The 121,896-nt window shown below is 37.9% G+C and overlaps 1 protein-coding gene across 1 annotated transcript; it reads left to right on the top strand.

Moving 5' to 3' along the window:
- The first annotated feature begins 15,150 nt into the window (after window positions 1-15,150).
- Window positions 15,151-109,000, top strand: LOC150083037 (uncharacterized). The gene is made up of 6 exons (XM_090378366.1): window positions 15,151-15,653; window positions 63,399-63,538; window positions 64,043-64,103; window positions 67,909-68,032; window positions 84,763-84,967; window positions 108,893-109,000. The coding sequence occupies exons 1-6, from the start codon at window positions 15,236-15,238 to the stop codon at window positions 108,998-109,000; spliced, it is 1,056 nt and encodes a 351-aa protein (XP_090234492.1). The 5' UTR covers window positions 15,151-15,235.
- Window positions 109,001-121,896: the final 12,896 nt, after the last annotated feature.

Here is a 121,896-nt window from a genome sequence, read left to right as displayed (position 1 = left end):
TTCCCACCAGCAGATCTGCATCAACTGATATGTACCCAAAACAACCTCGAAGCCTTCCAGACCTTTGCAGCTGAGGTATTTGCCTGGAGGAGGACACTGATCGTCAGTCACCGACGTGGAAATGCCGATCATTAACAATTCCACTGCCAACTGAAAGTCACCCCTTCTACTGACTATTTTTTTTTTTTTTTTTTTTTTTCCTAACCTCCGTTCTGCATTGTTTCTGGGTCCTTCCCTGGAACTAGGAGCAGCTTTGGCTCACCTTTTCTTCTTTCCCACTATGTGCAGGATAGATAACCACTCTCCCATTTTTTTTTTTTTTTTTTTTTTTCATTCTCTCTCTGCTGGCACCCGATTTACATCTTTCTCTTCACTGTAGCCAGGGTGTGGGATTAAAATTATTTATTTATTCCTTAATTATTTTTATTTTTTATTTATTTTTATTTTATTATTATTTTTATTTATTCTTTTTTATTTTTCCTCAAACCTGCGTTCTGCACTGTTTCCGGGTCCTGCCCTGGAACTAGGAGCAGCCTTGGCTCACCTTTTCTTCTTTCTCCCTCTGTGCAGGATAGATAACCACTCGCACATTTTTTTTTTTTTTTTTTCCCTCTTACTCTCTCTCTCTCTGCTGGCACCCCTACTTACATCTTCCTCTTCACTGTGGGATTAAAATTAATTATTCTGTAATTATTATTATTTATTTATTTATTTTTAATTTTTTTTATTTATTTTATTATTATTTTATTATTTATTTTTTTTCATTTACTTAGCTTCATATTTTTTTTTTTTTTTTTTACTCGTGTTCTGTTCTGACAACTGGGATGTGAACTATCATTGGTGCCAGACAGCTCTCCCTTTTTTTTTTTTTTTTTTTTTTCTTCACAGGGAATTTATTTTATTTATTTTTTTATTTTTTATTTTTTATTATTATTATTTATTTATTTTATTATTATTATTATTTTTTTTTATTTTTATTTATTTATTTATTTTTATTTATTTATTTTTTTTTTTATTATTATTTTTTTTTTTTATTTATTTTTTTTTTTTATTTTTATTTATTTATTATTATTATTTTTTTTTTTTTTTTTTTTTTTTTGCACCACGGGAAATACATTTTGTTTCTGTTTTTAGTTTATTTAATTTTTATTTTAATTATTTATTTTTTTTCCCCCTCTCTGGAGTGGGCCCCCAGAGAAATCTGGCCCACCTTTTGGCAACATCAGGTGGTTCAGAGTCTCGTATCGAGACAGTACGTGCTCCATTGGGACTGGCCCACCTTTCCGTGGTGTGGACGAGTACCCAGAATCATCTATCCAGGTGATTGATGCTTCTGGGTAGCCAAGAGGTCAGAACAGAACAACAGAACACACACACAATACACACAAACCGACGTCACACATATCTGGCCCATTTGTAGTGATACTGTTCTTCACAGAGATACGAGGCGGAGTTGAACTCGCGTTCTAGGAGCCGCCCTTTACAAAAACACATGTCCACATGTCCACATGCACACAGTTCTCTGTTTTTAGAAAGTCATCTCAAGTGAAGGAAAGCAGAGAGAACAAAAAATATCTGAAGATTTCTAAGTTCTGATATTGAAATCTAATCCTAAATTAAGTATTCCATCTCATGTTTACAGTCCAATTCTCTCCGGTGGTGGAAATTGGAACTAATTTTTTTTCTTCTAGAAATCGCTTCCCCATACCCTAAACAACATACCCACCGTTTTTCATCGCGCTATTCCCTCAGGGGTCTGTTCTGGGGCCTCTCGTGTGGAAGATGATTTTCGATTAATTCCTGGCTATGGATCTTGGTGACATCAGCGCCCAGGCTTTTACTGATGACTTAATTTTGATCATCGCTGAGGCAGCAGGGCCCAACTCTAAACCAAGACAAACCAGGCATTGAGTATCTTACAAGACTGGGCACAAACATACATCTTAAAAATCTCACCAACCAAAACGTCTTCCAATTTACTTAAGGGTACCCTCAACCTGCAGAGACCACCGCAGATAGAAGTTAATAGTACAACTGTCAAACTGGTAAACCAGCTAAAATATCTTGGCGTCATCTTGAATCCTAATCCATCATTTCAAAACCACTTGAAGCACATAAGAACAAACATTAAGAATTACTCTGCACTGGTTGCCAGAATCACAAGACGGGATTGGGGACTCAACAAGTGCACCCTGTCACTCTATTATGAGACTACATTTCTAACTGCAATAACTTACGCTGCTCCTGTTTGGTTCCGTAAAGCTGCAACCGCAGTAAACCAAAGAATATTGGACACAATCCAACGGTTGATACTACTCACCATCACCGGTGCCTGCCGTACAACCAGTACACACGCACTTCAGGTCCTTGTTTGTTGCCCTCCCTATGGACCTTGAGATAATCCACTGCGGTGTGGCCTATTACATTGCCAAGGGATTGCCCTGCACCTTTTTGAATTTCACCATTGACCCAATAGTGAATGAGAAGGCAGAGAAAACTAGACTCCAAAGGCATCTACAGCAGGCATGGCAGATTCGATGAATTTCATCAACAAAATGCGAAATCACAAAAACGTTTTTGCTTAGTATTGACATGGTGTATCCAAAGCCCCCCCCCAACTTGGTTCCATTCCAGACTATTCACAACTTACCTACTGACCGGCCACGGATCCTTCAACGCAAAATTATCCAACTTTCGCATCCCCGAGGACACATGACACATGCGGAATGCAGAATCCAGGCACCACATTATATTTGAGGACACATGCTACACATGCGGAATGCAGAGACCAGGCACCAGATTATGTTTGACTGTATCCATTATGAGGACATTCCCTGCGAGTTAATGACAACAATCACTTACCGTGGAATCTGAAATCAAATTTCCTCAACTCACCAGAAGATTACAAGGCTTTTACTAAGTTTTACTAAGTATCTGCACTTAGTAAAATTTCCTAATACCTAATTCTCCTGGTGGGTCCCTCTAGTGACTCAATGGCTAAATGGTTAGAAGAACAACATAACACGACACTACACAACGCTAACACACATTACACTTTTTAAACCTCTGGCCTTCACAGAGTTCTGTGATACCCAAACACAATGCGGAGATGGGAGAAACACTTGGGGTCCTTAGACCTTGAACACTTTAAACTTTACTTAACCGTTTTGACACTAGGATCTCCTGAAAAGGAAAACTTATTTTATAACCCCCCCTCAGTATATATACCGGGTAACCACGAATAAAAAGTGGATACACACGAATAAAAAGTAATAATAATAATAATAATAATAATAATAATATTATCATTATTATTATTATTATTAGCCATATGGTACAAGGAAGCCTGAACTTATGCTGCACCAGCCAAAAAAAAAAAAAAAAAAAAAATCCGAGTTACCCCTGAGAAAGAAAGAGAGAGAGAGAGAGAGACAGAGAGAGAGAGAGAGAGAGAGAGAGAGAGAGAGAGAGAGAGAGAGAGAGAGAGAAGTACAAAGGAATCACCAAGAAAGAGAAGAATGATGATATCCAGCTCAGGACCCTGGGTTTACCAAGCCCATACTCACCAGATGTGAGCCCCATATATATATATATATACTTGTGACTACTACTTTGGTACTACTTGTGAGCATCAGGTTTGTAGTAACCCCCAACCAACGCGCTAGTTATATAAAAATCTAGCCCTGGTATGGATAGGCTATCAATAACAGTATTTATTAGTTGGTATGAAAAGACTAGTACCCACCAAGTTGAATTCTCTGAAGGCCTCTCATTTAGAATTCACCGTTGATAACATCATCAGTTAATCCCACTGTATAGAATTTAAAAACGCTCTGAGACCCCTGCAGTCACCTTTACGAAAGCGAAACCCTTCCCCTTACCCCTGATGGTAGTTACATCTTTAAGTAAATTCCACATCAGTACGCTGTGATCACTACCACTCTGTCAGTGGTAGTGACCACAGTTCCTTTCTCGGCAGATTCTTAATGCATGGATAATCACTGCTAATAATCAGATCAAGAATTTTGCTCTCTCTCTGGTTCCCTCTTAGACATGTTGCTGAAGAAAACTGTCATGCAATAAATCCAAAAAATCTGGCTAGTGTGCGATTGACCAACTCACAAGTTCTAGTCAGTATCTGGGACGTTAAAATCCCACATTATAGCACAATCTCATTTACTGGCCCACTCTAATTCTCTGCACAATTGCTCATTATACTCATCAGATTCATTATGCCTATTATCTACACCTACTGTCATTTTCCCTCTCCCTGCTTATGTCACACCACACTGACTCAACATTTCATTTTCTTCCAACGTCAATAGATTGCATTTCCTTAGATTTAATGTGCTTCTCAACACAGCTTAACTCCTCTTCCCTTCCCATCCTGTATATCCTTTCTCAACACATTGTACTCCTCAAATTCCAATTCTGCACTGCTTTTATCTGTGTGGCACCACGTCTCTGATATCCCAAAGATATCCGCTTTTGATGTCTTGACCAGCACTTCAACTCATCAAATTTATTAACTATACTTCTAGCATTGGTGGACATGCAAGTATACATACACCTATTCTTACTTTTGATTACTCTAACACAACTCATGTATTGTTCCATGATGACTCGCAGCAGCCTTGAAATCTCGAGCACCTTGTTTTGCAGGCTGCTGCTCATTCCACTAGGAGCAGTGCACGAAGTGTCTTTCAAGGTAATCAACTGTGAACAGAATTTTGATATTTCCATCCGTATTAACTGTAACCGGATTAGCAAGGCTTTACTGTATACACGCACCTGTTCCTACTCTTAGTTACTCTTACATAACCATTGTATTTACTTGTTTTCTTATGACTCCCAGCATTCCTGGAAATCCCCTACAAACTGCTTTGCAGGCTTCTGCTCATTTCAATAGAAGCTGTGTAAGAATCACTTTCGCCTCTGCCTGAAGCCATTGTTAATCTTTTACACTGTGTATCTGTCCAAGCCAGTAATTTTACGACCCACTTAACACTGCCTGGTCAGCATCAGCAAATATTCTTGCACCCTTTCTATTAAATGTTCCCCCATCCCTGTAGAAGCAGTCTCTCCTGTTAACAATCACAGACCACTCTGTGATTGTTAACAGGTGATTGAAAGTGTCTGCAATTCTGACCAAACAATAGGAGGGACTACTGCTTGGTCAGAATTGCAGACACTTTCAAATTTAATACTAACTCGCGACTTTTTTTTTTTTTTTTAAACATTGACCTCTACTTGTTAAGTAATTCTGCATATCTCCTACTCTTAATGTCATCAGTGTACAACTATATTAGTGTTTAGTGTAATGTTTTTTTGACAAGCGGCACCGGTGCTTTCGCACAACTCCGCATTTGAATCTCTTGTGAAGTAAGACATTACAGTACTGTCAAGGCCAGATATCATATGTTAGTGTATGTTCATGTTTGCTTAGTGTGGGTTATGTTGTTCATCTGGCCGCTTAGCCTAGGGTCTGTGGAACACCACAGACTGCTAGTTACCGTCACTGGCACTGGGAGCCGGACCAGGTATGTGGAAAGAGAACTCTGGCTGGTCGACCCTGGGGTTAGCCTGAACTTTCCAGGGAGGGCCGAAAAAAAAAATAAATATAAAAAATAAAAAATAATAATAAAATAAAATAAAATAAAATAAAAATAAATAAAAATAAAAATAAATAAATAAAAATAATAATAATAAATAATATATAAAAAAATTAATAATAAAAAAAATAATAATAAATAAATAAAAAAAAAAAATAAAAAAATATATATATAAATTTTTTTTTTGAAATAGGAGAAGGGGTGAGAGATTGAGGAGAAGAAAGAAGGTAAGCAGAAGAAAGAGGGTGAGGTAGGGTGGGCTCCACAGGGGGGGAGCCCACCCTACCTCAGGAAGAAGAGAAAAGGTTGTGAGGTCAAGTGACCCACAAAGTCAGATTGCCTAATAGCATGATCCTGCATTTGATAAGTCAAATGCCAGTCCCACTCCCAGAGGAGTATTTATATGAGTTCCTGCAAAAGTATGAAAATCAGATATTGTCATACACCTTGAAGAGAAGAGGTGCCAGCAAGTGAGTGGGTTCCACAATGGGCAAGGGGCCCAGTGTCAAGCAATTTAATCTTCTTCATCCAAGGGTGACTTGTAGGCAAAGAGCAGTGTCCCACACTGGGACTTGGATAATCTTCTCTTAGGGGATGAGAGGAGGCACATGGATTCATGAAGCTCAAGGATTGCTTGGAGTTCTTGTGTCTATTGTAGAAAAGTCCTTTTTGGGTTCGTGGGTTTGTCAGATAGCTTCGTTTGTGAACGTCGAGAGATTCCTGTTAGGTCATGACAAAGATCAATATCCTGTTTGTGTTTTCTTTGATTCCATTCAGGATATGTTCTGTGAATTGAGTTTTGGGGTCATTATAAGATGGGGGTGCGTTGAACAGTTTGCTGTAGGTGAATTTGACGCATTTCAAATACAGTCTGGGCAAAAGTGGTGAAGGCTTTGTAGTTGGTTTCGTCAATTATGTAGAGGTGTTCCTGCCCACTGGGTATATTTCCAGTTTTGGTAATTAGGAGACTTCTGGGTAAATCATAAAGAGGGCAATTATACATGAGGTGAATCCAGTCTTCATTGTCACCGCATGTGCAGAGAGGAGAATCGGTGAGACCCAGGGCATGCAGCTTGGCCCGAAAAGATCCATGACCAGTGAGGAAGAACGAGACGTGAAGGCCTGGTGAGTACCACGGAGGAGGTTTTGGTGTAGTTATCATAACTTGTGGAAGAAATCTTTTAGTTGTTTCACTTTTGGTTGTTTGCTCCCAAGATCTTTGCCAATGCCGGAAGAGCTTAGCGTAAATCTGTTTCATTTCGTTTTTTGTATCGTTAGCTAGATCGAGTGTTATATCCAGAATGGTGGTGGGAATTCCTCGCTTTATGCGGTATGCAAGGCCGCGACGAATAACCTCCAGGTCCAGAGGAAGAGTGCCTGCTAAGACCTGAGGGGCAAGATTACTGACTGTGCGGCATGCTCTAGTCACAGTGAGTAGGATATTGCGTTGAATTGTATGTAGCTTTGCTTTATTACGTGCAATGATGGCACGAGGGAACCATATGGCTGCACCATAACACACAGCTGGTAAGAAGATGGTTTTATAAAGTAGCATGAGAGTCCTCCTCTTCAAACCCCAGTCTGCTCTGCTAATTCTTAAGATCATGGCAGTATAACGACGTATTTTATTGGAGAGGTAATTAAGATGAGGTAAGAATGTTAATCGGGAGTCGAAGGTTACTCCTAGATATTTTATTTCTGTTTTGAGTTGCAATGTCTGCCCAGAGATTTTAATTTGGGGTGGTCTTCTTATGTCCAAGGATCCTTTTAGGAGGATAGTCTTCGTTTTTTTCCCCAGAGATGACTAATTTGTGGTTGTTTGTCCAATTTTGGAGGATCGTTAAGGTAGGGGAGGCAATTTGCTCAAGCTGAGTTCTAAAATCAGCTTTGATAAGGAGGATGAGGTCATCTGCATAGGCCATGCAGTCCACAGGACCCAAATCCATAAGAAGAAATTCATCTAGTATCAAGTTCCAGAAGTAGGGCCCAAGAACCAAGCCCTGTGGATACCCTCTAACAACTGGTCGGGAGGTTGTCTGAAAATTTGTTTGAACAGTTACTGAGCGGTTGAAGAGGTAGTTGACATAAGCATAGGGAAATCAAAATTGAGAGTAGGAGTGTGCTATAGGCCTAATGACTCTGATGAGTATAATAATATATTGTACAGCGAAATAGAGTGGGCGAGTAAATCAGAGAGTCTTATAATGGGGGACTTTAATTTCCCAGATATTGACTGGAATTTGTGGGTTGGTCACTCGCACACTAGCAAGGCTTTTGTGGATTTATTGGATGATTGTTTTCTACATCAGCATGTTCGTGAGGCAACAAGAGGGAGCAATACTCTTGATCTGATTATCAGTAGTGATTCTTCATGCATTAAGAACCTGCAGATAAATGAACCACTAGGTGGCAGTGATCACAGTGTGTTGAAGTGGGATTTACTCAAGGAGGTAACTACCATCAGAGGTAAAGGGAAGGGTTTTTGTTTTCGTAAAGGCGACTATGATGGTCTGAGACAGTATTTAAATTCTATACAGTGGGACCAACTGATGATGTTACCAACAGCAAACTCAAAATGGGAAGCATTCACGGAACTAATCTTGGAGGCTACCAGGCTTTACATACCAACTAAGAAATATTGTTCAAGGTTTAGGCCTAAATGGTTGTCAGATGAACTAATGAGACATGTGGCAGAGAAGAAAAATGAATGGGATACATACAAATTAATGGGTGACATGGAAGCCTATGATAGATATAAGTTGGTCTGTAACCAAGTCACAAAGGAGATTAGGCAGGCAAAGGCAGACTATGAAAAATCCTTGGCAAAGGATGCAAAGAAAAACAGAAAAGAGTTCTTTACATACTTGAACTCGAAAAGGAAAGGGATGAATCAGATTGGTCCACTGGATATTGATGGTTCAACAGTTGAGGATCCTGCTCAGGTGGCTAACAATCTAAACGAGTATTTTGCATCTACATTCACGCATGAGGAGTTATTCAGGAAGGAGAATGATGTAGGTAAAGTAAACATTGGCAGTGAGCTGGATGATTTTGTAATAACTGAGAGGAAAGTGGAGGAGAGATTGCTGAGGATAAACATAAAAAAGGCACCTGGGGTGGATGGGATCTATCCAGTTATATTAAAGGAGGCAGCAAAGGAAGTATGCAAACCCCTAGCCATAATTATGAGAGCTTCTTTGGACTCAGGGGAGGTACCCATAGACAGGAGATGTGCAAATGTAACCCCAATTCACAAAGGAGGATCAAAGGCTGACACAAGTAATTATAGACCTGTTAGTTTAACTTCTGTTCCAGGTAAATTAATGGAGGCACTGGTTAAAGAAGCACTGCAGGATCATCTAGACAAGAATTCAGTTATAGCTCAGACGCAGCATGGTTTTGTTAAGGGCAGGTCTTGCCTGACCAATTTGATTGGATACTATGATGTAGTCACAAAAGAACTGGATGCAGAGAATAACTTTGATATTATATATTTGGATCTTAGAAAGGCTTTTGATACTGTTGCACATGGAAGACTGCTGCACAAATTGGAGCAGTGTGGCATTGGAGGCAAATTGCTGCTATGGATAAGGGGATGGTTGAGTGGCAGAAGACAGAGAGTGGTAATCAATGGACACTGCTCAACGTGGACTAATGTTATTAGTGGAGTTCCTCAAGGTCCAGTGTTGGGTCCGTTGTTGTTTTCGGTGTTTATGAATGATATTGATGATGGGATATCAAGTTTAATGTCCAAGTTTCCAGATGATACAAAGGTTGGCAGGGTCGTGAAGGACAATACTGACGCTATGCTGCTGCAACAGGATCTGGAAAGGTTGAACAGATGGGCTGAGAGGTGGCAAATGAGGTTTAACATCGACAAATGTAAAGTGCTGCATATGGGAAACAGTAACCCCAGAGCAACGTATCAACTCTGCGGTACTACACTGACAGTGGTGGAGAATGAAAAGGACCTGGGGGTAATTGTGCAGGCAGATATGAAGTTCTCTGAGCAGTGCAGACGAGCTGCAAGAGTAGCTCATGGTGTCTTGTCAATGATATACAGGAATTTTTCTAGCAGGGATAAGGAGGTGATTATTCCCTTGTATAAGGCAATGGTAAGGCCACATCTTGAGTACTGTATACAGGTCTGGAGGCCTCATTTCAAGAAGGATGTAGAGCTGCTGGAACGGGTACAGAGAAGGGCAACAAGATTAGTAAATGGAACAAAGGGTTGCTCTTACGAAGAAAGGCTTAAGTTTTGCAAATTACAGAGTCTGGAGACTAGGCACCGGCGAGGTGATCTGATAGAGGTGTATAAGGCTTTGAATGGTTTGAGCATGCTCAATGCCAATGGGATTCTTCATCTTTCTCAGAATAATCACCTCAGAGGGCATAAATTCAAATTGAGGAAGGACGGATGTCGGATACATGTGCGGAAATTTGCCTTTGGCCAGCGGGTGGTTGGTTGGTGGAACCGACTTCCATCACTTGTTGTTGAAGTTGATAGCCTAAACAAATTTAAAACTCAACTGGACAGGTATTTCGAACGAACGGAGGGGTGAAATGGGAGTGGTTTTTTTTTTTTTTTTTTTTGGCTGATGCTGAATAAGCTTGCTTTCTTGCATCATATGCCTCTGCTAATGCTAATGCTAATGCTAGTTCTGGAGGCAGCAGTAGAGGTTGAGTGGAATATTGATTTGACGTAATCTCCTGACAATGCTGGGCCACCAGATGGAATCGAAGGCACCAGCAAAGTCAGTGGAGATAGCCAGTAGAATTTTTCTGTGGTTGAGTGTGCTGTGTTGAGGAGATTGTTCATAGCATCTTTTGGTGCCCTTAAAATATGATATCTGGCCTATAACGTCATCAGCGTTTGCCCCGGTCCTATTCCACCTATTCTCTTTGCCTGCTATATTTCCCATCTCCCTGATAATAGAGTTATCGATATTAACTAGCTCCTTTGGGACCAGCGCATTCTGAAGTTTGCCGCATTGTTGCCGGATGATCAAGCGCAAGCTCTGGCATTGATGTGGGCAGAAAAAAAAAAAAAAAAAAAAAAAAAAAATCAAATTATTATTTTAGGGTTGCCAATAATTGAATACATTAATCCATATTTGTGTCTGCAAAATGCGTGTGTTCTATGGTCGATTTGCCTGTATATTGAACGAAAAACACCTGTTTCTGGGGAAAAAATCTTGCTATCTACACCTGAGACCGACTAACTCAGCCAACGAGTGAAAAAAACCCATTAAAGTTCCTCGTCATCAACGGGATTCGTGTGGGCAGCTGGAACTTGATAGGTCCTCCAATGTAAGTCGTTAGAGGGTGCTTACCCTGTCCTTCAAGCTCTCATAGAGGCCCATGACAACGTTGAGTTGGAGCCTAATTTCTTCACATGTTTATGTATGCATATATCGAGCCCACATACAAAGGCATCCAACTTGGCAACATCATTTCCAGTAACAGAACCCTGCAAACATATCACAGGTTGCACATTTCTTTAGGGTGTAATGCGTTGGAAAATCGCCCCCTTTGATTATCCCATTAGCCACAGCATTCTCGCTACTTTGTGGACATTGCTTCGCTGCTCTAGTCTGGCGGGTGATTTCCGTTTAAATACGATATAATTAATTAACAATGAAAATTAATAAAAAAACAAAAATCAAATTATTCTGTTAGGGTTGCCCGTAATTAAATACATTAACCGGTATTTGTGTCTGTAAATTGCGTATGTTCTATGGTTGATTTGCCTGTTTTGCTGGACGAAAAAACCCCAGTTACTGGGGAGAAAAACCTTGCTATCTACGCCTGAGACCAACTAACTCAGCCACGGAGTGAAAAAAGCCCATTAAAGTTCCTCGCATCATCGACGGGATTCGAACCCAGGCCTTTTCCACCCGGTGTGGGGAGGACGGTGACGATACCACTGTGCTACACGCGCAGACATGAAAATTAATAAGGTTAACAAATACAATTTATTTAATGTTCTATTCTATACTTAACTATACAATACTATACTAAGCTAATGCACTAATACGTATTCCGCTGTACAGCTTACGTTATACCTTAGCTTTGAAATTCGAGATATACGATATCAAGTTACGTTATACTGTGATGATTACAAGGCTGGATTAGTTATATGCTTAGCTAAATACAAAAGGTATATGCCAAAAGAGTGATTAAAACCTTCAAAAATACTTGCTTTTTACAATTCAAACGTTACTACTCTTCTGAATTACTGGTTACCCTACAATATTGATGAATTTCAGGTGTCAGCCAAAATATCAAAGACAGATATTGTTGGGTTATTAGAGACATGGTGTTACACAGATATAAGGAATGCAGAAATGGAATTTGAGGAGTACAATGTGTACAGGAATGATGGACAGGAGAGGAAGGGAGGAGCGTTTATGCTATTAGTTAAGAAATACATAAGATCCAAGGAAGTACAGCCGGTCGACATGGCTGGACAGTGCAGTGTCGAGCCAGTTTGGTTTTACATAAGCATTGGGAAATCAAAAATGAGAGTAGGAGTGTGTTTTAGGCCTAATGACACTGATGCGACCTAAGGGCGACCCAAGTAAGTACAGACCTGATAGTTTGACTTCTGTTCCAGGGAAATTAATGGAGGCACTGGTCAAAGAAACATTTCAGAATCATCCAGGCAAGACTTCAAGTATAGCTCGGACACAGCATGGTTTTGTTAACGGGAAGTCTTCTGGATTCTGTCTGACCAATTTGATTGGATACTATGATGTGGTCAGAAAGGAACTGGATGCAGGGAATAACTTTGATATTATATATTTGGATCTTAGAAAGGCTTTTGATACTGTTGCGCATGGCAGACTGCTGCACAAATTGGAGAAGTGTGGCATTGGAGGCAAATTGCTGCTATGGATAAAGGGATGGTTAAGCGGGAGACAGTGGAGAATGGAAATCAATGGACACTGCTTTTCGAGGACGAATGTTATTAGTGGAGTCCTTCAAGGTTCAGTGTTGAGTCCATTGTTGTTTTCTCTATTTATTAATGATATTGATGATGGTATATCAGGCTTAATGTCCAAGTTTGCAGATGATACGAGGGTTGGTAGGGTTGTTAATGCCACTAATGACAGTACGCTGCTTCAACGGGATCTAGAAAATTTGAGGAGATGGACTGAATGGTGGCAACTGATGTTTAACGTTAACAAATGTAAATTATTGCTTATGGGAAGCAGTAACCCCCAGAATAACGTATCAATTCTGTTGTACTACACTGACAGTGGTAGACAATGAAAAGGACCTGGGGGTAATTTTTCAGGCAGATATGAAGTTTTCTGAGCAGTGCAGACGGGCTGCAGAGTAGCTCATGGAGTCTTGTCAATGATATACAGGAATTTTTCTAGCAGAGATAAGGAGGTGATTATTCCCTTGTATAAGGTAATGGTCAGGCCACACCTTGAGTACTGTATACAGGTCTGGAGGCCTCATTTAAGAAGGATTTAGAGCTGCTGATGCGATTGCAGAGAAGGGCAACAAGATTAGTGAATGGAACAAAGTGTTTCTCTTACGAAGAAAGGCTCAAGTTTTTCGAAATTACAGTGTCTGGAGACTAGGCATCTGCGAGGTGGTCTGATTGAGGTGAATAAAGCCTTTAATGGTTTGAGCATGCTTAATGCTGATGGGATTCTTCCTCATGCTCAGAATAATTACCTGAGAGGGCATAAATTCAATATGTGGAAAGGCAGTTGTAGGACAGATGTGCGGAATTTTGCCTTTATCGAGCGTGTGGCTGATTACTGGAACAAACTTCCAATTGTCGTTGTAGCAGTTGATAGCTTAAATAGAGTCACGGCAGAACTAGATATGAATTTGGAGCAAGTGGTTGGGTGAAATTAGAAGATTTTTTTTTTTTTTTCTGGCTGGTTCTATATAAGTTTGCTTTTTTGCATCATGTGCCTTTACTGATGCTAATGCTAATGCTAATATTCCTGCCTAAAAGACCGTTACGATAGCGGTATCAGTAGCGAGTTGAATCTTATAAAATCACTAGCGAAATTAAAAAAAAACTAACTAAGGCCCCTAAGCCTATTTAAGGTATTTGTAAAACACAATTGTTGTTTTAATAACAACAATTGTGTTTTACACTTGTTGTTTTAATACGCTAACTAACTAATCAGAAATACGATAAAATTTTATTAATGAAAACTTATCAGTTTGCTGCAACTACAGAAGTTTTTCTATTTGCTGAGACTACCCACGTGAGGGATCAAAAATTCAAGTGTAGGAAGGATGGTTTCAGATCTCTTACTCTTAATGTCATTAGTGCTGACGTGTACAACAATATCGTCCTTTGTGCCCTTTAAAAGAATATATATATGCTCTACAACGTCATCAACTTTTCCACCTGGCAGACATACCCTGGTGTTATTACACCTATCCTTTTTGCACAATATATTTCCCCTCTCCCTGACAATAGAGTTACCGACAATAACCAGCTCCTGTGGGACCAGCGCATTCTGCCCTGAAGGTTGCTATTGTGTTGCCGGATGATCAAGTGCAAGCTCTGGCATTGATGTGGGCTGTTGAGAGCTTGCTGTGTCGTTCAATGTATCCTTAGCTAAGTGCGGATGCTTGTCCTCAGCTAGCTGGTGTTCGTTTGTTGGAAGAGGCTGCTGTTGTTGTGGAAGTTAATGGGTTGAATAAAGTCATAAAGAACGAGACTAATTTTCTGGAGTGTACGAATTTCTGAACTCCTCTCCCTTTTTTGGCTGATGCTTTCTTGCCGTTGTTGTTGTAATAGTGTTTAAGGAGCATCATAAACTAAGGGCATCTTGCTCTGTGTATATTGTCTGTAAATTGCTCGTGTTCTGAGGCCGATTTTCTGAGGTTTTCTGTATTAAGAATTCCGATTTTTGGAGAGAAAGAGACATGCTGCCCTTGCGTAATACCGACTAACTTAGCCACTTTGTGAAGAAGGCCCATGAAAATTCCTCCAGTCATCGGACAGGACTCAAACTCAGTGTTTTCCACCCGGTGTGGGGACTGCGATCCTACCAACTGTGCTTCTCACGAGGGCTGCTTTCTTGCACAATTTGCCATTACTACTAATACTAAAATAACTAACTAATATGTTAATCAATTTATTGGTTAACAATAATGGGGTGTATATATTTTGTGAAGTTTCTTACATCCAAAAAACGTACAACTAGCGCGTAATATGCACTATGTTCAACTCTTATGAATTCACACGCTTATTAATAACTTCGTCAAAAGCATGTTCAAAGTTCTTCACAAAAGCTAATAAACGGAATTAATATAAGCAAAAATTTCTGATATTTAAATTTTATGCAAATTAATTGTTTATAATTTATCGCAATTTGAGAAACAATTAAATAAAGCGAAATATGGAAATTATGAGAAATCCTTGTCTAATGTATTTTAAAATATCGTACGTTATCACTGTCAAAATTATTTTAATATAGTTTTGTCATTGATATTATTTTAGTTTCTGGTACCATTTTATAATTAACGAGGAACCCAGGCTGTTATCAACATGGCGATCATTTGGAACGCAGTGGAAGTGTGCGTTTGTTAGTGATATGGTTTAATTGTATGAAAATGCAATTGTTTTGAATGAGGTAATGAATCAAAGACCTTCTAACAGCAAAATTAAAGAGCCAAGGAAAGAAAAATTCATTAGGTCCCGGAGAGACGAGGAGGAGAAACTGATCAGAGACGATCAAGTTCCCAAACGTAGTTCATCTGAACGCTCATTACCATCTCTGCCACTTTCTACCCACTTTAGAGTGAAGGAGCCTTTGGAAAAATTTCGTTCTAGCAGCCGAGATGGTCATAGCAGTCTTATCTTTCGACGCCAGGAAAGAGGAAAAATTGTATCTTGTCGCTCTAAAGGAACAACCCCAGAAAATTCTCCTGGCAGAATATCACAGGCCGATACCTTGAAAAACGAAGTCTCGACGCGAATTAACGGTGGGAACGGTAATAATATTTCTTTCCAAGGTTCACGGGATTCGAGAGAATTTACACCAAAACGATCAGGTAAGAAATGCACAATGTGATGACAGTTATATAGCATATACACATCTGTTTGTTGCTTGCCCAACGTACACATGAACAAGAAATAGTTCAGAATGTAATTAAAGTTTATATTGTATTACAACATCACTGTTTATTCCCTCTTATCATTACCTTATTTGGCCCAACTTTAGAATAGGGTCTCCCCTCCAGACTACTATCTCAGTCTTTATTCCCCCCTTTCCGCTGTTTTAAATTACAAAAACGAGTTCTCGATTTAAAAACAGTGGCCGGGGGGGGGGGAATAAACATCTTATCTAGCACACGATTGACATGCCTAACCCATAGCCGGTTAGGCATGTCAATCACTGCCTTCTTACTCTTTTCACCACCATTTTAGAAGTAAGACCCTGTTCTAAAGTTTTACCGCTAGTCTAGTGGCCTCAATGTTAAGGGCATATAGCGAGGAGTGTTTTTAATTTACTTACAAACACTCGTTCAGTTGTTGAACCATTTTTTTTTTAGTGCTGTCTGCATTGTTCATACGCACTGGCCAAAAAATATGGACCTTTGAATTAACACAGTCACGGACAGAACAAATGCAAATAGATGCAAAGAGAACTGTGATGTGGGGGCGATGACTTGTTCTTCGTTGAGTATAAAGACTACACAGGTTGTTTGACTGCATTAATCTGTAGCTTGAATGGGGGAAAATTCATAATCTTTCAAACTTTGAAAAAGGTCTTATCATAAGTGCATGTTTAGCAGGAGCCATGATTCAAGAAACGAAAGACAAAACTAGTTTCTGAAAAGCATCCAACTCAAAGGTTTTTAATGAATGACTGAAAGTAAGTAGTTCTTCCTCATCTCAATGGCATCAATGTGAACAAAAAACAATACCTCTGGGGTGAAGCCGTTGAACTCTAAAAGTACTGTATGCAAAATTATGACATCCAGTGTGTGTGTGTGCAGCAAATAACATCTGATTTCAACCAGTCCCAGCACTGCTCTATTTCAACCATTACCGTGCACAGGAAATTGAAGAAATTGGGTATTGGTAGTCCCCTGCCTATTCAGAAGCCACTTGTTTCAGAGAAAAACAGAAAAATCTGCTTGCAGTGCTGTCGAGAATGTTGTGATAACAGTGGGACAATGGAAGAAAGTTATGTAGTCAAATGAATTGCACTACACTTCATTTTGCACTGATGGTACTCATAGAGAGTGGTGAGAACCACATGAAATGATGGATCCAGCTTGCCTTGTTAAGACAACCCAAGCATCTGGACATCGTATCATGGTATGGAGAATGTTTCTCTGGCACTGGCAGGGTCTGTTGAAATTGGTGGAAAGTCAAATGTCATCCAGGGAGTACGTGAATTTTATATCAGATCTACTGCACTTTGCAATGCGCTTTTATCCTGAAGGTGATGGCTGCTTTGTAGATGACAGCAGGTGCCTCCGTAGCCAGGTGGGAAGGAGAAGAAGCAGCAGTGCGTATCACACACTTCTTGATTATACCGGAGTTCGAGCCTGTCACCACCAAATATGGAGGATGTGGAAAGGTCAGGGAATGACCACCGCATATCCCGGAGCAATATGGCCTTAGTTGCTAATGCTCCTAAAAAAAAAACCAAATAACAAATAACAAGTAGATGACAGTGCAGCCATGCATCATGCCAGATCATGCAAGAATGGTTCGGAGAACATGACATGGATTTTCACCATCTTCCCTGGCCCACATATTCACCTGATCTTGATCCTGTTGATTATGTGTGGGATATTCCTCTTGCTCAGGTTATGCACCTGAGGGGGGGCATAAATTCAAATTCAATGAAGACAGTTGTAGAATAGATGTGCAGAAATTTACCAGTGGGTGGTTGATTGCAGGAACAAAATTCCATCTGTCAGTGTGGAAGTCAATAATGTAAATAAATTCAAGAAAGAACTGGAAAACCTTTGGATGAATGGATGGGTAGAATGGGATTTTTTTTTTTTTTTCTGGCTGATGATGTATAAGCTCGCTTTCTTGCATCGTATGCCTCTACTAATGCTAATATGCTGGAGAGAGCTATTCTGTAACGAAGTCCTTTTCCTTCAACTTTGTTGCAGCTATGTGATATTTTGCTGGAAGAATATTTACAGTTAGACCAAAATGCACTAACATACCTTATAAAATCCATGCTGCACTGCACACTTGCTATTATTCAAAACAAAGGTGGCCTGATTCGATTCTGAATAAAGGTTCATAATTTTTTGTCTAGTGTGTGTATTTGCTTACATCAGGGTGCAGTGTTCTGGGATAGTGTGTTTTTTTTTTTTTCTTGCTGATGCTGTTCTTCTTTCCTTGCATAATTTTGCCAGTACTAATATTCGTCCAATAGTTATTTCAGTTATTTTTAGCCATGGGACTTTTTGTAAATCTAAATCTTCTGTCGAAGCCTTTTGCAAACGTGAATCTTCTACGGAACTCTAATATCTTTAAAAAACTGTAATTAACAATAAACGTAAATAAATTCAAGAAAGAACTGGACAACTTTTGGAGTGAATGGATGGGTAGAATGGGATTTTTTTTTTTTTTCTAATATCTTATATATCCACAAATATTCTATTAACTTTTTAATTTCTGTACAAGTATTGCTGTTTTCAGCAATACTTGTACAGAAATTAAAAAGTTAATAGAATATTTGTGGAAACTACTGGGATCAGGATAGCAATTTGAAAACCACTGCTCTCTGCAGACTGTTTTGATCTTGGATATTTCTTAATTCTTATTAAAATATTGTTAATACCTAACTCAGAACTCTCATTCCTGATATTTTTTCTCGTTATTTGGTCCTTTTTCATTTGAAACCAAAAAGAGAAAAAGAAAAAACTCATCTTTCTCTCATTAAAAAACATTTGAACTCCAATAAGCTCATGTAGCTTCAATAAGGTACTGGAGAACCCAGGTTTAAAAACCATGGCATATGGCATAGATAATAAGGTGAAATTTGAGGCAAAATAGGTGCAGTTGCTTATAAAATGTATTCTTTAATTTTTCATTCCTTTCCTGATTGAATTCCCTGAAAGTGTGTTTTCCCACTAGTGGTTGGCTTTGTGCAGTGAGTTTCTTCAAGAAATATTAAATTCCTAGAAATGAAGATTTTGTATGTAAATGCTTTGGTTTAATATTTCTCCCCTTGCTCCAGTAAACACAGATTAATTTGGAAATAAGTGTCACACAGTAATTACATCCTCCCCATAAACTCATGGTAAAAGAGCTACTGGATCAACTTGTCAGCATATGCAAAAATTTAATTTCAAACAGTTCCCCTCTTATCCGACCTACTGTGATGTTGGTTCCCCCCTCTTTCCCTCGGATTGTTGGATAGTGTAATATGAGAATTGCAGGCTATGACATAGCAGAAGTTACCCCTGCCACAAATAAAAATGATAAAAAATAAATATTATCTTTGTCATGAAAATAAATTTATCTGTCAAATTCAGTGGTGAAAGCTAATCACAAATATGAATATATTATTTCCATTGATAATTGTTTTCATAATTTTCTTACTATATGCCAGCAGTAACATGTGTGCTCATTACTCCCACTACACAGAGAGAGAGAGACTTGAAATATGAAACCACCAAGAACTTGAAACTTGGCTACCTCCCCAATTTGGCCAAACGTAAATGGATTTAGTTGCTGCTAATACAAAGAGTTTGGAACTTCATTCAGAGATATTGGAGATTTCATTTGAATTATCCAAAATTTTTTATTCTTTATAACCAGTTTCTTCATGACAACTTCAGGGTAGCTAATTAGATTTGTGAGTCAAGATTTAACTCTCTCTTTAACAAGCCTGTGAAGCAATTGCCTTTTAACTCCACTCCTATCAAAATAATTTGGCCTTACTATGTTAACTAATTATTTCATTATTTTCCCTGGCACAATATAGGTCTATAGTTAACCACTTCACCCTTTGAACCTTTGTGAGTAAGGGATACGTTTGCATATCTCTAATCTACAGGTACTTCCTCTGAATCTAATTCCATCAACCTCAGGTGCATTGCTTACTTTTAGCCAAGTTTGCAGATGATATAAAGGTTGGCAGGGTGGTTAATGACATTAAGTATGCTACAGTAACAAGATCTAGAAAAATTAGGCAGATAGGCAGTTGAATGTTGACAAATGCAAGGTACTGCATCTAGTTAGCAGTAATTCCAGATTAACTTAACAACTGTGTGGTATTTATACTCAGTTATATAGTTAGTGGAAGTTGAAAAAAAAAAAAAGAAAAATAAAAAGGGGTAATTATGCAGTCAGATATAAAGTTTTCCAGCCAATGCAGACAGAATGCCAGACGGCTTGTGTTTTGTTAATGATATACAGGAACTTTGCTAGCAGGGATAAGGAGATGATTATATTATAGAAATCAGTGGTTATGCCACATCTTGAATATTGTATACAGATCTGGAAGCCTCATTTTAGGAAAGAGGTAGATCTGCTAGAATGGGCACAGAGAAGGGCAGTAAAATTGGTGAAGGAAATGTAAGGGTGGACTTGCCAAGGAAGACTTCAGTTCCTGAAAATTGCAGTTTTTGGAGACTAGGCACCTGTGAGATGATCTGATTGAGGTGTTTTAAAGCTTTGAATGGATTGAGTAATCTCAATGCAGATGGCATTGTTGATCTTGCTCCTACTGCACACATGGGCAGGTGGGAATTAATTCAAATTGAGGAAGGATAGTTGCAGGATAGATGTGTGGAGGTTTGTCTTCAGCTAGCTTGTGGTTGATTGTTGGAATAAACTTCCATCTGTTGTTATGGAAGTGGATAGTTTTAATAAATTCAAAGAACTACACAAATTATTGGAGGGATGGATGGGTGATGTGGGAAGTTTTTTTTTTTTTTTTTGGCTGATGCTTTATAACTTTGCTTTCCAGCATCATATGCTGCTACTAATACTAATTACTTTACAACCTTGTTTACTAACATGATAAAATCATTTAACTTAGTCAGTATTAAATATTTTCTAACACCTGTTAGATAAATTAGTATTTGATAGATTTCTGAAGTCTCTTACTTGGTGTGTGATTGTGTGAATGTAGATTCATGGACTTCTCATATCTGCTTTACGTAAACTGAGGACTTCTTATATCTGTTTTAGCTTGCCAAAACCCCTAAATTTTTTTTTTTTTTTTTTATGTAAACCCCAAACACTGGAGGTATTAGAACCTATAGTACTTAGTACTGTGCTTGGGTTGGAGATTGAGAAGACGAAAGAAGATGTTTGTTGACATTGGACTTGAACTTCTGTAGACTGTAATTTTCAGGAAATGCGTATGAAGGAAGGTTGTTCCAGAAAATGGCAGTTGAATGAATAAACAAGGAAGATGAAAAGTTGGTTCTCTGAGTTTGAAGTTGGACAGTAAATGGATGTTGGCTGGTGGCGGCACGTGTTCGGACTGTTTTGAAAGAGAGAGCGGGAATTATAGAAGCCAATTCAGAAGAACAGTACCCACGGAAGTATCTGTAGAAGAGGCATGCAGCACGGCTATGAGACAGCGCGTGGAGAGACTCTGTTAGAGATGAATCATTAATTAACCTAACTGCCCTCTTCTGAATGGAATCAAGAAGCCTGAGAGAGGTTTTGGGGGTACCACCCTAGATGTGGGAACTATTTCATGGCAGGGCGGATTTGCGATTTATACAGAGTGAGCAGCTGTTTGGAAGAAAAGTAACGCCTAGAGCGAAAGAGAAAACCAAGTTTTTTAGATGCAGAGGAAGCAATATTTGTAATGTGCTTGTGCCAAGAGAGATTAGAAGTCAGGGTAATCCCCAAGAGAGATTAGAAGTCAGGGTAATCCCCAAAAGAGATATATCATTTTGCCTAGAAATCGGAGTGTCACTAAAGATAAGCATAGCAGCAGAAGAATCCTTTTTGCAAGATATAAGACAAGACTGAGTTTTAGAAGGGTTGAAATCAACTAAGTTGCCTTTGCCCCACGGGAGAATTACCTGAAGATTGGCATTTAAGGAATTGGTAGCAGATTTTCGAGAAGTTGAAGCTGATTGAGCAGGACAAGGTTTCTCAAAATGGAAAGTGGAATGCAATGTGCTATCATCGGCAAAACTATGGATAGGATTTCCAGTCAATGGAAGAAGGTCATTAATATACAAGAGGAAAAGAGTGGGGGAAAGAACTGAACCTTGGGGGACACCGGCATTAGTGAAAAAGTTAGAAGACAGAGAGCCATCTACCATCACCCTCAGTGAGCGATCAGAGAGAAAACTAGATAACCAATCACTAAAATCAGTTGGTTAACCATAAGATGGAAGCTTGTTTAGAAGACCTTTATGCCAAACACGATCAAAAGCCTTTGAGATGTCAAGAGCAACTACTTGTGTTTCACCGAACCTTTCCATTGAATTAGTCCATAAATGGGTAACATAAGCCAGAATATCACCAGTCGATCAACACTGACAGAATCCATACTGGCAATCGTTGATCAGACGGAAGGTTTCTAGGTAGTTTAAGAGTTGGCGGTTAATTGATTTCTCCATTATTTTAGAAAAAGTAGAAGTAATTGCAATGGGACGATAATTGGATGGGAGGGATTTGTCACCCTTTTTAGGAACTGGCTGGATATGAGCAAATTTCCAGGCAGAAGGAAAAACACCTTTGGAATAAGAAAGTGAAGAAAGGCGGCAAAGAATAGGAGTAAGTTCAGGAGCACAGGTTTTGAGAACAAGTGGAGAAATACCATCAGGACCTGGAGCTTTCTTAGCATCAAGATTCGTCAAAATCCTTCTGACATCCTTTTGACGGAAGACCACAGGAAGCATTGAATGGAGCATGTTGGGAATAGTGGGAGGTGTTTTACCAAGATCATTAATACATGAGTTGTAAGAAAAATGGGATGCTAGCAGGTCAGCTTTATCCTTGGCTGAAGTGACAACAGAACCATCTGGTTTGGACAGAGTTGGGAGCAGAGATGGGCAAAAGTGGTGGCCAATAGCTTTGGCAAGAGACTAGAATTCTCGGCTACCATTAGGGCAAGAAGCAAGTTTTCTACTCTTAGCCTGTTCAAACTCTAGTTTGGACTGATTAATAACTGCTTTACAATTGTTGTGAGCTTTGGTGTAGGCAGAAAATGAAACTGAAGAATTTGAAACAAGCCAATTACAATATGCAACATTCTTCTCTTGAACAGCCTTAGCACATTTATTGGAAAACCAAAGTTTAGATAAAGGACAAGATTTTAAAGTGGAGTGTGGGATAAAGGATTCCATTCCTGCAAGAATAATTTCACTGACACGATCTGAGCAAACGTTGACATCAGAAGTTTTGAAACAGTAATCCGACCATGGAAAAGAAGAAAAGAAGTCTTGCAGGTCATCCCATTTTGCATTCTTGTAATGCCAAACAACACGAGGTTGGGAATAGCCATGAGATAAAGGTTCCATTGGAGAAGAGACAATCACCAAGTTGTGATCTGAAGTGCCTAAAGGACCTCTCACTTCGACCTTGTACTTAGAAGGGTTGTTTGTGAGGAAAAGATGAAGCATATTGGCTGTATGATTAGGATTGTCCAGTATTCTTGTAGGTAAATGAACAATCTGTGCAAGGTCATTAGTAATTGCAAAAGCCTCAGCATCTCGACCAGCTTGGTTGGTGTGACTAGAAAACGGAAGCCAGTTGGAGCTGTGAGCATTAAAATAACCAAGGAAAGTTACCTCACTGTTAGGAAAGTTGGACTGGAGAAAGTCAAGTTGCAAAGAGAGGAAGTCAAAGAGCTCCAAGTGATTAGTGGAGTTGGGAGAACGGTAGAGACAACAGATGAATTTGACACAATGAGATAGAGAGATTTTAAGCCAGAGAAGATCAAAGAGAGGAGATACCAAATTGCCAAGTCTCTGACAGGGAATATCAGAATGGACATATGCACAAGTACCACCTTTGAGGCGAAAGGAATCATACAGTGAATAATTTGGGCATCTGAGATGAGTGGTAGTTGAATCAACTGATAACTGAGATTCTGTCAGAAAAAGTACATGGGGTTTGGCAGACTGCAAGTGGAAATGGACATCGTTGAGATTAGAATTGAGACCACGTATATTTGTGAAATGAATTAGGAAGTGCTTGGGAGGTTTAGATCTTTTCGCAGATAAGTTTAATCTATTAGTTTGACAATTCATGGTGTATTCAATAGTAAGAAAAAGTGGGTGGGATATGCTGTATGAAGTAATGAAATTTTTGGATATGGCATATACAGGGTAAGAATATACCCAGATCCTTGACATAACATGGCCTCAACAATGCTTCCCGCATACACACTACTCGGACTCCCTCCAGTCACTATCTGGCAGAGTAGAGGTAGCAAGATTATACACTAGCTGATCCGGAAGCCTCCTAGAGACTTATCAGTAGGTTCGGTCCGGTGTACTAACTTGCAGCCGGCCTGCGAACACCATTTTAGATCTGTACCCTCGAAATGTAAGGAATATTGGATCTCGCCACAACATTCATCATAACCTCAAAAGTCATCAATCATTCTGCATGATGGAAGAGATAGGGAAGGGTTGACCGGAACATAGCTCTAGAAACTAAACATGGGTTCTATCACTTCAAGCCTCCGATAAGCAAATTGGTGATATTGCACCGGTTGATGAGAGTCATCTACCACCTAGTACTGCCTGGTAACATAGAGGGGTGGCGTTCCTCCGTGGTCACCCACCATGTACTTGTGCATGGAGGTTATACCCAGGATTACTAACAGTCCCACCATCGTGAAGGTGCAAGCAGAGAATTTGGCTGTCATAGACCGTCTGACTTTGCCGAAATTGGGTCCACTTGACTTGAGTGTCACCCGAATAATTTGGGTGACACTCACTAAATAATTTGGTTATACAATAGTTTGTATTTTGGCTGTATCCTTTGACAAGTTATCTATTAAATATTGATGTAGATACAACATAGATAGCTCTTGAATGAAAACTACATACGCAGCGTAGAGGCATCGTTTTAATTGTATCTGATATTGTGATCATCCTTCACGAGTTAACATGTATTGCACTACCTCGGATAAGTAACACTTCTCTAATAGAGAAGACTATTGTTACTTATTCTCGGCGGGCATCGCCATCCAGACGGCACCGTTTCAAGCTAGTTGGCCTTTCATCAGTGAGTGGGCAGGTACCCAGGTATTGCAATCAAGAAGTTGTAAAGTTAAACCCCCACAATATGAGAGCTGCGGAAAGGTGCATGTGATAATACTATAATAAATATAAATGTAACAAGGCATAATACTATAAGAACTTAAAATTATCTATTAAATATTGGTGTTGATACACCATAGATAGCTCTTGAACGAAAGCTACATGTGTAGTGTAAAGGCATTTTAATTTTATCTCATATTGTGATCATCCTTCATAATGAGTTACCATGTATTGCACTACCTCGAATAAGTAACTCTTCTCTGTAGTTTTTTGTTCAAGAGCTATCTATGGTGTATCTACACCAATATTTAATAGATAATTTTAAGCTGTTATAATATTATGCCTTGTTGCATTTATATTTATTATAGTATTTGACAATTTATAATCATCCCATGCCCTTTTTTTCTCTGCTGAAAAGCTAACACTGTTCATTTGAAATTCATTTTGGTCGAAATCGTGAACAGAATCTTTTAATTTAATCAGTATAAAAATTCTTAATGGCTTCAAAGATTATTATATTTTTACTCCTTTAACTAGTGGTCAACTATGAGATGACAATGAGTATTCACTACGTGTTAACTATAGACAATGATATATTAGTTTCCAAGTAGAAGAAAAGAAGTATTTTTAATTACTGAACACAAGTATGGACAGTTTATTAAAATTTGAAAATCTCAATCAAAGGTTCTACGCTGCATTTCCTCTAAATGAAGTATTCAGAAGAGAGTATTTATTTCACAACAGAAATCTTCACTTAGTTTGAGGTTAAACACACACACACACACACACACACACAGGTCTAGAACCATGCATTTCTGTTATTTTTGTTACTGTATGGACGATTGATGTTACATGAAAATAAATATAATGAAATATTTCATAACTTACAAGTTATCCCATTCAAAATTGCCTTGGGCTTGCACATACTGTTCCACACCTTTCTTCAAAGCACAAAAATGTTTATGGAAGTCATCTTCTGTAAGAGTCCTTTGAACACTCGGATTTGTTTTTTTTTTTTTTCCTTCAGTTTAGGTAAGAGGACAAAAGTCACGGGACTAGTAAGTAGGGTGCATGTTCACATACAGGAATTTAATTTTTGGCCAGAAACTGGATAACAGAGTGCATTGTTTGCTGGAGTGTTGTCTTAATGGAGCATCCAACCATTCTTCCACAATTCAGGTCTTTTCCTTCAAATTTTTTCACGCAACCTTGTCAGAACTTCAGCATAGTATGTTTGATTGACAGTCTGATATGGTAGACATATTCAGCCATAATAATTCCTTTAATATGTAAGAAAACAAGAAGCATGATTTCCATATTTGATTTTTACATTTTTGATTTTTTTTTTTTTTTTTTTTGTCTGGGGTGTATTGTTTTGTCTTTTTTTTTTGCATTTGACTGTATTTTAGTTTCTGGTTATACTGGAACAGCCAACTTTCATTGCAAGTAATTATAGTACAGAAAGTCTGTACCTTCACCTGTTTTTTCCAAAACATTTACACAAACTTGGCAATCTCATTTCTTGATATTCATTCATTCAAAAATTTTTTGGAACCGTCTTGGTGCACACTTTTCTCATGACTAAATTTTCAGTTAAAATTTGTGTAACTGTTTCTTTGTCTATATTGAGTTTTGGTGCAACCATTCTAATGCTTAAATGATGATCGCTTCTAACGTCCTTGCTTGGTCCACATTTTTTTCATGAATACCTAATGACTTGGTTTTCATAGTCTTCCACACTCTCGCTTCTGTCTGAAATTCTTTATTGCCTTTCACACATACAATATCTAGACATGGTATCTTATCTTCGCCATAAACTTGAAGTAACAACACATAACTTTCTGTTGGTGTTTTCTTTAATTTCATTAAAAATTTTGAGGTTGATTCATTCAATTCTTTTGTGTGTCATTTTTCTGGCAAACTGGAAAAACACAAAGTAATGAAAAACTTTCTTACTGTAAAGTGAATGAGCGTATTGGAAAGTGGCGTGGAAGACAGCTAGGAAAAGTTCAAGGTCATCTGCTGTTCCTTTGTTTTACAGGTGGCGCTTGGTGTGTAGGGGCTATATATGCAGTGTCGTTATTTAATAGCTATTCCTCATAACACATTTAGCATTTCAAAAAAGGAGAAATTAAACTGTTGTATTTAACAGATTTCATGTTAAAATTTCAAAACAAACCATTTAAAAAAACTCTCTCTCTTTCCCAAAAAAAACACAAAATTAGCAATTCCTTATAGCAAGTAGTTGCCGTTTAGCATTAGTAGAGGCATATAATGCAAGAAAGCAAGCTTATATAGCATCACCCAAAAAAAAAAAAAAAAACAATTCCCATTTCACCCATCCATTCACTCCAAATGTTTGTCTAGTTCTGCCTTGAACTTATTTAAGTTGCTGACCTCCACCACAACAGATGGAAGTTTGTTCCAACTATTTGCTATGACTTTGTGAAGCTTCTTAAAGGTAAGAGAGCTCCTGCAGGATGTTGATCATTTAATCCCAGGAGCTCATATCTGGTAAGTATAGGCTTGCAAACCCAGGGTCCTGAGCTGGATATCATCATTTTTCTCTTTCTTGGTGATTCCTTTCTACTTCTCTCTCTCTCTCTCTCTCTCTCTCTCTCTCTCTCTCTCTCTCTCTCTCTCTCTCTCTCTCTCTCTCTCTCTCTCTCTCACAGGGTAACTCATGAATTTTTTTGGCTGGTGCAGCAAAAGACTCAGGCTTCTTTGCACCATATGGCTCATAATAATAATAATAATAGGCACCTGCTGGCTAAAGGCCAATTTTTGCACATCTATTCTACAATTGACTTTCTTCAATTTGAATTTATGCCCCCTAAGGTGCATAATCTGAGCAAGAGGAAGAATCTCACTAGAATTGAGCTTGCTAAATCCATTCAGGGTCCTATACACCTTAATTAGATCACCTCGCAGGTGCCTAGTCTCCAGAAGCTGCAATTTACAGAACTTAAGCCTTTCTTGGTACAAGCCAACCGTTTGTTCCACCCATCAATCTCGTTGCCCTTCTCTGTACTTGTTCCAGCAATTCTACATCTTTCCTAAAATTAGGCCTCCAGACCTGTATACAGTACTCATGGTGTGGCCTGACCATTGCTTTATACAGGGGACAATCATCCCCTTATCTCTGCTAGCAAAATTCCTGTATATCATTGACAAGACACCATGAGCTATTCTTGCAGCCTTTTTGCACTGCTCAGAAAACTTCATATCTGACGGCACAATTTGCCCCAGGTCCTTTTCATTCTCCACTACCCTGAGTGTAGTACTGCGCAGTTGATACGTTACTCTAGGGTTACTGCTACTCATATGCAATACTTTATATTTGTCAATGTTAAACTTCAGTTGCCACCTCTCAGCCCATCTGCTCAGCTTTTCCAGATCCTATCCTGTTGCAGTAGCATACTATCATTACTGTCATTAACAACCCTGCCAACCTTTGTATCATCTGCAAACTTTGACACTAAGCCTGATATACCTCATCAGTTCATTGATAAATATCAAAAACAACAATGGGCCCAACACCGAACTCTTGGGGACTCCACTAATAACATTAGTTCAGGAAGAGCAGCATCCATTGATTACCACTCTCTGTCTTCTCCAACTCAACTATCCTTTTATCCATAGCAGCAATTTGCTTTAATGCCATAATGCTCCAATTTGTACAGTAGTCTTTCGTGTGCCATAGTATCAAAATCTTTCCTAATATCCAAGTATATGATTTTAGGAAAGATTTCCTAAAATCTAGGTACATTAGTTAAAAGAAAATTTTTGCAAAAAAACAGCACATGACATCCTTTCATCACTAGAAGTTGCACTTAGGTTAGCAAAAACTGCTAAGGGCTAAATGAGGCAAAAATATACATGAATTGACAAGTGATTTATGGAGATCATGTGACTTCACCTTGGTATTATTATAGGCTGGACAGTTTGGTTTTGCTTTAGTTTTCTTAAAACACGATACATTCTAGGGCACCAGAAATAAATGACATGGTAAAATCAGTAAAACTTTGCAATTAGCTGATAAATGAATGTTTGATGAACTGATGAAACTCATGGCAGAGAAGAAGAGTGCATGGGGTATATATAAATTAGTGGGTGACACAGAATCCACAGTAGATATATACTAGTCTGTAATCAAGTCACAAAGGAGGTTAAGCAAGCGAAGGCAGATTACGAGAAATCTGTGGCACAGGATGTGAAGAAAAACAGCAAAGACTTCTTTACTTATCTAAACTCTAGGAAGAAGGGGATGAATCAAATTGGTGCACTTGATATCGATGGTTTTACTGTTGATGATCCTGCTCAGGTAGCTGACAAACTGAATGAGTACTTTGCATCTACATTCACACATGAGGAATTCTTTAGCATTAGCATTAGTAGAGGCATTTGATGCAAGAAAGCAAGCTTATGCAGCATCAGCCAAAAAAAAAATAAAAAAAAAAAAAAAAAAATAAATAAATAAAAAATAACCACTTCCACTTCACCCCTCTGTTCGTTCGAAATACCTGTTCAGCTGAGCCTTAAACTTATTTAGGCTATCAACTTCCACGACAAGGGATGGAAGTCTATTCCAGCAACCAACCACCCACTGGCTAAAGGCAAATTTCCTCACGTCTATCCTACATCTGTCTTTCCTCAATTTGAATTTATGCCCTCTCAGGTGATTATTCTGAGCAAGAGGAAGAATCCCATCAGCATTGAGCATGCTCAAACCATTCAAGGCTTTATACACCTCTATCAGATCACCTCGCTGGTGCCTAGTCTCCAGACACTGTAATTTGTAAAACTTAAGCCTTTCTTCGTAAGAGCAACCCTTTGTTCCATTCACTAATTTTGTTGCCCTTCTCTGTACTCGTTCCAGCAGCTCTACATCCTTCTTGAAATGAGGCCTCCAAACCTGTATACAGTACTCTAGGTGTGGCCTGACCATTGCCTTATACAAGGGAATAATCACCTCCTTATCCCTGCTAGAAAAATTCCTATATATCATTGACAATACACCATGAGCTACTCTTGCGGCCCGTCTGCACTGCTCAGAGAACTTCATATCTGCTGCACAACCACCCCCAGGTCCCTTTCATTCTCTACCACTGTCAGTGTAGTACCACAGAGTTGATACGTTGCTCTGGTGTTGCTGTTTCCCATGTGTAGTACTTTACATTTGTCAATGTTAAACTTCATTTGCCACCTCTCAGCCCATCTGCTCAACCTTTTCAGATTCTGTTGCAGCAGCATAGTGTCAGTAGTGTCCTTGACAACCCTGCCTACCTTTGTATTGTCTGCAAACTTGGACATTAAGCTTGATATACTATCATCAATATCATTTATGAATACAGAAAACAGTAATGGACCCAACACTGAGCCCTGAGGGACTCCACTAATAACATTAGTCCACGATGAGCATTGTCCATTGATTACCATTCTCTGTCTTCTTCCTCTCAGCCACCCCTTTATCCACAGCAGCAATTTGCCTCCAATGTCACACTGCTCCAATTTGTGCAGCAGTCTTCCATGTGCAACAGTATCAAAAGCCTTTCTAAGATCCAAGTATATAATATCAAAGTTATTATCTGCATCCAGTTCCTTTGTGACTGCATCATAGTATCCAATCAAATTGGTCATCTAAGACTTCCCCTTAACAAAACCATGCTGTGTCCGAGCTGTAACTGAAGTCTTTTCTAAATGATCCTGCAGTGCTTCTTTAACTAGTGTCTCCATTAATTTTCCTGGAACAGAAGTTAAACTCACGGGTCTATAATTACTTGTGTCAGCCTTTGATACTCCTTTGTGAATTGGGGTCACATTTGCACATCTCCAGTTCGTGGGTACCTCCCCTGAGTCCAAGGAAGCTCTCATAATTATGGCTAAGGGTTTGCTTACTTCCTCTGCTGCTTCCTTTAATATAACTGGATAGATCCCATCCACCCCGGGTGCTTTTCTTGTGTTTTTATCTTCAACAATTTCTCCTCCACTTTACTCTCAGTTATTACAAGATTCTCTAGCTTACTGCCAGAGTTGAATACACCTCTGGCATTCCCCTCGCTGAATAACTCCTCATGTGTGAATGTCGATGCAAAATATTCATTCAGTTTGTTAGCTACCCGAGCAGGATCATCAACAGTTGACCCATCGATATCAAGTGGACCAATCTGATTCATCCCCTTCCTTCTAGAGTTTACATAAGTAAAGAACTCTTTGCTGTTTTTCTTTGCATCCCTTGCCAAATTTCTCGTAATCTGTCTTCGCCTGCCTAACCTCCTTTGTAACTTGGTTGCATATCAACTTGTATCTATCATAGGCTTCTGTCTCACGTGTTAATTTGTATGTATCCCATGCATTTTTCTTTTCTGCCACATGTCTCATTAGTTCATCTGACATCCACTTAGGCCTAAACCTTGAACAGTATTTCTTAGTTGGTATGTAAAGCCTAGTAGCTTCCAAGATAAGTTCTTTGAATGCTTCCCATTTTGCATTTGCTGTTGGTAACATCATCAGTTGGTCCCACTGTATAGAATTTAAATACTCTCTCAGTCCATCGTAGTCGCCTTTACGAAAGCAATAACCCTCCCCTTTACCCCTAATGGTAGTTACCTCTTTGAGTAAATCCCACTTCAGCACACTGTGATCACTGCCACCTAGTGGTTCATTTATCTGTAGATTCTTAATGCATGAAGAATCGCTGTTGATAATCAAATCAAGAGTATTCCTCCCTCTAGTTGCCTCCCGAACATGCTGATGTAGAAAACAATCATCCAATAAATCCACAAAAGACTTGCTGGTGTGTGAGTGACCAGCCCCCAAATTCCAGTCAATATCTGGGAAATTAAAATCTCCCATTATAAGACTCTCTGATTTACTGGCCCATTCTATTTCCCTGTACAGTTTCTTATTACAGGTGACCCCAGCTTAACGCTGATAATGCGTTCCGGAAAAACAGAGCGCTAAGTGAATCCGCGCTAAGCGAGCGCCACATTCCCATAAGGTAACATATGTATTTGTGAGTTGCGGTCGGTGCGATAAGATATTTCCTAATCAATAATAAACGGTAGTGAAAGGATGCACAAATTTCGGTCAAAATATTTAATATTCAAATATTTGTACATATAAAATATTCTGCATTACATACATATATAATTATATGGTAACTACTTACGTATCAAAATTAAACTTAAAATTCCAATTAAAATCATGAATTTAATTGATCTAAATTGATTTAATTTAATTGATGAATTTAATTATGAAAAATGTGTCGATTCTGGGTTGAACTTTGGCCCTCTTCCAAATAAACTAAAAGGGGTATTAATTTTAAATCCCCCGCAGTTTAATTACCACCCAACAATAAAGTCAACCGATCCTTTGCCGCATTGAAACCTGGCATGTTTTTTTCTTCTTACAATATGAAACTTCTTTTAGGCATTCGTTTCCACAAAAGTCCTGCTTCATCTATGTTAAAAACTTGTTGAGAAGTATAACACACAACATTCCTCTTCAATAATTTTAACAAGTTCTTTTTTGAAAGTTTCGGCTCCTCGATCTGCACTTGCGGCTTCTCCCTGGATTTTAAATCTATTCAACCAGCCCTTACTAGTTTTAAATGGTTCCAATTTTTTTTTTTAGTTGAGTTTTCTTCAGATCATCATATAGGCTAATCTCTCTCTCTTTTTTTTTGAATTCTGCATTGGATATTATCTTCAATAAAATTGGTTAGTCTTTCCATTTCAATCCTAATAGCCGGCCTAGCCCTAGTTGCTTGCTGTGGAACAGCTATCTTTCCCGCTGCTAAAATTAATTCTTTATTTTTTTTTATAATTGTTCTTACAGGTAAACTTGCAAGTCCTAAATTTTGGCACACATCCGCTTGTCTTTGACAGGAATCGATTCGCTTCAAAACGTGTAATTTGATTTTCAAATTCAGTCTTTTTCCTTACATTTAGTCTTCGTACTGCGCTCAGACGTTGCTTTTTCATTCTTATCGGCCCTTATTAACTCTTCGAAAATGTAACTGCGTTGGTTGCATTAATTATGATACAATGTTCAAGTAAACTGTCCGTTATGCACGATGTCTAATACGGTACTGAGTGATCACTAGACTTCGGATAAATGCATATAACTCAAATATTACAAGCAATATACTTGATCATTTTTTAAAATGTTGATCTCCGAACTACGTAACAAGTCACTGTACTGCAATTAAATTAGCGTGCGAGAGAATTTCACTGAGCGTGGGAATATTTCTCAGGTCGGCGTGGGAAACGTTTTAACCGTATTTTTATATACCTTTTCAAGCTATCGACTCTATCAAATGAAACAATTTCATTAAATAGCCAAAATTGCAATCTGTAAAAGAGCGTTATAGTCAGATACGGGTTATAATATAAGAACAGCGTTATAGTGAATCAGCGTAAAGCGAACCGCGTTATAACGGGGGCCTGCTGTATACTCATCAGAGTCATTAGGCCTATAGCACACTCCTACTCTCAATTTTGATCTCCCAATGCTTATGTCACACCAAACAGACTCGACACTGCACTGTCCAGCGATGTCCACTGTCTTCACTTCCTTGGATTATATGTATTTCTTAACTAATAGCATAATCCCTCCTCCATTCCTATCCAGTCTATCCTTTCTGTAGATGTTGTACTCCCCAAATTCCAGTTCTGCATTCCTTATATCTGTGTGACACCACGTCTCTGAAATCCCCACAATATCTGCCTTTGATGTTTTGAGCAATACCTCAAATTCATCAAATTTATTTACTAAACTCCTAGCATTGGTGTACACGTAAGTATGCATGTACCTGTTCTTTTTCTTAGCTACCCTAACACAACCTATGTGTTTATTTGTACCCTAATGATTCCCAGCAGTCTCTGAAATATCCTGCATCTTATTTTCCAAGCTGCTGCTCATTCCAATAGAAGCAGTGCAAGAATCACTTTCACCTCTGCCAGTGGCTACTGTTAATCTATTAGTCCTTGTATCCCCCAATCTAGCAGTTTTCCGACCCACATAACACTGCCTCGATAGCATCAGCAAACATTCTTGCACCCTTTCTATTTAAGTGTATCCCATCCCTGTAGAAGCAGTCTCTCCTGTTTACAAGTACAGACCAGGCTGAAAAAAATTCTACCCCTTGAGCCTTGCACAATCCTTCTGGGGCCGAATTGATCGACAGGGCTCTCATCATGTACTCCCTCCTATCGTGTCTGGGCAGAATTGCAGACACTTTCAAATTCAACCCTAATTCACGGCTTGTTTTCAACAGTGACCTGTACTTGTTAAGTAATTCCGCCGGTCTCCTACTCTTAATATCATTATTAGTGCCAACGTGTACAACTATATCACTTTTTGTGCCCTTAAAAGATGATATCCGCTGTACAACGTCATCAATCTTTGCCCCTGGCAGACATACCCTGGTCCTGTTCCACCTTTCCTTTTTACAAAGTATGTTTCCCGTTTCCCTGATAATAGAGTCAGCAACAACTACTAGTTGCTTTGGGACCAGCGCATTCTGCCTTGGGGGCTGCTGCTTTGTTGCGCGATGACCAAGTGAAAGCTCTGGCATTGGTGTGGGCAGCTGAAAGCTTGATGGGCCCCTCACTTTTAATCCTTCGAGGGCATCCACCCTGTCCTTCAAGCTCTCATATAGGCCCATAACAATGCTGAGTTGTCGCCTGATTTCCTTACACTCCTTGCATCGCGCACACACAAAGACATCCCCCATGGCCGTACCTGACTGCTCCACAAACATCAAGCAAGTAGTGCATTTTAATAGGCTGTGATTCAGAGGGCAACTGTCCCCCTCAGTTCTCCCCTGAGCCACAGCACTCCCATTAGCGTGAGCATTTTGCTTTGCTGCTCTGGTCAGAGTCATGATTTCGATTTAATTTCAATAAAATTTCAATTTCAGTACAAAATTAAAACCCTAAACTTATATCTCAACACAGTTATAATGCTAGAGAAGGGGATGCCAAACGTTTATCAAATTGTAACAGGAAGCTAAAAGATTTTCTAATAACTGTGAGGAAAGTGGAAGAGGAATTATTGAAGTTAAACATAAGAAAGGCACTGAGGCTGGATGGGATCTATCCAGTTATATTAAGGGAGGGGTAGCGATAGAAGAAAGCAAAGCCTTAGCCATAATTATGATCTTTGGATTCAGGAGAGGTCCCATGGACTGGAGATGTGCGAATGTATTTCCCAAATCACAAAGGGGAGGAAAGAGTGATACGAGTAATTACAGACCTGTTAGTGTAACTAATGTTGCAGGGAAAATATTGGAGTTACTGGTAAAAGAAGTAATGCAGGATCATTTAGACCAGTGCTACTCAAAGTCTGTGGACTGGCACTGGTCCGCGAACTGTTTGTTACCATTTGTGTGGTGAAGGACCAATTCCACGAGGAATTCGGAATTTGTTGTGGACGTTACTGGTCCGCGATGATTGTATTTTCCCAAAATACCGGTCTGCGGCGGATTGGAAATAAAAGGAACTGGTCCTTCACCACAGATAGTTTGAGAAGCACTGATCTAGACAGGGCTGCAATTAAACGCCGCCCCTCTATGTTACCAGGCAGTACTAGGTGGTAGATGACTCTCATCAACCGGTGAAATACCACCACTTTGCTTATTGGAGGCTTGAAGTGGTGGAACCCATGTTTAGTCTCTAGAGCTAAGTTCCGGCCAACCCTTCCCTATCTCTTCCATCATGCAGTATGATTGATGATTTTTGAGGTTATGATGAATGTCGTGGCGAGATCCAATATTCCTTACATTTCGAGGTTACAGCTCTAAAACGGTGTTCGCAGGCTGGCCGCTAGTTAGTACACCGGACTGAACCTACTGGTAACTCTCTAGGAAGCTTCCGGATCAGCTAGTGTATAATCTTGCTACCTCTATTCTGCCAGATAGTGACTGGAGGGAGTCCGAGTAGTGTGTATGCGGGAAGCATTGTTGAGGCCATGTTATGTCAAGGATCTGGGTATATTCTTACCCTGTATATGCCATATCCAAAAATTTCATTACTTCATACAGCATATCCCACCCACTTTTTCTTACTATTGAATACACCATGAATTGTCAAACTAATAGATTAAACTTATCTGCGAAAAGATCTAAACCTCCCAAGCACTTCCTAATTCATTTCACAAATATACGTGGTCTCAATTCTAATCTCAACGATGTCCATTTCCACTTGCAGTCTGCCAAACCCCATGTACTTTTTCTGACAGAATCTCAGTTATCAGTTGATTCAACTACCACTCATCTCAGATGCCCAAATTATTCACTGTATGATTCCTTTCGCCTCAAAGGTGGTACTTGTGCATATGTCCATTCTGATATTCCCTGTCAGAGACTTGGCAATTTGGTATCTCCTCTCTTTGATCTTCTCTGGCTTAAAATCTCTCTATCTCATTGTGTCAAATTCATCTGTTGTCTCTACCGTTCTCCCAACTCCACTAATCACTTGGAGCTCTTTGACTTCCTCTCTTTGCAACTTGACTTTCTCCAGTCCAACTTTCCTAACAGTGAGGTAACTTTCCTTGGTTATTTTAATGCTCACAGCTCCAACTGGCTTCCGTTTTCTAGTCACACCAACCAAGCTGGTCGAGATGCTGAGGCTTTTGCAATTACTAATGACCTTGCACAGATTGTTCATTTACCTACAAGAATACTGGACAATCCTAATCATACAGCCAATATGCTTCATCTTTTCCTCACAAACAACCCTTCTAAGTACAAGGTCGAAGTGAGAGGTCCTTTAGGCACTTCAGATCACAACTTGGTGATTGTCTCTTCTCCAATGGAACCTTTATCTCATGGCTATTCCCAACCTCGTATTGTTTGGCATTACAAGAATGCAAAATGGGATGACCTGCGTGACTTCTTTTCTAATTTTTCCTTGGTCTGATTACTGTTTCAAAACTTCTGATGTCAACATTTGCTCAGATCGTGTCAGTGAAATTATTCTTGCAGGAATGGAATCCTTTATCCCACACTCCACTTTAAAATCTCGTCCTTTATCTAAACCTTGGTTTTTCAATAAATGTGTTAAGGCTGTCCAAGAGAAGAACGTTGCATATCGTAATTGGCTTGTTTCTAATTCTTCAGTTTCATTTTCTGCCTACACCAAAGCTCGCAACAATTGTAAAGCAGTTATTAATCAGTCCAAACTAGAGTTTGAACTGGCTAAGAGTAGAAAACTTGCTTCATGCCCTAATGGTAGCCGAGCATTCTGGTCTCTTGCCAAAGCTATTGGCCGCAACTTTTGCCCATCTCTGCTCCCACCTCTGTCCAAACCAGATGGTTCTGTTGTCACTTCAGCCAAGGATAAAGCTGACCTGCTAGCATCCCATTTTTCTTCCAGCTCATGTATTAATGATCTTGGTAAAACACCTCCCACCATTCCTAACACGCTCCATTCAATGCCTCCTGTGGTCTTCCGTCAAAAGGATATCAGAAGGATTTTGATGAATCTTGATGCTAAGAAAGCTCCAGGTCCTGATGGTATTTCTCCACTTGTTCTCAAAACCTGTGCTCCTGAACTTACTCCTATTCTTTGCCGCCTTTTTTCACTTTCTTATTCCAAAGGTGTTTTTCCTTCTGCCTGGAAATTTGCTCATATCCAGCCAGTTCCTAAAAAGGGTGACAAATCCCTCCCATCCAATTATCGTCCCATTGCAATTACTTCTACTCTTTCTAAAGTAATGGAGAAATCAATTAACCGCCAACTCTTAAACTACCTAGAAACCTTCCGTCTGATCAACGATCGCCAGTATGGATTCCGTCAGTGTCGATCCACTGGTGATATTCTGGCTTATGTTACCCATTTATGGACTAATTCAATGGAAAGGTTCGGTGAAACACAAGTAGTTGCTCTTGACATTTCAAAGGCTTTTGATCGTGTTTGGCATAAAGGTCTTCTGTTTCTGCTGCATGCCTCTTCTACAGATACTTCCATGGGCACTGTTCTTCTGAATTGGCTTCTATAATTCCCGCTCTCTCTTTCAAAACAGTCCGAACACGTGCCGCCACCAGCCAACATCCCTTTACAGTCCAACTTCAAACCCACAGAACCAACTTTTCATCTTCCTCATTTATTCATTCAACTGCCGTTTTCTGGAACAACCTTCCTTCATATGTATTTCCTGAAAATTACAATCTACAGAAGTTCAAGTCCAATATCAACAAATATCTTCTTTCGTCTTCTCAACCTCCAACCCAAGCACGGTACTAAGTACTATAGGTTATAATACCTCTCGTGTTTGGGGTTCTCATAAAAAAAAAAAAAAAAAAAAAGTTAAGAATATATCCTAACTATATGTATTGTAAATTAAGTAACCGCAAAACTTCAAAAACAAAATAACAGAAGATATAATAATTAAAAAAAAAAAAAAAACAGAAAAAAAAGAAGTCAGGATGGCACTGGATGGGAAAGAAAAAAAATAGTTGCAGTTTTTTTTGTTTTTTTTCTATGTTAAAAGGTGAGTTATATCCACCTTTTTTCCTCTTAAAATTGTTAAGAGAAAAAGAATTGTCTAAAAATGTCATTAGTTCTTATTAGTCTCAGTCATAACATTTATTTTTCTAAACACTGCAATTTGGCATTTACCTGTTTTTTTAACCTCACCAGGTCCTGCTGAAGAGTAAGCATAAAAAAACCTCTCAGCCCATTGTAATCATTGGAAACAAAAAATATCCTCCTTTTACCCTTGACTGTAGTTATTTCTTTGAATAAATATCAGAAAAATCATTGAATAAAAATCCTATATCAGTATGCTCTGATCACTGCCACTTAAAGGTTCCTTAACCTGAAGATTCTTAATGTTGAATGAATCACTTCTAATAACCTGATCAAGAACATTGCTTTCCCTTGATTCCTCTCTAACTTCTAGTGTAGAAATCAGTCATCCAGCACATCAAGAAATGTTTGCTACTGTATGAGTTGCTAAACCCAAGAGCACCATTTTATATCTGGAAAGTTAAAATTCCCCGTGATAAGAAGACATTCTGATTTGTTGGCCCACTCTGTTGGTGTATATCAGTGGTTTTCAAAATTTTTTTAATAACGGCACTCCTAAGTAATTTATTTTATTTCGCGGCACTCCTACTCAATTTTCGGCCTGTTAGATCCCATTCGCTCTCTGTATATATATATATATATATATATATATATAATAAAAAGTATATATGTTATATGATATTTTTTACAATAATATAATTATAAAAATTACATTTCATATTACAAATTATATACAGTGAAACTTCTCCTAACGGACACCTCTCTTTAACGGACATCTCTCTACAAAGGACATTTTCAAATTCCCCAACTCACCTCCATTGGTTTTAATGTGTTTTCAGCTTCTGTCTAGCAGACATTCTCTGTAACGGACGCGGACAGGCAATCTGCACTGTTTCGTTTAGATTAGCACTTAATTTGATCTCCCCATAACGGACTGCGGGAGAGCTCACGGCCCTTTTTCTAGGAACTTTTCTTCCATGTATTGCCACAATTGTGTGTTTATTTTCTATTTCTGATTCTCTAAATTTTATCAAGGTTTACGTCGCGGTTCTAAACCCTTTTTCAAGAATTTTAAGGCACGTGTAAAATTTCTGATGAATTCGGTGTGTGCAGGGATGGGGGGGATTTGGTCGGCCTTTCGTCTTTCGAGTTTCAGTTTTCAGTTTTGTACAGTGTCGGGTGAAGTGCACACAATGTCTTCTCTAAACATTTAACTTTAAAAGATAAAGTCGAACTTATTAATGCGTATGATCGGCAAAAAAATAGTGTTCACAATCTCGCTGCAAAATTCAAAATCAAGAAGACGCAGGTAAGTGATATCCTAAAGAAAAAAAATGAACTGCTCAAACAATTTTGGCAACACGTAAATGATCAGGTTCAAAAATCATTCCCGAAAACTGTTGGACTTCAAATTGACAATGTTACGTATGAGTGGTTTTGTTCCGCACTTGCTAAAAAAATTCCCATTAATGGGCCTATTATTAGGGAAAAGGCTTTGGAGTTTGCGAAATCTATGGGAGTAAATGAGTTCAAAGCTTCTGTGGGATGGGCTAGACAAGTCCAAAACTCGGCTTAAAATTTCTTGGAAAACTGTAAGTGGTGAAGGTGGATCTGTTGATACTGGGGTTGTAACAGGGTGGACCGTCAAATTGGAAGATTTATGTCGTGATTTTGAAGCTAAGGATATTTACAACTGTGACGAAACAGGATTGTTTTTTAAAGCTCTTCCTGAAAAAACAATGAGTCTAAAAAACGAAAAGTGCCAGGGTGGAAAAATTTCTAAGGAACGCTTGACTATACTATTGTGTACAAATATGCTGGGCGACTTTGAACAACCTCTTGTTATAGGAAAACCACAAAATTCTCGTTGTTTCAAGGGCATAAAGTTGAATCTTTTGAATGTTGACTGGAAGTCTAATAAAAAAGCATGGATGACAAGAGATATCACGAGGGAATGGATAAGTCACTTTAACCAGAACATGATTCGTCAAAACAGAAAAATTATTCTTTTCATGGATAATGCTGCATCTCACCCACACATTGAATTGTCCAACATTCAAATTGTTTTTCTGCCACCAAACACATCTGCAGAGTGTCAGTCCTTGGATCAAGGGATAATAAAAAATTTTAAACTTCACTACAGAAAACGTGTTTTAAGACATCTCATTGCAAACATGAACGATGTAACGTGTGAGTGACCTTGCAAAGAAAATCAGCATCCTAGATGCGATTCAGTGGATTTCCTCTTCAGTAAACGCAATTAGAAAACAAACTGTCGTGAACTGTTTTGTAAAGTCTGGCTTCTCAAACGCAAAAATTGAAGTTGTGAACAGCAATGTGGAGCACCAAGAAGAACAAGAACTTCAACATCTATTGATTATGTACAATCCTTCAGCTACAAGTGACCCTGGCTACAAAGATATAGACTCGAACCTCACTACAGAAGATGGTGCTCTAGATATCAACGACATTATCATCAATATTTTTCAAGAAGTTCCTCACGAGGATGAAGAAATGGAAGGAGGTCATTCTGTCGAAGAACATATTAATGACGAACCACCGATGAAAATAGAAGAAGCGCTCATATAAATCAATCGTTTAAAAATGTTTTTCGTCGCTGAAGAAGATACTGAAGGACTTTCGATGGTTTCTTCATTCCAAACAAATGTTGAAAACAAAATTATCAGCTGGAAGAAGGTGCAGAAGAAAATAAGTGATTACTGTATGTATTTTTCTTAAGATAAAGTCATAATGTGCATAGCACAATTGTATGTATATTATTTACAAAAATATTGTGCAAAATCTGTATATAATTTAATTTAATTTTACATTAAACGTTTAATGATTTTTCTTTATCTCATGTGTATGTAATTGTATATTATTTACAAAAATATTGTTCAAAATCTGTATATATTTTAATTTAATTTTACATTAAACGTTTAACGATTTTTCTTTCTTTCTTTTTTTTTTTTTCTCCCTCAGACTTCTTGTTAGCGGACACTTCTCTCTAACGGACAAATTTTCGTTCCCCATGGCTGTCCGTTAAAGAGAAGTTTCACTGTATATTAATTATACAGTATATAATTTTATTCTTTATATAGAGGTACTAAGTAAGCATCAATTATAGGTCACCATAAAATTAAAAATATACTGTACACCTTTTTATAATGAAATAAACATATAAATTAAAAAATAATGATAAGTTTAAGTAACTTAAACCCAAATTATGTGGCACCCCTGGAATGTTGTTGCGGCACCCAGGTTGAAAACCACTGGTCTATATAGTTGTTCATTATACTCATCACAGTCATTAGGCCTATAAGAGACTCCAACTCTCTTTTGTTTCCCACTGTTTATTCTCACTGTTTCCCAGACTGATTTGATAATTACATGTGCAATCTGTCTGCTGGTTGAACCATAGAGTCTGTATGCTTCTTAAACAAAAGCTGCCCGCCCCCTGCCTCGATTTGTGTGTCTGTTCTGTACACATATTCACCATATTCTGCAATTCTCAGTATCATATTAATACTATGTTTCTGTTATTCCTATAATGTCAGCATTTGATGACTCAATCATTACATCAAACTGATCAAATTTATTTACTGTACTCCTCGCATCAGTATATAAGCAATTAAATATGCACCTATTTGTGGTTTTAGTAGCTCTTACACCAGGGGTTGGCAACCTTTTTTGAGTAAAATTTTTGATCTAATTAAAAACAAAGAGAATTTTAGCTCAAGTACTTTAGCTGAAGCTGGGAGGAGGAGGGTGGAGTTTTTTAAGAAATTAGCATTAGCATTAGTACAGGCATATAATGCAAAAAAGCAAGCTTATATGCAGCATCAGCCAAAAAAAAAAAAAAAAACCGCTCCCATTTCACCCCTCTGTTCGTTCCAAATACCTGTTCAGCTCAGCCTTAAATTTATTTAGGCTATCAACTTCCACAACAGAGGATGGAAGTCTGTTCCACCAACCAACTATCTGCTGGATAAAGGCACACTTCCGCACATCTGTCTTTCCTCAATTTGAATTTATGCCCTCTCAGGTGATTATTCTGAGCAGGAAGAAGAATCCCATCAGCATTGAGCATGCTCAAACCATTCAAGGCCTTATACACCTCAATCAGATCACCTCACAGGTGCCTAGTCTCCAGACACTGTAATTTGCAAAATTTAAGCCTTTCTTCGTAAGAGCAACCCTTTGTTCCATTCACTAATCTTGTTGCCCCTCTCTGTACTTGTTCCAACAGCTCTACATCCTTTTTAAAATGAGGCCTCCAGACCTGTATACAGTACTCAAGGTGTGGCCTCACCATTGCCTTATACAAGGGAATAATCATCTCCTTATCCCTGCTAGAAAAATTCCTGTATATCATTGACAAGACACTATGAGCTACTCTTGCAGACCGTCTGCACTGCTCAGAAAACTTCATATCTGCCTGCACAATTACTCCCAGGTCCTTTTCGCTCTCTACCACTGTCAGTGTAGTACCACAGGGTTGATACATCGCTCTGGGGTTACTGCTTCCCATATCTTTACATTTGTCAATGTTAAACTTCATTTGCCACCTCTCAGGCCATCTGTTCAACTTTTCTAGATCCTGTTGCAGCAGCGTACTGTCATTAGCGTCCTTAACAACCCTGCCAACCTTTTTATCATCTGCAAACTTGAACATTAAGCTTGATATACCATCATCAGTATCATTTATAACTACAGAAAACAACAATGCACCCAACACTGAACCCTGAGGGACTCCCCTAATAACATTAGTCCACGTTGAGCAGTGTCCATTGATTACCACTCTCTGTCTTCACCCACTCAACCATACCTTTATCCATAGCAACAATTTGCCTTCAATGCCACACTGCTCCAATTTGTTCAGCAGTCTTCCATGTGCAACAATATCAAAAGCCTCTCTACGATCCAAATGTATGATATCAAAGTTATTCCCTGCATCCAGTTCCTTTCATGGCCACATCATGGTATCCAATCAAATTGGTCAAATCCAAACAAAACCATGCTGTTTCTGAGCTATAACTCTGAAGTCTTATCTATGTCATCCTGCGGTGCTTCTTTAACCAGTGCCTCGGTTAATTTTCCTGGAACAGAAAAACCAGATCTATAATTACTTGTGTCGCCCTTTGATCCTCCTTTGTGAATTGGGGTCACATTTGCACATCTCCAGTCCATGGGTACCTCCCGTGAGTCCAAAGAACCTCTCATAATTATGGCTAAGGGTTTGCTTACTTATTTTGCTGCCTCCTTTAATATAACTGGATAGATCGTGTCCTTTTTTATGTTTATCTTCAACAATTTCTCATCCACTTTCCTCTCAGTTATTACAAAATCATCTAGCTCACTGCCAGAGTTTAACTCACCTCTGGTTCCCCTTCCTGATGTGAATGTAGATGTAAAATACTCATTTAGTTTGTTAGCCACCTGAGCAGGATCATCAACAGTTGAACTATCAATATCCAGTGACCAATCTGATTCATCCCTTTCCTTCTAGAGGTTACATAGGTAAAGAACTCTTTGTTGTTTTTCTTTGCATCCTTTGCCAAGGATTCCTCATAATCTGCCTTTGCCTGCCTAATTTCCTTTGTGATAAGCAGACCAGCTTATAACTATCATAGGCTTTCAAGTCACCCATTAATTTATGTGTATCCCATGCATTTTTCTTCTCTGCCATATGTCTCATTAGTTCATCTGACATCCATTTAGGCCTAAACCTTGAACAATATTTCTTAGTTGGTATGTAAAGCCTAGTAGCTTCCAAGATAAATTCTTTGAATGCTTCCCATTTTCAATTTGCTGTTAGTAACATTATCAGTTGGTCCCACTGTATAGTATTTAAATACTGTCTCAGACCACCGTAGTTGCCTTCCCTTTACCCCTAATGGTAGTTGCCTCTTTGAGTAAATCCCACTTCAGCACACTGTGATCACTGTTACTTAGTGGTTCCTTTATCTGCAGATTCTTAATGTATGAAGAATCACTACTAATAATCAGATCAAGAGTATTACTCCTCTAGTTGCCTCCTGAAACTGCTGATGTAGAAAACAATCATCCAATATATCCACAAAAGCCTTGCTAGTGTGTGAGTAACCAACTCACAAATTCCAGTCAATATCTGGGATATTAAAATCCCCCATTATAAGACTCTGTGATCCCCACGCTATTTCCCTGCATAGTTTATTATGCTCATCAGAGTCATTAGGCCTATAACACACTCCTACTCTCAATTTTTATCTCCCAATGCATATGTCACACGAAACTGACTCGACACTGCACTGTCCACCGATGTCGACTGGCATCACTTCCTTGGATTTTATGTGTTTCTTAACTAATAGCATAACCTCTCCTCCCTTCCTATCCTATCTATTCTTCCTGTACACATTGTACTCCCCAAATTCCAGTTCTGCATTCCTTATATCCCACGTGTGGACACCACGTCTCTGATATCCCAATAATATCTGCCTTTGATGTTTTGGGCAATAACTGAAATTCATCAAATTTATTTACCAAACTCCTTGTATTGGTGTATACGCAAGTATACATTCACCTGTTCCTATGCTTAGCTATCCTAACACAACCCATGTGTTTACTTGTATACCGCAATGACTCCCAGCAGTCTCTGAGGCTCACATCTGGTGAGTATGGGCTTGGCACACCCAGGAGCTGGATATCATCATTCTTCTCATTCTTGGTGATTCCCTTCTACTTTTGACTCTCTCTCTCTCTCTCTCTCTCTCTCTCTCTCTCTCTCTCTCTCTCTCTCTCTCTCTCTCTCTCTCTCTCCCCCCCCTCCCTCATCTCTCTCTTGTCTCTCCCCCCCACTCTCTCTCTCTCAGGGTTACTCGGGAACTTTTTTTTTCCTGGTGCAGGATAAGCCTCAGGCTTCCTTGCATCATATGGATAATAATAATAATAATAAAAAATACCCTGCATCTTGTTTTCCAGGCTGCTGCTCATTCCAATAGAAGCAGTGCAAGAATCACTTTCACCTCAGCCAGTATCTACTGTTAATCCATTAGTCCTTGTATCCCCCAAGCTAGCAGTTTTTTGACCCACCTAACACTCTCTCGATAGCATCAGCAAATATTCTTGCACCCTTTCTATTTAAGTGTATCCCATCCCTATAGAAGCAGTCTCTCCTGTTATCAAGTACAGACCAGGCTGAAAAAAATTCTACCCCCTTGAGCCTTGCATAATCTTTCCAAGGCCGAATTGATCGACACGGCTCCTCATCATATACTCCCTCCTATCATGTCTGGGCAGAATTGCAGACACTTTCAAATTCAACCCTAATTCACGGATTTCTTTCAACAGTGACCTGTACTTGTTAAGTAATTCTGCCAGTCTCCTACTCTGAATATCATTAGTGCCAACGTGTACAACAATATCACATTTTGAAAATGGAATATGGAATAGAGTGGGAAGGTGTTTTATTAAAAAAATATGTATGTTTTTTGAAATATTATTAATACTGAAAAAATGTAACAAACATCCAGTTAGGTACAAATAAATGTGACTTGCTGGTGAACTTCTTGAGCGAGTCTGAATATCAGGAGAGTATGCCTTAATTTTCATCTTTAAACATGCTGACAGCTTGCATTGTTCAGACGGTTTCTTGATTTATTTTTAATATAGTTCATGTTCAAAAATTTGTCTGCATAAATACGTCAATCCAAAAACTGAGGAAGTCCAAATGCATATATTTTCAAATGTATATACGTGTCCAGTAAGCTACTCCACGCATCGAACACAATCTGGTTTTGCATTTTCAACTCGTCTATCGCGTCCATTTGTGTAAAATTGCAAGGGCAGCCTTTTGCCTCTCCAAATCCTCAATTTCAGTTTTAAGGCGTTTTAGTCTTGCACTCCACATGTTCTTGATTTTTAAGTCCTCTAATTCCATTTCAAATTGTGCTTCATGAGTGCTAAAAGTTAGAGCCACAGGTTGGCTACTCCTGTCTTATGCAGTTAATATAATTGTTAGTCCCATGTGGACTCTCAGCCGTAATTTAATCTTCTCTGCATAAGGAGCTTGAAGTTCTCAAATATGTACCATAAATTAGTATTAGTAGTGGAAAATGATGCAAGGAAGCAAGCTTACACAGCATCAGCCAAAAAAAAAAAAAAAACCCTACCCACCTCATCTGTCAGTTCCGTGTAATAATTGTTCTAATTCTTCTTTAAATTTATTGAAAATACCTACTTCCACAACACTATATGACAAATTCCAGCATGCATTTACTGTTTAGCTAAAAGCAAATTTTTGCACATATATCTTGCAGCCATCCTTCTTCAATTTAAATTTATTGCTCCTTTCTTGTGGTGTTGTTCAAGAGATCCATGTCCTTGTTAAAATGAGGCTTTCAGATGCGTGCATTACTCAAGATGTGGCCTAACTATTGCATTATACAAGATAATCACCTCCTTGTCAGCAAAATTAATGTATACCCTTAACAAAACACGAGATGCCCTATCAGCCTGCCTACACTGCCCATAGATCTTTGTCAGACTGTACAGTTAACCTTAGGTCTCTTTCGTTCTTCCTTACCTTGTTGTTGTTATTTGGTTTTTAGGAGCATTAGCAACTAAGGCCATATTGCTCCGAGTATATGCGGTGGTCATTAGCATTAGTAGAGGCATTTGATGCAAGAAAGCAAGCTTATGCAGCATCAGCCAAAAAAAAAAAAAAAAAACCCACTTCCACTTCACCCCTCTGTTCGTTCAAAATACCTGTCCAGCTGAGCCTTAAACTTATTTAGGCTATCAACCTCCACCACAAGGGATGGAAGTCTGTTCCACCAACCAACCACCCGCTGGCTAAAGGCAAATTTCCGCACGTCTATCCTACATCTGTCTTTCCTCAATTTGAATTTATGCCCTCTCAGGTGATTATTCTGAGCTAGAGGAAGAATCCCATCAGCATTGAGCATGCTCAAACCATTCAAGGCTTTATACACCTCTATCAGATCACCTCGTTGGTGCCTAGTCTCCAGACACTGTAATTTGCAAAACTTAAGCCTTTCTTCGTAAGAGCACCCCTTTGTTCCATTCACTAATCTTGTTGCCCTTCTCTGTACTCGTTCCAGCAGCTCTACATCCTTCTTGAAATGAGGCCTCCAGACCTGTATACAGTACTCTAGGTGTGGCCTGACCATTGCCTTATACAAGGGAATAATCACCTCCTTATCCCTGCTGGAAAAATTCCTGTATATCATTGACAATACTCCATGAGCTACTCTTGCAGCCCGTCTGCACTGCTCAGAGAACTTCATATCTGCATGCACAACCACCCCCAAGTCCCTTTCATTCTCTAACACTGTCAGTGTAGTACCACAGAGTTGATACGTTGCTCTGGGGTTGCTGTTTCCCATGTGTAGTACTTTACATTTGTCAATGGTAAACTTCATTTGCCACCTCTCAGCCCATCTGCTCAACCTTTCCAGATCCTGTTGCAGCAGCATAGTGTCAGTAGTGTCCTTGACAACCTTGCCAACCTTTGTATCGTCTGCAAACTTGGACATTAAGCTTGATATACCATCATCAATATCATTTATAAACACAGAAAACAATAATGGACCCAACACTGAGCCCTGAGGGACTCCACTAATAACATCAGTCCACGATGAGCAGTGTCCATTGATTACCACTCTCTGTCTTCTCCCCCTCAACCACCCCTTTATCCATAGCAGCAATTGGCCTCCAATGTCACACTGCTCCAATTTGTGTAGCAGTCTTCCATGTGCACATATATCTTGCAGCCATGTGCACATATATCTTACAGTATCAAAAGCCTTTCTAAGATCCAAGTATATAATATCAAAGCTATTCCCTGCATCCAGTTCTTTTGTGACTGCATCATAGTATCCAATCAAATTGGGTCAGGCAAGACTTCCCCTAAACAAAACCATGCTCTGTCCGAGCTATAACTGAAGTCTTGTCTAAATGATCCTGCAGTGCTTCTTTAACCAGTGCCTCTATTAATTTTCCTGGAACAGAAGTTAAGCTCACAGGTCTGTAATTACTTGTCAGCCTTTGATCCTCCTTTGTGAATTGGGGTCACATTTGCACATTTCCAGTCTAAGGGTACCTCCCCTGAGTCCAAGGAAGCTCTCATAATTATGGCTAAGGGTTTGCTTACTTCCTTTGCTGCCTCCTTTAATATAACTGGATAGATCCCATCCACCCCGGGTGCCTTTCTTGTGTTTATGTTCAACAGTTTCTCCTCCACTTTACTCCCAGTTATTTCAAGATTCTGTAGCTTACTGCTACAGAATCTTGAAATCATTTCCTGACTTTTTCCTGGTCATTTCCTGACCTTTCCACATCCTTCGTATTTTGTGGTTATGGGCTCGAACCCCGGTCCTTACCTTGTGTGACATGAGTTATATATTATGTTATCTGGGTTGATTCTGCTGCCCATGGCACCTCCGTAGCCAGGTGGGCAGGAGCAGCAGTGCATAGCATATGCTTCTTGATTAGACCAGGGTTCGAGCTCGTGAGCCACCAAATACGGAGGATGCGGAAATGTCAGGGGATGACCACCGCATATCCCCGGAGCAATATGGCCTTAGTTGCTAATGCTCCTAAATAACAACAACAAATCTGCTGCCCATATGCAGTTTTCACTTTCAGGTCATTTGCCTAATTTTTCTAGTTCTTTGTGCAGTAGTGTGCCTTGATACCTGTCATTAACCACCCTGTAAATCATTGTAATGTATTCAAACTTAGACCGTAAATTAGATATTCATTCATCAGTGTCATTAATAGATATTAAAAACAGTAAAGGGCATTACACGGAACCTTGAGGGACACTCCACTGATAACATTAGTTCAAGAAGGAGTAGTACCCATTTATAACCAACCCTCTGTCTTCTGCCACTCAGCCGTCCCTTTATTCATAGCAATTACCTGCCCTTAATTTTACACGCTATTGCAATTTGTACAGCAGTCTTCCATGTCATTATCAGAAGCTTTACTGAAATCTATGATGTCAAAATTATGTTCTGTATCTAGTGGTTTCCTTATTAGAACATTTAGTATTAACCGAGTTTACAGTAATGCCAGGAGTCTTGTCAATAAAACAGGTGAATTTGTAGTCCTGGTTAGGAAAAATACAGTAAGTCCCCAACATAAGTAGAGTTTTACGTAACTCGGGAATGACTAATAAAATATTGCTGCTATATCCCTGATATGCCAAAATTACAAAAAGCACATAATATCCTCAGAAGAATGAAGAAAAATAGTTATTTATTTTTAAATTAATTAGTTATATATATAGAAATAGTTATATATTTTTAATTAGTTCTATTAAAAATTTTATCTGGAGACAGCAATGAAGTAGCCAGAGTGGCACATAAGAAATTAAACATAAAAATGCATGTTATTGTACTGTAAAAATTTATATGTATTTTGTAGCCTTGGTTATTATATTTGACTTCATTGGTGCCAATCCCTTCACCGCTTCTCGTATTCTGTCTTAGTTCTTTATTAATGTGTTCATAGTTGACACAGACAAATCTGAATTCTGCACGATACTTGTTAATGTTTGACTATTTCATACATCCTTATTATTTTAATTTTCTGATCCAAATCGATCCTCTTCCTTTTCTTGATAGATTTACTAGTACCACTGTGACTTATTCCCTTAGTCGGCACCACGATAACAGTCAAAATGAAATTTTCTGTAAAGAACTTCACAGGGTTAAGGCAGAAACACACTAATTATCACCTTCCGTGAGCTCACATTTTACTAAAGCACATTTCTGGAGGTTACTACCACAAAATAATAAAAATAATTTGCAGTTTCCAGTTTACTGTGGTTTTCTGTTAGTGCAATTTATTAAAAATGGGTAGTAAACTCGATCTTATTGCATTTGTGGTAATATCGATAGCTGGAATTCTGTGGATTTTTATGTTATTGTGGTGAAATATGTGTCCCCTTCACTGAAATCTTCAGTCATATAAAAAGGCAAATATTCACAATCTTCTCTTCATTCTTATTTTTTAACCTTCATGAACTTTTTATTCTGTATCTCACTTGTGCAATTTTTGTGTGCCGTGTTCGGCGTTATTGATTGCTTATTATTATTATTTTTTTACTGTTTTAAATTTTACAAGCCTTAAAAAAAAACATTAAGTAAAAAAAAATTACATAAGTCCGAGGTTACGTAACTTAGTTTTACGTAAGTCGGTGGACTTACTATAATGCTGATATTATAGGGCTTGGGAAAAATAAAAGTGGTGCCACCTAGAAATAGGGATGATGACTTTTCACTATATTGTAACAATGTATTTAGGAAGAATAGGGAGCATAGATGGGGGGGGTTATGCATCTTATTAAAAGCAATAAAAGGGTGACAATCTTTCCTAGATTTAGAAGTGATGTATAGAATCTGTGTACAGTGTGAGATAGTTGGAAATAAGGTATAATGAGAGTCGAAGTAATCTACAGATCAGAAGATTGTGAGGATTAGAACCTCTACATGAACTGGTCTAGCAAATGTCTTATTATTGGTGATTTCACTTTGCCTCTATTTGTTTGAAGAGAGTGGGAAAGAAACTGACCATGGGGTACTATGGTAATGAACATGGGTAAACTCCTCTGACCATTTGGTCGTCCTGGAATATAAACAGAAAATTTATTTATTTATTTATTTACTACCCTGAGTGTAGTACCAACTATGTGGTACTACACTCAGGGTAGTAGAAAGTGAGAAAGAAGTCAGGGTAATTGTACTGTCAGATATGAAGTTCTCTGAGCAGCAGGACATCCCATGCAGCAGGACTGCATGTGGGGTTTTGTGAATGATATAATAGAGGATATAACTATTCAGAGAAATTTTGCTAGCAAGGATAAGGAGGTGATTATTCCTTTGTATAGGGCAATGGTCAAGCCATATCTTGAGTACTGCATGGAGGTCAAGGTGCCTCTGTAGCCAGGTGGGCAGGAGCAGCAGTGCATAGCACACGCTTCTTGATTAGACCGGGGTTCGAGCCCGTCACCACCAAATACGGAGGATGCGGAAAGGTCAGGGAATGACCACAGCATATTCCCGGAGCAATATGGCCTTAGTTGCTAATGCTCCTAAAAACCAAATAACAACAACAGCATGGAGGTTGATGGGTACAGGGAAAGGCAAGAGATTGTGAGGGGAACAAAGGGGTACTCTTATCAAGAAATGCTTCAGTCCTGCAAATTGCAGTGTCTGGAGACTAAGCATCCATGAGGTGATCTGATTGATTTTTTTTTTTTTTAATGAAAACCCCAAACACGAGAGGTATTAGAACCTATAGTAATTAGTACCATGCTTGGGTTGGGAAGATATTTGTTGACATTAGACTTGAACTTCTGTAGACTCTAATTTTCAGGAAATACATATGAAGGGAGGTTGTTCCAGAAAACGGCAGTTGAATAAATAAACGAGGAAGATGAAAAGTTGGTTCTGTGAGTTTGAAGTTTGACAATAAATGGATGTTGGCTTGTGGCGGCACGTTTTTGGACTGTTTTTAAAGAGCGAGTGGGAATTATAGAAGCCAATTCAGAAGGAAAGTATCTGTAGAAAAGGCATGCAGCAGAAACAGTACGTCTATGAGACAGTGCGTGGAGAGACTCTGTTAGAGATGAATCATTAATTAACCTAACTGCCCTCTTCTGAATGGAATCAAGAAGCCTGAGAGAGGTTTTGGGGGCACCACCCCAGATGTGGGAACACCTAGAGTACTGTATACAGGTCTGGAGGCCTCATTTGAAGAAGGATGTAGAGCTGCTGGAACGAGTACAGAGAAGGGCAACAAGATTAGTGAATGGAACAAAGGGGTGCTCTTACGAAGAAAGGGTTAAGTTTTGCAAATTACAGTGTCTGGAGACTAGGCACCAGCGAGGTGATCTGAGAGGTGTATAAAGCCTTGAATGGTTTAAGCATGCTCAATGCTGATGGGATTCTTCCTCTAGCTCAGAAAAATCACCTGAGAGGGCATAAATTCAAATTGAGGAAAGACAGATGTAGGATAGACGTGAGGAAATTTGCCTTTAGCCAGCGGGTGGTTGGTTGGTGGAACAGACTTCCATCCCTTGTGGTGGAGGTTGATAGCCTAAATAAGTTTAAGGCTCAGCTGGACAGGTATTTGGAACAAACAGAGGGGTGAAGTGGAAGTGGGTTTTTTTTTTTTTTTTTGGCTGATGCTGCATAAGCTTGCTTTCTTGCATCAAATGCCTCTATTAATGCTAATGCTAATATTTCATGGCAGGGCGGATTTGCGATTTATACAGAGTGAGCAGCTGTTTGGAAGAAAAGTAACGCCCAGAGCAAAAGAGAAAACAAAGTTTTTTAGATGCAGATGAAGCAATATTTGTAATGTGCTTGTACCAAGAGAGATTAGAAGTCAGGGTAATCCCCAAAAGAGATATATCATTTTGTCTAGAAATCAGAGTGTCACTAAAGCAGCAGAAGAATCCTTTTTGCATGATATAAGACAAGACTGAGTTTTAGAAGGGTTGAAATCAACTAAGTTGCCTTTGCCTCACGGGAGAATTACCTGAAGATCGTCATTTAAGGAATTGGTAGCAGATTTTCGAGAAGTTGAAGCTGATTGAGCAGGACAAGGTTTCTCAAAATGGAAAGTGAAATGCAATGTGCTATCATCGGCAAAACTATGGATAGGATTTCCAGTCAGTGGAAGAAGGTCATTAATATACAAGAGGAAAAGAGTGGGGGAAAGAACTGAACCTTGGGGGACACCGGCATTAGTGAAGAAGTTAGAAGACAGAGAGCCATCTACCATCACCCTCAGTGAGTGATCAGATAGAAAACTGGATAACCAATTACTAAAAACAGTTGATAAACCATAAGATGGAAGCTTGTTTAGAAGACCTTTATGCCAAACACGATCAAAAGCCTTTGAGATGTCAAGAGCAACTACTTGTGTTTCACCGAACCTTTCCATTGAATTAGTCCATAAATGGGTAACATAAGCCAGAATATCACCAGTCGATCAACACTGACAGAATCCATACTGGCAATCGTTGATCAGACGGAAGGTTTCTAGGTAGTTTAAGAGTTGGCGGTTAATTGATTTCTCCATTATTTTAGAAAAAGTAGAAGTAATTGCAATGGGACGATAATTGGATGGGAGGGATTTGTCACCCTTTTTAGGAACTGGCTGGATATGAGCAAATTTCCAGGCAGAAGGAAAAACACCTTTGGAATAAGAAAGTGAAAAAAAAGGTGGCAAAGAACAGGAGTAAGTTCAAGAGCACAGATTTTGATAACAAGTGGAGAAATATCATCAGGACCTGGAGCTTTCTTTGCATCAAGATCATCAAAATCCTTCTGACATCCTTTTGACGGAAGAACACATGAGGCATTGAATGGAGCATGTTGGGAATAGTGGGAGGTGTTTTACCAAGATCATTAATACATGAGTTGAGAGAAAAATGGGATGCTAGCAGGTCAGCTTTATCCTTGGCTGAAGTGACAACAGAACCATCTGGTTTTGACAGAGTTGGGAGCAGAGATGGGCAAAAGTTGTGGCCAATAGCTTTGGCAAGAGACCAGAATGCTCAGCTACCATTAGGGCAAGGAGCAAGTTTTCTACTCTTAGCCTGTTCAAATTCTAGTTTGAACTGATTAATAATTGCTTTACAATTGTTGCGAGCTTTGGTGTAGGCAGAAAATGAAACTGAAGAATTGGAAACAAGACAATTACGTTATGTAACGTTCTTTTCTTGAACAGCCTTAGCACATTTATTGGAAAAGCAAGGTTTAGATAAAGGATGAGATTTTAAAGTGGAGTGTGGAATAAAGGATTCCATTCCTACAAGAACAATTTCACTGACACGATCTGAGCAAACTTTGCCATCAAAAGTTTTGAAACAGTAATCCGACCAAGGAAAAGAAGAAAAGAAACCTTGCACGTAATCCAATTTTGCATTCTTGTAATGCTAAACAACACGAGGTTGGGAATAGCCATGGGATAGAGGCTGCATTGGAGAAGAGACAATCACCAAGTTGTGATCTGAAAGGCATAAAGGACCACTCACTTTGACCGTGTACAGTCAGTCCTCGTATAACACGATAGTTGTGTTCTTAGAAATCCTCGTGCAATGCAAAATCTGGTAATATAAACAACAGGCCCTATGGGAAAAATAGGGTAGGTGCCGACCACCCAAGATTGAACACACATTTGTAACCAAAACATTACCAAACACAATAATTAATCGTAATAAAATACTTACGTATTTTATTACGATTATTTATTATTATACGTAATAAAATACGTAATACGTAAGCATTTTAATTAAGTATTTCAAGTAATACTTAAGTATTTTATTACAACTATTACATAATAAAATATTGCTAATGCTTTTGCTTCTATCGTAAGCAAACTTGTTTTTTGCTCGATTTTCTATCCAAACAGATGACAGCCATTCCATTTCTTCCAATTCTTTGTGTCTTAATCTAATGGATTTTAATTACACTTTTAGTTGTTCCTGCTATCAAAGTTGTGTTTATTTTCTCTGCATTCTTTCTAATTCTCGGCGTTGCCTCATTTAGGTCTGTACCACGTGCAGTATCACATGGTCTTTCATTTCGCTCAAAGCATTTCACAATTTCATATTTTTTCTCTATCGACAGAGGCGGACTGGCCATAAGCCTTACCGGGGAAACCCCAGTGGGCTGGAGGCCGGTGTGATTTTGGCCATAAACCATAGTATGAGGTCACTATAAATTTTCCCGGGTAAGAATTTTTGACCCAGTCTCCCTCTGTTTATCGATATTGCTTTTCTTTTTCTCTCTGAATCTGCAGTGTCTTCACCAGGACGTTTCTTTTCACACCTTTTAAGTATTTTACTCATTTTTAGGGAATAAAGCACAATTACAAAACGAGGAGGCACGCTTGATACACATAAACAAAGCTGTCCGTGTGTAGCAACTGAATAAACAACACCGTAAAGGCAGAGATATACTATTAACACCTCACATTTTACTAAATCACATTTCTGGGGGTTACTACCATAAAACAATAAAAACTATTTCCAGTTGTTTCTGTTAGTGGAATCTGTTATAAACTGTTAGTAAACTCGATCTAATTGCATTTGCGATTATACCGATAGCTGGAATTGTGTTGCTTTTTACGTTATTATGGGGAAATGTGTTTCCCCTTCACTGATATAAAAAACAAATACATTTTCAGAATCTTCTCTTCATTCCTATCATCTTGTGTTCAGTTGGGGTGATTTCGTGTTCGACTGCCATTTCTTGTAAACACAAAGGCAAATCGTGCATAAGCGAATTCGGTTTGTGTTATATAAGATATCGTTCCCTATTTATAAATCGTGTATGATCGAATTTGTGTAGTGTAAACACGTGTTATACGAGGACTGACTGTACTTAGAAGGGTTGTTTCTGAGAAAAAGATCGTATGTTGGCTGTATGGTTAGGATTGTCTGGTATCCTTGTAGGTAAATGAACAGTCTATGCAACGTCATTAGTAATTGCAAAAGCCTCAGTATCTCGAACAGTTTGGTCTGTGTGACTAGAAAACAGAAGCCAACTGGAGTTGTGAACATTAAAATCACCAAGGATAATTACCTCACTGTTAGGAAAGTTGGACTGGAGGAAGGCAAGTTGCAAAGAGAGGAAGTCAAAGAGCTCCATGTGATTAGTGGAGTTGGGAGAATGGTAGAGACAACAGATGAATTTGACACAATGAGGTAGAGAGATTTTAAGCCAGAGAAGATCGAAAAGAGGAGATTCCAAATTACCAAGTCTCTGACAGGGAATATCGGAATGGACATATGCACAAGTACCACCTTTGAGGCAAACGGAATCATACAGCAGATAGTTTGGGCAACTCAGATGAGCAGTAGTTGAATCAACTGATAACTGAGATTCTGTCAGAAAAAGTACATGGGGTTTGGCAGACTGCAAGTGGAAATGGACGCCGTTGAGATTAGAATCGAGACCACATATATTTGTGAAATGAATTAGGAAATGTTCGGGAGGTTTAGATCTTTTTTGCAGATAAGCTTACTCTATTAGTTTGACAAGTCATGGTATATTCAATAGTAAGAAAAAGTGGGTGGCGACATGCTATATTGAAATAATGAAATTTTTGGATATGGTGTACACATGGTAAGAATATACCCAGATCCTTGACATAACGTGTCCTCGACAATGCCAACCGCATACACACTACTCGGACTCCCTCCAGTCTGGCAGGTAGAAGTAGCAAGATTATACACTAGCTGATCCGGAAGCCTCCTAAAGTGTTACCAATAGGTTCGGTCTGGTGTATTAACTAGCGGCCGGCCTGCGAACACCGTTTTAGAGCTGTACCCTCGAAATGTAAGGAAGATTGGATCTCGTCGTGATGTTTATCATAACCTCAAATGTTATTAGTTATATTGCATGATGGAAGAGATGGCGAAGGTTTGACCAGAACTTAGCTCTGGAGACTAAACATGGGTTCCAGGGCGCCTCCGTAGCCAGGTGGGAAGAAGCGGCAGTGCGTAGCACACGCTTCTTGATTAGACCGTGGTTTGAGCCCGTCACCACCAAATACGGAGGATGTGGAAAGGTCAGGAAATGACCACCGCATATCCCGGAGCAATATGGCTTTAGTTGCTAATGCTCTTAAAAACCAAACAACAACAACAACAACATGGGTTCCACCACTTCAAGCTTCCAATAAGCAAAGTGGTGGTATTGCACCAGTTTAAAGGTGTTTAAAGCTTTAAATGGATTGACTAAGCTCAGTGCTGATGGGTTTATTCTTCTTTTTTGCTTAGACTACACACGAGGGGGCATAAATTCAAATTGAGGAAGAATGGTTTCAGGATTGATGTGTGTAAGTTTGTCTTTAGCCAGCGTGTGGTTGGTTGCTGAAACAAATTTCCATCTGATGTGGAAGTGTACAGCTTGAATAAATTCAAGGAATAACTAGACAAACTGTTGGAGAGGATGGATAGTTGAAATGGGAAGATTTTTATGTTTTTTTGACTGATGCTGTATAAGCTTGCTGTTTTCCATCATTTGCCACTCCTAATACAAAGAATAGAAGTAAGTGCAATGAGACGATAATTGGATGGGTGGGGTTTGTCACTCTTTTTAGGAACTGACTGGATATGAGTAAATTTCCAAACAGAAGGAAACATATCATTGGAATAAGAAAGTGTAAAAAGGCGACACAGAACAGTTAGCCCAGGACCCCAGGTTTTGAGAACAAGTGGAAAAATACTATCAGGATGTCTCTTTCTTGACATCAAGACTGTTAAGAATTCTTCTGACCTTTTGATAGAAGGTCACAGGAGGCATAGATTGGAGCGTTTTGGGAATGGTAGGAGGTGGTTTATCATGATCAGCAATAAAATATGTTTGGCAAAGGATGCAAATAAAAACAGCAAAGACTTCTTTATTTATATAAACTCTAGAAGGAAAGGAATGAATTAGATTCATCCACTTGATATCAGTGGTTCGACTGTTTATGATCCTGTTCAAGTAGCTAACAAAATGAGTATTTTGCGTATGAGTATACAATATGAGTATACATTGATACATGAGAAATTCTGTAGGGAAGTGCAGGCCAGAAGCTTATTATACTCTTAACAGGGGGCTAAATGTTTTTGTAATAAATGAGAGCAAAGTGGAGGAGAAATGGTTGAAGTTAAACACAGCAGCGTAGGAATGCCTTGGCATTGGGACAAGTGCCAAGGGTGCCAGTATCAGAAGGGCACCACTGACAGGCCACATCAGTTCCATGCGAAGCGATTTTGACACCCGAGGCTAACTGAAGAAATTGCACTCCTAGATGATGTTGCTTCAGAACGAGAGCAAGGGGGGATGAAAATTAATTTTTGCCAAATGGAGTGTTTTCAGAGGGCAATTCAAGCCTGCATGCATCCTTAAATCTGAGTACATACTGCATAGCAGCATAGATCTATTTGCCATCTAGAATGTAACTTTGGAGGGACCAATCAGGCGATTGTTTCGTCAGCACATGCTCGAATGCATAGCAGTTCGCAATTCATGCATTGTGTATGTTCTACTGTACTGAATAAGTTAGAAGTTTTAAATAATGTTAGTATAGTGTTTTTGTGCTTGCTATATAAACAAGTAATTGTGAATATTGTGATTTATAATTTAAATAAAACAACAAAAGCCCAATTAATTTTAGACATGCCACCAAAGGAAAAAAGTGGACATCAGTACCTCATGGAGAGACTGTATAAAGAGGAAATAAAAAAAAAAAAAAAAAAACATTCTGCTAATTTACAAAACTGGCTTACAATAAGCCACTCCAAACCTAAAAGTGACAATGAAGAGTAACATAATTCGATTGAGGATGAAACAAATAATGATGCCACTGAAATGGAAGTTCAAGAAAAAGCCCAAACGGTTAAAGTTATTTTAAAAGAATTAGAAAGTATGGAGAATTTGAACAACAGTTGCCAGTCTGTTGTTCAAATTCTCCAACAGTTGAACAACAGAACAACAGTTGCCAACATGTAAGTCTGAATTTTAGTGATCCAACCATATAGAATTTTAATATCCACAAAAACAGATCTCTTATAGAACTATATGCTCAGGACTGCAACTCAGTCCTGAACATATAGTTTTAAGTACGCATCCTGCCACTAATGGAAGATGTTTCAATAATTAATGGAAATACAAAAATGAAGGCATTGAGAAAAAAGAGAGGAAATGGTTATTTTATTACAAATAACAAAGATGCAATATATTGTTTTCCGTGGCAGTTATTTGTATCTGTCACAAATAATGTTTCATTTTGTAGCTCAGATGGATTTAAGGACTGGAAACATCTAAATTCAGATGTTCAGTTTCATAAGAATTCGTTACAATGCATAAATAATTTCACAAAATGGAAATTATTAGAAAAGGGTCTTCAAAAAGGTAAACTAATTGATGACATTGCACACGCAGCCAGCACTAAGAAGTGAAATTTCAAAACGACACCATATATTGAAAATAATATTAAAATATATATCGTTCTGTGCTGAAAATAATTTGGCATTTTGTGGACTTGTTAGTAATATCAAAAAAAAAAAATAGTATATATATTTTTTTGATATTACTAACAAGTTAATATTACCGGAAAAAAAAATAGTATATTTTTAAACTTGATCAAATTTGTCAGCCAATTTGATGTTCGTATGAAAAATGCTCCGTAACGATGTACATATTAAACACTACATTATTTATCGCAAGAAATTCAGAATGAATTTATTAATTTGTTAGTATCAAAAGTATGAAGTGATGAAATTATAGAAGAAATCCAAATAGCTAAATGTTATAGTAGAATATTTGATAGCACTCCAGATAATTCACAGAGACCAATTAACAGAAATTAGCATTAGTAGAGGCATATGATGCAAGAAAACAAGCTTTTACAGCATCAGCCAAAAAAAAAAAAAAAAAACCCTTCCCATTTCACCCATCCATTTGCTTCAAACATTTTTCCCACTTCCTTGAATTTAATTAAGCTGTCAACTTCCACAATGACAGATGGAAGTTTGTTCCAAATTCTTCAGTATGTAAAATTTTCAGACAATAAATATACAATTGAAGAAAGGTTCATCGATTTCATAAACACAACAGAAAAAATGGGAGAAGGAATTGCGTCAGAAATAAGGGAAAACTGATTCAAGTTGGCCTATAAATTGAAAATATACGTGGTCATTGAATAATGGTGCCAATATGTCGGGAAAGTACAAAGGAGTCCAAGCCATATTTCAAAAAGAAAATTCCTTTGTTCGGTATATTGCATGTTATGCGCATAATCTTAATTTGATAGGCATACATGCAGCCAGCATTAATGCAAACGTTGTGACATTTCGGATCTATACAGTCATTGTACAATTTCTTCTCTTCATCCACTAGGAGATGGGGAAAACTATCATCAGTCATAAAAATCAGCCTGAAGTGACACACTGATACAAGATGGTGTTCAAAAGTAAATGCCATAAGTGCCGTATGTGGGCAACTTGAACAAATTATTTTAATATTAATGAAATGAAAGATGATTATTTACTTAGTGCATTATCTCTTGCTAAATCATTGCACTGTCAAACGAGTAATTACAAGTTTATTGCTTTCTTAAGCCTGTGGAATTTGATACAGGAAAGGATAAATGGAGTCGACATATCACTGCAGAAAAATCAGTATATTTATCGATTATCCGTATTAATTAAAGGACTTGTAGATTATTTTAAAGATCTAATTTTAAATAAAAGATAAAAGATCCGATTTTAAACCAGCAGCAAGTGGGGGCATAAACAACCTAGGCATGTCAACCTAGGATGAAAGGGGGCGGGACTAAACAGTGAGTGGCACCCACCAATCACTGCCATCTTCCTGACTTTTTATCGAAGTATGGAGTGGTACCCAAGATCTGAATTTTTACTAGGCCTTTTCATAAGTGACCTATGTAAATGCAGGTAAATAATTACGTAATGATATTTATTCGACCTTGAGAATGACTTGCACAACAAATGCAAAGATAAATAATTACATGTAGAAAAGGTGTGTTTTTTATGTAGAAAAGATTTGACTTACTCCGCCACACATCTACATATTATGCAGAAAAGTGTGCGCGGTGTTTGGCGAGCAAAGCGAGCTGGGGGCGGAGTCGCCTAGTTATATATTAATATTGTTCCTGTCTGAGTGTTTCTTCTGTATTATTTTCTTATTGAATAAGAGAAGTTTATTTGTTTTACATTATATATGTATACACATATAACCAGTGATATTATTTATATTCTTTCTTTATTCGCTATAAAGATGTTCGTTCAGTAGAGGTCCGACTGTACTTATTATTATTTATTATGATTTTATCAATTATCGAAAAAAGGTGCATAGCCACGAATTTGACATTGGTGCCAACAACCTAGCTACGCCTCTGGTTAAACATAAAAGCACCTGGGGTGGATGGGACCTTTCCAGTTATATTAAAGGAGGCAGCAAAGCAAACTGTTAGCCATAATTATGAGAGCATCCTTGGACTCAGGATAGAACCCCATGGATTAAAGATGTGCAAATGTATTCCCAACTCACAAAGAGGGATCAAAGGGTGACACAGGTAATTATAGACCAGTTAGTTAAACTTCTGTTCCGGGGAAAATAATGGAGTCACTGGTTAAAGAAGCATCTTGAAGTTCATCTTGACAAGACTGCAGTTATAGTTGAAACATAGCATGGGTTTGTTAATGGGAAATCTTGTCTGACCAATTTGATTGGATACTATGATCTGGTCATCAAGGAGCTGGATGCAAAAAATAATTTTCATATCATATACTTGGATTTCAGGAAAGCTTTTTATACTGTTGCACATAGAAGACTAGTACACAAATTAGAGCAGTATGACTTGTGGAAAGGTTGAGTGGGAGGGGGGAGAGAGAGAGAGAGAGAGAGAGAGAGAGAGAGAGAGAGAGAGAGAGAGAGAGAGAGAGAGAGAGAGAGATGCTGCATAAGCTTGCTTTCTTGCATCAAATGCCTCTGCTAATGCTAAAAATGCATCCACTGCGAATGTCGAGGGAACATTGTACTCTTCATTATTTTTACATTGTATTCTAAATAGGTGCATTATGAAATTTAATGAAAAGCTATAGAATATAACCCAAAACATAATAAAAAAAAAAACCTAATGTGTATAAAAAATTGTTGGATTTTTGTCCAGTTTTAATGAAATTTGTATTGGCTCAACAAATGGTTCTAAAAAAGCCAAATTCGCTTATTGGTAGTTGAATTGTTAATGGTGGCTATTTTTAGCCACCATTCTCACATTTGGTGCTGGTTGGCATAGTAGGTCTGCAATTCATACAGGCTAAGCATCATCCTCCTCGTTAATTGTTTTTGTCTATCTTCATTAATTGCAACTTTTATCAGCTAGGGCTAGTGTATGCTGAGTGCTTTCAAAAGCATTTGTGTGCATTCATCTGATTTGATGCATTTAGGGTGGAAGTTTAATGGCTGATTAAATTTATTTTCTATAGAAAATCAGTAACTTAAATGAGTTTTCTTAATGTGCATTGCTGTAAATTTTATTCGTTTTTTAGTTTAGTTTTTGAATGGCCAAATTTTGCATTATGCAAGGAAGGGGACTATTTATGTCTTGGACTGCATAAAGTTCCCCTTGTGGGGGAGGTTGTAACTTACTCTGATCTTTAACAAACTGCTTGATAAACTTCACTGGATATAGCCTTTTGTTTCTCTTTAACATTTTTATATTTGTGTTCCTGTGGTTCTTTTTCTCCTGCCATTTAAAATGTACCTTCATTTTACTCACAGTTTCTTCCCCCAATTATCTAGTTACCAAATTTGCAGTCTGCACCTCCTTGGCTATTTCTTGTAAGGGCAGTGATTAGTGCCCCATGCCATGTAGTTGTGCCTCTTTCTATCTTCAAGTTCTGTTTTTGGTGCAGCTTCCAGACCAACTTGCTAGTTACTTGTAATTAGTAAATGGAGATGGTTTTAAAAATTTGTCTGGTTTCGTTGCTTCTGAATTAATTGAATTACTTTTAGTTCACTGAATTTCCAGCTTAAAGCTTTTACTTACATTCTTCCCAAATCACAAAGTTTCTCTTTAGTCAAGGGTATAAAATGGTATGTAATGGTTACCAGTGAAGACTTCATTTCTCCAAATTGTAGCATCTGGGAACTGTGCACCTTCAAGGAGACCTAATTGAAGTGTTTAAGGCTTTAAGTGGATTGAGTAAACTAAATATTTGTGACATCCTTACTGTTTCTCAGATGACACATATATAATGGGGTATTAATTTAAATTGAAGAAAGATAGATGTGGGAAATTTTTGATTTCAACTAGAAAGTAGTTGATTACTGGAACAACTTTCATCCAGTAGTGTGGGAAGGATTAGACAAACTATTAAAGGGGATGGACAGTGATGACTAAGAATAAGCAAGTTTTAATTATTTTTGAGCATCAGTCTAAAAAAAAAAAAAATTGAAAACCTAGTTATAATTTTTAAAGTACTTTCTTTCAGGTGTCACAGATAATCAAGATTCAGATGACGTTCGACTTGTGAGGCTTTTGCAGCATTTAGACAGAGAAGATGATCGAGAACGACAGTTAGTTACATTAAAGCAATTAAAAGAATATATTACACAGCCAGAAAATTCTGCAGTAAGTTTTCTGATCTGATTTTAGGTTTTTTTTTATTTTAAATTGTATAGGAGATTTAATTTTTTGAAGTGCTTACTTTGATTTTGGTAATAGAAAAAATTCTAAACATGATTTTTTGCTATGAACTACCAATGATCTGCATAATTGATCTGTAGGTACTGCCTAGATCAGCATTTACCAAAATTTATTTTTGTGCATTTCACATTGGAGTATAGAAATTTTTTTTTTTTGTAATTCCAGAATAATTTATCAGCTATATTCAGTTTAAAGATTCCTACTAAATTATCAAATTATTGTGGCCAAATTTAGAATAACAGTCGAAATGTGAAGTTTGTGACAAGACATAGTCTTGTTGCAAACTTTACATGTATGCTGAATGCAGCTGTTGGTTAAACTCTCCATTACTCATTCCTGAAATGAAACTGATATGTTCATATGGTCATCTGTGAGGCACCTTCTTTTGTTTTTATCATAAAAATTTAATATTTAGTTTTTTTATTGTAGAAAATGGTTGAAAACTGTGATTATGATTTATTAATTTTACCAGTAATTATGATTTGCCTCGGTTACAAAATTCAAATGAAAATAAACAAAAGACACTAAATGTTTTTATAATATTTTTAGGGCACCTCCGTAGCCAGGTGGGAAGGAGCAGCAGCGCGTAACACACGCTTCTTGATTAGACCAGGGTTTGAGCCCGCCACCACCAAATACGGAGGATGCAGAAAGCTCAGGGAATGACCACCGCATATTCCCGGAGCAATATGGCCTTAGTTGCTAATGCTCCTAAAAACCAAATAACAAACAAACAAAACAAAATTTTTAGAATTTAAGACTATTTGTCCCCTGAATGGCAAGAATGCTTGTGTGGCATCTAGCAGGTGCAACATGAATGTATATTTTGCCAGCTGTTTGTGTTTAGCTTGTGACAGCCTGTACAGCAAGATTAAACAACTTTTGTTGGTAACTCATGGATGCCACATGTAAATGGGAGTTGAGCAGGAAATATGGACACTTTTTTTTGCCTGGCATCTGTTAAATTCTGAACAAAAAATTAATCCCTCATAATTCATAGTATAATGAAATGAAAACAGAAAATACCATGTAATCATTTATAGAATACTGGTAGGGAAAGATATATGAGTGGATTTAATTTTATTATTAAAAAAAAAAAAAAAAATTGAAAGTGCCACATTAGCAATAAAAGGGTTAAATAACACATAAATAATCAAGAGGTTATAATTGATTCATTTGGTTATGGCAAATCATTCAGTTCATTTTGTTATATCATTTGAATGATTATTAATTAGTGATAATACACCGATGAGCCAAAATATCATGACCAGCGAGTCGTTATGCAGATCGAAGCAACTGCAGGTGAACTACGGCGCATGCGTGGGTTGGGACACGGTATAAAAAACACCTGATACTGAGCTCCATTAATCAGTGTTACTCTTGTTCTTCAGATGGGAAAGGCAGCAGACTTAAGCAAGTTTGACAAAGGCAAAATTGTAATGGCCAGACGACTGGGTCAGAGCATACCCGAAACGGCACGGCTGGTGGGGTGCTCACGGTCAGCCGTGGTTAGTACCTACCGAAAGTGGTCTGAGGTGTTGGACGACCATGGCTCATTGATATTCGAGGTGAGCGAAGATTCTCCCAGATGGTATGTGGCACAACTCGCCGGTAATTGGAATTCGGATTAATGTGTCACAACACACAATACGTCGAACCCTGCTGAAAATGGGGCTGCGTAGCTGCAGGCTGCTCCAAGTGCCCATGCTAACCACGGTTCACTGGCGACAGAGCCTACAATGGGCACGCGAGCGTTGAAAATGCACCTTGAGGGATTGGAAGAAGGTCATCTGGTCTGACGAATCATGTTTCCTGTTGCATCATGTAGACGGCCGGGTACATGCGTGTCATTTACCTGGGGAAGTGATGGCACTTGGATGCACAGTGGGACGAAAACAAGCTGGTGGCGGCGGTGTCATGCTTTGGGCGATGTTCTGCTGGGATACCATGGGTCCAGTCATCCATGTGCCGGGCACTCTTGACGTTTACCACCTACTGAAACATCATTACTGACAAGGTACACCCTTTCATGGTACCGGTCTTCCCCTCTAGCAGTGCCATCTTTCAGCAGGATAATGCACCATGCAGCATCGCCTGGATTATTCGAGACTGGTTTGCGGAACATGAGGAAGACTTCCAGGTATTGCCCTGGCCTCCAAATTCCACAGGCATCAATCCGATCGAGCATCTGTGGTTTGTGTTGGGACAGCAACTCCAATCTGCGGCGTCTCAACCATGGACCTTACAGGAGTTAAAGGATCTGCTGGTTGTTGGTACCAGATACCACAAGACACATTTAGAAATCTTGTAGCATTCATGCCTCTTCGGGTATGAGCTGTTTTGGCTGCATGTGGATGGTGTAATTAGTAATTCAAAATTCACATCATTGAATTACAAACTATTAATCATTAATTCATTAAATCATGGAAAATTATATTCATTCAGTTATACTAATATTACAGGAATATCTCACATAGCACGGTTAATTTGTGCCAAAAATATACCGCCGTATGCGAAACCGCGCTGATCGAGGTATTATTAGTATGTATTTTACTGTAAATCGATGCACATATAGTTCTTGCAAAAAAAAACTAAAATGATAAAAATGAAAAATACTAGTAAGTACGGTACAAATGATTTTTATTGCAGTATGTACATACCAAAAGAATATAAGTGAAGTATGTACTGTATTTTTATTTTGAAAAATAACTGATCAGCATAGTTTGCACAGTTTTTTTTTTTTTTTTTTATCTGCATACATCTATTTATAACATCAAATGTCATTTTGCAACGCCTGCCTTACTTTCATACCTTGTTTGATGTTTGGATATAGAAGAACACTCGGCGCCATTACATTTCTTCTTTCCACTCAGATTTGCCTATAAAGGTGTAATGTTCTTAAAAAATAATCTTTAATAAAAAATACACAGCGAAAAATATTTGTACAGCTTACACACAGTGAACGACCTCACCGCGCAGAATCTAGAGTGTTTACTAATGTATGAATGCTAGCAGAGTCTGTATATAATGGGAGTTGCGACAACAGTCAGCGTGGCCTTGAATCCATAATGCATTGGCATACGTGCTGGCTTTATAATACATACACACATACATATCAAATGTATTGGTGCGTAATGCAGTTATTTTATTATTTTTTTTCAATTTGTAAACCGTGCTATAGCGAAACCTGCGCTGTTGAAATGTTACATCATTTCATTTGATTATCTTCATGTTATTCAGATAATTAGCAGTTACTAACTAATGAGCATAATTGAGAGGATGAAATTCATTTGATAATGGTGACTACTTTGATTACACTCATCATTTGAATTATTTGTATCTAGATTAATAGATGGGTGTGATCAAGACATTATGATCACTTCTTTCAAGTATGGCTAATAGTTGTTAATTTACTTCATCATTTTGGTTAGTAATGATTTTATTCTCATTATGGATTTTTTACTCTTCATTGAGAGAATGTTTTGAATAATTTTATTCAGTCAGATTAGCTTTTAGTCACAATTGGCCAAAAAGTTTCTTTTGCTTGTTTGTTTATATAATATTATTATTAATGACACACACACACACACACACACACACACACAATGTACAGACACAGTATACCAACCTTGTGGCTTTAATTGCCTCTGCTTATCAAAAACAGTCCAATCCTTAAATATTGACCTCTATCACAGTTTAGTGGTTTTGTTACTTGTCACTTTTTTGGAGAGGTTTGGGTTCAGGTCTTGGCACTCTCACACCTCTGGGTATAACAGGAAAGAGAAAGTTTTAAAGACTTATTCACTCAGAGCTGTAGTTACCAATCTCAGTTGGAGCGAGTATGGTTTTTTCTTTGCAAGTTATTTTGGTCTTTTGCAGCCCATACAACCTTCAGATTGGTCCATGAATGCATAGGCATAATACTCAATGGTGCAATATGGTCTAAGTTGCTGATGCACCTGAAACCATATAACAACAACAACCATTAATATTTCTGATGTTAGAGATGGAGGAAACCACACTAGATTATGGAACTCTAAGGATTACTACAATTTTAATTAAAATCTCATGAAAACTTCATCAAACATAATCAATTTAATTAGGAACTTGTAAATAATATCTTTTAACGAATTTTTTTGATAAATGGATCAAATAATTGGCTGTTTTATACTGTTATGCCAGGATTGTTAAAATAAAAATAAAAAAATACATAAAATTTATTCTAATTATTTATTATTATTAAGATTAAAATTTGACAGTGTGCTGAAACAAAGTTTTAATTTTTCATATTTTAGGGCGTGCTGGATCTAAAGACAGAGTCATTCAGTGTGTTGAATTTGCAATGACCTGGTCACTGACACCCACATTGTCACTTAATCAGAATGTCGGATTTTATATTTCAGCTAAAATGGCATTATGGTAAGAAATAATTGATTTTATTCAGTCTCTTTTTCTCTCTCTCTCTCTCTATTTGATATATATATATGTATATATCTTTAAAACATTAGTAAATAGCAAAAACATAGCTGTATCACTAACCTAATATTATTGTTGTCACTTATTGCATATTTATTTACATAAGAACTATCAAATAGCTGCAGTCAGGAGCTAATATAGTTGGAACAACTGAGAAATAACATAAGAAGTAACAATAAAATTAACTAGACAAAATACAGTAAATTAATTTGTAAATTTATTGCTTTAATTTCAAGTTCAAATAGCAAAGCTTAATAAATGGTACTCACCTTAGATAATCTGCAGTTGTTATATGAGGTAGAATGGATAAATAATTTTGGGGTTTAAGAGGTTTTGAATAATTTAGAGTTTAAATGAGTTAATTAGTAAGGAATTAAAAATTAAAAACGGAATTAAAATATGCTCAAGGAAGTAGAAGTGCACAACTCTGTCCCTGGTTGTCATTGAAGAATTAATTGATTAAAAATTCTAAAATATATGAAACCGGTGAAGCCAAAAGTCATAATGACTGACTTTCGTTTTTTAAAGTCTTCAGTTGGCAATACTAAAGTGAGGAGAGAACGCATGTATTAAAGAACTTCTACGTTCCTGTGATGCTCTTTGTGACATGCAGGAATCTTAGATGCGTGAGATTCCAGACCGGGGAAATGTTGTAGGGTAGTTTCGCATTTATGACATTTAATTTGGTGTGATGGTGGAACCATTCTATAATAAGGGCTTCGTATTTGTATGTATTAAATAGTGACCCAAGTTTGTTATATGAGGAAAATATAAGTGTAATGTCAGTGCCTGCGAACACTTGACGGAGTTGTCTGGCGAGACTACTGTGATAAGGGAGAATGATGTGTGTGCTCCCTTTTGTGTTATGTTTGGGTAAATTATTGGTATTATTTTTGGCGACGAAAATAATGTGTTGGATTAATTGGAATGGGTATTTCCTGGACATGAACTTTTTTGTAAGATATTGTAGTTCAACAGATAAGTCATCTTGTGAAGAGCTGTATTTAATAGCGTTGTGAATTTGGTTATAAAGAACAGCTTTTTTTGTACTAAGTGGGTGGTGTGATTCAAAGTGTAGATATTTACCTGTGTGTGTATTTTTCCTAAAAATCTTGGTTCCCAGTTTGGTGCCTGTTTTGAGGTTAAGGAAATTGATATGTTTGTTAACTTCTGTTTCAAGTGTGTTCTTTAGTCTATCATGTATTGAGTTGAATTTAATAAAAAGATTATCAATTGTAGTTCTATTTCCTATTATAAGTATGTCATCTGTGTAACATATATATTTGGTTTTCTATGATTGCTAAATAAATCTCAGATAAAGGGGCAGAAATTCCTAGACTCATGGGTAGGCTGAATGTTTATTGAAATATTTGGTTATGGAACCGGAAGTGTCTAGCATCCAGTAAAAACAAAGTAAATTCTAAGATATTGTTGATGGAGAGAGAGAGAGAGAGGTGCGGTTGATTAAAGTATTGTCTGTCATTAGGAATTCTTGTAAGGCTTGTAGTGTAAATGGTAAGTATATGTTTGTATATAAAGAAACAACATCAAAAGACGCTAAGATGTCTTCACTGGAAATTATGGTAGTATTTATTCTTTCAAATGCTTGATTAGTGTTACTAACTTTGAATTTTGAGAATCTTGTGAGGGGGATATAATTTTTACTAAAAAAGGAGGATAGGTTGGCAAAGGCAGATTTGCTAAAGGAAACTATTGGTCTTAGTGGAGTGGCCAGGTTTGTGTAATTTGGTGATGCCAAACATATGTGGGAGGATGTTGTTACATATACCAATTTGCTGTAATGTGTGTAAATTAATTTCAGGCACCAAACTGGGAACCAAGATTTTTAGGAAAATTACACACACAGGTAAATATCTACACTTTGAATCACGCCACCCACTTAGTACAAAAAAAAGCTGTTCTTTATAACCAAATTCACAACACTATTAAATACAGCTCTTCACAAGTGACTTATCTGTTGAACTACAATATCTTACAAAAAAGTTCATGTCCAGGAAATACCTGTTTCAATTAATCCAACACATTATTTCCGTCGCCAAAAATAACACCAATAATTTACCCAAACACAACACAAAAGGGAGCACACGCATCATTCTCCCTTATCACAGTAGTCTCACCAGACAACTCCGTCAAGTGTTCACAGGCGCTGACATTACACTTATATTTTCCTCATATAAAATTGCAATGCCTGCTACATCGAAAGCACCACTACCAAGTACGGTTCCACAAAAACCTCTAACACACAGGCTTATTACCATTACGACAGTTTCAGAACAGGGCAATCGAGTACTGAGCTTACACTATATGTACATTCCCACAACCACACCCCTTTAGTTGATTCAGCCATTATCATCATAAAATTAAAATCTAGTTACAAAATTTTTCAATACAAAGCCCTTATTATAGAATGGTTCTGCCATCACATCAAATTAAATGTCATAAATGCGAAACTACCCTCCAACCTTTCCCCGGTCTGGAATCTCACGCACCTAAGATTCCTGGATGTCACAAAGAGCATCACAGGAACGTAGAAGTTCTTTAATACATGCGTTCTCTCCTCACTTTAGTATTGCCAACTGAAGACGTTAAAAAACGAAAGTCAGTCGTTATGACTTTTGGCTTCACCAGTTTCATATATTTTAGAGTTTTTAATCAATTAATTCTTCAATGACAACCAGGGACGGAGTGGTGCATTTCTACTTCCTTGAGCATATTTTAATTCCGTTTTTAATTTTTAATTCCGTATCCTTACTAATTAACTCATTTAAACTCTAAATTATTCAAAACCTCTTAACTCCCAAAATTATTCATCCATCCAACTGCAGATTATCTAAGGTGAGTATACCATTTATTAAGCTTTGCTATTTAAACTTGAGTCCAATCATATCAGTACTTTAAGAAATCCTATAACTTATCTAATTGCTTTAATTTATAAATTAAGCAATAAATTTACAAATTGAAGTGGAAATAAATATAAAAGACAATTGTGCTAGGCTGTGATAAATTTTAATATGATGTGTAAATAATAACAGTTGTATATAAGACTGTGATTGTGAAATACTGCTCTATTCTCATTTCCTCTTTCATAATGAATATATATTGTGCAAATAGTAACAAATGTATATTCTTACAAAACACAAAGAACTACATGTTGCCCCTAAGCTGACTCAATTTTATCATTCTTCTATTACTTTGTTAGTCATCTGTATGTATAATTGTTAATGATCTGTGTGTGTTTATCAATTAAACTAAATGTGAACTCTTACCAGTTGGGTTTACATCATTAATTTTATGGATTGCTGGATCTCTTCACTGGAACAAAATAAAATTTAAGGCGTATGAGAAGAGAGCAACAATTATGTGCAAGGAACAGCTGAAACAAAATCTTCCGTTACTGATAAAACTAAATTAACAGCTTCAAACTTTAATCCGGATGCTTCATTGCCTTAACATCTGTGTCTTTTCTCCTTCTTAAAAAAAAAAAATTATTTTTAAATATGCATGCTGTGAGACATAAGTGCTAGCAACCATAGCATCCTTGTGGTTGCTAGCACTGAAAAGAAGAAACTTCACTGTATGCTTATTCACTTTGGAGCAAACTAATAAAGATAAACATGTGAGTAGCGGGGGGGGGGAGCCCTTGGTTTACTCCGGGGTTGGAGCCCTTGGTTTACTCCGGGGTTGGATTCCTGGAAATGCCAGCATATATTGAATCGGTGTAAATGAAACCCAAATTATAATGTATTTCAGGTAAAAATTGAGACTTTCATAAAATAATACAAACATTTTAATATTTAATTAACATAAAAATTATATATAAGCATTTAAATCATATTTATTCCATAATAAAATATAAATAAGTAGTAGTAGCAGTAGTAGTAGTAAGAATAAGAAGTACTATAATTATTGATGAAAGAAAGGCCCTGGTTGTATATCGTCAGGGCAGAAGATGGCTCATCTTCTGCCATCTTTGAATCAGTAAAGTAACAAGGTAGTGAGGCTGCAATGTTGCATCGATGCATCTTCTAATAGAACAGCCATGGTCCCAGTCAGGATCAATGTCTCCACTTCCTCAAATCCCCTGAAGTTATGTAGTATACGCTCAGGCCATGCTTTCCACCATACTACAGTCATTCAAGTTAATGTGACCTCTTTCCATGCAGCTTTAATGTTGATTCCCTTTAGGATATTATAGGCCTCCAATTCTTTGATAGACACTTGCATTTGTCCATTTCCCATAACTTCTTCTTCAAGAGGAGTGTTTCCATTTACAATGGGTTTCCTCAGCCTACAAGTTATTTCTTGTTAGGAATTTTTTCCCGCCATAAAGTGCGGTTCAAGGTGTCTTGGTCGGTTAAGCCTCGGGCTGTCATGCACTCCCGTACTCCATCCATCCATGTCCTCCTAGGTCTTCCTCTTCTCCTTCTTCCAGGAAGTATCCATTCCAGGATAGCCTTTGGATATCTGTTTTCTTGCATCCGTTTTACATGTCCATACCATGTTAGACGCTTTTCTTTGATGGTGTCAATAATAGTCTTTTTCACTTCCATTTTTTCCCTTATGTCTTCATTCTGTTTTCTGTCTCTTCTAGAAGTTCCTGCTGAGCATCTCCAAAAATCCATTTCTGTGGAGAGCAATTTGTTTTCCGCTCGCCTATTCAATGTCTCCAGGTTTCCGCTCCATACAATAGAAGACTTTGTACAATCATTTGAAATATAAGTTTCTTTGTTTTATTTAGGATATTTTTGCTCCACAGAACAGAGTTTAACATGCCGATAGCCTTTCTGCCTTCTGTAATTCTCTTATTGATCTCTGCTTGGGATGATCCATCACTTTGTAAGATTGATCGCAAATATTTGAATTTATCGACTTGTTTGATTTTAAAACCTGCAATATTTAGAACGTGTCCTGGCCCTGAAGACAACATGTCTTGTTAAAATTGATTTTTAGACCCCATTGTTTATATTCCTCAAACAATTGATGACATGCATACTTTGCATCTTCTAAGTCTTGTGCTATCACCACCTGATCATCTGCAAAAAGTAAATTGTGAATATAGGTGTTCTTATTAATCGGCAATCCCATTTTATTACATTTTTTTGACCAGGATCTTAGGCAGATGTCAATATAAATTTTGAAAAGTGTTGGCGACATGCAACAACCTTGTAATAAGCTTTTGAAGTGTGGAATTCAGGTGACAAAGCTGATCCCACTTTAATTCTGCATCTATTATTCCTGTAAATCGCCTTAATAATGTTAATTTGTCTATCAATATTTGCCTCTTTCAGTGCTTCCCATAAGAGTTTTCTTGGAACACTGTCATATGCCTTTTCAAGGTCAATGAAAATCATAAAGATTTTTTTTCCTTTTGATTGGCATTTTTCAAGGATCTGTCGTACTGTTGAGATATGATCTATACATGACCTCCCAGCTGAAAAACCACTTTGTTCTTCTGATACCTCGATTCAGGCTTCTAAATGGTTCCTGATCCATTTTCCAAGGATCTTTAACAGCGGGTTCAGGACGCATATTCCTCTGTAATTTGAACAGCTTTTCCGATCGCTCTTCTTATAAATTGATGTAATATATCCTGTTATCATTTCTTTCGGTATTTCTTCTCCTCTCAGTATACTATTTAACAGTTTTTGTATCAGAACAGCCACTCCTCTTCCTCCATATTTCAGAAGTTCCATGTAAACTCCTCCAGGTCCAGGTGATTTGCCATTCCTTCCCTCTTTAGCAGGAGTTCCACTTCCCTAACAGAAACTTTTAAGCCCGAGTCTTCTAGACCAAAATCCTCCATCGTCTTGAACTCTTCCCGGTCTTCTTTTAAAAGTCCTTCATAGTACTCTGTCCAGTCTTTCAAAGGTATTAATTGCAAACCAGCATTGTGTTTATTCTGTTTTCTCAAGTCTTTAAGGACCTTCCACGATTCCGCTGATTGCTTGAAGCCCAATTTGCTATTAATAGTTGCGCATTTCCTTTCCCATTCTTCATTTTTCGCTTCTACTACCAACCGATTGGCTATTTTCTTTTTTTCAACATAAATGGTCCTATATGCATCATTCCTATCACCCAGCCATTTCTGATATGCAAGTTTCTTTTCCTCTACAGCATCTCTTACTTTCTCTGTAATCCAGGTCTTTTTTGGTCCTTGGCTCTTCTTTTTGCCTAGGATTTCATGAGCTTTTTTTTAACAATTTTTTTAAATATTCGTAGATTTCTTCAGTATTACCTTTTATCTCTATGTTAATTGCAGCATCCAGTCTTTGGGTGAAGTTGTTTCTAATGCTGTCGTCCTGGAGTAGGTCAATGTTAAATTGATCCACTTGTAGCATTTCTCCTTCCCTGCATTGTTGGTTGTCTCCACACATATTTTCTTAATCCAGTTCCACCTCAGTGTTGTTTTAACAAGAAAATGGTCAGATCCACATTCAGCTCCTCTGTAAACTCTGACATCTTTCAATACGTATGTCCCTGAATGTTTTGAAATAATTTAATCTATAACTGATCTAATTTGTCTTGTCTCCTGTGACCAAGTATATTTATGGATATCCTTGTGTTGGAAAAATGTGTTGTTTATTCTCAAGTCGAACTGTTCACAAAGATTGCATAGTCTATCTCCATTGTCATTCCTCTCTTTCTCTCCAAATCTTCCAATAACTTTGCTATTTTGTTCAGTTCCTACTCTTGCATTGAAATCTCCCATTAGAAATATCTCTTTGTTCTTAGGAATTTTTTCTATTAGTTCTCTCAGATCCTCCCAAAATTCATCCTTCAAGGTATCGGCAGTGTCATTAGTCGGGGCATATATTCCCAAAATACATATTTCTCTCCCGTATATTTTCAATTCCATTGAGATCATTCTTTCATTAATAAATTGCCAGTTTTTGATGTTGTGTCTCAATTTCTTTTTAACAGCAATAGAAACTCCTGCTCTTGCTCTTTCACTCTTATCAACTCCACTCCAAAAATGGTAGTATTCTCCCATTATTTCCTCTCCACATCCCTTTTTATTTGTCTCTGATAACACAACGATGTCTAACTTGAATTTGTGCAGTTCATCCGAAAGAAAGTTTCTTTTAGTTGAAAGGCCTTGAATATTCCAGCATCCCAAAATCATAGTCCTTTTCCGTTTGCCAAGTCGTTTCCGAAAGTGCAGTCCATTTTCATTTTCACTTGTAGGTCTTTTAGCATTTATGTATTTTTTACACTGAACGAGGAGCTAGCCCGTTGCAGCAACCCCTAACCTGGAGGGCCGGGGTATCTCTCTTAGTCTGGCCCCTACCCTTTGACCTGTCCGGCTTGGGAGGCCCTACCAGTAGCTAAGCTACCGCCGACTTAGCTCTCCGGGTCATCGGGACACGCAAGTCTTCCACCGCGACAAGGTGGAGAATACCATTGGCGGAGAATACCATCATGGGACTTCCACAGTCCCATCTCTCCAATGTTTGTTGGATGTCCTGGGGTATTGTTCAACCACAGCAGCACCCTCGTTGGATAATTATTTTCATCACAGTAGCGATGTACCATTGGACAAAAATTATATGTATACCAGTATGTGAAGACATTTTTTGTCACCTAAACCCTTCTGTTTGAAGACTAAATGATTGGTAATTTGCTTTAATGATTCCTTCATCACCCTTAGCGTTTCAGAGTAATAGACAAGCAGTGGTTCAGTTTTACAGTTTCTGAAGTATTTCTACTAAGAAGAAGAGTTAAATGGTCCTTAGCAGGTTGATATCCAGGAGATGTTTCACTTCACAGGATATGAAAGTTCTTGAAGGTATCTTCTTCCATTAAAAGCCGGTCATCGTGAAACAAAAATTACATGGACTGTGTTAGAGTAACTGAGAATAAGAACAGGTGCATATACATGCACCTGTTCTTATGCATGTACTTGCATGTACACCAATGATAGGAGTATAGTAAATAAATTTGATGAATTTGAAGTGCTGGTAAAAATATCAAAGGTGGGTATTGTTGGAATATCAGAGACATGGTGTCACACAGATATAAGCAGTGCAGAATTGGAATATGGGGAGTACAATGTGTACAGAAAGGATAGACAGGATAGGAAGGGAGGAGGGGGTTATGCTGTTAGTTAAAAAAACACATAAAATCTAAAGAAATTCATCCAGTTGACATAGATTTACAGTGTAGAGTTGAGGCAGTTTGGTGTGATGTAAGCACAGGGAAAGCAAAAATGAGAGTAGGAGTGTTATAGGCATAATGACTCCAATGAGTACAACAAACATTTCTGCAGAGAAATAGAGTGGGCCAGTAAATCAGAATGTCTTATAAAGGGAGATTTTAACTTCCCAGATATTGGAACTTGTGGGTTGGTCACTCGCACACTAGCAAGCCTTTTGGGGATTTATTTGATGGTTATTTTCTAAAGCAGCATGTTAGAGGCAACAAGTATTTCTGAAGTATTTCTACTAAGAAGAAGAAGAGTAGAAATGCATGCTGATAACCAGATCAATAATACTCTTGATCTGGCTATCAGCAGTGAATATTCGTACATTAAGATTTTGCAGATAAAAGAACCACTAGGTGGCAGTGATTACAGTGTACTGATATGGGATTTACTTAAAGTCGTAACTACCATCAGGGGTAAAGGGAAGGGTTTTTGCTTTTGTAAAGTGGACTATAGTGGTCTCAGACAGTTTTTAAATTCTATACAATAGTACCAACTGATGATGTTACCAACAGCAAATTCTAATTGGGAAGCCTTCAAGGAATTAGTCTTGGAAGATACTATTCTTTTTATACCAACTAAGAAATACTGTTCAAGGTTTAGGCCTAATGTCAGATGAACTAATGAGATTTGTGGTAGAAAAGAAAAATGCATGAGATACATATAAATTATCAGGCAACACAGAAGCCTACAGCAGATATAAGCTAGCCTATAATTGAGTCACCAAGGAGGTTAGGCAGGCAAAGGCAGATTACGAGAAATCTTTGGCAAAGAATGCAAAGAAAAACAGCAGAGTTCTTTACTTATGTAAACTCTAGAAGGAAGGGAATGAATCCAATTAGTCCACTTAAAATAGATAGTTCGACTGTTGATGATCCTGCTGAGATAGCTGACAAATTGAATGAGGATTTTGAATGTAAATTCACACATGAGGAATACTGTAGAGAAGCAGAGGATAAAAGCTTATTAAACTCTAACAGGGATTAATGATTTTGAAATTACAGAGAGCAAAGTGGAGGAGAAATTGTTGAAGTTAAACATAAGAAATGCACCTGGGGCAGAGGGGATCTATCCAGTTATATTGAAGGAGGCAGCGAGGGAAGTTAGCAAATCCTTAGCCATAATTATGAGAGCATCCTTAGATTCAGAGTAGGTGCCCTCATTGACTGGAGATGTGCAAATGTATCCCCAATTCAAAAAGTGGGTTAAAAGGGTGACACAAATAATTATAGACCTTATAGACCAGGGAAAATAATAGTCACTGGTTAAAGAAGTAATGCAGGATCACCTAGACAAGATTGCAGTAATAATTCAGACACGGCCTGGGTTTGTTGGGGGAAGTCTTGTCCGATCAATTTGATTAGATACTATGACGTGGTCACAAAGGAACTTGTTGCAAAAAATAATTTTGATAATATACTTCAATTTCAAGAAAGCTTTTGATACTGTTGCACATGGAAGATTACTGTACAAATTGGAGTGGTATTAGCATCAAAGGCACATGATGCAAGAAAGCAAACTTATATAGCATCAGCCAAAAAAAAAAAAAAAATCTTCCAATTTCACCCATCCACTCGCTATAAATGTTTGTCTAGTTCTGCCTTGAATCTATTTAAGATTTCAACTTCTACAATGACAGATGGAAGTTTGTTCCAGCAAAAAAGGTATGGTATGAAGGGCAACTTCCTACAATGGATAAAAGGGTTGTTGAGTGGAAGAAGACAGAGTGGTAATTAATAGACATTGCTCTTTGTGGACAAATGTTATTAGTGGAGTTCTCCAGGGTTTGGTGTTGGGCCCGCTATTGTTTTGTACATTTATCAGTGATATTGATTAACATATATCCGGCTTAATGTCCAAGTTTGCCAATGATACAAAATTGGCAGGGTTGTTAATGACAGTAATAACAGTATACTATTGTGACAGGATTTAGAAAAGTTGGACAGATGGGCTGAGAGGTGGCAACTGAAGTTTAAAATTGCCAAATGCAAAGTACTGCATATTGATTGAAGTAACCTTAGAAAAACATACCAGCTGTGTGGTACTACAGTCAGGGTGGTAGAGACTGAAAAAGACCTGGGGGCAATCGTGCAGTCAGATATGAAGTTTTTTGACAATGCATACAAACTGCCTGAGCAGGTAGTGGGGTCTTGTCAGTGATATATAGGAATTTTGCTAGCAGAGATAAGGAGGTGATTATCCCCTTGTATAAGGCAATGGTCAAGCCATGCCTTGAATACGGGTCTGGAGGCCTCATTTTAGGAAGGATGTAGGGTTACTAGAAAGAGTAGAGAGAAGAGCAGCAAGATTGGTGAGGGGGAACGAGGGGAGTCCTCTTACCAAGAAAGGCTTAAGTTCTGCAAATTGCAGCATCTGGAGACCAAGCACCTGCAAGGTGATTGAGATGTACAAGGCCTTGAATGGGTTGATCTGGCTCAATGCTGATGGGATTCTTGCTCAGATTATGAACCTGGGGGGGGGGGCATAAATTCAAATTAAGGAAAGACAGCTGTAGAATAGATGTGCAGAAATTTGCCTTAACCAGTGTGTAGTCGATTGCTGGGACAAACTTTTGGAGTGAATGGGAAGGTGGGGGGGTTTTTTTTGGTTTTTTTTTTGGCTGATGCTGTATAAGCTTTCTTTCTTGCATCATATGCCTCTACTAATGGTAATGCTAATGTTAATATTATTTTAATCATTCTTTCAGGTATATCTGACAAAAAAAAAATATGTTTAAAAGAGAAATTTTTTTTGTGTTTGTATTATTTCTTCTAAACTTGGCATGTAAAAATTTCCATAATATAAATTAAACATGACATAATCAACTAATGATGTAAAATGTTAAATACCATAAGAACTGTTAATAACTGCAACCTACATAAAAGCACAAAAAAAAAATTAAAACTACATAATGAAATAAAAATTAAAACTTAAAAGTAAAAAAATACCAAAGTTAACAAGCAGGAGCCAACATTCATCCAGTTCAAATGCAAAGTACTGCATATTGATTGAAGTAACCTTAGAAAAACATACCAACTGTGTGGTACTAAACTCAGGTCCTTGAGGTTTTCACAGACATTCTCTCAGATATGCCAGACAAGCTGTACTTGCTACGTGGGAGTCTAAAACGCTGATGGAACTGATATTCGGGTGACACTCAAGTCAAGTGGACCCAATTTCGGCGAAGTCCGGACGGTCTGTGATAGCCAAATCCTCTGCCTTACACCTTCACGATGGTGGGACTGTTAGTAATCCTGGGTATAACCTCCATGCACAAGTACATGGTGGGTGACCACCCAGGTGTGAACCAACGTAAGCAGGGGTCGAGGTGTGGTGCCCACACCACATGGAGGAACGCCGCTCCCTCTATGTTACCAGGCAGTACTAGGTGACTCTCATCAACCGGTGAAATACCACCACTTTGCTTATTGGAGGCTTGAAGTGGTGGAACCCATGTTTAGTCTTTAGAGCTAAGTTCCGGTCAACCTTTCCCTATCTCTTCCACATGCAGTATGATTGACGACTTTTGAGGTTATGATGAACGTCGTGGCGAGATCCAATATTCCTTACATTTCGAGGGTACAGCTCTAAAACGGTGTTCGCAGGCCGGCCGCTAGTTAGTACACCAGACCGAACCTATTGGTAACTCTCTAAGAGGCTTCCAGATCAGCTAGTGTATAATCTTGCTACCTCTACTCTGCCAGATAGTGACTGGAGGGAGTCCGAGTTGTGTGTATGCGGGGAGCATTGTCGAGGCCACGTTATTTCAAGGATCTGGGTCTATTCTTACCACGTGTACGCCATATCCAAAAATTTCATTACTTCATACAGCATGTCCCACTCACTTTTTCTTACTATTGAATACACCATGAATTGTCAAACTAATAAAGCAAGCTTATCTGTGAAAAGTTCTAAACAGAACACGATGTCCATTTCCACTTTCAGTCTGCCAAACCCCATGTACTTTTTCTGACAGAATCTAAGTTATCGGTTGATTCAACTACTGCTCATCTCAGATGACAAAATTATTCGCTGTATGATTCCTTTCACCTCAAAGGTGGTACTTGTGCATATGTCCGTTCTGATATTCCCTGTCAGAGACTTGGCAATTTGGAATCTCCTCTCTTTGATCTTCTGTGGCTCAAAATCTCTCTACCTCATTGTGTCAAATTCATCTGTTCTCCCAACTCCACTAATCACTTGGAGCTCTTTGACTTCCTCTCTTTGCAACTTGACTTTCTCCAGTCCAACTTTCCTAACAGTGAGGTAATTTTCCTTGGTGATTTTAATGTTCACAACTCCAGCTGGCTTCTGTTTTCTAGTCACACTGACCCAGCAGGTCGAGATGCTGAGGCTTTTGCAGTTACTAATGACCTAGCACAGATTGTTCATTTACCTACAAGAATACCGGACAATCCTAATCATACAGCCAATCTTGATCTTTTTCTCACAAACAACCCTTCTAAGTACACAGTCGAAATGAGAGGTCCTTTAGGCACTTCAGACCACAACTTGGTGATTGTCTCTTCTTCAATGGAGCCTTTATCTCATGGCTATTCCGAACTTCGTGTTGTTTGGCATTAGAAGAATGCAAAATGGGATGACCTGCGAGACTTCTTTTCTTCTTTTCCTTGGTCAGATTACTGTTTCAAAAGTTCTGATGTCAACGTTTGCTCAGATTGTGTCAGTGAAATTATTCTTGCAGGAATGGAATCCTTTATCCCACACTCCACTTTAAAATCTCGTCCTTTATCTAAACCTTGGTTTTCCAATAAATATGCTAAGGCTATTCAAGAGAAGAATGTTGCATATCGTAATTGGCTTGTTTCTAATTCTTCAGTTTCATTTTCTGCCTACACCAAAGCTCGCAACAATTGTAAAGCAGTTATTAATCAGTCCAAACTAGAGTTTGAACAGGTTAAGAATAGAAAACTTGCTTCTTGCCCTAATGGTAGCCAAGCATTTTGGTCTCTTGCCAAAGCTATTGGCCGCAACTTTTGCCCATCTCTGCTCCCACCTCTGTTCAAACCAGATGGTTCACTTGTCACTTCAGCCAAGGATAAAGCTGACCTCCTAGCATCCCATTTTTCTTCCAGCTCATGTATTAATGGTCTTGGAAAAACACCTCCCACCATTCTTAACACACTCCATTCAATGCCTCCTGTGGTCTTCTCTCAAAAGGATATCAGAAGGATTTTGATGAATCTTGATGCTAAGAAAGCTCCAGGTCCTGATGGTATTTCTCCACTTGTTCTCAAAACCTATGCTCCTGGACTTACTCCTATTCTTTGCCGCCTTTTTTCACTTTCTTATTCCAAAGGTGTTTCTCCTTCTGCTTGGAAATTTGTTCATATCCAGCCAGTTCCTAAAAAGGGTGACAAATCCCTCCCATCCAATTATCGTCCCATTGCAATTACTTCTACTCTTTCTAAAGTAATGGAGAAATCAATTAACCGCCAACTCTTAAACTCCCTAGAAACCTTCCGTCTGATCAACGATCGCCAGTATGGATTCCGTCAATGTCGATCCACTGGTGATATTTTGGCTTGTGTTACCCATTTATGGACTAATTCGATGGAAAGGCTCAGTGAAACACAAGTAGTTGCTCTTGACATCTCAAAGGCTTTTGATCGTGTTTGGCATAAAGGTCTTCTAAACAAGCTTCCATCTTATGGTTTGCCAACTGTTTTTAGAAATTGGTTATCCACTTTTCTCTCTGATCACTCACTGAGGGTGATGGTAGATGGCTCTCTGTCTTCTAACTTCTCCATTAATGCCAGTGTTCCCCAAGGTTCAGTTCTTTCCCCCCACTCTTTTCCTCTTGTATATTAATGACCTTCTTCCATTGACTGGAAATCCTATCCATAGTTTTGCCGATGATAGCACATTGCATTACACTTTCCATTTTGAGAAACCTTGTCCTGCTCAGTTAGCTTCAACTTCTCGAAAATGTGCTACCAGTTCCTTAAATGCCGATCTTCAGGTAATTCTCCAGTGGGGCAAAGACAATTTAGTTGATTTCAACCCTTCTAAAACTCAGTCTTGTCTTATATCTCACAAAAAGGATTCTTCTGCTCCTATGCTTATCTTTAGTGACACTCCAATTTCTAGGCAAAATGATATATCTCTTTTGGGGATTACCCTGACTTCTAATCTCTCTTGGCACAAGCACATAACAAATATTGCTTCCTCTGCATCTAAAAAACTTGGGTTTTCTCTTTCGCTCTCGGCGTTACTTTTCTTCCAAACAGCTGCTCACTCTCTATAAATCGCAAATCCACCCTGCCATGGAATATTGTTCCCACATCTGGGGTTGTGCCCCCAAAACCTCTCTCAGGCTTCTTGATTCCATTCAGAAGAGGGCAGTTAGGTTAATTAATGATTCATCTCTAGCAGAGTCTCTCCACTCGCTTTCTCATAGACATATTGTTTCTGCTGCATGCCTCTTCTACAGATACTTCCATGGGCACTGTTCTTCTGAATTGGCTTCTATAATTCCCACTCTCTCTCTCTCTTTCAAAACAGTCCGAACACGTGCCGCCACCAGCCAACATCCATTTACTGTCCAACTTCAAACCCACAGAACCACCTTTTCATCTTCCTCATTTATTCATTCAACTGCCGTTTTCTGGAACAACCTTTCTTCATACATATTTCCTGAAAATTACAATCTACAGAAGTTCAAGTTCAATGTCATCAAATATCTTCTTTCGTTTTCTCAACCTCCAACCCAAGCACGGTACTAAGTACTATAGGTTCTAATACCTCTCATGTTTGGGGTTCACATAAAAAAAAAAAAAAAAAAAAAAAAAAAATTGAAACATTGTGGGTAATGAAGGGATCCTCTTACCAAGAGAGGCTTAAGTTCTGCAAATTGCAGTGGCTGGAGACTGGGCACCTGCGCGGTGATCTGATTGAGGTATATAAGGCCTTGAATGGGTTGAGCAAGCTGAATTCTGATGGGATCCTTCCACTTGTTCAGATTACGAACCTAAGGAGGCATAAATTCAAATTAAGAAAAGACAGATGTAGAATAGATGTGCGGTAATTTGCCTTTAGCCAGCGGGTGGTTAATTGCTGCAACAAACTTCCATCTGTCATGGAAGTTGATAGGTTGAATAAATTTAAGGAGGAACTGGACAGGCATTTGGAGGGAATGGTGTGATTTTTTTTTTTTTTTTTTTTTTTTGGCTGATGCTGCATAAGCTCATACACATGCTTTCTTGCATCACATGCCACTACTACAACTTCATCGTGAAGGCATCTTCCAATGGGAAAATTTCTGGAACCTTGCATTTCTGTCATAGCTGGCTAAATTGGCAGAATGGCCATGAATACCCTGATGAGGTTGATAAATAGATTTAAATATTGGTCAACCTAACTTTAGACTAAATACTTGCCAATGCACATGCACACTTCCTCTATGAAAATTTTAACTTACAAATTGTCAGAAATTTGTAGAAAGAGGAAAATTTGCAAGTCAGGAAGTTTGCTGTTCTGAAGTAGCAAAACAAGTATAACAATGCCATTAGTTTTTCCAACAGAAATGTAAGAATTGTATATCAATTGAGAGCTTTTAAAAAGATTTCAAAAGATATGTGGAACTTAAAATTTAATGCAAAAGAAACATATATGACCTTTCAAATACATTTAGTAAATTGAGAACTGTCTAGTCCTTCCAAACTGAACACATGGCCTTTGGCAACAAGCAGGGAAAAAAAAAGTAACACATTTTCATCCTGTTTAATAGGCTTCTCATATTTTCAGTAGAGAGACTCTGGTAAAAAAAATTATCTTGGAAACCATTAAAAATTATCAGTTACTCCAGAATAAACAATGGTTTTCAAAAGGGAGGATGAAAGTGACTGCCGCTGGACTAGACAGATAGCATCACTAAAATGCTATTTGTTTAAAATAGGACACAACACTGTGACAGCCTGTGTTGCAAGATGTACTGGTCTATCATCAGATATCAGGTGATTCAATTAGGACATCTCTAACAACCTGAGAAGTACTTCTCTGTGAGAATAATCCCTACAAGAATAATTTTTGCAATGCAGTCTGAGAAAATATTAGGATCAGAATATTTACAACAGGTACCAAGAAAATTAAGAATAGACATGATTGCTGATTTCATAATATTATAATTTTATTCATAGCATTTCATAATATTATCATATCCATTCCATAATATTATAAGGAAAACAACATAGATGATCCATTGGAGAAGTGACCATTCACCAAGTTGGGATCTGAAGACAACTAATGCTGCGTATTTTTAAGGATTGTTGGTGAGGAAATGATCAAAAGTGTTAAATTGTGTAAGCTGCAATTTCTGGTAGAAAACTAATGATTTTTCTCTTTAATTTTACATTAATGCTTTATTATGTTTGGATTTTTGTAAAAAATATATATTATATAATTATATATAAAATTTTTAAATTATTTATAGGTCTCTAAATACATCTATAGTTAAAGATACACAGGTGTTCAACAGTTGGTACAAGCATGCATCTCAATTTTCACATGAAACTTTAGACAACTACTGGGCTTTATGTGGTGCTTTAGCTATGGTTCAGATTCATGTAGAGTTAATAAAACTACAGGATTCCTCCCCATTTTCTACTTTGAAAAAAGATATAAAAGACATTGAAAAGGTACTTTTTGAAGTATTTCTGCAGTCCGAAAGCCATGATGAAAAACAACTGTGTAGTTTATTTATTTATTTTTATTTATTTATTATTTATATATATATATATATATATATTTTTTTTTTTTTTTTGTAATTGTGATGGGAAGGGGCAAGATTTATATTATGAAACTGGATTATGTGATTGCCCTATTGATTTAATTGCTCAATTTTTTTGGACAGAGATCATATCTCTAAATAATTCCTGCCATTTAACTAGTAACAGGCATGTAGCAGTTTTGGAAACAAAAAGAAAACATTTATTGCAGTGCATTACCATTAACTTATGCACTACAGTCAAACATTTTGGCAAGAATAATGTGATGGAAAATTATAACAGTTAATTATAAAGTTCAGAGGACAATCACCTGAAATACATAAAATATCTTCCCCAGACACATTCGCAAATTACATTAGGCTTCCTGAGTGGGACTAAAAATCAGATAAATAAAGACATTGTATTGAAAGAAAAACACATATGGAGGACATCTGTAGTAGGTAATGGTTAGATTTAAATGTTAATATTGGTTTGGTGGAGCAGGAAGACCCTCAGTGAGCAATGTAGTGACACTCCATATTTATTAATTATATTAGCCCTCTACTGCCACAGTTCTTTTGTAATAAAGTTAAATTTATTTTTTTATAAGATCTCATATCCTAAAATATCTGGAAACTACATTTTTAAGAAGAGCCATATGCAAAAATGGAACCATTAAGTCAAAACATTAAAAGAATTAAATTCAAAGTAACATATCACAAAATATCCTGAAAATATAGGTTAAACCCTGCAGTGTTGTCACCCCATAAAGTGAAAAAGTTAATGGTACAGAACCGAACTGATGCCAAACTTGCCTTTTAATTTCTGGAAAAACGCTTTGGGTCTTTTGAATTCTGCAAGATGTATACCAAATAACTCATGTTTCCTTAACAGATTGCAATATTTATTGTATGTATTTTTTTCATTTTAATAAAAAATTAAATATTTTTAAAAAATGCTGTTTTTATACCTTTTATTAAAAAAAAACATTAATTTTGCTGAAAATTAAAAAAAAAAAAATTATAGACATAAAATATAAAGATGAAGCTGTAGTCTCTTCCATTTTCCAGTTTAAAACCATTAACTGTGAAATATATATATTTTTTTAAAAATTTATATTTTGCATGCTGTTATTCACTCCAATTTCAAAATTTTTTAAATTTTTTTGTGAAGCATGCAAAATTTGAATATTATGCATGTTGCTGACTCTCTGTGATGAATGAATATTACCTTCTGGTTTGGATGATAATACATTTGTTATTATTCAAAAATAATAATGAATCTTTTAAACAAATCATTTAAAAATGCATCATATAAGATTGTTAGAGCCATTGCTATTTCAAATGAATAGGTTATTTTTGCCAGATCATGTAGTAGAGTTCTATAAATAACTTGAAATAGAAGCAAACACAATTTCAACCGATTGATAGTAAATATAAAAGTGATGGCCTGGAACTTCACAGATTTTGCTCATTCTATAACTCTGTCAAAATAATAATAATTAAAAAAATGCAAAACCTATGTGAAATTACACTTTGGTTATTAACATTAGCATTAGTTGAGGCATATGATGCAAGAAAGCAAGCTTACAGCCAAAAAAAAAACCTTCCCATTTCACCTATCCAGTTACTCCAAATATTTGTGTAGTTCAGCTTTAAATTTATTTAAGCTATCAACTTCCACAACAATGGATGGAAGTCTGTTCCAGCAATCAACTACCACGGCTAAAGGCAAACTTCTGCACATCTGTTCTACAACTGTCTTTCCTCAATTTGAATCTATGCCTCCTCAGGTTCTTAATCTCAGCAAGTGGAAGTATCCCATCAGCATTGAGCCTGCTCAAACCATTCAAGGCCTTATACACCTAAATCAGATCACTTCTCAGGTGCCTAGTCTCCAGATGCTGCAAATGACAGAATTTAATCCTCTCCTGGTATGAGAATCCCTTTGTTCCTCTCACTAATCTTGTTGCCCTTCTCTGTACTCGTTCTAGCAACTCTACATCCTTCTTAAATGAGGTGTATGCAATACTCCAGGTGTGGCCTGACCATTGCCTTATACAAAGGTGTAATTATTTCCTTGTCTCTGCTAGCAAAATTCCTATACACCAGTGACAAAACTCCATGACCTGCTCTGGCAGCCCATCTACACTACTCAGAAACTTCATATACAACTGCACAATTACCCCCAGGTCTTTTTCATTCTTCACCTCCCTGAGTGTAGTACCACACAGTTGGTACGTTTTTCTTGGGTTACTCCTACCCATATGCAGTACTTTGCATTAGTCAATATTAAACTTCACTGGCCACTTCTCAGCCCATCTACCTAACTTTTCCAGAGACTGTTGCAGTAGCATACTGTCTTTACTATCATTAACAACCCTGCCAACCTTTGTATCAACTGCAAACTTGGACATTAAGTGATATACCTTCATCGATATCATTAATAAATACACAAAACAACAATGGGCCCGGGACCGAACCCTGAGGTATTCCACTAATAACATTAGTCCACGCAGAGAAGTGTCCATTGATTACCACTCTCTGCCATCTCCCACTCAGCCATTCCTTTATCCATTGCAACAACTTGCCCTTAATGCTATACCACTCGAATTTGTACAGCAGTCTTCCATGTGCAACAGTATCAAAAGCTTTCCTGAAATCCAAGTATATGATGTCAAAATTATTTTTTGCATCCAGTTTTTGTGACCATGTTGTAGTATCCAATCAAATTGGTCAGACAAGACTTCCTCTAAACAAACCCCATGCTGTGTCTGAACTATTACTGCAGTCTTGCCTAGGTGATCCTGCATCACTTCTTTAACCAGTGACTCCATTATTTTTCCCTGAACAGACGTTAAACTAACAGGTCTATAATTATTTGCATCACTCTTTGAACCACCTTTGCGAATTGTGAATACATTTGCATATCTCCAATCCAGGGGGACCTCCCCTGAATCTATTATGGATGCTCTCATAATTATGGCCAAGAGTTTGCTTACTTCCCTTGCTGCCTCCTTCAATATAACTGGATAGATTCCATCTGCCCCAGGTGACTTGTTTTTTTATGTTTAACTTCAACAATTTCTCCTCTACATTGCTTTCCGTTATTACAAAATCATTTAGCTCCCTGTTAGAGTTTAGTAAACTTCTGTTCTTCCCTTCCTTACACAGGTGGGAAGGAGCAGCAGTGCATAGCACACGCTTCTTGATTAGACCGGGGTTCGAGCCCGTCACCACCAAATACGGAGGATGCGGAAAGGTCAGGGAATGACCACCGCATATCCCGGAGCAATATGGCCTTAGTTGCTAATGCTTCTAAAAAAAAAAAAAACAAAACAAAACCAAACCAACCTTCCTTACAGAATTCCTTATGTGTGAATGTAGATGCAAAATACTCATCCAGTTTGTCAGCTATCTGAGCAAGATCATCAACAGTCGAACCACCAATATCAAGTGGACCAATCTGATACATCCCCTTCCTTCTAGAGTTTACATAAAGAGGCGCCTCCGTAGCCAGGTGGGAAGGAGCAGTAGTGCGTAGGACACGCTTCTTGATTAGACCGGGGTTCGAGCCCGTCACCACCAAATACAAATACGGAGGATGCGGAAAGGTCAGGGAATGACCACCGCATATCCCGGAGCAATATGGCCTTAGTTGCTAATGCTCCTAAAAAAAAAAAAAACCAAAAAACCAACCAGTTTACATAAGTAAATTCTTTGTTGTTTGCATCCTTTGCCAAGAATTTCTCATAATCAGCCTTCGCTTGCCTAACCTCCTTTGTGACTTGATTACAGACTAGCTTATATCTGCCCAGTGGCAGATCATCTCAAGGTTGCAAGGGTGTACCGCACCCAGGGGTGCGGTACACCCTTGCAACATTTGGCACCCTTGAACATTTGCGATACACCCAAGGGTGTACCTCAAATGTTCAAGGGGTGCCAGATTTCATTGGCACCAAGGCACCACATACTCTAGGAATGCCCCTATATCTGCCTTTGGCTTCTGTGTCATTTGCTATTTTATATGCATCTCAAGTATTTTTCTTCTCTGCCACGAGCCTCATTAGTTCATCTGACATCCATTTAGGCCTAAATCTTGAACAGTATTTCTTAGATGGTATGAAAATCCTAGTAGCATCCAAGATTAATTCCCTGATGGCCTCCCATTTAGAATTCACTGTTTTTAACATCATCACTTGATCCCACTGTATAGAATTCAAAAACCTCTTGAGACCACTGTAGTCACCTTTAAGAAAACAAAAACCCTTTCCTTTACCCTTGATGATAGTTATATATCTGTAAGTAAATCCCACATCAGTAGACTGTGATCACTGTCACTTAGTGGTTCCTTTATCCACAAATTCCTAATGCATGCATCATCACGGCTGATAATCTGATCAAAAGTATTACCCCTCTGGTTGCCCCTCGAACATGCTGCTGTAGAAAACAATCCTCCAATAAATCCACAAAAGTCTTGCTAGCATGTGAGTGACCAACCCACAAGTTCTAGTCCATATCTGAAAAGTTAAAATCTCCCATTACAAGACATTCTGATTTACTGGCCCACTCTATTTCTCTGCACAATTGTTCGTTTTACTCATCAGAGTCATTAGGCTTATAACACACTCCTACTCTCATTTCCCCTTTCTCAGTGTTAATGTCACACCAAACTGAATCAACATTGCACTGTCCACCCATGTCAGCTGGATGCACTTCATATTAGATTTTATGTGTTTCCTAACTAACAGTATAACTTCTCCTCCTCCCTTCCTACCAATATCCTTTCTCTACACATTGTACTCCCCAAATTCCAATTCTGCACTGCTTATATCTGTGTAACACCATGTCTCTTATATCCCAACAATATCTGCCTTTAATGCCTTGATCAGTACTTCAAATTCATCAAATTTATTTACTATAAGTCTAGCATCTAGCATTGGTGTATATGCAAGTATACATGCACCCGTTCTTACTCTTAGTTACCCTAACACAGCCCATGTATTTATTTGTTCCATGCGACCCTCAGTACCTCCTGAAGTCCCCAGCAACTTGCTCTCTGTCTGCTGCTCATTAGAATAGAAGCAGTGCACAAATCACTTTTGTCTCTGCCTCCAGCTACTTTAATCTTTTAGTCTGTGAATCTCCACAAGCTAGCAGTTTTCCGACCCACCTAACGCTGCCTCGAAAGCATCAGCAAATATTCTTGCACCCTTTCTATTTAGCATTAGCAAACGCACATGATTCAAGAAAGCAAGCCTTTATAGCATCAGCCAAAAAAAAAAACACCCTTATTTCACCCATCCACTTGCTCCAAATGTTTGTCAAGTTCTGCCTTGAATCTATTTAAGCTATCAACTTCTACAACGACAGATGGAAGTTTGTTCCAGCATCAACCACTCATTGGCTAAAGGCAAACTTCCGCACATCTATCCTACAACTGTCTTTCCTCAATTTGAATTTATGTCCTCTCAGGCAATTATTCTGAGCAAGAGGGAGAATCCCATCAGCATTGAGCATGCTCAAACCATTCAAGGCTTTATACACCTCAGTCAGATCACCTTGCATGTGCCTAGTCTTCAGACATTGTAATTTGCAAAACTTGTGCCTTTCTTCATGGCGCACAATAGCCTTAGATGCTGATGCACCATAAAAATCCTAATAACCAACCTTTCTTTGTAACAGCAACCCTTTTTTCCCCTTCTCTAATCTTGTTTCCCTTCTCTGTACTCTTCCAACAGCTGTATATCCTTCTTAAAATGAGGCCTCCAGACCTGTATACAGTACTCGAGGTGTGGCCTGACCATTGCCTTATACAAGGGAATAATCACCTCCTTATCCCTGCTAGGAAAAACTCCTGTATATCATTGACAGGCCTCTGTAGCCAAGTGAGCAGGAGCAGCAGTGCATAGCACACGCTTCTTGATTAGACCGGGTTCGAGGCCATGACCACCTTCATATCCACGGAGCAATATGGCCTTAGTTGCTAATGCTCCCAAAAACCAAATAACAAACATATCATTGACAAGACACCATGAGCTGCTCTTGCAGACCGTCTGCACTGCTCAGAAAACTTCATATCTGCCTGCACAATTACCCCCAGGTCCTTTTCAATCTCTACCACTCTCAGTGTGGTACCACAGAGTTTTAAGTGTATCCCATCCCTGTAGAAACAATCTCTCCTGTTAACAAGCACAGACCACACTGAAAAAATTCTACCCCATGAGCCTTGCACAATCTCTCCAGGGCCAAATTAATTGATAATGCTCTCATCATATATCCCCTCCTATCGTGTCTGGGCAGAATTGCAGACACTTTCAAATTCAACCCTAGCTTGCTACTTTGTTATATTAGGAGGGTACAGAAATCATGGATTTTTATCTTTGACAATTAACATGTGCTTATTAGCATTAGCATTATTCAGGCATATGATGCAAGAAAGCGAGCTTATAGAGCAACAGCCAAAAAAAAAAAAACCTTCCCATTTCACACATCCGGTCACTCCAAACGTTTGTCTAGTTCAGCCTTAAATTCATTTAAGCTATTAACTTCCACAACAACAGATGGAAATCTGTTCCAGCAATTAACTACCTGCTGGGTAAAGGCAAACTTCTACACATCTATTCTACAATTGTCTCTTTCCTCGATTTGAATCTATGCCCCGCTCAGGTTCTTAATCTGAGCAAGCGAAGTATCTCATCAGCATTGAGCCTGCTCAAACCATTCAAAGCCTTGTACACATCAATCAGATCACCTAACCAGTGCCTAGTCTCCTGATGCTGCAACTTGCAGAATTTAAGCCTCTCTCTTTCTCTTGGTAAGAGAACCCCTTTGTTCCTCTCACCAATCTTGTTGCTCTTCTCTGTACCCATTCTAGCAACTCTACATCCTTCCTAAAATGAGGCCTCCAGACCTGTATACAGTAATCAAGGTGTGACCTGACCATTGCCTTATACAAAAGTATAATCACCTCCTTGTCTTTACTAGCAAAACTCCTATATGTCATTGACAAAACATCATGACCTGCTCTGGCAGCCCATCTGCACTGCTCAGAGAACTTCATATCCGACTGCACAATTACTCCCATGCCTTTTTCATTCTCCACCTCCCTGAATGTAGTATCACACAGTTGGTACGTTTCTCTTTGGTTACTGCTACCCATATGCAGTACTTTGCATTTGTCAATATTAAACTTCAGTTGCCACTTCTCAGCCTTCTGCCTAAATTTTCTAGATCCTGTTGCAGTAGCATGCTGTCTTTACTATTGTTAACAACCCCACCAACCTTTTTACCATCTGCAAACTTGGACATAAAGCCTGATATGCCTTCATCGATACATTAATAAATACACAAAACAACAATGGGCCCAGCACCAAACCGTGAGGAAATCCACTAATAACATTTGTCCCCGTAGAGCATTGTCCATTTATTACCACTCTCTGCTATCTTCCACTCAACCATCCCTTTATCCATTGCAGCAACTTTCCATTATGCCATACCACTCCAATTTGTACAGCAGTCTTCCATGTCCAACAGTATCGAAAGCTTTCCTGAAATCCAAGTATATGATATCAAAATTATTTTTTGCATCCAGTTCCTTTGTGACCACATCGTAGTATCCAAGCAAATTGGTCAGACAAGAGTTAGCATTAGTAGAGGCATTTTATGCAAGAAAGTAAGCTTATGCAGCATCAGCCAAAAAAAAAAAAAAAAAAAACCCACTTCCACTTCACCCCTCTGTTCGTTCAAAATACCTGTCCAGCTGAGCCTTAAACTTATTTAGGCTATCAACCTCCACTACAAGGGATGGAAGTCTGTTCCACCAACCAACCAACCACCCGCTGGCTAAAGGCAAATTTCCGCACATCTATCCTACATCTGTCTTTCCTCAATTTGAATTTATGCTCTCTCTCTCAGGTGATTTTTCTGAGCTAGAGGAAGAATCCCATCAGCATTGAGCATGCTTAAACCATTCAAGGCTTTATACACCTCTATCAGATCACCTCGCTGGTGCCTAGTCTCCAGACACTGTAATTTGCAAAACTTAAGCCTTTCTTCGTAAGAGCACCCCTTTGTTCCATTCACTAATCTTGTTGCCCTTCTCTGTACTCGTTCCAGCAGCTCTACATCCTTCTTGAAATGAGGCCTCCAGACCTGTATACAGTACTCTAGGTGTGGCCTGACCATTGCCTTATACAATGGAATAATCACCTCCTTATCCCTGCTGGAAAAATTCCTGTATATCATTGACAATACTCCATGAGCTACTCTTGCAGCCCGTCTGCACTACTCAGAGAACTTCATATCTGCCTGCACAACCACCTCCAAGTCCCTTTCATTCTCTACCACTGTCAGTGTAGTACCACAGAGTTGATACGTTGCTCTGGGGTTGCTGTTTCCCATGTGTAGTACTTTACAGTACTTTACATTTTTCAATGTTAAACTTCATTTGCCACCTCTCAGCCCATCTGCTCAACCTTTCTAGATCCTGTTGCAGCAGCATAGTGTCAGTAGTGTCCTTGACAACCCTGCCAACCTTTGTATCGTCTGCAAACTTGGACATTAAGCTTGATATACCATCATCAATATCATTTATAAATACAGAAAACAATAATGGACCCAACACTGAGCCCTGAGGGATTCCACTAATAATATTAGTCCACGATAAGCAGTGTCCATAGATTACCACTCTCTGTCTTCTCCCCCTCAACCACCCCTTTATCCATAGCAGCAATTTGCCTCCAATGTCACACTGCTCCAATTTGTGTAGCAGTCTTCCATGTGCAACAGTATCAAAAGCCTTTCTAAGATCCAAGTTTATAATATCAAAGTTATTCCCTGCATCCAGTTCTTTTGTGACTGCATCATAGTATCCAATCAAATTGGTCAGGCAAGACTTCCCCTTAACAAAACCATGCTGTGTCTGAGCTATAACTGAAGTCTTGTCTAAATGATCCTGCAGTGCTTCTTTAACCAGTGCCTCCATTAATTTTCCTTGAACAGAAGTTAAGCTCACAGGTCTATAATTACTTGTGTCAGCCGTTGATCCTCCTTTGTGAATTGGGGTCACATTTGCACATTTCCAGTCTTTTTCTTTGTTTTTTTTTGTTTTTCTTTGCATCCTTTGCCAAGGTTTTTTGTAATCAGCTTTCTCTTGCCTAACCTGCTTTGTGACTTGATTACAGAGTAGCTTATATCTGCCATAGGTTTCTGTGTCACCTGATCATTTATATGCAGAATATTGAAAATTAAATGCATGAGAATTGATGAGAATAAATATTGAGAATTAAAAAAAAAAAAATGGGAGGTAGATTTAACTCATTGCTAATATATAGTGAGTAATGGTTATAGCAAGGAAATTTTGTCAGTCCCTTGATGCTTGTTATAACTAAGTTTGACAGTATATATTTTAGCATAAGCATTAGCATATGAAGCAAGAAAGCAAGCCTATATAGCATCAGCCAAAAAAAAAAAAAAAAACCCTTCCCATTTCACCCATCCATCCACTCCAAATGCCTGCCCAGCTCCGCCTTGAGCTTACAACAGATCGAAATTTGTGTACCAGCCACCGGCTAAAGGTGCGAATTTCCGCACATTCATATTTCACAACTGTCCCTCCTCAACTTGAATCCATGTCCCCTCAGATAAGTACTCTGAGCAAGAAGAAGAATTCCATTATCATTGAGGTTTATCAATCCCTTCAAGACCTTATACACCCCAGTTAGATCACCTCACAGGTGCCTATTCTCCAGAAGCTGTAATTTGCAGAACTTAATCCTTTCTTGGTAACACCAACCCTTTGTTCTACTCACCACTCTTGTTGCCCTTCTCTATACTCGTTCCAGTAGCACTACATCTTTCCAAAAATGAAGCCTCCAGACCTGTATACAGTACTCAAGGTGTGTCCTAACCATTGCCTTATACAAGGGGACAATCACCCTCTTATTCCTGCTAGCAAAATTCCTGTATATTATTGACAAGACACCATGAGCTACTCTTGCAGCCTTTTTGCACTGTTCAGAAAACTTTATACAGTGAAACTTCTCCTAACGGACACCTCTCTACAACGGACATTTTCAAATTCCCCAACTCTCCTGTATTGGTTTTAACGTGTTTTCAGCTGCTGTCTAGTGGACATTCTCTGTAACGGACGTGGACAGGCAATCTGCACTGTTTCGTTTAGATTAGCACTTAATTTGATCTCCCCATAACGGACAGTGGGCGAGCTCACGGCCCTTTTTCTAGGGACATTTCTTCCACGTATTGCCTTAATCGTGTGTTTATTTTCTATTTCTGATTCGCTGAATTTTATCAAGGTTTATGTCGCGGTTCTAAACCCTTTTTCAAGAATTTTAAGGCACGTGTAAAACTTCTGATGAATTCGGTGTGTGCAGGGGGGGGGATTTTTTCGGCCTTTCGTCTTTTGAGTTTGAGTTTTCAGTTTTGTTCAGTGTCGTGTGAAGTGCACGATGTCTTCTCGTAAACATTTAACTTTAAAAGGTAAAGTCGAACTCATTAATGTGTATGATCGGCAAAAAAATAGTGTTCGCAATCTCGCTGCAAAATTCAAAATCGGGAAGACGCAGGTAAGCGACATCCTAAAGAAAAAAATGAACTGCTCAAACAATTTTGGCAACACGTAAATGATCAGGTTCAAAAATCATTCCCGAAAACTGTTGGACTTCAAATTGACAATGTTACGTATGAGTGGTTTTGTCGCGCATGTGCTAAAAAAATTACCATTAATGGGCCTTTCCCATTAAAATTCCCATTATTAGGGAAAAGGCTTTGGAGGTTGCGAAATCTATGGGAGTAAATGAGTTCAAAGCTTCTGTGGGATGGCTAGACAAGTTCAAAACTCGGCATAAAATTTCTTGGAAAACCATAAGTGGTGAAGGTGGATCTGTTGATACTGGGGTTGTAACAGAGTGGACGGTCAAATTGGAAGATTTATGTCGTGATTTTGAAGCTAAGGATATTTACAACTGTGACGAAACAGGGTTGTCTTTTAAAGCTCTTCCTGAAAAAATAATGAGTCTAAAAAACGAAAAGTGCCGGGGCGGAAAAATTTCTAAGGAACGCTTGACTGTACTATTGGGTACAAATAAGCTGGGAGACTTTGAACAACCTCTTTTTATAGGAAAACCACAAAATCCTCGTTGTTTCAAGGGCATAAAGTTGAATCTTTTGAATGTTGACTGGAAGTCTAATAAAAAAGTGTGGATGACACGAGATAGCATGAGTGAATGGATAAGTCACTTTAACCAAAACATGATTCGTCAAAACAGAAAAATTATTCTTTTCATGGATAATGCTGCATCTCACCCGCACATTGAATTGTCCAACATTCAAATGGTTTTTCTGCTACCAAACACATCTACAGAGTGTCAGCCCTTGGATCAAGGGATAATAAAAAATTTTAAACTTCACTACAGAAAACGTGTTTTAAGACATCTCATTGCAAACATGAACGATGTAACATGTGCGAGTGACCTTGCAAAGAAACTCAGCATCCTAGATGCGATTCAGTGGATTTCCTCTTCAGTAAACGCAATTAGAAAACAAACTGTCGTGAACTGTTTTGTAAAGTCTGGCTTCTCAAACGCAAAAATTGAAGTTGTGAACAGCAATGTGGAGCACCAAGAAGAACAAGGACTTCAACATCTATTGATAATGTACGATACTTCCGCTACAAGTGACCCTGGCTACAAAGATATAGACTCGAACCTCACTACAGAAGATGGTGCTCTAGATTCAACGATATTATCATCGATATTTTTCAAGAAGTTCCTCATGAGGATGAAGAAATGGAAGGAGGTCATTCTGTCGAAGAACATATTAACGATGAACCACCGATCAAAATAGAAGAAGCACTCATACAAATCAGTCGTTTAAAAATGTTTTTCGCTGCTGAAGAAGATACTGATCGATGGTTTCTTCACTCCAAACAAATGTTGAAAACAAAATTATCAGCTGGAAGAAGGTGCAGAAGAAAATAGGTGATTAATGTATGTATTTTTCTTAAGATAAAGTCATAATATGCATAGCACAATTGTATGTATATTATTTACAAAAATATTGTGCAAAATCTGTATATAATTTAATTTAATTTTACATTAAACGTTTAATGATTTTTCTTTATCTCTTGTGTATGTAATTGTATATTATTTACAAAAATATTGTTCAAAATCTGTATATATTTTAATTTAATTTTACATTAAATGTTTAATGATTTTTCTTTCTTTATTTTTTTTTTTTCTCCCTCAGACTTCTTGTTAGCGGACACTTCTCTCTAACGGACAAATTTTCGTTCCCCATGGCTGTCCGTTAAAGGGAAGTTTCACTGTATATGACTACACAATTACCCCCAGGTCCTTTTCATTCTCCACCACCGTGGGTGCACCACACAGTTGATACGTCACTCTGGGGCCACTGCCACCCACATGCGGTACTTTACATTTGTCAATGTCAAACTCCAGTCACCACCTCTCAGCCCATCCGCTCAACCTCTCCAGATCCCGTTGCAGCAGCATACTATCATTACTGTTATTAACAACCCTGCCAACCCCCGCATCGTCCACAAACTCAGACGTCAAGCCCGATACACCTCCATCAATATCATTGATGAAGGTATATCAGGGTATATCTAGTTATATCAATAACCGAAAACAATAATTTACCCAACACCAAACCCTGGGAGACTCCACCAATAACATTACAGCCACTTCCCGACGTAGGTAAGGGTCGTGTTCCTTGGAACTCTACATAAGTCGGAATTTCCCTAAATGCTTATGCAGCACTCGAAAATTTGATTGAATCAAAAAATAAATGTTCGATGAACATGCAGATAGAATTATTTATTCAATTTTTTTTATCTCATATGCAGGAAAAATTACAAAATTGCACAAAATTACAAAAATTTCAAAATTATAAAATTACAAAAATTTCAAAATTATAAAATTACAAAAATTTCAAAATTATAAAATTACAAAAAGAGAGAGAGGATACAGGAATAACATCAGCAAGTTTTACCTTTCCAGCATTGTTGCCAGAATTAACTCTCCAGCTGATAACCACACTACTGCAGAAGTTGAAGGCTGTGGAGATTTAGAAGGGATTTATTCCAACACATCACAAAATTTCTCTGCAGCTGCAGAATCAACACTGACAACTTCACTGCATACTTTAATGTTTTGGAAACCAGCACGATGCTTGAACCTATAAACCACCAGTTGCTTGCCACGAACTTGGCTTGGGATTCGCCATACTTAGGGTGACCATATTTTTTTTAGAGAAAATAGGACATTCCCATTTTTAAAAAGAGGACAAAACTAGGACATTTTAAACTTATTTATTGATAAAATAGAAATTTCTTCTGATAAAAAAAAACAGACATTCTTTTAAAAATACACTTAGTACTTAATATTAATATTAACTTAATACACTTAATATTAAAAAATTAATATTTTCTAAGATTTTCAGCTGTTTAGTAATTTGATCTTAAAATTCTTGGCATTTCTTTTTCATATTATGTGTAGTAAACAATAAGCCTTTATTTACTTCAAACCGTAACAGGTTTCTTCCCTTTTGGTCGTTGAATGTTCATCAATGAAGACCGAATATAGAAAGAATAAATACTATAATTTTTAATAATTCAGAACTTAATTCCAATGTTTGACAAAAAAAACACATTCCTTATGCAGTAGTTCATCAATTTCTTATTTTTTCCATGAATTTTATACCATGAAATTAACTGAACAGCCTTGAAGAATGGATAGGGTGACTATATATTTTTTGTGAAAACTAGGATAGCAGAGGAAGAAATTAATTTTAGGAAGAATACAAAAATAGGACTATAAATTTTTTTATTGCAAAAGATAAAAAAACAGAAAATAGTGGCAAAATAAAATACATCTTGTTGACATAAAAATTAAATAGGTATTCTTTTAAAAAAACATTTAATAATTCATTGAAATTAATATTTACTTGAAGATAAAATTTCTGCTAAAACTTTTGGTTCATTAATTATGTGGTTGTAAAATTCTTCACATGTCATTTGCATATTATATATAGTAAATAATATTCCTTTAACAGCTTCAGTTTTTAATTGGTTTCTTTCCTTTGTCCACTGACTATTTATCAATGAAAATACACGTTCAACATTTGCATTGTGGCCAAATACACAAAAGATGAATTGTACAATTTTTAGTTACTCTGAAGTTAATTCAGAAGTTTTACATTGTTTAAAAAACATCACCCATTTCTCATTTGCAGTTAATGTATTCCATTTCTCATTTTCTTTTTATGTTTCCAAGTATAACTTTAAATTATGCCATTGATCAAACAGTTTTACATCATCGACTGTGACTCCCTTCTCACAAAAATATTCTAAGCAGGAATGAACATTGTCCCAAGAAGAAATTTCTGCCAAATTGATCCATTCTAAGATTTTAAACTCATCTAATGGTTTTAACCATGATTCAATATATTTTAAAGTACGGCCGTACAAATTCTCGATTTGAACTCTAAACTGTGTGACTTCATTTTCCTTACCCTTTTCTGTTGCAATTTTTATTATTAAGCACACTTTTAACAGAAGAAATTTATTGGTTTTCCTCTCCTTGAGCAAATGAAAAACAGTCTTAAGGATTTTCCGCACTTCAATTATTGAAATACAGTCTCTTTCAATACGTTTATATTTTCTTGAAAGACTGACATGAATGAATGAGCAAATGAAAGGTATGCCTCATTCATATCATCTTCAAAAAATGTTTGCAATATTGCTGGTGATCTTCCAGCGACAGAAAATAGGATTTAAACCCTTCATAAAGTTCTAAAATGCGATTTATGGCTGGAAAGAGAAATAACCATCCCGTTTTGGTTTAGTATAAAGGTTGTTTATACTCTGTCTCTTCAAAATTGCAAAAGTCCTTTAGTGATTCAACTCTCACAGTATAAATAGAGAAATGATTGTAGATTACCCTAACCAGCATTTCTATATTGACTGGTAGCCCATCAAAACTATAATGCACAGTATTATTTAAAACTTGTGCTGGACAACCAATTCCAATTAATTTATCATTAAGTTTTTTTTTTAGTTTAAAATACACATTATTTCTTCCAGCTCTTTTGACACCACCGAAGTTAGTATTACAGTTATCACCAGAAAAAGAGGTATATTTAGTTATAATGTTCTTTTTGGTTAAAACATCACATATCATATTTGCAACTGTGTGTGATTGCTCATTGGGTTGATTAATTATATCTAATAATTTACACTTAGTTCCACCGTTTTGATAGTCAAAGTACTGAATTAAAATTGGGAATATTTTCAGTGAACCATGATTACTAGCATCTGTTGAAATGCTTATATTATGATATGTTCTTTAAATCATTCATTACAAGATCAATTGTATGTGGTCCAAAAATATTATTTATGATTGCCTCAGCCTTAGTCCTGCCACACAACATTTTTTGACAAATATGTGAATCAGGAAACATTCTTTTCATTAGCGGAATCCAACAATCCAGCGAGCGGTATGATTGGTGATGCATTACTGTATGATATGCTGCCATGCCTTCAGAAGCTCTGATAAGTTTCACATCCTTGTTAGGTACAATAAATTTTTCCAAAACATTTGATGAAGCCACTGCACATCTGGTGTTACACTTATGTTTTTCAGTGTTCAGATGTTCTTTCAAATCAAGTTTTCCTTTATTTGCAACAGAAATAACACTATTGCAAATGATACAGATTACATCATGTTTAGTTTTACCTTTCTTGAATGAAGGATGTTCTTGAAGCATTTCATTAGTTACTATGCACTTCCTTTTTCCCATGTTTTTGCAGCAATACTGCATACCATACATTGCTTTCTTTTTAAAAACAGTAGCAACTACTTGCCAGGGACAAAAACATAAAATGATACTTTGATGTTATCGATGTTTTTGTTGCGATAGTGCGTACTGTGGCACTTTTCTGTTATAGCCACCGTAACTTCTGCGCTATCTATTGGCGGCTGCCTAAGCTATAACACTCTCCATTGACGTAGATATGACAGCACATATGGTCTGTGATATTTAATGAAAACCCGACGATAGCACAGCAGTCATGGTGGATATAACAGAAAAGTACCCGTACTGTATGTACCATAATTTGTTTGGGTATCACTCGCATTCTTATAAGTGATGCTTAAATGAATACAGAGGGTGTAAAAATTTAAAGTGAATGTAAATCTCGAGTTGTAAATAGAAAAACTAGGACAAATGAGGACAAATTTTAAAAACCCGCGAGGACGTCCGAGGACACCTTAAAAAAGAGGATATGTCCTCGAAAACCCGGACGTATTGTCACCCTAGCCATACTTATCCTTAATATCTTCATAAATACTTCTTGCTTTTGCTTGAATGGCCATTGGACTCAGGGGTACTTGCTTCTGAATCTGATTTTCCATCCATATTATTAATAGTATAGCTAATACCTGAATGCTGTTTTGTGATTACTGTTGATCAGAAATGCGTTGATCCTTTAACATGTTCTTTTTATATGTCCCTTAAAATAGTATTCACTGTTGAAGCAACGAGACCTAATTTCATGAAATAGATGACAAACTTTGTCCTGCTTCTCAATTCTTAATTAATCATCTTCATTTCTAAATCAGTTTTGTTTCTTTCCTAGCACTGCCAGCACTTGCACTTTCTTTTGGTCCCTTTCCTTTCACAATTCTAATAAGTAAATAGGAATGAAGAGAAGATTCTGAAAATTTATTTATGTTTTTTATATGATTGAAGATTTCAGTGAATGGAAACTCATTTCACCATAATAATGTAAAAACCCACACAATTCCAGTTATCGGTATTATTGCAAATGCAATAAGATCGAGGTTACTACCCTTTTATAATAGATTGCGCTAACAGCAACGCCCAATAAACGGGAAAGTGCAAATTGTTTTTATTGTTTTATCGTAGTGCACTACAGTAATGTGTTTTAGAAAAATATGACAAAGATATTCTAAATTGATTCTTATAACGGAACATATGATAACAATGAAAGTGTAGTGCAATTCTAAAAGGTCATTTTGACCTTTTAGAGAGATAAACATCCTAGTTATATAGTGAAAATTTCAACTTCCAAGGTCTTGGAACGAATTACCAAAAAAAAAAAAAAAACAATGTTATTGGGTTCACATTATTATGATATGTTCACGATACCTCCATTTATTCCTGTGGAATGCAAAATACATTTCCATGATTTTTTTAAGTTTGCACCAGCTGGCAAAAACTTATGTAAAGTCAAATTTCCGTAAGTCAAGTATTATGTTAGCCGGGGAGTGGCTGTAGTCCTTGGAGAGTAGTGTCCATTGATAACCACTCTCTGTCTTCTCTCACCTAACCCTCCTCTCACCCATTGTAGCAACTTGCCGGCAATGCTATAATGCTCCAACCCGTATGCTATAATGCTCCAACCCAGCAGTCCTCCATACGCAACAGTATCGAAAGCCCTCATAAAATCCAAGTATATGATATCAAAATCATTCTTTGCATCCAGTTCCCCTGCGACAACGTTACAGTATCCAATCAATTTTGTTAGACAAGACCTCCCCCCAACAAACCCATGCCGTGTCTGAATTATTTTGTAACCTCACTTTCCCAAGTGACATTGCTGCAGGGTTAAAAATAATTAGGACATATCATTATATTGATTACAGTCTGTATAACATTGACAATTCTATATGTTTACAGAAATAGTTCAGCAAGGAATAATAAGTAAATTAACTATCTGTACAGCAACATGAAAATTAACTTTGCAGAAACAAATGTCACGCATAAAATTTTTGGGGACAAAAAAAATAAATAAATAAAATCCTTTACCACATGTTCTCGTTTTTCTGAATCAATCAGCTGGTAAAGTTTATTGTTGAACAATGTCCCTCAATGTGATTTACACAAGTCCATGGCTTCAAAAACCATCCACAAATGGAAAGCACTGTTTGATTTAGTTCAAGTTCTCAGGGTAACAAATTTTCATATCATACAACTGATTTCAAGCGAGTAAGATAATATGAAGATGAGATAAAGGCCATCCATTATCCACTTGGATAAAACTGATTGTTTGGTCAGTCGGTTTTTGAGATATCAGTATATTTTGTTTGAAAATTGTACATTTGCAAGATGAAAATATCGAATTTCCAAGAGACAAAAAACATGCAACCCTCACCTGAGACTGAATAACTCAGCCAGAGTGTGAAAAACAATAAAATTCTTCCCTTGTGAAATCAGGACAACAGTCTTTTACACATCATGTGGTAAGTATGAAAGTTCTTTTAAGTTCATTAATCCATCTCTAATGCAGATAAAATAAACTAAGGAATACTTAATTTCAAAGATCACTCCACAACATTTATGCCTCGTGCACCACACCAGCCACTAAACCAGCTGAGAATTTTGTATCAGCTATACAGTCTACACTGAATAATTGGAATACATTATTGGACTTGCTCACTGTGAAGCATGTCCACATTCTTGTACATAACATAAAATATTTTCAAAACAGCTGAGCCCGTAGCCAGGTGGGAAGGAGCAGCAGCAGCAGCACATATCACACGCTTCTTGATTAGACCGGCGTTCAAGCCCGTCATCACCAAATACGGAGGATGTGGAAAGGTCAGGGAATGACCACCGCATATTCCCAGTGCAATATGGCCTTAGTTGCTAATGCTCCTAAAAACCAAATAACAACAGCTGAGAATCTGTTGAAAATGGTTCTTCACAGATTCAATGGATACATCAAATTTCAACTTCAAGCAGTGAGGAAATGGTTGCTTGTGTGCATGAAAAAATTTGTTCTAATTAAGGTTACCAGATGTCTAGTTTTGACCCAGACAGTCCATTATTATTTGAGCTTTCTGCCTGATAAACAAATTGTCCAGTATTTTATAATTAAGTAAGTTTTATCATTTTATATATTTATCAGTTTCATTTTAGTTGTATTCAGTTTTCATTTTAGTTGTTTATCGAGTTTTAATGAATTTTGCAATCCTCGTTGCTCTTGACATACAATTACGTTCTCACAGCCAAAATAATAGTTTCAACCAATGAAATGGTTGAAACTTGAACCATTAAATTCAGTTTTCAGCAAAATTCAATGTTTCAGTCCAATTTCAATTTCTGTGGACAGGTGAACATAACAGTTTTTATTATGTTCATCCAATTGAATCTGTATGAAGAAACTTTGTGCATGCGTGTGCTTGCATATGAGTGCATGCAGTGACAGGTTCCAGGATTTTCTAGGAAAGCTAAAGCAGTGTTCAGAGAACCATCAAACTTTAATTATCATCTACCAGTAAAACAAATCAGTATTATTTTGATCTTAGGGCGGGGGGATTCTACCTGGAACTGCCACTGTGTATGTGTGTTAATATACCTTTAATATAATAATGCTGCACAATCAAATTTTCAGTTTAGTACTATTATATATTTGAATTTGTATTGCTTATCACATTTAGTAAGAACTTTTTTTATGTGCCAAACTTTTCTATTGTGTCTGGGTGTTTTTTTTTTTTTTTTTTTCTTTTACTGAAATCATCCTACAGAAAATCTATTTTGAAACAATTGACACAAATGTACAAACCAGAAGTTACAGTTAAAAAAAACCAGAGTTGTGAAATCATTAGCAGTTTGGTTGTTCTGTGGAGGTCACCTTGCAACCCTTTTTCTGGTCCGAAGTTAACATCTTAAAAAATTGTTAATAAATTGGGAATCTCTCTTGGATCATAATTGATTTTGATCAAAGTAGTTGTTTGCAAAGTAGTAATACACGTGGCTAGTTTCATGCATCATGACACACAGGGCACTTGCCCATGGGCCAATGCATTATGATATTTATGGGCCACCTATCATTCTGGGATATTCTTGGCTGATAGAGAGCCCATGAAATGTTCAGGTTAACCTTCAACTAGTATTGGACCCTATTAAATCATAATTTATAATTTTTAAATATGGAAGTACGAGAACAAAAGGAATAGTTATACTTTTTTTTTTTTTTAAGTAGTCCCCATTATGTAGCGAGACCAGGGGGCATCTCTTGTACTAAAGAGAGTCCCAGTTATGCAGAAGAAACTGGTCATATTCACTATAAAACTCTTGAGTTTGTCAATGTAATGATAAATTCCTTATAATATATTTTCAGAATGGTAATGTACACCTTAAAATAGATTTTTCCTTTGTCTGTAATGTCCATCAAAATCACATCTTTCATTTATCAGAAGACAGTGGCCATTACTTTTCCATGGTGGGGGGAATTTTGGGTGGTGTTACTCCACAGATTGTTGTTTACTGTCTGGCTCATATTGGTTTATATACCTGTTTCATCACCTATGACAATCTGAAAAGAAAGCTTCACCTCTGTCTTGTGTAATGCCAACAACCTAGAAGAAATTTTTGTTCCTGAAATTTGTCTTGTAATATCAGAATTGTCTCTGAGGACATTCGTGAACATTCTTCCAGTGATGATCTAAGGTTGATGCTTGGGAGTCTAAAATGCTAATGGAATTCATTCATTTCCAGCTTGTGAGTTAAGTACAATGAATTTCAGTAGTCTAATCATTGTATAAAACCAGATTTTCTGCTTGCGCCTTCATGCTGGTGGGAGGACTGTTAGTATGTACTAAAGTAACCACCCACATCTGAACTAACAAGCAGAGGCAATGGTGTGGCAGTTGATGTTTACAATTGCCTGCATAGAATTGGCCATGCCCCTGCAATATTAGACAATACCAGGTGGTTGTTATTTGGTTTTTAGGAGCATTAGCAACTAAGGCCATATTGCTCCGGGGATATGCGGTGGTCATTCCCTGACCTTCCGCATCCTCTGTATTTGGTGGTCACGGGTTCGAACCCCGGTCTAATCAAGAAGTGTGTGCTACGCACTGCTGCTCCTGCCACCGTCATCTACCACCACCTGGTATGGCTACAGAGGCGCCATACCAGGTGGTGGTAGATGACTCATTACCAAGTGCAGTAGCACCATTTGCTTAATGGAGGCTTGAAGTGGCAAAAACTATGCTAATTTATGTAAAAACATGGGAATACCAAAAGAATTCTTTAAATATAGAGCATTTGGAAATTTTATAACATTATTTTGGTTTGTGATACGCTGTAATTACAGTCAGACCTCTCTTTAACGAACTTCCATATAGCAAATTTTTCTATGTAGTGAACTTTTTTGAATTCCCCTTGATCATTACATTGAAAGTAGTGCTGATGCTGTAGAAAGCATGATTTAAGAGCTAAAATTATTAAGAATTAATTCCTTTAGCTTTCATGAGTTAAAGAGATTAATTCCATGAATTAAGAGCTAACACATTTACAATTTAGGGTGCCCGTAAAACCCTGCAGGAGGAAACTGGCCAACCATGGCGCGGGATAGAAAAAGATGGAAGGTTTTGGAAGAGGCCTTTGCCCAGCAGTGGGTCAGCAATAGCTAAAAAGAAGAAGTAAAACCTATACACTACTGTACCAAGAAGTCACGCTGGTCAATCTATGTGTTCACAGGCATTGGAAAAGATTAAGGCATATTCCTGACATGGACATTGGCTCTGGTCAACCTATTTTCTGCTGTAAGCATCCTATCAGAGAATTTGGAGAGAGTAATTTTCCTTTATCCCAGAAATTTATCTGTTGTTTTGAAAAATGAGTCATCCACACTTTCACTAAATTTCACCTGTTTCTGTTTACATGGTAGGTACAAGCGATCCATAAATCATTTTTTTTTTTTAGCTGTTATGCAATTAACCTTACAGTGTCTAAGAGGAAATCCTTGAGTGTAGTGTGAAAAAGTGGAAGTGCTTAATAGTGTAGATCGGGGCATTAAAAAAAAAAAAAAGAAATTGCTTTAAAATTTAGTATCCCTTCCAGTAGTGTGTCGACTGAAAAACCGTTTTCAATTCTCAAACTGTTTGAAGAAACGGAACCCAGTCGGAAGCATGCGAAATTATGCCTGTGTGAAGATGTAGATGAAGGTGATTCCAGATCAAAACATGGTGATATCAGGGCCATTAATGAAAAAGGCTATGGAGTGTGCATCTTTTCTGGGTCATAAAACATTCCAAGCCAATTCTGGTTGGCTGGATAAATTTAAAGAGTGTGATGGCCTACTCGAAAAAATTATTTCTGATGAAAGTGGAGTTGCAATTGAAGAAGACTATACCCATAAAAAAACAGTTTTGAAAAAATTATGAACTACTATGAGCCCAAAGACATATTCAACATTGATGAAACAGGACTATTTTTAAGTGGTCTATTTTGTAAATGTTTGCTGAACAAGCCACTGACTTTTCAAGGTGATAATTTTAGGTTGTAAAAATAGTAAGGAGAGAATTAGTCTTAGTTGGTGCAAATATGGCTGGTAATGAAAAACTGAAGATTTTGGTAATAGGCAAAAGTAAACAACCTCGATGTTTCAAAGGAGTAAAATCGTTAGAGTTGGACTACAACTGCAACAAAAAAAAAGCATGGATGGCAAGTGAAATTTTTGAAGTGGATGTTAAGTTTTGATGGAAAGATGACGAAGGAAAACAGAAAAACTGCATTGATTGTTGACAACTGCCCCACCAACTTTCATTCAGTAATTTCGAGACTTACAAGTGTGAAGCTTGTTTTCTTCCTTCTGAATAATTCATCTTAACTGCAGCCGATGGCTGCAGTTAAGATGAATTATTATCAAGAATTTTGATAGATTTTATCATCAAGAATTTGAAAATGCACTACCAAAGGCACATCTGAAAAAAATTATACTGAGAATAGAAACCAACCAATCTATAGCAGAAATGTTTTAGCAAATGCTAGAATGCTAATTAATAGCAGTGAGAGGGATGAACTGCTACAAAACATTAAGCAATTTTGGGAAGAGTTCCAAGCCACGTTTGATCAGTGGAGAAATTGTTCGTGATGATTTTTAGGAGTTGATAATGATGTAATAATAGTTGAATATCTGAGTGACTTCAACATTTTGGAGTGTATTTAAAGAACTTGACAATATCGATGATGTGTTGGATGAAAATGAGGGCAATGAGGGTAGTTTAAACCTTCCAAACATGAAATGTTGGTAGTATTTGAAACTTTGCATTGAGATCTTCAGTGGGAAGAAAATGTAACAGAAAATATATTTGAGTGTTTAAACAAATGCAAACATTTCTACAAACGATGTACAGTAGAATCCAATATACAACAAAAAATAACCAAATATTTTACAACATAATTCTTAAAAATGTACTAATATATTGTGTTCATCATATAAGTAGTCATTTTTTAATATGTATCTATTAACAAATTAATTCTTTTAAAATGTTAGAAAATTTATTCATTCCTACTTATTTCTGATTTATTTCCAATCTTTTTCTATATTTCTGATTTATTTCCCATCTTTTACTATATTTCTGAATTTACAGTATTTTTCATTGCCGAAAAGGTCATATAGCAGTTCAACTGTATATTACATTTTTATAAATAAATAAATGTTCTGTTTATACTCCGGCATGACAACCAAGTCAGTAGAGTTTACAATAAATCGTCAATACAAATATTTATCGTATTTAGTAGTCACGGGCTTGAACCCCGGTCCACTCAAGGAACGCGTGCTATGCACTCTCGCTCCTGACCACTGGGCTACGTCAGGCCTTATATCATTAATTGTAATATGAATTATTATTAATTCATTTTTATGCCAGTTAAATTGTTTCAGATAGCAAAAAAAAAATGTTTTTATTCAGTTTGAAACTTAAGTGAATATTGAAATAATAGGAATGCTTAAATTTACAACTTTATGCTATATAACTGTTTTTATGTATTTTTCAATTAGGACTTGGCAAGAATCAAGAGAAGAACATTTCATTTCCATAAAGTCCTTAAAAATCAAACAAAACAGTTATATACAGAACTAAATGAAGTTCGTGACTTAATTGGCTGAATTTTCAGTTCATGAATTTTGATTTTTTGCATGCATGCATGATAATTTTTCAACATTATCATGTATGCAAACAAATAAATTATTCTTGTTCATCTAAATTTATTTAGTATGTTACTATATAAAAAATAAATTTTATTATGTGTTTAATTTTGCTTTCTTACATAAAATACAGAGAATATATCTTTGTATAATGTTTGTGGTAAAATGGTGTTTGCATCAACACAGCAGACTTTTTTTTTATAAAAAATTAATCAAGATGATGAGATTGTGTTTTTTTAATGATCATTAACAAATGACCAAATAAGTGACATGTCCATGGAATTTTTAGAATTTTTTGCCTTGAAGTGATATCTCCTTGGACATGTCACTTATTTGGTCATTTGTTTCCTTAATTAGATCTTCTTCTTCTGGACAATTCTACTACACAACAAAGCCCCTCAGCATGCAAAGCTTAAATAAGAGGAATTCAAAGTGAATGATGCATTTCAGGTCATATAAATAGTTAAGCATGTTGAGGGGCTTTGTTATGTAGTAGATTTATCCAGAAGAAGAAGACTGGAGTAATAAGCTTAATTTTGAGGTATTAATGCAGTGTCTAAGAGACCTGAAGGATTTTTTGCTGATGGAAAACATTATTAGGAGAGTTTGCCTTAAATTTTCAACTTTATGCTATATACAGAACTGTTTTTATGTATTTTTTAATTAGGACTTGGCAATATTTCATTTCCATAAAGTCCTTAAGAGTCAAGCAAAAGATTTATACTCACAACTAAATTAAGTTCAGGAGCAAATTCATGGAATTTTGGTCAATTCCTTCTTTTACCTTTTTTTTGGTTAACATAGACTGATTAGCACTTTACGTGGCCTTACAAGTAAATGAAACTGAATTTTTTACTCTGAGACCATACACCAGCACACAAGTCCTTATTGGTTAAACAGTTCCTTATTGAATGTGGAATTGGAATGGCAGCATTAGAGCATTACTTTACCATCAGATCAATCTCATATTAGATTTTCATGATAATACAGTTGCTTGAAAGGTTGTTTCAAAATCCAAGTTGACACACTCTGTTACATGATCTGTGATTCAATGAAGTTGCGAAACATAGGCTAACCCTTTGAGGAGCATGCTCTCAGAAAATGTATGGGCTTAGCAGGAAAATGAGTGGGGGTGACTCTTCATAGAATTTTGAAAAATGAACACTTTGTATTCAACAGCTTTTAAATATTAATTTGTTCTTATTTTGAATGGACTTCCAACATAAGAGTGAAATTATTGTCAAAAATCAAATCAGAATTTAAAAAAAAAAAGTGAAAAAATTCCTTTTATTACTTTTTTTTTGTGTAGTAATATCCCTTACTTACATTTATATATCACGATTCAGTTGCAAGAATTTATCGATCTCAATTCCAGAGAATTTCAATTATTGTTAATGAAAATCAGACAACCAGGGGTTCACATCTGGTGAGTATGGGCTTGGCACACCCAGGGTCCTGAGCTGGATATCATCGTTCTTCTTTTTCTTGGTGATTCCCTTCTACTTCTCTCTCTCTTGTGGTAATTCAAAAAATTTTTTTTTTTTTGGCTGGTGCAGCATATGCCTCAGGCTTCCTTGCACCATATGGCTAATAATAATAACAATAATAATAACAGATTCAATCTTCTCTTCCTCCTATTTTCAAAACTATCTTGGTGCTGCCAATTATTTAAACTATGTCTACAATTACTTGAAAACAGAGATAAAGAATGGTAACACTCACTTGATCTCAATACAGTTCATATATAAATGAACTTTTTAGAACAATCCTGAAAACTTAAATATATTTATTTACCATATACTGTACATATACATATATTCCCACATATGAAAAATTGAAAAACTTATATGTATATATACTCCCAAGGAGTTATGTTAAGTATTTCCTAGAGAGAGAGAGAGAGAGAGAGAGAGAGAGAGAGAGAGAGAGAGAGAGAGAGAGAGAGAGAGAGTAGTTATAAAGTTAAGATACAATACATGAGGTTTAAGAATGGAACAGTATTTAATTGATCAGAAAAGCATTTGACATCATTCAACATGGAAGGTTGCTATACAAGCTGGAATCTATTGCAGTCACAGGCAAGATCTGATGTAGATTAAGGAATGCCGAAATAGAACCCTGCATAAGGTCAGGTACTTGTGGAGAGGAAACCCACAGGTTACTCCCAATGCAAGTTAGGTTGAGAGTCGGAACTTCAGTAATTTTACAGTTCACAGATCAGATGCAGTTCTGTTTTTGAATGTAATAATTTAATACAGTGACTTCTTAATTTATGCGAGGGTTATTATTATTATTATTATTATTATTAGCCATATGGTGCAAGGAAGCCTGAGGCTTATGTTACACCTGGCAAAAAAAAAATTTCTGAATTACCCAGAGAGAGAGAGAGAGAAGTAGAAGGGAATCACCAAGAAAGAGAAGAACGATGATATCCAGCTCAGGACCCTGGGCATGCCAAGCCCATACTCACCAGATGTTCCAGAATGTCTCGTGCAATTTAAATTCACACATAATGTAAAGAATCACAAAAAAATGCGATAATTGACCAGTACATACCATTCATTTTCTTTGGTTAGAAGACTGGGCGCGCTAAAGATAATGATAAGCAACAAAATTTATCTTTATTGATTTACTTGGTTTATGTACAGTAAGAAAAAGTATGTTCACTGTAACCAATATATACAGTACAACACAAACAACAATTGAGAGAGAGAGAAATTGGGGTCGAGGCTGGCCTTAGGCAGATTGGGATCATCATGGTCAGATTCCATTCCCTCAGATTTGGACCAGATAGGTGGGGTGGGGGGTGTTACGCTAACCCAGGAGGTGGAGGGTTCACTTGACTGCTCCATTGAGCACTTGAAAAAGGAATCCAGAGTTAGTTGCTTTGCACATTGCCTCTTCTCACAACAACTCATAGTAGCAACCAGGTTCTGGCATAACTTTACATTGCACTTTAGAGCTTCGTTCAAGATTAGATTCTTCATCAGCCAATAGATTTAGGCCTTCATCTATACAATTTAATGCTTTCAATATTCCTTTCACTGTCAGGCTCCATTCTTCTTTAAGTCTGGGCTTTCACTCCCTGCTGCCTCCTCCCCTTGAATGCAATGCTGCTCCAGTGCAAACAGATCTTCATTTGAAAATTCTTGATGATGCAAATCAGTTAAATCGTCAACATCAGTTGCCTCCACTTCAGTGAACACTGAAGTGGATTTAAAATTTCAAGCATTTATCTTTAGTTTGTACATAATCTTCATTGGTACCAGAGCCTTTGAAGGAGTTGCTAAAATCTGGACATAACTTATGCCATGACCTTTGAATACAGTTATGTGATACTTCACGCTGTAGCATCAATGTGTTTTAAAGCATCTTTTGTATTGATGGCTCACCAATATTGCTGCATACTCATCTGTTCCTGGTCAGTCTTATAAATTAGATCAGTCAGAATGCACTTTAAATACTGAGCCTTAAAAGATTTAATCACATTTGATCCATAGGCTGGAGTACTGAGGTTGTATTTACCAGGAAAAAAACAATCTTGATATTGGAACAGACATCAGCAATGCTGGGTGGATAGCTTGTGTCATTATCATACTTGATAATGCCACAGGCTACCCACCAGTAAGATGTTGAACATAATTCAAATAAGTAAGGTGTTGAACGTTAATTCCTTCTGCCTTGCAATACACTTTCAAGTCTGGTCATAACTGAGATCCAAGATAAAATCTGAAAATAACAGTAGTCATCCACCCTTTAGGATTTTAGTACTAGTACATGGGCATGTACGACCTGTTGTAACCTTTAAGGAGGGTTTACATAGTGGTAAATGCACACAGGTTTCAGTAAACTGAAACTACTGAAACTGACCCTACATATTAGCACCAAACAGAAGCGTTAGCCAACCTTGACCAGTGAGGAAGAACGAGACGTGAAGGGCTGGTGAGTACCACAGAGGAGGTTTTGGTGCAGTTATCATAACTTGTGGAAGAAATCTTTTAGTTGTTTCACCTTTGGCTGTTTGCTCCCAAGATCTTTGCCAATGCTGGAAGAGCTTAGAGTAAATCTGTTTCATTTCGTTTTTTGGATCAATAGCTAGATCGAGTGTTATATCCAGAATGGTGGTGGGAATTCCTCTCTTTATGCAAGGCCGCGACGAATAACCTCCAGGTCCAGAGGAAGAGTACCTGCTAAGACCTGCAGGGCAGGATTACTGACTGTGCGGCAAGCTCTAGAAGAAGAAACTCAAGAATAAGAAATTCATCTAGTCACAGTGAGTAGGATATTGTGTTGAATTGTATTAGTTTTGCTTTATTACATACAATGATGGCACGAGGGAACCATATGGCTGCACCATAGCACACAGCTGGTAAGAAGATGGTTTTGTAAAGTAGCATGAGAGTCCTCTTCAAACCCCAGTCTGCTCTGCTAATTCTTATGATCATGGCAGTATAACGACGTATTTTGTTGGAGAGGTAATTAAGATGAGGTAAGAATGTTAATCAGGAGTCGAAGGTTGCTCCTAGATATTTTAGTTCTGTTTTGAGTTGCAATGTCTGTCCAGAGATTTTAATTTGGGGCAGTCTTCTTATGTCCAAGGATCCTTTGAGGAGGATAGTCTTCATTTTTACCCCAGAGATGACTAACTTGTGGTTATTTGCCCAATTTTGGTGGATCGTTGAGGCAGGGGAGACAATTTGCTCAAGCTGAGTTCTAGAATCAGCTTTGATAAGTAAGATGAGGTCATCTACATAGGCCATGCAGTCCAATAGGACCTAGATCCATAAGAAGAAATTCATCTAGTATTAAATTCCAGAAGTAGGGCCCAAGAACTGAGCCCTGTGGACACCCTCTTACAACTGGTCGGGAGGTTTTCTGAAAATTTGTTTGAACAGTTACTGAACGGTTGAAGAGGTAGTTCTGGAGACAGTGGTAGAGGTTGGTCAAAGGGTATAATGACATAGTGACATAGTGTTTTTTGACAGGCGGCACCGGTGCTTTCGCACAACTCCGCATTTGAATCTCTTGTGAAGTAAGACAGTACTGTCATGCCAGATAGCATATGTTAGTGTATGTTCATGTTTGCTTAGTGGGATCAAAAGGTATTTCCTCTCTAGCTTCTGATGTATTATCCTGGCTACCTGGTCGTATCTGTGAGAGAACTAAGTCTGGGTGATCACCTTGAACCCCACTGTATTGTGTTGAATCATTTCTGAGGACAGGTGGCATCGTCAACAGTGTCATCTGATATTCCAGGCTCCTTTGCAATGTAGTTTCTATAGTTTCTGGTGTTGATTACCTGGTCTAGGATGACCTTATTATTATTATTATTAGCCATACGTGCAAGGAAGTCTGAGGCTTACGCTGCACCAACCAAAAAAAATTTTCTGAATTACCCCAAGAGAGAGAGAGAAGTAGAAGGGATCGCCAATAAAGAGAAGAATGATGATATCCAGCTCAGTACCCTGGGTGTGCCAAGCTCATACTCAACAGATTTGAGCCCCTGCTAATGCTAATTGCCGAGTCCTTTCCTCGTGCTCAACACAAATAAATGACCTCGTGTACAACATTTCTTGCAGTGATTGTGACTCGTCTTACCAAGGTTCTATGCTGTTTCCTCTGAATTTTCGTGTTAATGAACACGCGGTTCATTTCGTGCTTCTCGTCCTCAGTTCGTGCTTCTTGTTCTGCAGAGTCAGAATTATCCTTTCATGCTTTTAATGAAAAACGTGCTTTTTTATTTAACGTGGCAAAACCTACTTAGTGTCCACCGTAATTATACGAGACTACAGTAGGGCCCCGTTTTACGGCATTCCGCTAATACAGCGGTTTCCAATTATATCAATGTTCGTTATGTTCGGCATTTTTGCGCATTATACGCTGAGCAGAGGGTACGAGAATAGCATCGCGCACGCTTTTATTGTCGGTGATTCAGTTTGTTTACATCACTTGTGCACTTTAGATGTTTTTGTATTCTGGTAATTTTCCAAACTTTAAAAGTTTTATTGTATTATATATAATATTTTTGTACTAATTACAATGGCATTTAAATGTAGTTCTAGTGATATAAAAAAAAAAAAAAACCGATTCGCAAGCCTCTTAATTTAAATGCCAAGTTAATAATTAAACTAAGTGAGCAAGGTATGTCTATGGCTGAGATAGGCCCTTAGCTAGCTTTGTCTCCCCAAACAGTTAGTACAATTGTGAACGCTAAGGAGAAAGTGTTGAAGGAAATTAAAAGTGCTACAACAGTGAACACTAAGCCGGGTGGGTAAAGTGCCTGCCGGCAACCCAAAGGTCGCGGGTTCGATTCCCGCCTCGGGCTTGGATCAATGTATTGCAAAAACCTTGGGAGGTGCATTATGGCCACAGAAGTCTATGCGTCACCAACTACCAAAAAAAAAAGTGAACCCTAAAGTTATAAGAAAACGTGATAGCCTTATTGCTGACATGGAAAAACGTGTACTTATGTGGATTGAACATCGAACTAGTCACAAAATGTCTTTAAGGCGAGCCATCATCCAGGACAAAGCCCTAAAACTCTTCAATGCTATGAAGGCTGAGAGAGGTGAGGAAGCTTCTGAGGATAAATTCGAAGCTCGCAAAGGCTGGTTTAATAGGTTTAAGGAAAGAAGCCATCTCCGGAACATCAAAGTGGTCTGTTGTGCGGGATGGTTTTATCCGTTATTATGGCGCGATCCCAGTACAGCTTGTAGGTTCGGGTCTCTAGTACTGCCTGGGGTTCGTACTTGTAGTATGGTACACTTTCTTTGGTCAACTGGTATTTCCTCGCTAGCTTCTGATGTATTATTTATTGATTTGAAATTATTGTTTTTCTAAAACTTTTGATTTAAATTTAGTAGTATAACATTATTTTGTGATTTTATGATTAATTTGGTGTATTTATTCTTTACTCGGTCTTGTAATTGCATAAAAGTATCGGTAAGGGTATCCACGTGTTTGCAACTCTGCTGAACGAGAAGTTCTTTAGCCATATTTAGCCGCTTGATTGAATATTTTTTACATTAGTTTATCGTTAGTTTATTCTGAATTGAGACAGCGAGATTTGAAAGTTAATTAATACTTAAGTGTCCGTAGATTTACCGTTCGTACCTTTCCCGCCTTTGTGATACTATACTGTACTAGATAGCGTTAGTTGAACTTTTTATTATTATTATTATTATTATTATTATTAGCTATGTGGTGCAAGGAAGCCTGAGGCTTATGCTGCACCAGCCAAAAAAAAATAAATAAATAATTCCCTAGTTACCCTGAGAGAAAGAGAGAGACAAAAGTACAAGGGAATCACCAGGAAAGAGAAGAATGATGATATCCAGCTCAGGACCCTGGGTGTGCCAAGCCCATACTCACCAGATGTGAGCCCCTGGGGGAACTTCGTTAGCAGTTAAATTGTACTTTTAAATAAATACATATAACGACTTAGATTACAAACGTAAGATAATTAATTATATTTAACATAATTAATAACATAACATAATTAATTATAATTAATTAATAAATTAATAGAATCATAACTCAGAAAAGAGCAGCAAAGCAAAAGGCTCAAGCTAATGGAAGTGCTGTGGCTCAGAGCGGAACTGAGGGGGGCAGTTGTCCTCTGACTCACAGCCTTATAAAATGCACTGTTTGCTTGATGTTTGCAGGGCAATCGGGTACGGGACGTGATACAGCCATGGGGGATGTCTTTGTGTGTGCGCAATGCAAGGAGTGTATCGATATCAGACAACAACTCAGCGTTCTTGTGGGCCTATATGAGAGCTTGAAGGACGGTGGATGCCCTCGAAGAAACTAAATTGAGGGGCCCATCAAGCTCTCAGCTGCCCACATCAACGCCAGAGCTTGCACTTGGGCATCACGTGACACAGAGGCAACCCCCAAGGCAGAATGCGCTGGTCCCGAAGGAACTAGTAGTTGTTGATTACTATTGTCAGGGAAACGGGGAATATGCTTTGTAAAAAGGATAGGTGGAACAGGACCAGGGTATGTCTGCCAGGGGCAAATGACGTTGATGACGTTGTAGAGCGAATATCATCTTTTAAGGGCACAAAAGGTGATATAGTTGTACACGTTGGCACTAATAATATTAAGAGTAGGAGACCGGCAGAATTACTTAACAAGTACAGGTCACTGTTGAACAAAAGCCGAGAATTAGGGTTGAATTTGAAAGTGTCTGCAATTCTGCCCAGACACGATAGGAGGGAGTACATGATGAGAGCCTTGTCGATCAATTCGGCCCTGGAAAGATTGTGCAAGGCTCAAGGGGTAGAATTTTTTTCAGCCTGGACTGTACTTGTTAACAGGAGAGATTGCTTCTACAGGGATGGGATACACTTAAATAGAAAGGGTGCAAGAATATTTGCTGATGCTATCGAGGCAGTGTTAGGTGGGTCGGAAAACTGCTAGCTTGGAGGAGAAACAAAGACCAATAGATTGACAGTAGCCACTGACAGAATGAAAGAGATTCTTGCACTGATTCTATTAGAATGAGCAGAAGCTTGAAAAACAAGATGCATGATATTTCAGAGACTGCTGGGAGCCATTGCGGTAAAAGTAAACACATGGGTTGTGTTAGGGTAGCTAAGAATAGAAACAGGTGCAGGTATACTTGCGTGTACACCAATGCTAGGAGTTTAGTAAATAAATTTGATGAATTTGAGGTATTGCTCAAAACATCAAAGGCAGATATTGTTGGGATATCAGAGACGTGGTGTCACACAGATATAAGGGATGCAGAACTGCAATTTGGGGAGTACAACGTCTACAGAAAGGATAGGAAGGGGGGAGGGGTTATGCTATTAGTTAAGAAACACATAAAAACAAAGAAGTGAAGCCAGTCGACATCGCTGGACAGTGCAGTGTTGAGTCAGTTTGGTGTGACATAAGCATTGGGAGATCAAAATTGAGAGTAGGAGTGTGCTATAGGACTAATAACTCTGATGATGAGTATAATAAGAAACTGTACAGGGAAATAGAGTGGGCCAGTAAATCAGAGAGTCTTTGTATAAGGCTTTGAATGGTTTGATTATGCTCAATGCCAATGGGATTCTTCATCTTTCTCAGAATAATCACCTCAGAGGGCATAAATTCAAATTGAGGAAGGACGGATGTCGGATAGATGTGCGGAAATTTGCCTTTGGCCAGCGGGTGGTTGGTTGGTGGAACCGACTTCCATCACTTGTTGTTGAAGTTGATAGCCTAAACAAATTTAAAGCTCAACTGGACAGGTGTTTCGAACGAACGGAGGGGTGAAATGGGAGAGGGTTTTTTTTTTTTTTTTGGCTGATGCTGAATAAGCTTGCTTTCTTGCATCATATGCCTCTACTAATGCTAATGCTAATGCTAATGAGTCTTATAATGGGAGATTTTAATTTCTCAGATATTGACTGGAATTTGGAGGCTGGTCACTCACACACTAGCAGGGCTTTTGTGGATTTATTGGATGATTGTTTTCTACATCAGCATGTTCGGGAGGCAACTAGAGGGAGTAATACTCTTGATTTGATTATCAGCAGTGATTCTTCATGCATTAAGAATCTGCAGATAAATGAACCACTAGGTGGCATTGATCACAGTGTGCTGAAGTGGGATTTACTCAAAGAGGTAACTACCATTAGGGGTAAAGGGAAGGGTAATTGCTTCCGTAAAGGCGACTACGATGGACTGAGACAGTATTTAAATTCTATACAGTGGGATCAACTGATGATGTTACCAACAGCAAATTCAAAATGGGAAGCATTCAAAGAACTTATCTTGGAAGCTACTAGGCTTTACATACCAACTAAGAAATATTGTTCAAGGTTTAGGCCAAAATGGCTGTCAGATGAACTAATGAGGCATATGGCAAAGAAAAAAATGCATGGGATACTTACAAATTAACATGACACAGAAGCCTATGATAGATACAAGTTGATATGCAACCAAGTTACAAAGGAGGTTAGGCAGGCGAAGGCAGATTACGAGAAATCCTTGGCAAGGGATGCAAAGAAAAACAGCAAAGAGTTCTTTACTTATATAAACTCTAGAAGGAAGGGGATGAATCAGATTGGTCCATTTGATATCGATGGGTCAACTGTTGATGATCCTGCTCAGGTAGCTAACAAACTAAATGAATATTTTGCATCGACATTCACACATGAGGAGTTATTCAAAGAGGGGAATGCCAGAGGTGTATTCAACCCTGGCAGTAAGCTCGAGAATCTTGAAATAACTGGGAGTAAAGTGGAGGAGAAACTGTTGAAGATAAACACAAGAAAGGCACCCAGGGTGGATGGGATCTATCCAGTTATATTAAAGGAGGCAGCAAAGCAAGTAAGCAAACCCTTAGCCATAATTATGAGAGCTTCCTTGGACTCAGGGGAGGTACCCATAGACTGGAAATGTGCAAATGTGACCCCAATTCACAAAGGAGGATCAAAGGCTGACACAAGTAATTATAGACCTGTGAGCTTAACTTCTGTTCCAGGAAAATTAATGGAGGCACTGGTTAAAGAAGTACTGCAGGATCATTTAGACAAGACTTCAGTTATAGCTCGGACACAGCATGGTTTTATTAAGGGGAAGTCTTGCCTGACCAATTTGATTGGATACTATGATGCAGGGAATAGCTTTGATATTATATACTTGGATCTTAGAAAGGCTTTTGATACTGTTGCACATGGAAGACTGCTACACAAATTGGAGCAGTGTGACATTGGAGGCAAATTGCTGCTATGGATAAAGGGGTGGTTGAGGGGGAGAAGACAGAGAGTGGTAATCAATGGACACACTGCTCATCGTGGACTAATGTTATTAGTGGAGTATCTCAGGGCTCAATGTTGGGTCCATTATTGTTTTCTGTATTTATAAATGATATTGATGATGGTATATCAAGCTTAATGTCCAAGTTTGCAGACGATGCAAAGGTTGGCAGGGTTGTCAAGGACACTACTGACACTATGCTGCTGCAACAGGATCTGGAAAGGTTGAGCAGATGGGCTGAGAGGTGGCAAATGAAGTTTAACATTGACAAATGTAAAGTACTACACATGGGAAACAGCAACCCCAGAGCAACGTATCAACTCTGTGGTACTACCCTGACAGTGGTAGAGAATGAAAGGGACTTGGGGGTTGTTGTGCAGGCAGATATGAAGTTCTCTGAGCAGTGCAGACGGGCTGCAAGCGTAGCTCATGGAGTATTGTCAATGATATACAGGAATTTTTCCAGCAGGGATAAGGAGGTGATTATTCCCTTGTATAAGGCAATGGTCAGGCCACACCTAGAGTACTGTATACAGGTCTGGAGGCCTCATTTCAAGAAGGATGTAGAGCTGCTGGAACGAGTACAGAGAAGGGCAACAAGATTAGTGAATGGAACAAAGATAGGTGATCTGATAGAGGTGTATAAAGCCTTGAATGGTTTGAGCATGCTCAATGCTGATGGGATTCTTCCTCTAGCTCAGAATAATCACCTGAGAGGGCATAAATTCAAATTGAGGAAAGACAGATGTAGGATAGACGTGCGGAAATTTGCCTTTAGCCGGAGGGTGGTTGGTTGGTGGAACAGACTTCCATCCCTTGTAGTGGAGGTTGATAGCCTAAATAAGTCGAAGGCTCAGCTGGACAGGTATTTTGAACGAACAGAGGGGTAAAGTGGAAGTGGGTTTTTTTTTTTTTTTTTTTGGCTGATGCTGCATAAGCTTGCTTTCTTGAATCAAATGCCTCTACTAATGCTAATGCTATTATCCTGGCTACTTGGTCGTGTCTATGAGTGTACTCAGTCTGAGTGATCACTTTGCTCCCCGCAGTGATGTTGGATCATTTCTGAGGCCAGGTGCATCGTCGACATGTATCACCTGACATTCCGTGCTCCTTAACGATATATTCTCTATAGCTTCTGGTGTTTATTACCTGGTCTTGGATGGCCAGCATGAATTCTTCAGTCTCTTGTAAGAGCGTCCTGCTTGTGAGCCATGCATTGGAAGCAATGGTGTCGATGTGATCGTGATGGAGGTCATTGAAGTGTCTGCCTGGAGTGTCTTCTTTGCCCATCTTTCTAACTTCGTTTCTTCTGCCGTCTCTGGTTCCTCGCTTAGGTTGGGTGGGGGTATACCACTTATCTGTTTTCCTTATGGCCTGGTGGAGTAATGCTGTGTTGTTCTCGAAGTAATCCTTCAGGTTAACTATCATTGTTTTCTGTTGTTCTATCAGGCTCCTTGCTCCCTCTTTCCGAGGTATTGTTACTCTCTCCACTGCTGACTTCGGGTGGTGTTGGCGACTCTTGGTCATCGTTGTCTTTGTCTTTTGCATGATAACGTCTAGCTCGGTGTTAGTCCAACCTATGACCCGAATGTGTATGGTAGTACTGGAGCTGCATAGCTGTTTATGGCTTTACCTGTGTTCCCTCAGTTCAATTTTGCTTTCAGCAGGCTTCTGAGTCTCTGATGATATTTTTCGGTCAGGTACTTCTTGATTTCCTTGTGCTCTAACTGCTCAGCCTGCATCATCCTGGGTATTTGTAGGTCTCTCCTTCTGTCATAGCTTCGATCTCTTTACCAATCAGCAGGTGGTAGTTTCGGCCAACTAATTTTCCCTGGTGCGCTGTGTGGGTCTTGCATTTTTCTAGACCAAATTCCATCCTCATGTCCTTGCTGAATTATTCGGTGAACCGGAGTAATTGCTGGAGTTGCTTCTCGTTTGCTGCGTAGAGCTTGATGTCATCCATGTACATCAGGTAGGTGAGTGTGTACCGGTTCTTTTTTCCTTCTTTGAGGTTATATCCATACTTGCTGCGTTTGAGCATTGTGGATAGCGGTTTGAGTGCTAGACAGAAACATAGTAGGCTCAGACCATCTCCCTCA

Source organism: Mastigoproctus giganteus, chromosome 7 (genome assembly GCF_048544385.1).
Source record: "Mastigoproctus giganteus isolate SK-2022 chromosome 7, ASM4854438v1, whole genome shotgun sequence".
Classification (NCBI taxonomy): Eukaryota; Metazoa; Arthropoda; class Arachnida; order Uropygi; family Thelyphonidae; genus Mastigoproctus; species Mastigoproctus giganteus.
This window is presented reverse-complemented; position numbering and strand designations above follow the sequence as displayed.

Coding starts and splice junctions, on each gene's coding strand:
- LOC150083037 (XM_090378366.1), top strand. CDS start 15,236: ATGAATCAAAGACCTTCTAACAGCAAAATTAAAGAGCCAAGGAAAGAA. Junction 15,654..63,398: donor ATTTACACCAAAACGATCAG/GTAAGAAATGCA, acceptor ACTTTCTTTCAG/GTGTCACAGATAATCAAGAT. Junction 64,104..67,908: donor AGTAATTATGATTTGCCTCG/GTTACAAAATTC, acceptor TTCATATTTTAG/GGCGTGCTGGATCTAAAGAC.